General features: G+C 52.8%; 2 protein-coding genes and 1 pseudogene across 3 annotated transcripts; 2 read left to right on the forward strand and 1 right to left on the reverse strand.

The window, feature by feature from the left end:
* The first annotated feature begins 9434 nt into the window (after window positions 1–9434).
* Window positions 9435–9916, forward strand: LOC114089509 (large ribosomal subunit protein eL21 pseudogene; annotated as a pseudogene).
* A 9640-nt stretch (window positions 9917–19556) lies between these two features.
* Tbata (thymus, brain and testes associated) lies at window positions 19557–31407 on the forward strand. The gene is made up of 9 exons (XM_027931163.2): window positions 19557–19597; window positions 20769–21004; window positions 22535–22690; window positions 23616–23695; window positions 24863–25039; window positions 26934–27015; window positions 27750–27894; window positions 30326–30378; window positions 31367–31407. Exons 1-9 carry the CDS (start codon window positions 19557–19559, stop codon window positions 31405–31407), a joined length of 1011 nt encoding a protein of 336 aa, XP_027786964.1.
* A 14164-nt stretch (window positions 31408–45571) lies between these two features.
* On the reverse strand, window positions 45572–120780 carry Adamts14 (ADAM metallopeptidase with thrombospondin type 1 motif 14). 2 transcript variants are annotated; one of them, XM_027931303.2, is made up of 22 exons: window positions 120699–120780; window positions 118718–119151; window positions 97359–97515; window positions 92939–93129; window positions 76000–76083; window positions 75126–75273; window positions 72678–72783; window positions 71023–71166; window positions 70056–70188; window positions 68703–68816; window positions 66499–66647; window positions 64641–64816; window positions 62426–62559; window positions 61919–62042; window positions 60804–60884; window positions 56230–56393; window positions 54051–54219; window positions 53453–53585; window positions 51745–51952; window positions 49436–49565; window positions 48311–48415; window positions 45572–46195 (listed from the first exon to the last, which is right to left on the reverse strand). In XM_027931303.2, the coding sequence occupies exons 1-22, from the start codon at window positions 120778–120780 to the stop codon at window positions 45720–45722; spliced, it is 3642 nt and encodes a 1213-aa protein (XP_027787104.2). In that variant the 3' UTR covers window positions 45572–45719. The 2 variants fall into 2 exon arrangements, with proteins under 2 accessions (XP_027787104.2, XP_027787103.2); XM_027931302.2 differs by having other exon boundaries at window positions 75117–75273.
* Between the last annotated feature and the right edge of the window lie 21125 nt (window positions 120781–141905).

Raw genomic sequence — 141905 nt, forward strand, 5'->3', positions numbered from 1 at the left:
GGCTCTCTGCTTTGTTGACACAGATGGGACCTAGTGAAGAGGCCCAAGGTAAAATAAGTCCTGGGTAAACAGAGGATCAATGGGGTAATTACCAGCCTTGGAGCATGGTTTCTCCTTGCCTGGCCCTGCAGAACCCGTTCCCAGGGCTGACTCAGAGGGCCTGGCCTTCAGGAGGCTGGGCAGCACCTACAGCCCCAGCTCAGAGGTCAGGGAAGGGAGTGGGGAGGCCCCCTCCACAGAGGATGAGAAGACGTTTATGTCTTTAAAAACTGAATAAAAGGAATTTTCTGTAGTAGGTTTGAAACTCTAAGGGCAGAGTTCTCCTCCTTGCTCAGGGGGGTTGACCTAGGCAGAGGGATGCAGGAGGGTCTGAGCGGGGGAGTGCAGGCAAGCAGGAGTTAACCAGGCAGAGAGTGGTAGGGATCAGGTTCATCCGATCAAAGGTACCTGCCCAGCCAACAGTGGGGGCAGGGAGGCCAGTGGGGGCAGGGAGGCCAGTGCAGCCAGGGACGTGGCAAATGCACTGACTTCAGTGGCCCAGCAGATAATACACTTGCCATTTGGGAATAGAGATCTTGGGCACCTTAATTCATTCATTCACTCATTCAGCTATTAAATGCGAGGTTGCCATATTAAATGCTAGGGCATGGGATGATCACTAAGCAAATCAAAGCACCCTGCCCCACGCAGCTGACACCCCATGGAAGGAGACTGATAAATAATCATAATAAATAAGTCAACTCTAGGGCCAGTGAGCAGGTCCTGAGGACCATAGGAAAGAAGCCAAGCGGAGCACAAGGCACGGGGGGGTGCTCCGGCTGGACGTCATGGGTGCTGCAGATTTAAATACAGTGGTAGAGGAGGCCCAACCTTCAATTTTCCAAGACAAAAATCGTTGAAGGGTGTTAAATTCTCCTAATTTTAAAAATTTATTTTATTTTTGGAAGTGGGTGGGTCAAACCCAGAGTTTCCCGTGTGTTAGGCAAATACTCTGAGCTCCACCCCAAGTCCTCTCTCGGTTTTAATATTGTGATGTCCTGGGAGCCTAGGAGAGCCCGGGAGGATTCTCATTCTCTTCTCTTTGTGGGGCCTACTTGGTGGGTTTTTTGTTTGGTTGGTTTTGTTTGGTTTTGGTACTAGGGATTGAACCCAGGGCCTTGTGCATGTGAGACAAGCACTCTACCAGCTGAGCTGTGTCCCCACCCCATAGTTGGGTTCTTTATGTTAAACAATGGAAGCAGTTTCAGTACTTCAAGGGCTGTCCCTGAGGAGGACTTCCTTTTTTCCATCTGCCCCAGCTGCTCAGAGCGCCTGTATTTTGGTGGCAGATGCAGAGAGGTTTCCTGCAGCCCTCTGCTCGCCCAAGCTTTGTTGGGAAGACAGGACTGTTGCTTCCATGGGGAATGATGTCCCCGTAGCAGAAGAAAGATGTACAGTGCTGCCATCCACAGCACCTCCTTCATGTCCTCTGAGCACTGGGGCGGACGGAAGAGTGCTTGATTCTCAGTTAGCAACAGGAAACTGCCCGTCAGCACAATTTCTGGACAAAAAGAGCACAGGATTTTGACCATATTGTTTTCTTGTTGCAATATGCAGAGTTTATCTTGTGACCATGATGTTATTGAATGAATCACTTCTGTTTGTTAATCCTGTCTTTTGTTTATCCCCAAAATGGAGGTTTGGGGGTAGGGGTGGGGGAGTCTCTCATTGATTGTCCAAAGAGATCCAAAAGGTTATAAGGCAGAGCTTCACCAAGGAATTTCCAGAACTTTGGGCATCTCCTTTGATTGTTTTGAAGTTTTGTTTTTGTATTTTAAATTGCAACATACACATGTGCAGACGTGTCTGCACAACACTCCCAAGGGTAGAGTTATATGAATATTCACTGAGCGAACACCATCTTCAGCCCCACCCAGATCTAGAAGCACCATCCCCGAGTGCCATGAAAGGAAAAACAAGAAACATCACCAGTTCAATTTTTTTTCAATAGATGCAACTGAGGCGGGGGTGGGCAGCAAGCCTCCTGTCAGGGTCCCACAGGACACAGTGTTTTGATCTTCAGCCAAAGAGCCACAAGTAACCATTGGGATCATTTGCAACAAGGGGCTACAGTATCACATATGTGTTTTAAAAGGGTCCCTCTGCACAGTTTGGAGAGTGGCTGGGAGAGGATCCACATGAGAAGACCAGTGAAGAGGCTTTTTGCATTTGCCCAGGAAAAGAAAGAAAGTAGCTGGGTCCTGGCAGAGAGTGGCAGGGATCAGGTTCCAACGAATCCAACTGTACCAGCTTAGAAGATGAAACCCTGGAAAGTGAGACAACAGATTAAGACAATACTCCCAAGCCACGGGTCACCCTGTGCCTAAAAAGCAGGCTCCCATCCGTGCCCTCCAGCCAAGAATAGGGGGTGAGGCAGGAGTCACACATGTGGCTCTAGGTAAAGGAGCCCACTCACCTTGTGGCTCTGCCTTTAACATGGTGCAGTAGAATTGGGGTGTCTCTTCCTCAACCATAAGACTCTTTCTGACTCATGGTTTCCCATAAAGTAGAGCTGTTTGCAACAGTAACGAATAGTGCTGTGCTATGCCCATCCACCTTGAGTGTGATGATTCAAATTATAATCCCCAACAGTTCCTGTGTTGAACTCCTAAACCCCCGTTTCCCAGAACGTGATTGCATTTGGAAATAGATCATTGCAGATGTAATTAGTCAGGATGTGGTCCTGGAACAGGATGGGCCCCTAACCCAACATGGCTGGTGCCCTAATCAAGAGGAGAAATTAGGACAGTCCTGCAGCTGGGAGGCAGAGATGGGGTGATGGTTTTAGAAGGCAGAGCACGCGGGGTTGCTGGCAGACCCCGCAGCGAGGGCGGAGATGTGGGTGTGCCCTTCTCACAGCCCTCAGGAAGAACCCACCTTGCGAACACTGTCTCAGACTTCCAGGCTCCAGAAGGGAGAGGCAGTCAATTTCTGTTGTTCACAGTTGATAGCACTTTATATCAACAAATGTACCTAGGTGTACAAACTTATCTGCCACGGTTTGAGTGTGTCCTCAAAATTCATGTGTTGGAAATTGGATCCCCCGTGCAGCTGTGTTGGGAGGTGGAGCCTTAGAGGGGACCAGTAGGGCACCAGGGCTCTGCTTCACACGTGGATTAATGATGCCGTTATCATCATTGCAGAAGTGGAGTCTGGACGAAAGGACGAGTTTGGTCCCCTCTTGTCCTCTCTTGCCCCCTTGCCCTTCCACTGTGGGAGGACACAGTAAATTGCAAATTGCCACTGCAAGTTGGTGCAACCACTCTGGAAAGGAGTATGGAGATTCCTCAGAAAACTTGGAATGGAACCACCCTTTGACCCAGTTGCCCCACTCCTTGCTGTATACCCAAAGAACTTAAAATCAGCATACCATAGTGACAGGGCCACATCAATGTTTATTGCAGCTCAATTCACAATAGCTAAGCTATGGAACCAACCCAGATGCCCTACAAGATGAATGGATGAAGAAATTGTGGCATATATACACAATGGAATATTACTCAGCCTTAAGGAAGAATGAAATCATGGCATTTGCTGGTAAATGAGTGGAACTGGAGACTATCATGTTAAGTGAAATAAGCTAATGCCCAAACACCAAGGCAGAATGTTCTCTCTGATATGTGGGTGCTAACACACAATAATGGAGGAGAAAGTAATAATAGAAGTTCATTGGATTAGACAAAGGAGAATGAAGGGAAGGGAGGGGGATGGGAATGAGAAAGATAGTAGAATGAATCGGACAATGTTCACACATGAATACACGAAAAGTGTAACTCCACACCATGTACACCCACAAGAATGGGACTCTAATTAGAATAAGTTATACTCCATGTATGTATAATATGTCAAACCCACTCAACAGTCATATACATCTGCAAGGAACAAATTAAAATTAAATAAATAAGAACGACTCTGCCAGATGCCTGTCCCCAATCTTGGACTTTTTAGCTTCCAGAATCATCAGCCAATAAATTTTTGGTCATTATACATTACCCAGTCTGTGATATTCTATTAAAGCAGCACAAAAGGGACTAATGACACAGCTCCGGCCCTTAGTGCTGGCCGAGGAGACTGGAAAGGGCAGGGCGACATGGCCATTCTCAGTAGAGAGTAGCTCAGGTCCCTTCTGAGCCTCATGTGGGGCAGTGGCTGGGCTGGGAAGCGCCCAGAGCCCTGCTGCAGCCACCCTCTACCTCCCCACCCCCCTACCCCCAGCTTTCTGGGAGAGGGAGAAGCAGCCTGAAGCTAGTCCTTGGGGATTCTGTGACTTTCAGCTCTGGGTGCAACCCAATGCCTGCCACCTAGGGGCAGGTGTTGCAGGGGGTACTGGGAGGAAACCACTAGACACAGTTCAGATGTCCACTCTAACTATCTACTATCCATTTAATCAAATATTTCAAATGTTTAAACCATTTCTACTGGCCGTCCATCCAAACAGCCAGCTCCATGTCCCTGTAATCACATCATTATCTTGAAGTCCATTAAACTCATTTCACGGAACATTCTCACAAGTCCCTTCAATACACAAATCATACCAGTCCTTTGTTTTAATTAATTATTTATTTTTTGAGACAGGGTCTTCTTATGTCTCTGTGTTGCCCAGATTGGCCTTGAACTTGCAATTCCCCTTCCTTAGCCTTCTGAGTAGCTGAGATGACAGGTGTGTGACAATGCCTAACATTCCTTTAAAACAATTTTTTATAGCTAGTAGGCCTACTTCTGACCCCAGCTGCCCTCTTTACAAAGTTTCTAGCTGGGAGCAGAAGGCCCTTTAGATATTATCCAGTGTTGTCTCCAGACTCAAACTTACAACGGTAAAAACGAATCAGAACCTAAGGTCTGTTGGCAGAGCGTAATGGTTTAGATGTGAGGTGTCCCCCAAAAGTTCATATGTGAGACTTTGCAAGAAAGTGCAGAGGAGAAATGACTGGGTGTCAAGAGCCTTCACCCAACAGTGAATGAATGCCTGATGGGATTAACTGAGTGGTGACTGAAGGTGGATGGGGTGTGACTGGAGGTGGTGGGCACTGGGGACATACCTTTGGGGTACCTATTTTGTATCTGGAGAATGGAGTCTCTCTCTGCTTCCTGATCCTCACGTGAGCTGCTTCCCTCTGCCACACTCTTCTGCCATGATGTCCTGCCTCACCTCGAGCCCGAGGAATGGAGCCAGCTCTCTATGGACTGAGACCTCTGAAACCATGAGCCCCCAAATAACCTTTTCCTGCTCTAAAATTGTTCTTGTCAGGTCTTTTAGTCACAGCAATCCAAAAGCTGACTAAAACACAGAGAATCAGTTACAGCACGTGCATCAACAAGGGTCAGCAGAGCTCGCCTGGGCTCACCCCAAGCCATGTGGAAAGCACCTACCTGTAAGCTGTCCTTAAGCAGCAACTCATAGCCGTGATCATCTGTCAGTGGACGGTGGAGATCCCTGTGAATCGGGTCACATTGAAGGGAAGGACTCCATACAAAGCCCAGTTAATAAAGTGTTTTTATTGAACTTGGTACACACACAAGGCCCCTTATGATCCGCCTCTGCCTCTCTCTACCTTCTTCTCTTCCGTTCCCACCTCACCCTTACACTTTGTGACCCAACCAAATTTATAGTGACCCTACAATTTTTCATCCAGTCTGAGAACTTTTGAGACTGAAGACAGATCCTTAAGTTTTCTGGGACAACAGTCATGAATCAGACTACTCTGAGAAACCTTGGAAATCTGGTGTCTCTAGCCATGTGGAACTACTTAGAATTCCCATAATATGCCACAGGCTTTTACAATCCCATATTTTTGCACATGCTATTCTCTTTTCTTGGCTTATCCACCCCCTTTCTGGTCTACTTGTAGTAAGTTCTGTAGCCCACTCCTCGGTGGAGCCTCTCTAAGGCTCCTAGAGGGGGCTTAGACTCTCTTTTCCTATTTTCCTACCACTTAATCACTGTCTATCTTAGTTTCTTTGATTCCCCAGAAGGCCAGTAACTACTAACTCAGGTATTATATTTTTTCACCTTTGTACTCTCTAACCTATTCTGGTTGTAGATGCTCAACAAATACATGTCTAATAAATGATTTTGTGATTATCCTGGAGAAGAGGTGGGTGAGGAAACTAACTTCCAACATCAGGAGTGTTTTCATCTCAGTGAAGGCCTCTATTTGATTTGTGTGGCCATAAAGACTAAAACAAGAATAGCCACTGAAGGTCCCAAGGAAATACATTTCACCTCAATATTAAGAACTTTCCAGTGAATAAAACTATACAGAAAATGAAGAGAAATCCTTGGGCAGATCAGAGCTCTGTCACAAGAGGTGATGGATTGGTAAATGTAGCAAACACTTGGTAAGAATGGAGCCAGGGTTTGAGGATGCAGGAGACAAATAGTTTTGGGTAAATACCTAAGACTCTAGGATTGATTGATTCATCACTTCAGTCATTCACTTTTTCCTTATTCAGCGAATACTGGGCACCAGGCACTGTACCAGGAACTTGATGAGTTAGTGCAAAACAAACACACCCATGAAACCACCACACATATCAAGGTCCTACGCTTGGTGATAAACCAGAAAATATGGCCTCTGACCTCTGGAAGCTCACAGGCCTGCAGAAGAGATATATATGATTATAAGAATCAACAGGCAGTGCGAAGGCAGAAGGAGGAATGGAGGGAGAAGAGACTTAAGTTGGAAAGCGATACATGTTAAGAAGCTCATTTGGTTCCTGACCTGGGACTTTCTGGAGAGCTCAGGGTTTGTCTCTGCTCTGCCTGCTCTTCCAGTCCAGTGACCTTCCTAAGTGGCTGGATTAGAGCAGTCTGCCCCTGTCCTCAGATGACAGGTAACCAGGCAACTTGGTCATCCCAGGGGAGACAGGGGGTTGAGCTGTGTGGGGTCTTTAGCCAGGGCTCCTTCTTTCCTCCCTCCTTCTCTGAAAGTCTGGCAGACTTGCCCTACTCGTCACGCAGACCTCGGGACAATAAAGGCACAGGAAATGCCATGGTAGGTGCACCTCAAGAGCCTGGCAAAGATTCAACCTCAGAGCAGCCAGCCCTCATCAGAGCACCCATCGGAACCGGTTGCAACCCACAGGGAGGAGGAAAGACATCAAGATGAGCCGGGAGTATATGCTCACAGGATTTACTCCTCCACACTGCAGGGAATAACATCAAAATACAAGAGCCACTCGGGAAACCCTTGTTCCATTTCTGGGAACAGTAATCAAAAACAAATACCTTACATTGTGCCTTTACTGTGGCCCAGGCTCTGTGCTAGGTGATCAGATAGGCACTAGCTTTGCTGTTGTTGTTGTTCTTTTTAGACACACATGACAGACACTACAGTGTATTTTGACATATTATACATACACGGGGTATGACTTATTCTAACTAGGGTCCCATTCTTGTGGTTATATGCGATGTGGAGTTTTACTGGTCGTGCATTCATATATGAACATAGGAAAGTTATATCTGATTCATTCTGCTGTCTTTCCTACTCCCTTCCCCTTTCTTCCCTAGACATTAATTTATTTAATCATCAAAAATCCCCATGGTTGTAGGTAAATCAAAATTTACCTACAGTCACATAGCTGGAGAATGGATGCCTGTGTCTCTCTGGAATCTGTGTTTTTGGGGCTCTGTAGTGTGGAAATTTTCATGGGGTTAAATGAGAGCCCAATAAAACACACTGAGTTGATGTGAGATCTCCTCTCTGAGCTCCAAAGCTAAGTTCATCCCCACTGGAGTAGCAGTTTAGCAGGAGAAGCATCTGGAATATGAATTTATAGCATCAGGAAACCAGAAAAAATTATTACTCATATTACAAGAGGATAATCTCTCTAGTACATAAATCCATCTGTCCATGTAAGAAGACTAATGAACTAACAGGTAACAAAAACTATACAAATGGCACTTACACATATGAAAAGATGATTAATTTCACTCATCAAAGAAATGCAAATTAAAGCCATACTGATGTAGCATTTGTCTCCAAAAAGTTTGGCCAATAAGTTTCTCCAATAACTATGGCCCTAAAGATATAATATATTTGAAAAGAAGGTAACTAAAAACAATGAGTTAAATATCCATCTCAAGAAGCTATGAAAAGAACAGCAAACTAAATCCAAGGAGAGTAGAAAAATGATAATAATTAAGAGGACAAACGGAGCAAAACATTGCTTCTTTGAAAAAATGATTAATAAAAAATAATAACCCCTTGCAGGATTAAAAAACGAAAGGAGGGGGGAGGAGACAAATTCAGTCCAACATCGGGCATGAAAAGAAACATTATTATTATAATTCCTAGAAACATTACAAATATAGTCTATGCAACAAATTTGAAAATATACTTGATATGGAAAAATCCTAGAAAAAAACATAATATATACAATATCTTTATTTTATTTATTTTTATGTGGCACTAAGAATTGAACCCAGCACCTCGCATGTGCTAGGCAAGCGCTCTACTGCTGAGCCCCAGCCCCAGTCCCCAAACCATAATATATACAAATACTGAAATAACAGGGATGTTAGAATTATCTGACACATATGTCATAGCAGCTATGTTTTTTTTTTTTAAAGAAAAATTTCAATGAGCACTTGGGAACACAAATGAAAGAAAAAAAAGGAAAATCTCAACAAAGAAATAGAAGATACAGTCATCACAGTGTTGCACACCTGGAATCCAGGTGACTTAGGAGGCTGAAGCAGAAGAGTCACAAGTTCGAGGCCAGACTCAGCAACTTAATGAGACCCTGTCTCAAAATAAAATTTTAAAAGGGCTGAGGATGTATGTAGTTAATGGTAAAGCACTTCTAGACTCAATCCCCAGTAAAACACACACACACACACACACACACACCAAAAATAGAAAAAAGAAAAAGAAAGAAAGAAAGGGGGAAAAAAGGAGGAGGGGGAGGGGAAGAAGAAAAAGAAGGGGGAGGAAAAAAGGAAATAAAGAAAGAAATAGAAGAGATAAAGGAATGAATTTGAAATTTTAGGACTGAAAAATACAATAACTGAAGTAAAAAAATCTCTATACATGGGCTCAACCAAAGAAGAATGGAAGAGGCAGAGGAAGAAATTAGTGAACTGGAAAACAGAACAATAGTAAATACTCAGTCTGAAAAACAGAGACTTAGAGCAAAAAGAAAAAAGATGAACAGAGCCTTGGTGATTTCTAACATTTGTGTCATCAGAAATGTCCCAGAAGAATAAGAGAAACAGACCACGCTGATAAAGTACTTAAAAGTAAAGGCTGAAAACTCTCACAATTTGAGAAAAGACATAAACCTAAAGATTTAAGAAGACGAGCAAACCAAACAGAATAAATCCAAAGAAATACACATCAAGATGCATCATTATTAGCTTTGGCCGGGACAGCATCTTCCAATAATTCGCCAAAATGACGAACACAAAGGGAAAGAGGAGAGGAACCCGATATACGTTCTCTAGGCCTTTTAGAAAACATGGAGCTGTTCCTTTGGCCACATATATGCAAATCTACAAGAAGGGTGATGTTGTAGACATCAAGGGAATGGGTACTGTTCAAAAAGGAATGCCCCACAAATGTTATCATGGCAAAACTGGGAGAGTCTACAATGGTACCCAGCATGCTGTTGGCACTGTTGTGAATAAGCAAGTTAAGGGCAAGATCCTTGCCAAGAGAATTAATGTGCGTATTTAGAATATTAAGCATCTAAGAGCCGAGATAGCTTCCTGAAACGTGTGAAGGAAAATGATCAGAAAAAGAAGGAAGCCAAAGAGAAAGGTACCTGGGTTCAGCTGAAGGGCCAGCCTGCCCCACCCAGAAAAGCACATTTTGTGAGAACAAATGGAAAGGAGCCCGAACTGCTGGAACCTATTCCCTATGAATTCATGACATAATAAATGTAAAAAAAAAAATTAAAGGTCTGTGGACTATAAAAATTATTTTCTTAAAAAAAAAGATGCATCATTATTATATGTCTGACAACTAAAGACAAAGGGGAAAAGAAAAGAAAAAAAATTCTTGAAAACAGAGAAGACCTTAACTAAGAGGAGAAAATAAACTAGATTGACAGCATTTTTTTTTTTCAAATAAGAAATCTTGGCAGTTAAAAGGAAGTGGTGGGACATTGTTCAGAACTGTCAACCCAGCATCCTAAACCTAAGTAAAAATATCCAACAAGGCCTAGCACAGTGGCGCATGCCTGGAATCCCAGCAGCTCAGGAGGCTGAGAGGAAGATCATAAGCTCAAAGCCAGTCAGCAGCTTAGTGAGGCCCTAAGCAACTCAGCAAGACCCTGTATCTAAATAAAATATTTTTAAAAAGGGCTGGGGATGCGCCTCAGTGGTTAATCAAGTACCTGTGGGTTCAATCCCTCATATCCTCATATGTATGTATGTATGTATGTCTGAATGAATGAATATATATATATATATATATATATATATATATATACACATATGTATATTGAATATATATATATATATGTATATATATATATATATTCAATAGAAATGAAGGTAAAATCAAGATATTCTCAGGTGAAGGAAAACTAAGAGAATTTGACATCAGTAGACTACTCCATGAATAGGTAAAGGAAATTCTCTTAAGTACAAAGGACACAATAATAGAAGAACATCAAGAAGGAAGAAAGAACTTGGTAACTAAAAGTATGAGATTCCTCAAAAAACTAGGAATGGAACTACCATTTGACCCAGTTATCCCACTCCTCAGTATATAACCAAAGGATTTTAAATCAGCCTACTACAGTGATATAGCCACATTAATGTTTATAGCAGTTCAATTCACAACAGCAAAGTTATGGAGCCAACCTACTTGCCCTTCAAATAGATGAATGGATAAAGAAAATGTGGTATATAATCACAGTGGAATATTACTTAGACCTAAAGAATGGCTTTATGATATTCACCAGTAAATGGATGGACCTGGAGACTATCACGCTAAGTGAAATAAGCCAATCCCAAACACCAAAGGTCGAATGTTTTCAGGGGAGTGGGAGAGAATGGAAATTCAGTGGATTAGACAAAGGGGAATAAAGGGAAGGGAGGGAAAATAGGAAAAGAAAAGAAAGTGGAATTAATTGGACATAAATTTCTTATGGGTATATGTGAATACATCACAGTGAATCTCACCATAGTGTACATCTACAAGACTGGGGTCCTAATTAGTATAAGATATATTCCATAATACATAATAATTACATCAAGATGGACGAATGTATAACTAAAAATAACCAAAAAAAAAAAAACCCATAGGCTTTCCTTCTCTTGATGTTTTAAAATTACTGCTGTGCTAATACGGCTCTAAATAAATATGAAATATATGAAATATGAAATATTTAAGACAATTATAAACAGGGAAGGCTAAAGAGACATAAAGGGAAGTAAGCCTCTATACTTCACCTGAACTGGTAAAGCAAGAGTGCTAATGGTCTGTGATAAATTATATGCATATAATATAATACCTAATGCAATCACCAGTAACTACACAAAGAGATATGCTCAAAAACACTATAGATAAATCAAAATATGATTCTTCAAAAGTCCAAATAATCCACAGGAAAGCAGGGAAAATAAAACAAAAAAAATTGGTTAAGTGAATCTAAAAACCTTATATACACTGTCTATAAGAAACTCATTTAATATTATCAATATAGATGCCCTTCAATAGATGAATGGGTAAAGAAAATATGGTATATATACACAATGGAATATTTCTCAGCATTAAAAGAGAATAAAATTATGGCATTTGCAGGTAAATGGATGGAGTTGGGGAATATCATATAAGCAAAGTATGCCAATCCCCCCAAACCAAAGGCTGAATATTCTCTCTGATAAGTGGATGCTAATCTATAATGCAGGGGATGGGGCATGAGAAAAATGGAGGAACTTTGGGCAAAGGAGAGGAAGGGGAGAAGAGGGGGTATGGGGCAGGAAAGATGGTGGAATGAGATGGACATCATTACCCTAGGTATATGTATGACTGCACATATGATGTGACACTACATCATGTACAGCCAGAGAAATGAAAAGTTGTGCTGCAATTGTGTACAATGAATCAAAATGCATTCTGCTGTCATATATACCTAATTAAAATTGATTAATTCATTAATTAAAAAATAAAAGAACGTTGAAGAAAAAATATAGATAGGTTGAAAGTAAAATGATGGAACAAGATGAATCATGCAAACATTAATAAAGGAAAATAGGAATGGCAATGTTAATATCAGATAAAGTAAACTTCAGAGCAAAGAAAATCAGAGGGGAAATCATATAATGATGAGTGCCAACCCACTAAAAAGACAAAAAATTTCTAAATGTGTAGGCACCAAAAAAGAGTCATAAAAGAAAAAAATGATAAAAATGAAAAGAGAACTAAGTAGACTTTTCAAAATTACAGTTGGAAGTTCCTAACGTCTCTCAATACTTGATAGAACCAGCCAGAAAATCAGCAAGGGTGTAGAAGAACCCAATAACATGACCAGTCAACATATCTAATCAGCATTATAGAAAACTTTACCCAGAAACAGCGTAATACACATTCTTTCAAGAATATGTAGAATATTCTATAGAATGTATATTAATATAGACCATATCCTGAGCCATTAAACAAACCTCAACAAATTTAAAAAAATTAAAATAATTCAAATTCTAGTGGAATTGAACTAGAAACCAATAGTAGGATGATAACAGGGTAATCTCCAAATATTTGAAAGTTAAATAATAGACTGCTAAACAACCCATGGATCAAAGAGGAAGTTTCAAAGGAATTTAAAATATACATTGAACTGAATGAAAAATGAAGATAGCACATATCCAAATTTGTGACACATTACTAAAGCAGGGTCAGGAGGGAATTTTAGAGTGTTAAATGCATACATTAGAAAAGAGAAAAAGTGTAACTCCTTTATCCTACATGAAAAAATTTGATGATTTAGGAGTAATGGACCATGTCCTTGAAAAACACAAACTATTACAACTCACTCGATATGAAGTAGATCATTAGAATAGTAATATAACAAGCAAATGAATTTATAATTTTAACATTTCCCTCAAATAAATCTCCAGACCCAGATGGTTTCGCAGAAGAAATCTAACAAACGTTTTTAAAGAGGAATTAACACAAATATTGCACAACTTCTTCCAGAAAATAGAAAACTTCTCAATTCATTTTATGAAGCTAGTATTAATCTGATACCAAAATGAGACAAAGTCAGTACCTAAATACAATAATCCTTAAGAAAATATTAGCAAATAGAATTCTGTAAAACATAAAAGATATTATACACCATGACCAGTTGGGATTTATTCCAGGGATACAAGACTGATTCACTATTTGAATATCTGTAATCAATCACAATAATAAGTTAAAGAAGAAAAATCAAATAATCATATAAACTGATGCAGAAAAAGTATTTGACAAAATTTAATAGTCATTCATGACAAAAAAATTCTCAGAAAAATGGAACAAGAAGGGAATTTCCTCAATTTGATACAAAACATCTGCAAAAATCCTAAAATTACCATGATATTTAGTGATTAAGACTTAATGCTTAGCTCCTGAGATTAGGAAGAAGGCAATGATGTCCACTCTCACCACTTATTCAATATAGTATTAGAAGCTGTAGGAGTTCAATAAGGCAAGAAAGGGGAACTAAAAGCATATAGATTAGAAAGAAAGAAATGAAATTATTTCTATTTGCAGATGATATTATTATTTATGTAGAAAATCTCAGTGAATCTACAACCTGTCTCCCAGAATTAATAAATGAGTTCAGCCAGATAATAGGATACAAAACTAATATACAAAAATCAATTGTATTTTCATATACTAACAATGTACACATGGACATTAAAATAAAAATTGAATACCATTTACAATCGTAAAAGTACTTGAAATAGGTAAAAAATCTCACATGGTTTATATTACAAAAACTACACAACATTGACTGAAGAAAGCAAAGAAGATTGAAATAAATAGGGGCTGGGGTATAGTTCAGTGGTAGAGTGCATATTTAGCATAAATGGGGCTGAGTTCAATCCCTAGCACCAATAAATAAATGGCAACATACCATGTTCACAGATTGAAAGTTTCAATATAGTAAAGACTTTAATTCTTCTCAAATAGATGCACAGGATTAACACAATACCTATTAAAATTCCAGCAAAGTCCTGGGCATGGTGGCATATGCTTATAATTCCAAGTACTCAGGAGGCTAAGGCAGGAAGATCACAAGTTCAAGGTCAGCTTGGGCAACTAGAACCCTGTCTCAAAATAAAATAATAAGTAAGGTCCAAGGATAAAGCTTAGTTGGAGAATGCCTCTGGGTTCAATCCCAGCACTGCAAAACAAAAGCAAAATCAAAATCCAGCAAAATTTGTTGTAGATATTGATATAATTACTCTAAAATTTATACAGAAAGGCAAAGGAAATAGAATAGTCAGATAATCTTGAAAAACAAAGATGGAAGTCTTACACCACCAAATATCAAGATGTATTTATAGGTACAGTAATTAAGAGAGTATAGTATTGGCGTAATGACAGGTGAAGTCCAGTCCCACAGATATATGGACCCTTGAATTTTGATGAAGATGGTACTACAGGAAAGCAGGACAATGATAGTGTTTTAAATAATAATGCTGGGTTAAAAAGAACATTTGTGTGGAAAAAATATGAATCTTGACCCCTATTTTACACCATACTCAAAAACCTATTTCCAATTGATCATAGATATAAATTTGAAAGGTCAAACAATGAATCTTCTAGAAAACAATATGGAAACTGTCTTCATAAACTCAAGTAGGCAAAGATCTCTTAAATAGAACACATGACCCATTAACTATTAAGGACAAGGTTAATAAATTGGGCTATACTGAAATTAGGAATTTATCTTTCTCAGGAAATTGCATTAGAGACCAAAGAACAAGTCACAGATGGAGAATACATTAGCAACATAGAGCCAAGGATTCCTCTGATCATCAGTTTCCTCATCTCTAGGATTAAACGAGATAATCCACCTGAAGGCTTAGCACAGTGCTTGGTACAAAGGAAGTGTTCCTCAAAGTTTTACATTGCTCCTCTTACAACTGAGGCATCGAAGCAAAGGACTGTACCCCAAACCCTTCCCAAGTGGACATATCTCTCTCCTGTTCCTGGTGTTCTGCAAAGAAGAACCTCAGAGGGTTCTTCAGCTCTTCCAGGGTTAAAGATGGGTCTTTCGCGCCCCTCCCTCCGCCGCAGCTGCAGCTGGCTTACAGACTCCCTGTTCAGCTCTGAACACGAGGGAAGCCATCAAAGGCGCCCGGGGGAGGATGGGAGTGGGGGCATTGCATTCAGGTGTGTCAGCTCACAAGGTGGAAATTCCCCCAGAGAACTGAAAGCCACAGAGAGGGACTGGTCACAAGGAATAAAGCTTCTTTTCTTTCAAACCCAATATTATTTATCTCGATAGTCACTAGGATACCCAAAAGCAATGCAAGAGGGGGTTTTCCGAATGATTTCTAAAAGGTCACCTCAATCCTGGGCAGACTGGCCCAGGAAGTCAAACCTCAGGGAACATTCTGACCTGGGTGGATAGAGAAGCATTCGGAGCAAGGCCAAGACCAGAGGCCACCCTCGGTAGGTTTGAAGCACCCTCCCTTCCTGGCTGGGAGGAACAGAACTTCAGAAGAGTTTGGGTTTGCCTCCAGTGGCCCATCTTCCTTTCTTGCTTCCCAGGGGTTAGCCAGAGAGTCAGACTCCTCAAGGCGCTGGTCTGAAGCCCCAGGTGCTGAGAACCAAGCCCCTTGAATATTCAGTCCCAGCCCCACCGGTTTTGAGGGCCAGCAGCCTCATTCCTGGGCCAGCACCATCTGCAAACCTTCTGTAGTGTACACAGCCTGTGGCAGCCCGCACGGCCTCTGATCTCATCACAGCCCCGTGGGCCAGGGGTTGCCCTTACCCCCTCACTGAGCTTCAGAAATAAAGTGAATTATCCAAGGTGGTTCTGACTAAATGTTATGGAAAATCCCACTCGGCAAGAGACCAAACACCACTCAGAGGGTTGGAGAAGTCAAGTTTATTTACACCGAGGGACCCAGACGAGCTAGTGCTCTGAAGTTCTGAGTCATGAGCTGGGGTTGCGGGGGCACTCTCTATAGGAAACTTGACATCAGTCCTTAACCATTACAGCTTTGGTGGGTTAGAGTTCTTGACCTTCAGGATCAAGGACCACGTACAGAAATTCTACAGTAAGTAGTTCACAGGCGCAGAACAAAGATGGCAAAGCATTTTTGTTTGTTTTGTTTTGCTTTTTTGGGGGGTGGGGGTTTTCGAGTGTCATCATGAAGTGTCCTTTTCCACCGGCAGCAGCTACTCAAGATGACTTGAGTTTATCTCCCTAAGAGCTCTATTTCTAAGAACTAAGCCTATGCGGTTACAGTTTAGACGGCAGTTAATCGGCATAATGACCTAAAAATTATACTGACCATTAAGTGATGTAGCTACATTTCCAGAAGGTGTACAGAGTATGAGAAGAAACTTCACGGGCATCGGTTGCATCTCTGGCCTTGAAATCCTGTCACAGAGATGTTGAGGTATCCAGGGAAAGTGGTCAGTCTCCTTGAGATAGCTATTTACAACCCAATAGGTAGGGACCCACGGTTGATTAGGCTCTCTGAAGAGAGGCTGGCCTGGGGAAGGGCGAATGAACCCTCTCCCCAGGCATTGATTCTTTATCATAATGTTCTTATGATTTCATTTTATAATCGAGTCTGGTATCTCCGCCACATAAAGACTCACTCTGCTTATATAATCCTGTCTTCATCAAGTTACCATAACAATGATAATGATCATCTTTGGTAGGCATCTCTTATGTACCAGGCTTAATACTAGGTACTTCACTTCCATTAGCTCTTCAGAACAAACCCAGGAGTCGGTGGGGGCCCCGTTTTACAGGCCCCGATGAGCTAACACTAGCCAGAGATCCTAGTCGGTGCCACATGTACTATTCTAAACGCTTTAACGTGTATCGACTCACTTAACAGTTCCAAGAGAGAATAAGTGGGAGTGTCATCTCTATTTCAGAGGCAGGGGAACTGGAGCTCAGAGACATTATGTAAACTGTCTGGGGCCACACAGCTAGGAAGGAGCAGAACGGGAATTTAAGCGGAGTGTTCTCTCCACTGTCCCTCATCTCTGGCGGTACAGGCACCTCACCCAAGGTGACACATCTCAGAGGTGTAGAACTCTGATGGAACCTTAGCCTAGTTGAAAACTCAGTCTCTTCACCCAGCTATCGAGTGAGACTGCAGGGGACACTCTGGAGCTCACGGTCAGTTTCCTGTTCTCTAAGTGACATCCCCCTGGGCGTGCATCCTCAGAACCACGTGCACAGAGGCAGAGCTGTTCGTGGCAGCACCGGGCTGGGTTGGGTTGACAAGGCTGGCCCCCACCCAGCCAGCATCCTTGGCCAGACTTCCTCGGCTGCCCGGTGCCTGGTGCTGAACCAGATATTCCATCCCAGGGGGTTGGGGGGTCCCCATTGGAAGCTTTGATGGGAGGTGGAGGAGAAGCAGGGAGGGAGGAGAGAAAGAGGGAAAGAGGAGCTGGTGGGTGGTGAGGGCGAGGGGTTCTGGGGAGTGCCTCTGGAGTTGTGGGGAGGGGTAACCTAGCAACCACCAGACTCACGTAGTCACAAAGCACAGACTTGCCCACAGACCGACAAAACCCACTCCTGGCTTGTCCTCGTGCTCCCCCCTGCTCGGTAAGCAGGGACTTCTTGCTCACATGCTATAGCAGCCACCTTCCCCGGTGAGTCCAGGGACCTTTCCCAGAGGAAAGAGATCCAAGAGCTCCAGACGGGGACCCAGGGAGGACCCAGGGGAGGGACAGAGGTGGTGGGGAAGTCCTATGGTAGACTAGATTGGTAGAAGCCTTGTGGCTGGCTCTCTGGAGCCCAGGGACAGAGGCAGGACAGGGCAGACACTGGCCACAGTGGCCCCTCCTGTGCTGCTCTGGAGATGGCAGACCTGGCCTGGGTCCCAGCTGATCTCTCTGAAGCAGCTGTGGGTAGGGATTCATCAGTAGCTTGTTGAAGCACTTTAATGAGCCATGTCTAATAGTCACCAATGAAAACAAAAATCAGTGTGTGTCCCGCGTACGTCTTGCATCGGGATAGTCTGGCTTCGGTTTCATATGCAACACAAGTGTACACACACGTGTGTGAATCGAGCCTTGATGGAAAGATGAATTTCTTCCTGTCCTCATGGGCAAAAGGATTGGGAAGTCTCTGTTACAAAGAGTCCCTTTTTTTGGTAGGCAGGTGGATTCGGGGCTTCCAAACACCCCCTCCTCAAGCATCAGCATCTAATGTGCCAGGGGCCGCCTCCTGTCTTCAGGACGCCCAAGCCTTCCTTAAAAGGAAGATGAGAGGTCTGAGAGTCCCCTGGGCTCTGGTCCCCTGGTTATGTGGCCTCAGCAAGTCTTTCCTCTTCCATGATCTCAGACAAGTCGAGCCCATTGTACCCTAACCCGGCAGAGGTGGGCACTGGGGCGGTTCTCTGGGGTCCATTTTCAGAATATGCTGATTTCCTAACCCAACCCCATCCCTAGCACTTGGGGATATATTTATTTATTTGTCAGGTCAATAGATTTAGCTAGATCATAATTTTTGGTTTCAACCTCTGCCATCTTTCCCCTCGTGCTCACTTAGTTTATTTAATAGTCGAGCAAGCGCCCGTCAAGGTAGTGTCCACACCAAGGACTAGAATGTCTGCGCTGGACATCTCCGCTCTTTCCCTACCCAGAAATAGCCGCACTGGGAATTTTACATTTCCTCGCTTTTTTGTTTTTGTTTTTGTTTTGTCATTTGATCAAATTTATGATCATTTTGCTTGCCTTTGAACTTCTAGTTATAGAAAGCCTTTCGGCTACAAGGTCTTCTGAAACATGCTTTCCTCAACCTAGCATTGTATTTTTGGGGGGGTTGGGGGATTGAACTCAGGGGCACTCGACCACTTAGCCACATTCCTCAGCCCTATTTTGTATTTTATTTAGAGACAGGGTTTCACTGAGTCGTGTAGCGGCTCGCCATTGCTGAGGCTGGCTTTGAATTCACGACCCCCTGCCTCAGCCTCCCGAGCCGCCGGTATTACAGGTGTGTGCCACCGCACCCGGCCTAGCATTATATTTAAAAGCTCATGTCGTCATGCGTAGCCATGGTTCTCTTATTTTCCATAGCAACAGAATGTTCCCTGGTCTGAAGGTAACACGGCATATTAGTTCACTCTCCTGTCGTTGTACTCTTGGGTTGATGCGGGTCTTTGCTATTTGAGACAATGTAAGAAATACTCTTAAGAATAGTCGCCGCAGCACACCTGCAATATTTTCTCTCCTATCTGGGAAAGAAATGGCCGGGTGATATAGAAGTCAAGGTTCAATTTCACAAGATATTGTCCCCTTTTGTTCTGTTTCTCCCTCCTGCCGCTAGTCCATGAGAGCTCCGGTTAACCATCTGGCTTACCCATTAGAAATCTTACAATGGCCACAGAGGTGAGGTCTCTGGATGAACAGCCACTGAGGTAAAGCCCTGAATTGTCACCTGCAGACTGAGGAGTGGGGGCAGCGCAGGGCAGGTGGATGACCAAGGCTGCCCTGGGGAAACTCCAAGAGTGGGGCTCCAAGAGAGGCAGCCCCTCCTCGCCTTCCGAGGCCATCAGCTAAGTGAACACAGGGTGCAGGCACCCCACCCCACACCCCTGCCCCAGCTGCCACCAGACAGGGAGAAGACATTAACAAGAGGCAGGCGCACTGATCACTGGCATGTGGGAACTTCAGGAGGCGGCTTCTGGGACAGAGGAAGCAGCTAACTGTGGCCTTCAGAGAAGGTTTGCTTTATTTCTTCAACTCTCAGATACCATAGAAGCAAATCAAGAATGGAACAGGAAACGCAGGGGCCCAGACACCAACGTCCTCGGAGGGTCCAAGGACATCCAGACTTGCTGAACATATCCAGGGTCCACCTACATGCCTCCAGAGGGATTTTCTTGAGCCAGGGACACCTGGAGAAGGAAATGCAGACAACTTCAGGCAGGTGGGAGTGGCCCGCTTTGGATCCTTGCTGAACTGACCTTGACCTCTTCCTCTGGGGCAGAGCCGGCTCCTCCAGAAGTGGCAGGGTGCAGGGACCTGAGAGGCTGGCCTTTAGCCGAGTCCAGTGAGAGCCTGTGGGAGGCTTCCCTGCAGTGTCACAGCCCTGACAGGTGCCCATCAGCTCTGCGTCTCCTGGGGGAGGATGACAGCCTGAGTTGGCTTCTCTGGAGCTGCCAACAGTTTGGCTTGGGGAGAGGCCCTTGCTGGGGCCAGCCCCCCTGCCCCGGTGGGTGTACATAAGGGGCCTGCGGCTCTATCCCAGCTGTCTGGAAAACTGGGTGGGTCTGAGGCTTCTCTTTCTGGTTTTAGATTTGATCTCTGGGAGAAAACTGGGGTCTTGAGAGATTTCCTCTGAGCTCTCTCAAATGGATCCTAGTTCCCTGCGGAGGCATCTTAGGAAGACAGAGGCTTCCCAGGACTGGATTGCACCATTGGGAAAGGCTCTGGGGGAGCTAAGCTGGATGCCGTGGGTGGGGGGAGAGGTTTGATTTCTGAGTGTCTGGGGAGCGGGCTCTAGGATGAGCTCGGAGCGCTGGGTTTGGGTAGGCCCTGCTGCCAGGAGGAGGCGCTGTTCATTTCTCTTTAAACACTCTCCTCCAGTCCAAAGGCTGAGCTGAACCTCGAGAAGAAGCCAAGGCACTGGCCACAGAGCCTAGGGGACAGTGGGCCACAGAAAGAGTCGGTGGTCCCAGGCATCGTGGATCTGGAGCTGACCCGAGAGAAGATGAGGAGCCCCAAGGCCATGCCCTCTGGCACCTACCGCTTTGGCCGGCTCAGCCACCACTCCTTCTTCTCCCGGCACCACCCCCACCCCCATCACATGACCCACGTCCCAGGTAGGGCCAGGTCAACTGGGTCTGGCTGCTGGTGGGGGGATGACTGGGGAGACCACTAATTGACCCCGAGGACTGGAAAGGAAGTATTCAGTCCAGCCCACTTCCAGGCCCAGGCCCAGAGAGCAGGGGCCTGGCCAGTGACCAAGCCAGGATGACGTGCAGGACAGGCTCCAAAGGCAGCCCTGGGGCCCCCCATGGGGCTCCCTCACTGCTCTCTAACACAGGCCCTCGGCCACCCGCCTGCCCGTCACCAGCATTGACTGGGTATGAACTAGAGGATGATGTTTTCGAGGTCCTGAGGATAAAACAGGCACAGGGGCTGCTGCCCTGGAGCTGGCACCTAGAGGGGAAAGGGTCGGAAGCAGGTCAGAGGCAAGTGCCATTTTTAAAAGGTGTCAGGCAAGACCAGGCCAATAACCAGACATTGAGTCAGGAACCAAAGGAAAGAAGTGTGGGGACTGTGTGCGTATCAGGGACAAGCCTGCCCCAGGCGGAGGGATCAGCACATACAGAACCCCGAGGCCAGAACACCCTGGTTGTGCCCGAGGGACAGCAAGGAGAAGTCGTCCCCGCTGTGACCACAGAAGAGGAAGGACAGGGAGATGAAATGACATCAGAGGGCAGCAGGGCCAGATCAGGTGGGCCTTGCAGGCCACTGGGTTCACCACTAAGCCACCTCACTGCATCAGATGGCATCTCCGTACCGCTCAGAGTACAGAAGTGAAGGAAGTGAGATATTTTTCTGGGCACAGTGGCGTAAGCCTGTCATCATCCCCGCCACTCAGGAGCTGAGGTGGGATGGCGAGTTGGAGGCCAGCCTCAGCAACTTGGCAAGACCTTGGCTCAAAATTTAAAAATAAAAAGGGCCAGGGAGGTAGCTCAGTGGTAGCCCCCTGGGTTCAATCTCCAAGGCTGCACAAAGTAGAAAAATAAACAAAGAAGTGAGGCCTGCGGAGGGTGGGGAGGAACTGGTATGGGTCATGGGCAGGAGAGATGTGAAATGCCAGGTGGCGTTCAGACGACAGGTGGAGGTTGATCCAGGTGGAAGCTGATTGAAGTCAGAGGGAGGTGTCAATGTGACGGCCATGAGAGGACAGCTGGTGTTTGAAGTCAGAGTCACCCGGACTCTAGGGGGACAGGTTCTCCACCCGTGAGCCACCCCTCCCCATCTGCAGACTGATAGAAGGCAGAAGTTCTCTCCAGAGGGTCTCTCCATCTCTTTCCCTGTGGATCCATTGCCCTGCCATAGGAAGCCAGAAGGACCCCAGGACCCGGGTCCCACGAAGGGTGGGATCTCGTCTCGCCTCTGCCCAACTCACTGCATGACCCTGAGCAGGTCTCCCCTGACCCCCACCGATTCTCAGTGTCCTGTGGCTGAGGCGGTTGTTGGTTCAGGGGGTTGCAGGGGCCCTCCTGCCTCTGACGACCTATGGAGCCAGAGCTCTCCCTGCCCCACAGCCTTTCTCTGGCCTCCGGGATTTCCCAGGGTCCACTCAGACCCTCCATCCCACAACCTCTAACCCTTCACAGATTTCACCGGGAGGCCTGTCTGTATCGTCAGGAACAAGCTCTCTGCGAGCCCCTTGCCTCGTTCCTCAATCTTATCCCAGTGTCTGAAGGTGATACCCAGCATCTCTGTCCCCATTGGGGACCCACAGTCCAATCGGAACCCCCAGCTTTCTTATGGTGAGTACTTGGGCCACACCCTTCTCCTTGGGGGCTCCCACCTGTCCCCAGGGCTGCCTCACTTGGGTGAATGTCTGAGAAGGAAAGGGCCACTGCTCTTAGGTCAGCAGAGTCCATCAGGAGGACCTTGCTTCCCCCCACTTTCTTGGTGGGCCTCATCTCTATATCCCCACCTCAGCCCCAGGTCCTAGTCCTCAGAGAGGCACCCCTGCTTGGATTTGAGGTGGTTGACGAATAATAAAAAGCAGAAGACAAGTTGTTACTGGCAACAGTCATGTGACTGACAGCTACAGACAGGAATGACATTTAAAATATTTAGTATTTCAAAGACGCACAGGCCCCAGCCCATCCGAGCCAACCACCTGGGTGCTAGAGCAGCACTCGGCAGGCTTCCCCCTGCCAAGCTCTCCCTCCTCTGCTACTGCGGGGTGGGAGAGTCAGGTTAGTGGGGAGGGTTCTGGGGAAAGGTGGGGGGGGGTCTGGGGAAAGGGCTGGCCAGACAGGCTTGGAGGGCTGGCTGCAGAGCTTTATGCCCCACCCCTCTCAGAGTTGCTTGGGGTCTTAATAACTGGCTCAGCATACCTCCCGAATCTCAGTCCTGGCCTCAGGTTCCCCAGGAGGCACAGCTAGACAGACCCCAGGTATCTAGACACAGTGGCCCAGTGTCTCCTGGACCTCCCAGCAATGCCGCAGGCAGGACAAGCAACATCAGTCCCCTGTAGAAGTGAAGTGACCACACACCTCCCACCTGTGGGGCAATTCCTAATGCTCCTCCTCCAGGACCCCACCCCCCCTCTCCCTTGAGACTGGGCAGGGAAGCCTGGAAAGGAGCCGGGAACTCTTCTACCTAGAACCTTCCCCACCTCCCAGCCCTGGGCCCCACAGGGGAGGAGCAGGGGCCCAGGATCTTCTCCCCTCCTCTCAGAGGCCTGGAAGAAGGAGCTGAAGGAGCTGACTTCAAGGGTGGTCATGTTCACCAAGGAGACAGAGCAGAACAACAAAGAGGTGGGTGCGGAACAAATGTGCCAGGCGAGGGTGACAGGAAGTCAATCCGCGCCTTTGTACAGAAGTTCCTTCAGAGCATGGCTGGAGGCCCTGGGAGAAGGGGCCAGAACGCAGGCACTAGGAGGGGGGTGAGGGTCAGAGGAGGGCCGGAACAGACCTCCTGGAGAAACCCAAGCAGGGCTCCCAGAGAAGTGGGTGTTTCCCAGGGAGGCCTTCTGAGCCAGATCTCAGACAGCTGCAGGACCTCTCTAGACACCAGGAGCTGGAGGACAGGGAAGGAGTGGGCAGCGATAGGGGAGGAGGAGCCTGACTTTGAATGTGGGGAGAGCTTCACTTCCCAGCTTGGAGGGTCTGACCTCACGAGGAGCAGATAATCATGGGAAGGCTTCAAACCAGATGGGGTAACCTCATGGGTACGTTTGATAAAATGGCAGAGACAATTCAAAGGCAGCTGAAGGTGGTCCAAGGACAGGCAGCAGAGGCTTGGACTCTTGCAGCTGAGGCTGGCCCTGACCCTTGTCTTGGGCAACCAGAGTGGAAAGGCCGGGGCCTGGCTTCTGGTTCCTACTCTGAGCACACTCACTCAGGGCAACTGAGCTGTCTGGGCCTCTGTTTCTTATCTTTAAAATGGGGAGATGGATACTACAAGACTTAGCTGAAATTTTAAGGGAAGGAGGCCCCGGGCCTTGTGCCCAGAGGCCTGACTGTCCGAGACATAGAGAGGGGCAAGCTGAGGGGCCTGACTGGAGGTATCTGAGCTATGAATGGAGGCGGGTAGAGGGTCCTTGATGCAGGGTGCTGTGTTCCAATCTCTGATGGGCTGAGAGGAGGGGCAGCCAGGAGGTCCGGCCTGAGAGGAAGAAGCAGAGCCACTCGGGTGTCCCAGCTGCCAATCTTAGACAGTGTGTTTCCGGGAAGAAAGGCTTTGCAAGGTTGAGCCCTGTGGTGAAGGGCTCACTGGGGCTGAGCCTGGGATACTCAAAGATGGGCCTAGGACAGGGTGGGCGTGGCCTAGCTGGCATCCTGGGTCCCCAGCAATGCTGTGACACTGGAATTTGAGGAGGCAGGTAGCACCCAAGAAGTGTGAACTGGCCTCCCCATCTTGTCCCCTCTGTCCTCTCCCTACCCTCTCACTGGCTCCTGGAGTCTCTGTCACTTTTGTCCCAGCAGAAAGAGGAGCCTTCGAGAGAGCAGGGAGCAAGGTACTCAGCGGAGACGGGTAGGCTCATCCCGGCTTCCGCCCAAGCTCTCAATCGCCATGGCTCCCAGCAGGGCCAGCGGGGCCACCTTTCCAGCAGAGATAGAGGAGTCCAGACCTCTGTCTTGCAGAACCAGGAGCTGCTGGTGAGCCCCACTCTGGGGGCAGAGACTGTCGAAGTCCCTGTCCCCAGGCTACCACTCTTCCAGACTGCTTTAGGGCATGGCCTGTCCTGGGAATGCCCACTCCAGCAACTGTCAGGAAAACCCCCACCCTGGGAGTCAGCAGCCTGGGCTCCAGGGCCCTCTGCCTCTAGAGGACCCTGTCCCATTCTGTGTAAGTCCTTCCCTCTTCTGGGCCTTGGTTACATGATGCATCCAAACTGGGCGCAGGCTCACATTCCCACGGAAGGTGCCTTAGGCTGTTCATGAAGGCCGCTGCAGGGGTGGAGGACTGAGACCCCTGCAGGTGGAGGTCCTGCCTGGGGCACTGGCAGATCACCCTGGAGGCTGAGTCTCACAGCCTGCAGACCCCCCTGAGAGGGGTTTAGCCTGCTCAGAGCCCCCTTCTCCACGCTAAGTTTACCATCACAGCTGAGATGAGTCCTTGCCTCATCCAGTGGGTCAGCACACTGCAGGTCCCTGGACGCCGACCTATGTCTTCCAGGAAAGGTCAGACTGTAGCATCTCGTCACCTTCCTGCCACCAGTGTACTCAGGCAGGCTGGGCCTTTGGAGCCTTCTAGCACCGTGGACAGAGCAGACAGGGCCGGGGATCCCCATTCCACAGATGGGGGGAAGTGGCTGCTGAGGCCTTGCCAGGTGGTGTTCTGTGGCCCAGGTCCCCAAAGAAGGAGCAGCATAGCCTGTACTAGAACCAGCACTTTCTCCACCGCAGGGCAGCCCCACGGCGCCTGGAGTTAGGTTCTCAGGTCCTGTGGGGAGGGGGCACAGGGCAGGTAAGTTGGATGCGGAGCACGGAGAAGGGCCCGGGGCAGATCAGGGTGGGTCACACACAGGTGGGTCTTGAGGGTGAGGGTGGGCACCCCAAAGCAGGCAGAGGCCTGGGGAGAGGTCCAGCCCATTTCCCATTCTGCCAAGGACAAGACAGACCTCTGGGTCTGAGAGGCCCCAGGAAGACTGCCCGCCAACTACTGAGGGAACCCACATTTCCTAGGACTCCAGGGGCTCCATCTCCCTCCATGGGCCCAAACTCCAGTCCGCTATAGCCACTTCCACCGTAAACCGCTCGGCCGAGGAAGCACCTGGGTCTCATCTGAGGCCGAGGTGGAGCTTCTCCTGGCTGGCGAGCGCAGGGGAAAACGGGCCCCGAAGTGGCAAAGATGCCAGAGGCTGAGGATGCGGGGATGAGCCCTGGGTGCCCACTGACAGGCAGGAAGGAGTCCCACGCTGAGCAGCTTGCAGAACCAGCCTGCCCCGACCCTCAGGCTGCCCACCGCCAACTCCCCACCACTTTGATATCACCTTCAGGCACTGAGAGCTCCGGGGTGGGATGGCCTCTGGGGTACCCGGAATTCCCAGATAACGGACCCGGGCTTGTGGGACTCAGTGCGTCTCTGAGGAGGTGACTGGCCAGCTCTGCCTGTGCCTTCCCAGGGAGGGACCCTGGGGTACAGCCAGCCCAACGAGGCTCTGGGAATGAGGTGTCCAAGGAGCTAATGTGTGAGGCTTCCCTCCGCCAGACTCCCTGCCAGGGGTCTTCCTCTCTCCAGGCCTTGGAGTCCTTCCCTGTCCAGTGAGGAGGTTAAGAATCTCCCTCCAGGGGACTAGGGGGTGACTCAGTGGTAGAGCACTTGCCTAGCATGTGTGAGGCCCTAGGTTTGGAAAAAGAGGAATCCATGGCGTTGTGAGAGGAAGTTCTCCATAAGAGGCAGACAACAACCTCTTGCTGGTTTGGGACCAGTTTAACCAAGCTTGTGGCTCTGGGAGCCCACTGCAGGGGGAGGAGCCCTTGGTGCCCCAAGTCCACACCTGCCTGCACTCCTGGCTGGGCCTGAGCCAGGCCCGTCCTCTGCCTGCAGATCCTGGAGCTCCTTTGTCAGATCCTTCAGACGGATTCGCTGAGTGCCGTCCAGTACTGGCTGCTGTATGCCACCCCCACGGGTGAGGACCTGGCCACAGGGCCCCCTGCCTGAGTGGACACTGCCAAGGCCCCGCCCTTCTTCTTGGGCTCTGCAGGACTCAGATGTCCCTGAACTCCCGCCCCACGGCCTTCCCTCCACTTTTCTGCAGCTCCAAAGTGGCCTTCCCCTCCTCCCTGCGACACAGCAGGTTTCCTGTGGCCACCTTGGAGTTGACCCCCTCCTTCAGCTGACCCCAGGGCTAAGCAAGGAGGGAAACATTCAAAGATCACACTTAGCAGACATAGTGCTTCACACACACATCACAGTGGGAAACACACACACACACACGCAAATACAAGAATACTCGTGCACTCACAAGAGAGTACAAATACACTCCAGATACAGATTGGGACAGTGGACGGAGGGCGCCTCTCAGGGGGAAGGTGAGGACTGGAGAGAGCTGTGAGACTTCCTGGGTGGGAGAGTGAAGGAGGAGGGAGAGGGGGACTGGAAGGAGGAGGAGGAGGAGGACCCTCAGGGGAGGAAGGATGGTGGCCAAGGAGGGGGGTGGGCAGGATGGAGCGGGGATCAAGGCAGAGACAGACGTGGAAGGACTAAGTGCTTCCCAAGGCGGGAGAGGTGGGGGCCTCCTCTGCAGGGACCCGTGGGCAGAACGTGGGATGGTTACAGAAGGCTGCCCTTGACCTTGCTGCTAGACACCCGTCGGGGACAGGAAGCGGCTGGGGCTGACTCTGCCCTTCCCTGTGCTTTCAGAGAAGGACCTTGCTCTGGCACTCCTGCAGAGGGCGGTGTCTCAGCTTCTCCCTCAGCCCTCAGCCTCCCCTCCAGCAGAAAGACTCTTGAACCAGCCTCAGCAAATTCAAGAAGCACCTCAAGAGAAGCCTCACTCACCCTCCAGGTGGGCCCCACACCTGCCCTTCCGTTCCCAGAACTGCTTCCTCAGCCTCAGCAGCTGGCCTCCGGGGTGGGGCCTGCAGGGTCCAGAGAGCTTGGCGTTGGCCAGCACCTGGGCTGACGGTGACTGTCCTGGAGCAAGAGCCCCTCCCCCAGGAGGGACCCTGCGATTGTAGCCCAGCTGCCTGGAGGTCCAGTCAGCCTAGACTCTGCTGCCTGCTGTGTGGGGGGAGGAATGGGTCCCAAGGCAGGGCGGGCAGGCTAAAGTAAATGTTCAGAATTTTACTGGAGCAGCTGACTGGGTGTATTAATGCTGATGTGTATTGACTTGGGTTTGGCTTGGAAAGAATAAGTTAATTGGAAGCTGCAAAGGTTGGGGTATCTAGGAGGTATTTAGGTGACCCTTCTAGTCTAGAGCTCTGAAGGCTGCCTGGGGGCAGTGGCATACACTTCAGTCCCCAGTGGCTGGAGGAAAAAGGGATGAATCAGGAATTAGGGAAGGACCCACAAAGCAGGTGGCTGGAGTCTGCATTCAGGGAGGCGACCAGCAAGGTGGAGGGCACATTTGCCTGAAGCTACTGACATCTTACACATCTTGAGTTTAACAACAACCCACAGAGGCAGTATCACCTCCGTTTTACAAATGAGAAAATGGGCTTAGGAACATTTGAATAATGTGCCCCGAAGTCACCTGGCTAGTCAGCAGAGGAGAGCTGGGATTCAGCCTCAGACCTGTCTGACCACGAGCCCAGCAGCACCCAGATTCATCCAGGGAGCTTGTTAAAAATGTACTAGCTCAGCGGCAGCACGTTTGGCCCACACCAAGGCCCAGGTTCAATCTCCAGCTCTGTAGAAGAGAAAAGAGCAGATCCTTGGAGATTCCAATACAGCAGCATGTGGGTGAAGGAAGCAGGCTGTATTTGAAAAAAAAATTGTTGTTCTTTTTATATATACACGACAGTAGAGTGTATTTTGATGTATCATACATACATGAGCATAACTTCCCATTCTTGAGGTTATACATGATATGGAGATTCACTGGTTTTGTATTCATATATGAGCAAAGGAAATTGATGTCTGATTCATTCTACTGTCTTTCCCATTCCCCTTCCCTTCGTTTCCCTTTGTCTGATCCAATGAACTCCTAGTCTTCCCTCCCTCCATCCTTACTGTGAATCAGCACCTGCACATCAGAAAGAACATTCGGCCTTTGGTTTTGGGGGATTGGCTTATTTTACTTAGCATGATAATCTCCAGTTCCATCCATTTACTGGCAAATACCATAATTTCATTCTTTTTTAAGGCTGAGTAATATTTTGTTTTGTATATATATATATATATATATATATATATATATATATATATATATATATATATATATATATATATCTATCTCACAACTTCTTCACCCAGTCATCTGTTGAAGGGCACCTAGGTTGGTTCCATAGCTTAGCTATTGTGAATTGAGCTGCTGTAAACAGTGGTGTGGCTGTGTCCCTGTAGTATGCTGTTTTATGTCAAGGAGTAGCATAAGTGGGTCAAATGGTGGTTCCATTCCTAGTTTTCTGAGGAATGGGAGGCTGTATTTTTAATAATCACCCAAGTATTTTTGGCAGAGACTAGGAACACTAATGGCATTTGAATGAGCAAATCAAAGGATGGGGAAAGGCCATCTCAGGGAGAGGGAGGAGCCCGGGTAATGGCATGGATGTCAAGAATGCATGCACTTCCTGGAATGCACAGATTTCCCCGGAGGTGAAGCTTGGGATGGCTGGAGCCCGGGTTTGTGGGCTTGGGCAGGAGACAGCGCTAGAGAGAGGGCTGAGGCTTGTCGCGGGCCTGGGTTTTGTCACTGGCCCTGAACTTGGTTTGCTTTGCCTTGTGGAGCGTCCAGGGGAGGAACACCACAGTGAGAAAGGGAGGCCCATGGTGACCTTGGCCGAGCGACCCCTATGAATGGCTGTTTCACCCTCTCTCTGCCCTCCCTGGAGTCACAGTGGGGAAATGACAGTCTGTCGAAGAGGTTGGGACTGTGTAAAGCGCCACATGAAACAGGGAGCTCTCCGCAGGCTCAGAGCTCAGGAGGGAGCTCTGTTCCTCACTCCAATGGAAGGCTGTGTTCTCCTGTCCGCCAGGAGGACGCCAGGGGCTGAGCCAGGGCCACCTGCTGTGGCACCATCCCACAACTTCAGGGATAGGAGGGCATGGTTCCCAGTGGCCACAGCAGGCATGGGATGACATCACCTGAGTCCTGCTTGGGGGAGGCAGGCAGGCCGCCTGGGCCAGCCATGGACAGTCCACTTCCAGCCCTCCAGGAGACGCGGTTTCCCTCTCTCCAGAGCACTTGGCTCAGTGCACCTGTGTCACCCACCTCCCCGCCACCCACCCCCTCTGGGGCCTGGCCTCCCTAGCCTCTCCTTTGTTTATGCTTATAGTCAATTTCTGAAGACAATGAGAACATCACGGGTACTGAAAACCGGAAACCCAGGTGAGATTCCATGCAGCAAGGCGTTCTGGGGGCTCACTGAGGCCGAGTCTGGCTGGATTCCTCAGGGCAGTCAAGGCAGCGTGGAGACGGGTCCCTGCCCAGGGAAGCTGCTCATTTCACCCATTCATTTAATATATATTTATTGAGCACCTACTATGTGCTGGGCTCTGGGGAGCCAATGGGGAAGAATTCCTGCACCCTGGGCTTGCACCTTAGTGAGGAGTACAGACACCTGAGAAGGTGCTCGCTGTAGGGTGGATGCAGCGGGTGGGGAGGACTGGGGATGGGAGGGTTCCCTGAGCTGCACCACAGGCAGGACCCAGCCCTGCTCAGCTCCACGAAGAGCCACTAGCAGAACCCAGCTCCGACCTGGTGTATAGGTGGGGGAGCAAGCAGGCCAGGGTGGCTGGGGCCTATGGATGGGTGACAGTGGCAAGAGGTAATAGGACCCAGGCAGGCAGGGCTGTCCTGTCAGACCACAGGTGTGTGGTGTCACAAAGAGGGCATGGGGTGCACTGGAGGGTTATAGACAGGGTGGGGTGTGTCCCTCTGACTGCCTTGAAGGGGGGTAGACCGTGGGAGACAAGAGGAGGGGGTGAGGGAAATAAGGGCGGGGGCTGCCACACCATCCTGGTGCTTGAGACCAGGGGAGGGGATGGGTGGGCTAGAGGGGAGACAGGGGGACACTCAACCTCCATGAACCTTGGCCTTGAGTGCCTGGAATAGTGTGGCATACAGCAAGCACTCAATCGACAATGTTACCTGGATGTTGAAAGAAGAGAGGGAGGTGGCGAGGCTCAGAGTCCCAGGTCCCAGCACAGCCAAGAGCGGAGGATGGGCCCGACCCAGACCTCCCTCCCTATATGTGCTCATGCAGTCAACTGAGGCCCTTTCCAGAAGAGGGGTCTGCCCTGGACTCTCGGGCAGCTGCTCGGGAGGTCCGGCCCCTCCACGTTCTCTCCTGCTGCTCTCTCTCCCCGTCCCCCAGATTACGTGGGAAAAGCCCGAGTCCTCCGGGTGTACTCGTGAGAGGACACAGAGGAGAAGGCGCCCCGGCCGAAGGCAGAGCGTAGAGGGGCCTCCAGATGAGTCAGAAGACCCTGTCTTTCCGGTTCAAGCGCAGCCCCCCAGGTTCAGACCCTGCACCTCAACAGCAGCCCCGGCTTTCCTACCATAAAAAGTCTACTAAATAAAACCCTGGCCCCCCTGCCAGAGGGCAGTGCACTCTCCTCGCCGCAGTGGCTGTGTGCTGGGGGGTTGGTTCAGAGGGGGGAGGGCTGCACTGAATCCCCCTCCCACCGAGAGCCCAGGCACCGCTGCTGCCTCCATGGGGCTGACCCGGTTCTTCTGTCTGGAGACCTGAAGGGCAGAGACCTGGGGTGGCCTAAGGAAGGTGCTCTGTCCTGCCTGGGGCCAGCGCACACAGTGCTGTGGGTGCTTAGCCCAGAGGTTAGGGAACCTACAGGCCCCCTGAGAACGGCCATTACCATTGTTGAGTTGCTACCATGTCCCGGGCACAGAGGCAGCGATAGGATGGCTGATAGCACCGAGTGAGCTGTCCTACCTAGTTCATATGCAGTGCTGTATTTGATTCCCCCCAAGCCCCATGAGGCAGAATATTGATATCATTGCTCCATTTTGCAGATGAATAAACTGAGGCTAGTACCCTAGAAGTCGGACTCTAGAATCCCAGCTCAGAACCCCTGCCCTCTACTGTCACCAAAGCCATGGTCACACTCCTGAAGAGCATAAGCATTCACTAAATGGCAGTTGGCAAAATCGAGGAGGAAAGGGACATTATATAAATGTCACCCAGGCGGTAGCTGAGATGTCTCTACCTTTTGAGGTCTGGAGACGCTGGGAGTGTCTGCAAATTCCCTGGAAAGCTGGGGTGGGTGGGTGGGTGAGGAGGGTCATGGTCCCCTGTGGCTCTGAACTCCTGCTCCGCACACTAGTTCCTGGGCCAAGTTCATGTGCTCGAGGTGACATCCAAGCCGCTGTGCTGCTCCTCCGCAGGCTCAGGGGGATGCTGCTGGCACCCCCACCCCCAGCCTTCCCAAATACCCCACAGGACTTCCTGTGCAGTGGGCTCTAATCAGAATCAGTGGGTGGAAGGGGATTTGCAGTGAACCTGGCAAACAGCTTCACATTCACTGTCCAACACTGTTACTCCATCAGTTACTGACACTGGGGACGGAGTTCAGGGGAAGTTACCAAGGCTGGCCTTGAACCAGCTAACCGCCTTGTTTTTAAAGTCCTTGGTCACTCTTACTATGCCCTTGTCACCTCCCTGGCTTTATCCTCACCCCTGCCACAAGTTTGTCCCCAGAAAGCCCACATTTTCCTTCCAGTTTAAAAAAATTGTGGGAACATAGGTATTCCATGATGTGTGTGTGTGTGTGTGTGTGTGTGTGTGTGTAAGGGAATTTACCATCATTTTTAAGGTCACAGTTCAAAGGCATTAAACTTGCTGTTGTTACGAAGCTGGGGACTTCTGAGAAACTGAGGCAGTGTGAAGACCCCGCTTCAAACCCTGATTCTTGCCATCAAGTCAGAAAGATTACAGACATGTCACTCAAGAGTAACAGGCATGAGTTTTATTGAAGGGTTAGGAAAGGGGAAGGGGACACTCTCAAGGGAGAGGGGACACTCTCAGAGAAGAGAGGGACCATATGCCTCTCCCGCACTCCAGTTTTATTGGGGACCCCAGAGAAATTTCCAGAGAGTTCTGCCCTGGCCCACCTCTTGGCTGTTGATTGACAGCAGGGTGACATCAGACTTTCAAGTCCCCATATATTCCTAAAGATTTTATGGTTGGGGGACTATCCTTATCTCCCAGAGTTTCAGGATCTGGTCTCAAAGGTCTCCCCCTTGAGGGTAACTTGGGTTCCTCATATGGACATTATTTGGGGCCTGCGTTTCTCCTGCAGGTAGCAGGTAGTTTGCTGAGGAATGTGACTGTCCTGTCCACGGAGGCCAGGCAGGGCTGCAGGTAAACTGATTCTTGGGAAAGAAAGGATGTGGGGTCAGCACAGGGGGCCCACTCTCTTAACCGTGAGTCCCACCGCCTCATCTAAGCTGCTGGGGTCACAGGTGGGTGCCACCGTCCGGCTCTCAGATTCCGGAGGCTGGATAGTGTAGAAAGAGTAGACTCATGTCTGGAGTTCTGAAGCTTGGCAGCCCGAGGTCGAGGGGCCCACATCTGGCAAGGGCTTCTTGCTGTGCCGTTCCAGAGCAGAAGGCAAAGGTCAAGAGCATGCACAAGTGAGAGAGAGAGAGAGAGAGAGAGAGAAGGGAAGGGAGCCCACTGTCCTTTCACCAGGAACCCGCTGCAGAGATGACCGTGTTGACCCATTTCCAAGGGCTCAGCCCTCGCCACCATTCACCCCCGGGAGGTCCCACCTCTCAGCACTGCTGTGCTGGGGACTAGGCCCCCGGCAAGTGAACTCTGGGGTCCCACTCACACCAGAGCATGCTGCTCCTGTCCTGAGGAGGTCGCAGAGCTGTGGCCCAATCTCCTGTCGTTCCCACCTGGATCCAGAGCACTGCTGCCCAGGCCCGTTTACGCAGAAGGGTGGCTTCTGCCTTCACTCTGCCAGGCTCCTGCCTACGGCCCACGCAAACGTGCTCAAGGGCCGAGGGCTCCTGGCTCCCATTCTCTGTTTCGACTTCAGCAGCCTGGGACAGAGGAGCTGGGGAAGACTGAGTCCGGGGAACCAGTAAATGAAAGAGGATCCACTCTCTTCATTTTTTTTTTTTATTTTTTAAAAACCTTAAATTTTGAACAGGTTTAAGTTTATAGAAGCTTTGTGAAAATAGAGAATTCCCACCTACTCCCTCACCCCATTTCCCATTTTTATATATATATATATAACAGCTCTATGGAGGCATAATCCACACTCTGTAAAATTCGCCCATTTAATGTGTATGATTCAATGGCTTCAGTATTCACAATTCCAGAACATTCTCATGGCTTCAAGAAGAATTCGGGTTCAGCCGTCACTCCCCTCTTCCCTGCAAGCTCCCTTTGCCCTAGAAAACCACTGATATTTTCTTGTCTCTGTCAATTTGCCTGTTTTGGCTGTAAATTGAATCGTGCAGTCTTTAATGTCTGGCTTCCCTCATTCAGCATGATACTCTCAGGGTCCATCCACGTCGCAGTGTGCTATTACTACTTCATTTTTTAAGGTTGAGTAATATTCCAAGTATGGACAGACCACAGTTTGTTTATCCATTCATCAGCCAATGGATTTTGGGTTATTTTCACCTGTCAGCTATTGTGAATAATGTTGCTAGGAACATTCGTGTACAAGTTTTTCTGTGTGTGTGTGTATGTGTGTGTGTGTGTGCATGTGAGTGCATGTGAAGACACACATTTTGAATTCTCAAGTATCTACCTAGGAGTAGATTATTGGGTCATATGATAACTCTACTTTTTAACTCTTTGAGGAACTTCCAGACCATTTTCCAAAGTGACTACACCATTTTAATTCCCATTAGCAGGCATGAATTTTGGATCTACATCCTGCCAATACCTGTCATTATCTAGCTTTCAAACTACAACCATCCTCGTGAGCACAGAGTGGAGTATTGTTGTCCTGATCTGTATTCCCCTGATGGTTAAGGAGGTTGACCTGGTTGATGATGCTGAGCTGGTGCACGCCTGCAATCCCAGCGACTTGGGAGGCTGAGGCAGGAGGATCGCAAGTTCAAAGCCAGCCTCAGCAACTCACTGAGACCCTGTCTCTAAATAAAATACAAAATCGGGCTGGGGATGTGGCTCAGTGGTCAAGTGCCCTTGAGTTCAATCCCTGGTACCCCCACCCCCCAAAAAAGAAAGAAAGAAAAAAAAAAGGCTGGGGATGTGACTTAGTAGTGAAGCACCCCTGGGTGAAATACCTGGTAGTAATAATAATGATGATGATGTTGAGTTTCTTTCCATGCACTTTAGTGGCCATTTGTGTATCTGCTTTGGAGAAACAGCTATTTAGATATAACAGTATTTTTAAAAATAAAACTCCTGTATGGCCCATGAGGATGCTCCATTTTGCTGGGACTTTCTAGCCCTTGAAGGAAAGCTCGTTGGACATGTTGGTACGAGGACCTGGTGTTTTTGTTTGCTTTGAGCTCCAGCACGCTAAGATCAATAATGGGAGATTATTAATGCAGGGTAATTATTGCCTACATACCTTCTTCCTGCCAGCTGGGGAGAAGAAAATAGTGCACATGAGCAGTTTCTCTATCACCATCTGAGAGGCTCTTGGTCCCTAGTGGGAGAGGAGTGGCAGGGGTCCTGGGGCCCATCTCTTCCCTGGGCTCCCCAAACCCACCACTCTTTTTCCACCAAACCACAAGGGTCTGCAACTTCTCTCCTCGCACCGCTTTGGGGAACCAGTCTCCGGGGCACCCTGGAGTCCCCGCCCCACTGGGTCTCAGCCATTCCTTCTCCTTGACGCTACACAGCAGGTGCTTTTGATTGACACTCTGACCCATGGGACCCTTGCTCTGTGTCTGTCCCTCGGGTCAATCCCACAGGCGAAAGGCAGTGAAATCCCACAGAGATGCCATGGCCATGATTGTGCCCAGACTGGGAAGGAGTGAAAATCTGAACAGGACCAGAAGCACGGAAATCAACCCGGACCAGGAAAACACAACAGCAGCCCTGCCGTTCCCCAAGCTGGGGACAGACAGGGAGGGACACGGCCAGCTGCAAAGCTAACAGGAAATGTGGTCCCTCCTGGCAGCTGTAGAATGCCATAATCACCCTCTCTCCGAGCAACTACTGGTCTTGCCAGTGCAGCCCCCAGAGCCACCGTGACTATCTCCAGGCATTCCTGTGGCTCCCCAGTGGCTTGGCCACCTTTGTGGCTCCCAACCCCTAGTTAATCCCCACAGCTCTGACTCTCCCTCCCAGGCCATCCAACCCGGAGCCGACCCTGCCTCTCTGGGAACCTCTGCAGCCTGCCTCAACGGACCCTGGAAGACACACTCCCGCCTTCCTCTTGGCCATCCAGCAAGTCAACATATTAGACTTGAACTCCGATGCCCTTGGCTGATTGGACTTTAATAGCTGGTATGGCCTCTGTGGAGCCCTGCTCTCTTTGGCCGCTGGTGCATTTTGTCCATCCAGCTAAGATTTGATTGCTGTCAGATCATGAACCCAGGGTTGCGATTGCTTAGGCTTGTCTTCCTGCAGCAGGAAGCAGGACAAAAATCACGCCTGTTGCTGGGTGTGGTGGCGCACACCTGTGATCCCAGCGGCTCAGGAGGCTGAGGCAGGAGGATCGTGAGTTCAAAGCCAGCCCCAGCAAAAAGCAAGGCACTAAGCAACTCAGTGAGACCCTGTCTCTAAATAAAATGCAAAATAGGACTGGGGATGTGGCTCAGTGGCTGAGAGTCCCTGAGTTCCATCCCTGGCACCCCCCCGCCCCCCCCCAAAAAAAAAAGAAAAATATCCCACCTGTGAGCTCCTTTCCCAATCTGGTCATTTCCATGATAGGGGTGGACCATTAAAAATGCTGGCATTTGACAGTTTTGTTGCCCACGCAGGATCGTAGACAATTGTCCAGCCCTGAAATTGGACAGCAGTTGGGTAAAGGGCCGATGATCAGCGTACACTGCAGAGCCACTCCCAAAGCCCTGCCAGGGATGGCGGTCACCTCACCCTGCCTCTGAATCCCTTCCCATTTGTCTCTGAGGAAGTATCTTCTCTCTTTGGGCCTCAGTCTGCCACTCAGCTATGCCCCTTCTTAAAAGGTGGAAAATCTGTGATTCTAAATTCAAACTACAGAATCATGTGGGGTTCCCAGAAGATTTGTTTCATGCTTTCTATGTTCCCGACACAAGGCTTAGCATTGTATACAAATTTTCCCACTTGGTCCTCATAACAAAGAGATTAAATGTTGTTTATTATTGTTATAGTTTAGTTGGACACGTCCCCAAAGGCTTGATCCACAGGGCACCAGTGTTCCAAGGGGGAAAGTCAACCTTTGCACTTTGCTGGAAAGCGACTGGATCCTGAGGGCTCTGCGCAACCAATGGGAGGTGTGGAAACCTAAGAGGTGGAAGTTGGAGGGAGAGATCTTTGGGAGTGTGTCCTTGGGGACTGTATCTTGTCCCTGGCCTCTCTCTGCTTTCTGGCTGCAAGGAGGTGAGCAGCTTTCTTCTGCCACAGTCTTCTGTCATAATGCTCTGCTCACCTCAGGCCCAGAGCAGTGCAGTCAACCAACTGTGGGCTGAAAACTCTGACACTGTGAACCAAAATCAATATTTCATTTTTTTCCTCAGGTATTTTGTTATAGCAATGAAAAGCTGACTAATACAATAACACTCATTTTTGATAAGGAAGGTGAAGCAGAGAGAGGTTAAGTGATTTGATGTGCAGCTAGCAAGTGACAACCTATGCATTTAATTGGCACAGCTCACTGCTTCCTTAAGTGTCACAGAGAAATCAAAAAGAAACCAAGGCATAGAGAGAGATGTGATTCCTCATCCACACCACCAGAACCCAAGTGTCTTGGCTTCCTAGTCCAATACCCTCTCTCAGCCTCTCACTTTTTCCAGAGTGGCCAGCGACATCCCTTCCAAACTGGTCTAGCCAGAACCTGGAGAGGATCTCCTTCCAAGAGCCTAACCCTTTAAAACAGACTGACCTGGACCTGCCCACTTGGGACTTGGAAGCCAAGGCAAGGCCAAGGAGGATGGGGGAGGGGCTCCCAGGTAAGATGCTCCTTTGTTGGAGGCTCTGGGGGACCAGGCCCACCCAGTCTGGCAGGCCATCTTCTCTTCAGCAGCTCAGCAGCCCAGAGGTTGCTAATCAAGGCCACAGACCAAATCCAGAGCATTGATAGGTTAGCTGTGACCTTTGGAGGTTTTTGTAGTTGTTGTTTTGATAACTATCTCTCTATTTATGGTACCAGGGATTGAATCCAGGGCTCTCAACCACTGAGCCACATCCCCAGCCCTTTTTGTATTTTATTTAGAGACAGGGTCTCACTGAGTTGCTCAGGGCTTTGCTAAGTTGCTGAAGCTGGCTTTGAACTCACGATCCTCCTGCCTCAGCTTCCTGAGCCACTGGGATTACAGGTGTGCGCCACTGTGCCTAGATGGAGTATTTGTTTTTGAGCATTTAAAAATCAGTAGTTGGCACTAGGATTTCATCTCACTCCTGTCAGAATGGCAATCATCAAGAATACAGGAAATAATAAATGTTGGCAAGGATGTGGGGGAAAAGGTTCACTCATACACTGCTGGTGGGACTGCAAATTGGTGCAACCACTCTGGAAAGCAGTATGGAAATTCCTCAGAAAACTGGGAATGAAATCACCATTTGACCCAGCTATCCCACTCCTCGGTTTATACCCAAAGGACTTTAAATCAGCATACTACAGTGACACAGCCACATCAATGTTCATAGCAGCTCAATTCACAATAGCTAGACTATGGAACCAACCTTGGTGTCCCTCAATAGGTGAATGGATAAAGAAAATGTGGTACATATACTCAGCTTTAAAGAAGAGTGAAATTATGGCATTTGCCAGTAAATGGTTGGAGTTGGAGAATATCATGCTAAGCGAAATAAGCCAATCCCACAAAACCAAAGGCCGAATGTTCTCTTTAATATGCAGATGCTGATTCACAATAAGGTGGAAGCACTTAGATTAGGTAGAGGGACGTGATGGGAGGGAAGGGGAGGGGGTGTGGGGATAGGAAAGACTGTAGAATGACACAGACATTATTACTGTATGTACACATGTGACTACATGACCAATATGATTCTGCAACATGTACCCTCAGAAAATGAGAAATCATATCCCATCTACGTATGATTCATCAAAGTGCATAAATGCATTCTACTGTCATGGATAACTAATCAAAACAAATTAAAAAGTTAATAAAATTAAAAAAAAAGGAGAAAATCAGTAGCTGGGTCTTCCAACGAAGCCCCAGAAACACCGGGTCCTTGCTCCTCAAGGCCTCAGCCGAGGTGGACACCACAGTCCCCATCCTCGTTTACAAGGTCACTGGTGTAGGAGAGCCTTGCTGGCAGACCTGCCCTTCCCAGCAGGCCCTGGTGTGTCCAGCCCCCTGCACCCGTTCCCTGACGCGCTGCCCTCATGCACCCTGGCCTCCAGGCCCCACCGAGGCAGCTCAAGTGCTTCCCACCTTGTCCCGGCTGGCCCCGTGGCCCAGGGAGCCTCCAGTCAATCACTGTTTTATAGAAGCAGCTGGGCCCCGGCCAGGGGAAGGGTTTTGCCCGCACTCACAGCAGGGTGATCTGTGAACTGTGTTTTATTGCGTTGTAAGTCACAGGAAATGAGCAGGGGAACAATTCAGCCATTGCAAAAAGTGTCTGGTGACGGCTCAGCTTTTGTCTAGTGGCCAGTGCTGTGGTTCCTTGGCCGAGGGGAGGGAGGGCAGACTCCATGGCTCCAGAGCCAGGCTCGGCCACTCCCTCTTTTCTTGGAGGGGTTTCCAGCCAGAACATTAGATTTGGCACTGTCTTCTGTCCTGGGAGCCTCAGGTCTTGTTCTTTTTGCAAACACTGTCACTTCCTAGGTAGCAGGGGCTGTCCTCCGTACAGAGTTCCAGGTGTGTATTTTGTCAGCTGTGTGGTCTCTCCCTAGCTGACAATATGGAGATTAGCTCTACACTCTTCTGGCTGTGTGACTTTAGATAAGTGACCCAATCTCTCTGAGCCTCAGTTTCTTCATCTGGGAAATGGGGACAATAAGAATACCAACTTCGAGGGTTATGGTAAGAATCTAGTGAAACATTAGGTCAAGGGCATAACATAGTGCCTGGCACAAGTCTCTGCTGAATATAACATCAGCATGTGTTCCCCAGTGCTGGAATTAATCTAGAACAAAAGCCTCATTACTAGTACCACGCCACCTTCCTGACAACTTGTTATACGGGGGAAAGGGAACGTTTACAAAGGCTGTCACAGCCACCTCCATGGAGCCTTCACGGCTGGAGATTAGGCCAGAGGTGGAGGTGGTTGTCCCCCCCCCCCCTCCCCGTCTTGCAGGTTTGGAGGCAGCCACGGCCTCCTTCCCAGACCGTGCTCCACCTCCTGCATCCTGCCCAACACATGGGGGAGCTCAGCTGATGCTGAGGATTCAGAAAGCCCTGGAATGTCCCAGCTCCTGGGGACATGGTCATGAATGCCAATTCTTGCCATGCAGATGGCAAATTCACAAGGTTCTGGAAATAGCATCTGTTCGGATGCCCAGGTCTTCTTCTGTAGGTGTTTTGAGAGAAGATAAAAATAAAACTTTTCCATGTTTGGGGTTATTGCACCATTGGAGAGACTACAATCTGAACAACAATTTGTAGGAGGCAGTTTGGAAACACATATGGAGTAATTTTGAGATGCAGTTTTGGTGCATTCTGCACCAGGTGAACTCTCCTTAGGTGTGATAAAAGTTTTTCCTACCCCACTGTTTATGATACCAAAATTGTGACATAACCTAAATTGACAGTGCTAGGGGATTGGGTTAAATAAATGATCACTTAGCCATAGGGTAAGGTACTGTGTGGTCATTAGAATTGCAGATGCAGCTCGACTTGTTTCAGGGTGGAAATGTGTCCTTATATTATTGTGCAGTGGTGGGGGGAGGAGACAAGTTGCTGATGGCCTTAATAGCTGGTTGGTGTGTGTGTGTGTGTGTGTGTGTGTGTGTGTGTGTATGAACATACACCTAAGCACACGTATCTAGAAGGGTGATCAAATTGTTAATGTGGTTTTTGCTAGATTAAAAAAAATTGATTTTTTTATCAAGTTTTAAATTTTGTCAATAATAAACACATAATTTTTTTTTCCTGGGCTTTTGTTGTTGTTTTGGTACCAGAGATTGAACCCAGGGGTGCTTAACCACTGAACCGCATCTCCAGTCCTTTAAAATTTTTTTTGTTTTGTTTTGAGACAGGGGTTCGCTAAGTTGCTTAGGGCCTTGCTCAGTTGCTGAGGCTGGTTTTGAACTTACAATCCTCCTGCCTCATCCTCCAGAGCTGCTGGGATTATGGGTGTACACCACCACATTCAGCCACAAATATGTAATTTTTTCATAATTTTTTAAAAGAGAGAAGAAAGTGGGGTACAGACCCAGGAGATATCAAGTTAGTGACAGCTGGGTCCCCAGGCACTGACCAGCTACGTTCTTACCTGTCCTTTCTCTTCCTCATCCCTCCACCCTGGGTGTCCCCACCTTTGCCCAAGCCTCAGGCACCTGAAGCCAGGTAGGGAATAGGGGCTTCTAAGAAGAGCCCACAGAGTTCCAGGTCAGGTGATGCAGACTCTGTGCTGTCCCTGCTTCCCCTGCCACCAAACCCAGTGGTTTACAAAAAAGAAAGAGTCCAGAGGCCAAACTGCCCCGTGGAGACCAGGCTGCTCCCCAGGAACAGGACAAGGCTCAGCTGCCCGTCTTCTCCCACTGGAGGAATGGGAAGGCGAGTCCTCGCTGAGCTCCATCCTCTCCCATCCTCTCCCACCAAGAGCCCACAGGGCTTGTTAGGGAGACCCAAATGAAGTCACAGGCCAAAGTCCCAAAGAAGCCTGCTGGACGAAGACAGCCTTAGTGGAGGCCTGGGTAAGGGAGGCCCATTCTGCACCTCGATCACCTGGGGAAGTGTTGCATCCTAACAACAGCAGGGCTGCTGACTTGTGAACACGGTCTACTGTAATGTCGACAATCACCCTCTTCAGTGCAGCGTTCTCTGTGATGCTGCAGAGATTTGGGTATACCCGTGTCTGCTGTTCGTGGTGCTCCTGGAAATGGATATTGCTTTTTAAACTTTCCCTCTGAAACTTGGTCAGGGTCTCAAGAAGGCCAGGGCTGTCCCGGGCCTCCTGTCCTGACTTACATTTTTCTTAGGCCTGCAGAGGAGAGCCACGGTTGGGCACAGACTCCTCTCGTGGCGGGGGCTGCCAATGTCTCTAAAGGACACATTCACTATTAAACCTCTATCAACATTTCAGGTGGATTTTCTTACCTGCTCTTAGGGCAGGTAAGGAACACCATAATAGCGTGCAGACCTCTTAAGGCAGGGCAACGCTGCCTGTGTCCTTGTCACCCTTTGGAATTCAGTTTGCTTGCTTGCTTTACAACCTCAGTTCTGAGGGACTCAAAGAGAACTTTGTAGGTTATCAGGTTTTGTTCATTATTAAGGTAGAGTGAGGGTTTTTTGTTTGTTTTGTTTTGTTTTTCTCAGTGCTGGGGGTGGACACACAGGTCCTTGTGCATGCTAGGTCCATGCTCAGCTGATGAGCCACATCCCCTGCCCTCAGGCAGGGTGTAGGTAACCTGCCATCAGGGTCCCAAGGCCCAGGCTGCCTGCCCAACACCTTGGAGCTACAGGAGGGGGGCCAAAGAGAGATTGGAGAAGGGAGAGGACCCCACAGGCTGAGGTCAGGGGCTCTGGGGCAAGCTCCCCTATCCCCAAGGTGATTGGATCTGTAATCCCTATTTAGGAAAACCCAATGATCCATCCCACCCCAGGAGGCACCCACGACACCATAATAGCCTGCATTTGCTGTCGCTCTATCTTGGTTCTTCCACAGAGGGACAAGGCAAATAAATGCTTTCATTCTTCTCTTTCGGATGGACAGAGGGGCCCCGGGCCCTCCAAATGCTAGAGTCCTGAAGTTCCCAGGCAATGTCTCCTCCCCATACTGGGCTCCGTGGGCCTGAAGCTCCAGGGCAGTTCCTCAGGATGGCTTCTAGAACCTTCTTCCTCCTTGCCCATGTTGCAGCTCTGCTTCTAGATGTTAAGCTTCTGCCAGAGATGCTGATTAGTGAGGGTTCCCAGTGCTCTAAAATATAAATTTCTGACCCACCACCCCTGCTCCTGTCCCTACAGTAGCAATGATCAGTGGTCACTGCCCAGAGGACTATGGGAAAAAAGGATTCTTAGGGGAATCTGGCTCGGGAGGGAAGAGCGCAGTGATGGATTGGCGATGTCTGCCTTGGGCACAAGATGGGGAGACACATCAGCATAGGGTTTTCATGTGTTGTCCCTGCCCAGGCAATGGACCAGCACTGCTGTTAGAGCTGGGCTACGGGGGCACTTAGAAGGCCCCCATCCACCCATACAACCTCTTATGGCAGAAATTGTACTGGGCCAAGGGACACTCCCATCCAGGGCCCATGTTCTCCGTCTTAGCAGGCCCACAGAATTTCCTGCCTCAGCCATCCTGAATCAGCCTCAGGGTCCTATGCCAGCACCTTCCAACGTCAGTCCCCTTGGGGTGTGACTGGGTCACCACATGCGTTCTCTGAGGCTCATGTGGCCACCATTTGCAAACAGGTAGCTCTCAAGGAGGGGCTGTCTGCTGAAGGATGTAAATGGCACTCGGCCATGAGGTCTGGGTTGTCCACACACACGTTCAGTCCTTGGAGGTGGGAAGAGAAGGGGCATGTGCTCTGGGAACAAGGGTCTCTCTACTCTTTGGATCAAGAGTTAGAGTGAAGTGTTAAGAAGGGAACTGTGTATGTGTAGCGAAACAGTGTGGTGATTGATTAGTGATATCTGACACGGGCGGGGCGGGGTGAGGTGGGAAGGGCACTTTTAAATTACACAGCGGGCTCCCAATCAGCCCTCCTCGTCCAATAAGACATACCAAATTCCTTCCTACCACCTGGAATCCAGTCCTGCCGGGATCCCTCCCAAGGAAAGAGTGTGCATCACCTTTCAAGGAAGCCGCCTCAGGCAGGTTTGGAAAGCTCTGGCCATTTAAATACTTATCTCACTGTGGAGCCCCAAACCACCTCCCAGGCATCGCCACCCTCTGAGTGGTGCTTTGCCCAGGGCTGCGCAGCTCCATCAGGTCCCCTCCCTGTCTCCACCCCCAGATCTTGCCACAGCCCAGCCTGAGAGCTGGCTTCACTGTCTCCTTCCTCCAAAACAGAGGAAAAAAGCACACACACACACACACACACCAGCACTTTTGGGGAGGTTAAAACAAATCACCAAGAGCAATGTTAATAAATACACGACACTGTGAAGACCTGACCTCCCAGGCCAGGGGCTCACACTCCCCAACCCAGGCCCAGCTGGCTCTCACAGGAATGTTCGGCGTGTGCCCAGCAGTCTATGGAGGGGACCCCCCAGAGCTTCTGTTCTCCAGGAGGTCCCAGGTCAGGGCCCAGTGCTCCCCTCCCACCAGCCGGGGAAGGCATGAACCCACAAGCACCTCTTCCCCTTGAAGGGTCTGAGAGAGACCCTCCAGCACCTTGGAGTGAGGACCCCCAGGAACAGCCTGAAAACCTGAGAGCCAAGGGGCCGAGGACTGGTACCTGCCCCTTGGAGGTGGCCAGGAGGCTGCTGACCTGACTGAGGCCCTATAGCACCAGGGGTCGATGTGTCCCCCCACCCCAGCATGGGACAGAGCTGGCATCCTGGTCTTGTCACCCCCGGAGCCTGGCTGGGTGGACTCTCTCCGCCTGGGAGCCCCTTGGAGCACCAGGCCTCTGGCCGAGCTCCAGTCAGGTGGGAGAGACCCCTGACTCCAGAGGAGTGGGCTCTGACGGAGGGAAATCCCGTCTCCTCCGTGTCCCAAGCCAGGCCCTCCAAACCCTGGAGTAAGGACTGAAGTCGTCGTCCCTGGTCTCGCCAGGGATCAAGCACCAGCTTGGAGACTCCTGATGAGGATGTGGGGTCAGGGTGCCCTGGGCCCTCTTCTCTGGACATCTGGGTATGCAATTGCAAGGCCAATTTGTAACCTGGAGTCACCATAAATAGTAGAAGTGACATCCGCAGGGACACAGTGTGGCCACAAGTGCTGCTCTCCAGCTGGCAGAGGTGAGTGGCCTCTGCCTGGCCTCAGCCAGGGGAGCTGCGAGGGGAGCTGGACCTGAGACCAACGCACTTGTCGCCTGCCACCCTGCAGCAGGGAGCCTCCCCACCAGGCTCACCCTGGCCCCTTCCTCAGCCTGCCCTCGGAGGAGCCCCCCAACTTCCCTCGGCCCCACTCTGCCTTTCTGGGGCCTGCACGGGGGGCCCAGCAGCCCTAGGAAAGCAGAAGCCCTACAGCTCCCAGCATGGGCTTCGGTCCTGCCTGGGCCCAGGGCTGTGGGGAGGGACCGTTACCAACCCTCAGTCCTGGTGGGAGCAACCGCAGGAGGCCCTGAGAGGTCCCGTCTGGGCCCGGCTGGCTGAGGTATCCCACCCCCCAACGTGGGGGAAAGAGCCTCGCGGCCCCAAACAAGAACCAAAAGGCAAATAACTTAAAAAAGGAAGCCTGCGCTTGCCCCTGTCCCTCAGGGTGTGTCCTCTGAGCTGGGGACACTGGGGCAGCACACAGAGTGTAAACATGACTGGCCGGAAGGGTGTGGCATGGCTCATGTCACCGGGGAGGTGGCAGGAAGGCCAGTGCCTGGATGCCTTGGTTCCTCCCTGGACTGTCCTGGGCCCTCAGAGGCTGGCACAGGTGGCTGGGTCCAGCCCCAAGGTGGTCCCTGAGGAGTGGTAGGGGAGGTGCCCCCAAATGCTCTAGGGCTCAGAGTCTGGGAGGCTGAGGAGCCCCTGTCCCGTGGTCCCGGGAGCTGGGTGGGTCGGCCTTGCTGATGGTCGTCCAACTCTCCTGGCCCCCTGGCGGGCTCCACAGCCTCCGGAGTGGCCTTGGGTTCTGGTAAGGAGGTCCCAGGAGTGGAGAGCGGAGGAGGCGAGGCTGGGCTGGGGTCCGGGCTGGTGGCGGGGCCCGAGGCCTTCTTGGTGCAGGATTCGCAGCACAGGCGGTGGTAGCCAGGGATGGTGCAGTAGCGACCGAGCACTTCCAGGTGGCAGAAGATGGACCTGTCCCCCGCACAGGGCTCCACTGCATACACAGCACAAGGACCAAGGCCAGGGCGTGCCCGTCAGCCAGGTGACCCTGCCACAGGGCCCCACCTCCCGCTCACCCACACCTGCCTGCCCTCCAGCCCCTACCCTGCCAGACTCACTACAGGGCTTTTCCTAGAGGGGCCACCACCGGTCCCCAGACAGGACAGAGCCCTCCTTTGTGGGCTGGAATGGTGGTCTCAATGTGCACCCCCTGCACACAGCATGGGCCTCCCCTGGCGCTGGGTGCCCAGGTAAACCATCAGGCCCACCAGGAACTCTGAGCCCCTGCAGTGCTTTAACAGAACCCTCCAGGGACTCTGATGGGGGACCCGAGAGTCGTGCTCAGCGCAATTCATCGCAGGCCGTCCAGCGGAATCGAGGGGAGCCTCACAGACAGCCGTGCCTGCGCTCTTCCCAGAAAACCTGGGCACAGAGGCGCTTCCAACCTGCAGCAGAGCGTGAGAGCCCCGTTCTGGATGGAAGTGGGACTCCCCACCCCCGACTCCCAGTCAACCCAGAGGACTCCGACCCCTCCAGGCGCTGCCAGGCTAATGTCCAGGGAGCTCACACCTGGAACAAGCAGATGGACATTCGGCCACATCCGGGACAGCTGGGTCGTTAAGCTCTCTACCACTGACTCTGGAGTGAGGCAAATCAAGGCTCAGATCCAGGCTCTGCCACTTAACAGCGGTGAAACCTTGGGGAAAATCCCTTAAATTCCCCAAGCCTGGTTTCTCCACCTGTAAAATGGGGATCGAGCTGCCACGTCCCAGTGAATGACAACACTGCATTATAATAAACACCTGGCACCGAGGGGCGCTCCCCGTCCTAATTTGCTTTGCTTTAAATGCATCTCGAATGTTGCTGTGATTAATCCAGGTAGGTGTCTCTAGGCGGAATAGGAAGACAAGAGCAGAGAGGGCTACTAATTTCCGCCAGAGAACACCGTGGGTGGTGGGTAGGCTACGGGAACAGATCACAGAAAACGGAAACCCAGTAGCCTCTAGATGGCGCCCAAGTTCCAGGACCTTCCTCTTTGCTTTTGGGAAGAGGAAGGAACCCCAGGAAATTGCCCAGCTTGAGCCTGAGCAGAGGAGCAGAGAAACAGAGAAGTTCAGGGATTTCCCAAGGTCACACAGCTATCTGATCCTCTTACTAGGAGCTGAGGTCTGGTGTTTCTGCCACTCACTTTGTCAGACCCTGGATCTTGAGAGAGAAAAAGAGAGAAAACCTAAGAAGGGAGCAAAAAACATAAATCCTGCCATATAGCAGGTGCTCAGCAAATCTTTCTTCATGGAGGAACGAATGGAGAGATGGGAGATGAACTGACAGGCTCCTGGACATGAAGCAGAAAGAAACTGCTATTCCTGTTGTGTTGGCCAACAGCTGGGTGGGGGGCGTTCCTTCATTTAATTTTTTCAAGAGCCCTACAAAGGGGTGACCTATAGTTGCTCATCCAAAAATCTTGGATCCAGATGATTCGGAATTGGGACTTGGGCAAGGTGGGGGGTAGTCAGAAAATTAGTCCTCTGTGTATTCATATTATAGAACATCCTCAATAGACTGATAGATATCCCCTTGTAACCAAATATAGCAAAGTTTCAATAGCAAAAGACTAAGTCACCTCATTAGGTCTGGTCTGATTTTGCAACAAAAGGAGTTTGCACAAAACTCAGGATAAAAACTTTTCTAAGTTTGTTTGTGTGTGTGTTGTACTGGGGATTGAACTCAGGGGTGCTTACCCACTGAGCCACATCCCCAGTGCTTTTTTTGTACTTTATCTAGAGACAGGGTCTCACTGAATTGCTTAGGGCCTCACTAAGTTGCTGGGGCTGGCTTTGAATTCATGATCCTCCTGCCTCAGCCTCCCGAGCCCCTGGGATTGCAGGCGTGTGCCCAGCTTTTCCTAAGCATTTTGGAACCCCAGATAAGAGGTTATGGACCAGCACAGGACCATCCCACTTCCCAGCTGCAGACTTGGAGGCTCAAGAAGCTGAGGCCACACAGACAGATGTCAGGCTGGGTCTGCTTTGCTACTTGGCCCATGCTTGGATGCCTGGGCCCCCTGAAAGGTTTGGGGAGTGAGGGAGGAGTCCATTCAGTCACCTACCTGATGCTATCCTGTTCGTGGGAGGCGACGGCCCTGACTGTGGTACCCACTGCCCCTCTGGAGTCACAGGCTCCTTGGCCTTCACTGTGGAGTTCTGGAGGTTTCCTGGGAGCAAGGAGAAGCAGCTCTAGTACAGGTGAGCACCCCCTATCCAAAATGCTCGAGACCAGAAATAGTTCACAGTGTAGATGATTTCAGACTTTGCAATATTTTCATGCACATAATGAAATACATTGGTGAAGACACAAGTCTAAACACAAGGTTCACTTGTTCCTTGTACACATGGTGAGAGGGTAACTTTACACAATATTTTTCAGATAATTTGGGGAATGAAAGTTTGTGTATCACGTTCCCCTTGAGGATGCTATGTTCTACATAGGAATTTTTTATTTGTATGTTTGTTTATTTTTGCAGCACTGAGGATTGAGCCCAGGGGTACTCCATCACTGAGCTACATCCACAGCTCCCCAGCCCTTTTAACTTTTATTTGAGACAGGGTCTCACCGAGTTTCCCAGGCTGGCCTCAAACGTGGTTGTTTTGTTTGTTTGGTTGGTTTTTATCTTTATTTTGTTTATTTATTTTTATGTGGTGCTGAGGATTGAACCCAGGGCCTCGCACATGCTAGGTGAGCGCTCTACCGCTGAGCCACAACCCCAGCCCTGAACTTGGTTGTTTTTTGTTTGTTTGGTCCAGGGATTGAACCCATGGGCACCTAACCATGGAGCCACATCCTTAACCCCCTTTAAAAATATTTATTTATTTATTTTGAGGCTGGATCTTGCTAAATTGCTTATAGCCTCACTAAGTTGCTGAGGCTGGCCCTGAATTTTTGATCCTCCTGCCTCAGCCTCCTCCGTGGCTGGGGTTATAGGTGTATACCACCGCGCCAGGCTGTGCATCTGAGTTTTGACCACGGCTTGCCCCATGAGGTCAGGTATGGACTTTTCTCCTGTGGCATCATGCCAGCACTCAAAACGTTTTGGATTTTAGAGCACTTTGGATTTCATATTTTTGGATTAGGGATGCTTAGCCTATATCTGGGATTCCTAAGGGCCACAATCCAAGGCAGGTCTGGGTGCAAGGTCAAGGCCTTGCTGGGCCAGGCCTCCCCATCCCCGGCTCACCTCCACAGGCTGGCAGGCTGCAGACCTGGACAGTGTCTGGCTTGTCCCCCTCACACTGGCCAAGGCTGTTGGTGTTGGTCCTGCACACCACCTGCCGCTGCTGGATGCCCTCTCCGCAGGTGGCCGAGCACTGCCAGGAAAGGGCAGGGGCCAGGACAGCGCCAGGCAGGACAGGTGGAAGGAGAGACAGAGGGTGGACCAGTGAGCTCAGAATCCAGCTAAAGCCCAAGGACAGAAAGGTACAAAGGAGGGTGCCACACCTTCACCTGACCAAAGGGACTTGCAAGGACTGCTTCTAAGGAGCCTCACCTGGCCACCACACCATTGTCAGATTGTCCTTAATCAGTGATGAAGACCAACTGCGCCGAGCTTGGGACTCCAAAGACCCTCCCACAATCTCCATGCTAAATTCTCAGGGAGACAAAGTGAGTGGCGGGAGGGGACTTCTGGGACCCCCTTCCAGCTACTACCACCTGTGTTAATTGAGCCTGGTCTATGCTCCTCCTGGTCGTCGTCGTCATCCTCCTCCTCCTCCTCCTCCTTCTTCGTTTTTTAATATGTTTAGTTGTAGTTGGATACAATACCTTTATTTTATTTATTTATTTTTATGTGGTGCTGAGGATCGAACCCAGTGCCTCACACGGGCCAGGAAAGCGCCCCACCCCTGAGCCCCAGCCCCAGCCCTGTGCCTGGGTTCTTAAATATTTTGTGTATCCCCCTAGCAAGCTCCCCTGCAGCCCACCCCATGGAGTGACCTAGGCAGGATGATTTACTCGATGGCACCTTGTTAAGGACACACAGGAGCCTTAACTAGCAGCCTCATTAGTTCAGTTCCCAACTCTGTCAATCAAGAGACCTAAAGGACAGGATCTCTCTGGCCCCTTCTAGCTCTGACATGCCATGATCTTGTGACTCAGTTTACCCCACTTGTAGAGGTCTGCCCAATGTCTCCTTCCCTGTCAGGGACAGGCATGAGTGCCAGGAGCAGAGGTAACAGGTATCAGGGGCTCGGGCTGTCACACACGCCACCTCCGGGTCGGACACACTTCCTACTCTGATAAATGGGTCACGGGGTGGGGGGGTAGGATTCTGGGGTGGAGAGGCAGGCCCCCAGGGAACAAGGCTGCCCAATCAGGTCACATTTTAGGCACTGACCAAATCCTCCTAAAGCAGGACACGGGAGAGCCTGCAGAGCTTACTTCTCATCCTGGAGCATGTGACCACTGGGTGAGACACAAGGGTCCCCGGGCCACAGACAACCACGGGACGACCATGGCTCCTCCCCCCAGGATGAATAATGACCAAGAGCAGCCTCCAGACCTGAGTGTTTACCAGGCTCACCATCCGTTTTCTCTATGAGGCCTTGGAGGACTAGCAATCTTTATTTTATATCAAAATGAATGAAGCTATATGTTATGGAGATAAATATAAAATCTACACAAGTAGGGATTTTTGTCTTTTATTTACTTTTGCTTTTTTATTTGTATTGGTACTGGGGCTGGCACTCAGAGGCCCTTACATGCTGGGCAAGTACTCTTCCACTGAGCTGCACCCGAGCCCTGGGTAGGGGTTTGGACTCTCTTTTTCTTTAGGTACCGGGGATTGAAACTAGGGGGCTTAACCACTGTGCTATATTCTCAGCCCTTTTTATATTTTACTTAGAGACAGGGTCTTGCTGAATTGCTTAGGGTTTTGCTAAGTTACTGAGGCTGCCTCTGAACTCGTCATCCTCCTGCCTCAGCCTCCTGAGCCTCTGGGATTACAGGTGTGCACCACCACGCCTGGTGGGATTAGACTCTTTAAGAAGACCCGGTTAATACTCTTTCACGTAGGCCCTCCCTGACCACCCTCTGTCCTTGTCCTGGGTCACATTCCCTGTCACCCTGCACAGCTCCACCTGGATCTGTACTCTCGACCTTTGTCTACTCTGTCCCCCATCTGGACGGTGAGCTCCAGGAGGGCGAGGATCTTGCCTGGTGCTCTGTTCCCGGCATTCCTGTACAATGCCAGCATGCAGTTGGCGCTCAGCATGTAAGAATGTGCGTTCATCTGCTCATCTGGGACTTGGGGACACGGACCCGTGCCTCCTGATGCTGTGTGAGCCTTAAAGGAAAGGGACACGCCCCACACAGAGCCGCGTGCCTATGTTCGGGAGCCGTTCCATTTTGTTTTGAGAAAAACAGCATTAGATGCGAGGAGAGGTGTGGACGGAAGCTCTCTGCCTCCTGGGAGCCCCAGGAAGGCCCTTGAGCCTCTCCACTCAGGCTCCTCCCTTCCCAACCACAGCCAGCCTCCTGAGGCCAACTCACCTGGGACCAGGCTCCTGTCCGCCACTGGGCTGGGCAGGGCACGCGAAGGCAGGGCCTCCGGGCCTCAGGACGGTCACCAGGGCACACCTTGGCTGGCAGGGCTTTGCGAGTGCCATTGGAGAGGGGCAGCAAGCAGTGCACCTCCCGGGTCTGCACCCCCAGCTTCCCGCAGCTCCGGCTGCAGGCACTCCACTCGTCGGTCACCCACCTGAGAGGGGGCAAGAGGCGGAGGGAAGGGGACCAAGGGAATGCTTCCCTCCAGGTGTCACCTCCACCCCAAGAAGGCCACACGGAAGGGGTGCAGGGTGGGTTTGAGCTTCAGAACGCTTGGGGCCAAGATGACCCTCCACCTGCTTTGCAGCTGCCTGGCTGGATGACCTCAGGGAGGCCACTATTCTCCACCGCTCTGTCTCCTCATTGGCAAAACCAGAAAGAGGCATGTTTAAATTCTGCATCCCGCATGTCCTGGGGTCAGCTGTTAAGGCCACTAAGCCTCAGTGACACCCCATCTTTACATCAGGATATTTCAACATCCCATAAATATTCGAGGCACCGTTCTGGGTCCTGAGACAGAGTAGTGCTCAAAACAGACCAAAGACATACTTCCACACAAGAGCAAGTGTGTAGTATGGTCATCACCACCCTCAGGGGGACAGCACCTGCAACTCCACGGGTGGTCTGCACATCTCTGAGCAGCAAAGCAACTTCCACCAGCATCTCAAGTGGCCATGGCCATCATCGGAGGAGACCGCTGGGTGGGGGTGTGGGAGGGGCAGCCCCGACACCTTCTCCCCTGAGTTTCCTGAGGTTTCTTTTAGTCAACTAGAGCTCTTTGAAGCACATATTCAAACTCAACCCCTTTCTTTAAAAAAAAAAAAAAAAAAGAACTCAAGATTTGGGGGTAGGGGACAGCCCACCCAGGACCCCAGGCCGGTTCACCCTGCATGCAGGCCCTGTGAGCACCACATTTGTGGGACAGTGGTCTGAGTGACAGTGTAAAGGGACAAGTGGAAGGGAAGCACAGGGGCTGGTGATGAGGCTGTCCCTGGCACAGGACAGCTACAGCAGACTCTAGTGCCAGCCACCCAGCTCCTGCCCTGGCCCCTGATGGCATGTCCAGCCCAAGGTACAGGAGTGGCTCTAGTGTGGAGCCTCAGCACTCCTGCCCTGCCCCAGTCGTCCCGGGGGGCAGAGGAGAACGATGGACAAGGCCCTCTGTACCTCCCTGTGGGCAGCTGCCCTTGGCCCTGTGTGGAGGCACAAGGGACGCCAGGTGGAGCTGAGGAGGTCCTGAGGCTTGATCCGAGGTCTGAGCCTGAGTCCTCCAAAAACCACTGCACTAACCTCTCCCTGAAGGTCCCTCCGAATAGCCCCAAGGACATGACCTTGTGCTCAGAAGAGCCTGTGCCCTCAGGCTAGGGAATCTTAATCAGGCTAGGCCATGTTGGGGCTGGCAGGCCAGGTCCCTAGACTCCTGATGACCAGACTGAGGAGATGGTGAACACTACCGTGACCAGAGCCAGGGGTCTGGAGGCACTGAAAACTTGTCACTGAGGGGAAGTCAGTGATTCTGAAAGCCCAGAGTGCATGGCCAGGCACAGAGGGGCAGAACCTGCTGCCCGGGCTGTTCTCTCCCTGGGAGACCTGGCCACAGGCTGTCCCCAGGAGGCAGTGCAAGGCCAGGCTCCCAGAGTCCCTGAGCACTCACACAGGCTGAGAGCACGGGTGCTGGTTGCAGCGCCTGCGGATGGGCTTGGGTCGCTTCCTGTGGTCACACAGGTGTCTCTGCACCATGTGGTGATCGCGTCTTCGCCGGCATCCATATTTGGTGAACTGGATGCCTGTGGAGGGCAGGCTGCTGTGAGTCTGCTCCAGGCTCCCACTGGCCTGTCCAAGTCCTCAGGAGGGAACCTTCTGGAGATGCTGGAGACTCCTCCTACCTCCCTCTGGGCCCCACAGCCCCTCCGGCCTGAGCAGCTTTCTGCAGAATACCCTCCTTGATGGGTCTCCCACACTCCCAAGAAGGGCTGCTGGGGAAGTGGCTTTGGATGCCACCTGTCCCGCTGAGGAGAAGCTCTTGCAGGCAGGGTCCCCGGCCTGCAGACTGTTCCAGCAGCCCCTGGTCCCCGCCCCAAAGCCCTACCCAGAATGTTTCCACACACTGGAGATCTTTAAGGAGAAACTGAGGCATGAGGAGGGACGGTCAACGTCCAGTGGAAACATCACCCCCACGCTCTGCCTCCCCACTCCTCCCCACCGAGGCCGGGCTGCTCCCACAAGGAGCTGGAGGGTCAGGGGGTTGGTACCTCCTCCACAGGCCTTGGTGCAGGGTGCCCAGCTCTTGAGCGCCCACTCATAGGTGTCCGTCTCCTCTAGAAGCACATTGTTGCTCCCGATGAGTGGCAGCAGGTCCTCATGGATGACATACTTGTAGGCCAGGCTGCCGTGGGGGCCACCCTCAGTGGGGGGCAGTACCTAAAGGGAGACGAGAAGGAGGAGGTGGCACAGAACCAGAGAGAGAGGCAGGGCTGATAGAGGGGGTGAAGGAGCCAAAGAGAAGGACAGGGTCAGGATTGGGAGGGGTCGGCTCTGGGACTGGCAGGCGGGCAGGATTCACACCAGCAGCCAAGTGACAAACTTCTGCCCCCAAATTAAGCACCTACTGTGTGTCAGGCCCTAGAGCAGCCCATGCTAGGCTCTGCATGCTTTTCCTTCCCTGGGTTCTAGAGGGCAGGACCTGCTCCCTGACTGACCCCAGAAGATGGCCAGCCGATGCCAAATCCTTATCAAATAATGGATTGCAAATGCTTTCTCCCATCTCGTGGCCGGTCTTTTCCTTTCTTGACAGGACTCTTTGATGCACATAGTGTTTAATTTTTTGGAGGGGGTAGGTACTGGGGATTGAACTCAAGGCACTCGACCACTGAGCCACATTCCCAGTCCTATTTTGTATTTTATTTAGAGACAGGGTCTCGCCGAGTTGCTTAGGGCCTCGCCATTGCCGAGGCTGGCTTTGAACTCTCAGTCCTCCTGTCTCAGCCTCCCTAGCCACAGGGATTACAGGCATGCACCACTGCGCCCAGCTATAAGCTATAAGTGTTTAATTTTGATGAAGTCTAATTCATCTAGGTCTTCTTTTGTGGTTTATGCTTTTGACATCGAGGAGGACCCAAGGTCATGGAGATTTACCCCTCTGCTTTCTTCTAAGAGCTGTCTGGTTTCGGCCTCACATTTCAGTCTTTGATCTATTTGGATCTATTTTGAGCTAATAGCTGCCCGAGGGGTGAGGTGGAGGTACAACTCTGTTCTTTAGCATGTGAATGTCCAGTGGTCTCACCACCATTTATTGAAGAGACTATTTTTTTTTCCTCCTTGAACGGCCTTTGTGCCCTTGAAAACCAGCTGGCCATAGATCAATGGCTGGTCCATAAAAACAAATTGAATAGAAAAGTACTGTGTTGGGTGGAATCACCATGCCGACGCCAACACCGGCCTAGCCTGCCCTCCAGGCTTCCCTGACAGGAGGGGGCCGCACAGGAAGAAGCCCACCCAGGGTCTCCCCGCCACCCAAGGTTTCTCCCCAAAACCCAAGGGCACGTGGTCACAGGTCTTGTGGGCCAATCTTCTGGCCTAACAATGCCTGGTCCACAAGCCCTGGCCCAGGTCTAGGAAGGACGTGTGGGCAGAGATGGGCCCCATCCAGGACAATGGCCATGTCCCCCTTTTTTTTAATATTTATTTTTTAGTTTTTTTTTTTTTAGGTGGACACAATATCTTTATTTTACATTTATGTGGCCCTGAGGATGGAACCCAGTGCCTCATGCATGTTAGGTGAGCGCTCTACCACTGAGCCACAAATCCCAGCCCCCATGTCCCCTTTTTAGGAGGCCAACACTGCCAGATAGCACCCCCTGGTCAGCTGCCTTCAAGTCCTGAGAAAGCGATGTCAGGACTCACGTACTGACCATGCCGTGATGCACGCTGACTCTCAATGAAGCCAGGTGACCTGGGAGCCAGCCCTGGCCTCACCACACACCTCTGACCAGAACCCTTTCCAATATTGCTATAAAAAACAGACTTCCTGCGTGTGACCTCCTGGGGTGTGACACTGAGGGGACAACCATTTCCTTTTCCCTCCTCACTTGTCATCCTGCCAGCTTGTGTGTGAGTGTGTTCACGTACGTGCTCTCCCACTCCACTACACCCTCAGCTCTATTTATCTTTTATTTTGAGAGTTAGAGGTGGAGGCTGGCCTTTAACTTAGGATCCTCCTGCCTCAGCCTCCTGAGAAGCCGGGATTACAGGGATACCCCACTGGGCCCCGCTCACCCTGACAGCTTTTAAGCACAAATGAGGACCTGTCCCCAGAGGGTGCCGTGGCCTCCTGCAGACACAGGAGTGGGCACTTTCCTCTGGACTGGTGGAGTGGAGACGGTGAGGGGGTACAAGGAGTGGGCAGGGGCCACCTCAGGGAGCGGGGCTCACCAGGACAGCGATGGCTTCGGGCAGAGGCCCACTGGTCTTGAGGCTGTCTTTGGCGTCCTCCACCGTGTGCTCCCACTCCAGGCCCAGCGCGGTGAAGGTCCGGCCTGTGGCCTCCTTGCCCTTGGGGTTGAGGATGAAGCTGCCCGTGACCTGGTTCTTCACCACTGGCCGGGGGAGAGGGTCACACAGATTTCTATCCCCTGCTACGGGGGCCAGTGCATATGCCAGTCAAGGCCTTCCCATGGGGCCCTCAGGGCTGCTGTCCAGCTGCCCCGCCTCCCACCTGAGCCCTCTGTACACAGGTCAACCCAGTGTCCCCCTGCACGCGCTGTCCCTGCCTCTGGACCCTGCTGCACCACGGCTCCCCTTTGCTGCCTTCCCTGCATCCTGACTCACCTCTGCCCACCACTAAGGCCCAGCATAACCCCCTCCTCAGGTAGCCCGGCTCAGGGACGCTGCCCTCTCTGAAGCTTCTGTAGCAGAGGCTGAGCCCAGGTTCTGGAGTCAGACTGACCAGGGGGAAGTTATGCTGCCCGCCCGAATGCTGCCGCCGCCTCTCCACCTGTAAGACGGGACTGGTGATCGTCCCCAGTCCACAGGGCTGCTGTGCCAGGCGGATACTAGCATACCCCACCCCCTGTGGGGCTGCTGGGCAGGGAAGGAGTTCACACGCGCAGGAGCCCTGGCCGAGGAGGGATGGCCCAGGCACTGGGGGCTTCACAGGCTGTTGGTTATCACAGACGCCTCGCCCTTCCCAGCAGACTGACGGCACAGCGCCAGCTCCCGCCCAGCACAGGGCCACAGGGAGCAGGAGGTTTGAGAATATCCATGAATTTCTATCCCTCTATGTCCCAGTCAGTGAGGAACTGGCAACTTGTTACTAAAGAGGCTGAGTGGCAGGTGGGCGGAGTCGTGCCCAAGCAGAGGCCCGGCCAAGGCCGTGGGTGTTCCCTTGGCCACCCTAGAAGCAACCAAGGTAGAGGAAGGGTGGAAACATGGGACCCCAGCCCCTTAGCCAAAGAGTGAGAGGGGAAGCAAAGGATTGGCACCCTGGGGTGTCCGGAGGGAGGCCCTTCAGAGCCCCACCATCTAGATTAAAATGAGGGTAATCAAGCCAGGCACGGTGGCACATGCCCCAGTGGCTCCCGAGGCTGAGGCAGGAGGATCGTGAGTTCAAAGCCAGCCTCAGCAAGCAACTCAGTGAGACCCTGTCTCTAAATAAAATACAAAATAGGGCTGGGGTGTGGATCAGAGTTAAGCACCCCTGGGTTCAATCCCAGTACCAAAAAAAAAAAAAAAAAAAGTGAGTAGTTGCAACCTAAGAGCTAACCACGAGCCAGTCATTCTGTTAGCTCTTGAGTGACCCCTTGCTGACATCCTAAGGGCCAGGCTACTACAATAAAGACAGGGGGTCTGAGGCTCCCTGCGGGCGGGGGTCTGCCCTGGCTGGAGGGGAGGCAGCAACCATAGGGAAGGGGGAGGGGAGCAGAGTCTCCCTTTCCTGGGAGCTGCCCCTCACCTCCTTCCCTCCAGGGCCTCTTCCACAGCTGCCCAGTCCCTCCACCCTCAGACTGCCTACCCTAGTGCTAGGCAGCACCTTGGGCCAGGTTTCTGCAGCTCACGGCCACCGTCACAAACACTTGGCTGTATGTCCCTCATTCCAGGGGTGAGGTTGGGCCAGCATGACTCTACACCCAGACTCAGCTGTGCCCTGAGCCTCTTGTCACCACAGGCCACTACCTAACTCTTCTGAGCCTATTTCCTCAACTGCAAAAATGGGGTCACAGTTTCCTTCATAGATTGTCATGAGGCTCACATAAGATAATGGAAGAAAGAGGGTTCAAGTTTGGACAGAGCCCTGGCCTTTACTGCAGTGGCTGCTACCAGAAGTCCTGGGCTTCTGCAGAGAGCACAGACCCTGCAGGCAATGTGCACACACACGCACACACACACACACACACAAAAACACACACACACACACACACATGCATCTACTCTCAATTGTGTACCTACCGAGGGCCACCATGGACCTACACACATAAATGCATGACACAAATAGATCTCAGCCCTAAGGTTGCCCTGCTCCCTCTCCCTCCAGGATCCCAGAATGTTCTCACCTTCGCCTGGTCCCATGAGAACAGCTCAGCCACAGGGACTGTTCCCCACCTGTGGGGATCAAGGACCTAGACTTCTGGAGGGTAGAGGGGCTGACTGCTAATGCAGTCTCATCTGCAGGGAGGCAGGAGAGGCGTCTGGGGAAAACGTGCCTCCCCACTGCCCCCGACCCAACACCATCCCCACATCCTGAAGATCTCTGAAGTGTCCCCAGGCTCATGCTACAGCACAGACCCAGATTGGCCCTGTCCCCACCCCCCAGGCTAACTAGAGCACACAGAGGGCCTGAGCGTCCATTCGTGCCTACGGCCTGTGTGTACTGCATCCTTCCTGGGGCCTCCCAGAGCAGGTAAGGCAGACATCTTCTCCAGGGGATACGAGTTCTCCAGGAAGCTTCTTAAAATTTTTATAGCATTATATTAACAATAATCTAAAAATCTGGTTGTTGGCATTTTCATGATATTTGTGCTCACCAAGAAATGTCACGTTTCGTGTTAGTGTTTATGATGGAGAAGGTGCCAAGCAGTGCGACCTGGGGGCATAATAGGACAGAGGAGCCTCTGTAACAAACCAAGGTGACATTGCAGTGCTTGGGCCCTCTGTGAGGGCTCTGAACGCAGGCGTGTGTTCAGAGGATAGCCCACCTGCTACCTGCTGCTGGTGGCCCCCAGGCCCTGCTCAAACCGTGGAGCACCACGTCTGCATCTCAGGTAGAGTTCACAGTGGCACAGTCCACCCTGGGAAGTGTGCAATTCAGTGATGCTTTAGAACATTCACCACATCACTGTGTGTCAGGGTTTAGGTGTGGTGACCCCCGAGCGCTCACACGTGAGACAACAAGAAGGTTTGGAGGAGAAATGACTGGGTTACAGCTTTAACCTCATCAGTCAATCCCTGCAGTGGCAGGGAGTGGCTGCAGGAGATGGGAACTGGGGCGTGGCTTTGGGGTATATACTTGTATCTGGCAAGTGGAGTCTCTCTCTGCTCTCTGATCATGATGTGAGCTGCTTCCCTCTGCCACACTCTTCCACCATGATGGTCAGCCTCCCCTTGAACCCCAAAGAGCTGGCGGAGCCAGGCTTCAGACTAAGAACTCTGAAACTGAGAGCCCTCAAATAAACTTTTCCTCCTCTCCAGTTGTGCTGGTCAGATCCTTTAGTCACAGCCATTGCAATTCCAGAACATTTTCATCACCCCCCAAAAGAAACCCAATACCCATTAGTTATTACCCATTTCCTCCCCGCGGGCCCTGGCCACCACAAATCTATTTTACATGGATGTGGATACGCTTATTTATTATTTTACTTTTGGTTCATGTGTCGTTGGGGATGGAACCCAGGGCCTTGCACATGCTAAGCACATACTTTACTACTGAGCTACACGCCCCCACCCCAAGGCCTGCATGCACTTATTTTTCTGACTGCCAATTTGGTTTCATCAAAACTAAAACAAAATAAATCAACAAAAATATCTCTTACATTATGTTAATATTCTTAGTTTGAATTATTTTAACTAATTTGAATCTTTTGATTTCTTTCAGGGTTCTAATTTTTAATCTGTCCTGGCTTCATAGCCCTGTGACCGTGACAAGCGTGGAGGGTAGACACCTCACATAGTGACTGTGTTTAAGTATCGTTATAACAGGAGTAACTGAAGGGTCCCCAGGGTGGAAGGCAGAAATGCTACAAGTTCCCCCTATTCCTACAGGCAAGGCCCCCCAGTACTGTGACTTGACCATTTCTCCCAGGCACAATCTGATTTTCTTCCCTTTGATCCTGAGCTTGGCTGTGTGACTTGGACCAAAGGGACATTGGAAAATTAGGGACTTAATAAGTACTTGCACCTTGAGGTTTGCCTTCTCTTGCTACTGCTGAGGACCACATGACAGACACGCTGTGAATAATCCCAGTTAGCTGTTGTCACATATGGCCCTGTCACCCTTATGACCCCAGCTGAGAACCAGCACCAACCTCACACGTCCTAGACCAAGTAGTCCCCAGCTGACAGGATTTGCAAAGGTCCATCTAAGCAGCAGCAGAACCACCCAGCTGAGCCCAGCCCTGAGACTGACTCATAGAACTGTGAGCTCAGAAATGACTGTTGTTTGGAGCTGTCTGTTATGCAGCAAAAGCTGACGGATACACTCTGTGAAAATGGTTTTCCTTTAAAAGCCATCCACATGGACAAGAAGTTTTAACAGTGGTTTCCCCTGAGGGAAAAACAATCCCTGTGTGACAGGGGTGCAAGGGAGACTCTTAACTAGATTTCCTTGTAGACTTTCTGAAATTTGAACCATGGGACAAGTCACCCACTCAGCATATGTTTAGAAATAAAATAAAAGGGATTCTCTGTCCATCATTCAAGTCTGTGGACATCCACCTGTCCTCTGTTCTCCCAGAATTCCTGGACCTGCGGGCAGGGCCTGGGGCCTGCCACCTCTCCCAGTACCCAGCACTCACCAATGCAGTGGGGGGCCTTCTCCAGCGCCTCGATCTGGATGTGCCTGGCACCTGCCGGGATCTGCACCAGTTTGACAGCTGCTCCTGCACAGAAGGTTCCAGAAAAGCAGAAATCTCCCTGAGTAGGTGGCCCATTGCCTGTCACCCCACCTTATTTACTTGCAGAGCCTCTCACTTAATCAGGAACATCTTACTTAACCCCAGAACCTCTCTGAACTTGTGTCCTCCTCGGCAAAGCAGGGATGGGACCTGCTCCCCCAGGGGATCCAATGGCATGTCACAGTTTCAGGCACCCTATAAACACGTGGGCAAGGTGTGGCTATTATGCCCCCCTCCCTTGGCCCAGTTCTCTCACTTCTCCCTTTCCTCTCCTTTTCCTGCCTCTGGCCTCAGCTCCCCTTCTTTTCACACCTTAGAATACTAGAGGGATTTCGATGAAATAGGCCACAAGATCCCAGGTGGCTGTCTTGGGCCCCCATGGCCCTCCCACTCCAAGGCCTGGAAACAAGCCTTTCTCAGAGTTGCCAACCTTCTGCCGTCACATACAAGGAAAGACAAAGCAAAACTATAAAATCCCCACCCAGGGAAACAGGGAGATCTAGTTCACACTAACATGTAAAGGACTACTACCAGATGGCCTTTCCACATCGAGTTTGATCAGATTGGAGGTGGGGAGCCAAGGAACTCAGAGATACCAGGAGTCCAAAGCAAGAGGTACCACAGGTTTAAAGAAAATGAGAGAGGGGAGAAGGAGGAAGAGGAGGAAGTTGAGGAAGAGAAGAAGAAAGAGGAAGAGGAAGAAGAGGAAGACAGATGACCAATCTTGTGGCCTTGGCCACACCTTCAGACCTATCTGACCCTCGCCCCACCAACAGCCCTGATGCCAATGAGACGGCGGGGCTCCCAGCCCGACACACCGTCCAGCAGGAGGGCGCTTCTCTGAGATCCCAGGCCCAGTGTGCAGCCGCAGCATGCCTGAAGACGGGGTGAGGGCTGCTGCTTCTGGCTCACCAACCCCTGGGCAGCCTGGGGAGGTCTGGGGACAGGCTCGGGGGCCCCTCCACCCCACACTGAACCATGGCACAGATCAAGGAGGAGGGCCCCGCCCAGCTCACCTGCCTGCTTGGAGGCCTTGCCCAGGGTCCCCTTCACAGTCCTGCAGTGGGAGTTGTCACCGCCACAGACCCCGCACTTGTCATCAGCCTTCATGGACCCCACCTCCTTGTCACAGCCAACGGGCTGCGGCCAGAGGTGAGATGAGTGGAAAGAACCCTGCACCCGGTCCCTGAAGCCCCTGGCTCCCTCCCTGGTCTCCAGGCCCTGGCCTAGAGAGGAACCTTAGGCAGAAAGGTATCCAAAGACAGGTCGCCCACAGATTTGCCATGTAACCTGGTCTTGAACCCCGTGTGGTGACAATTCTTGACATCTCCTCTCCCCTTGAACGGACTGGGCAGTAAATGACCCCTTCTAGCACCCCAGGGCTGTGTCAAGGACCAAGGGGGTGTCCTGAGTGCAGCAGGTGCAGGCATGCTTATCTTCCTCAGGAGCATGGGACGGGGACGGAGCCTCCCTCCAGTCTCCAAGAACCAGCAGAGGGTGGGTGACCTGGAGGGGGCACCCACCACACACTCGCCACGGGCACAGAGGCTGTAAGGGTCCCGGTAGCTGCAGCGCGTCCCGTCATGGACCACCTGGTTCATGAACACCACGTCTCCCGTGTCTGCCGACTGGCAGATGAGCTCACACTTCTGGGTGTCTGTGGGGAGAGATGCCACGGTGATCCCCCCACTGGGCTTGCAGAGAGCAGGTAGCCCAGGACGACATCAGCCTGCCATCAGCCTGTGGTGCAGCCAAGAAGCCCCCCACAACCCCGTACACCACCCCCCACCAGCTCTGCACAGCGGGGGATCACTGTGTGTGGAGCCCAGGCAGAAAATCCCTGCTCTGATGCGTGCTAATTAGTCACGTCTCCAGTCTCCCAGGGCGAGTGCTTTAGCCTCTCACAGCTTATTTCATTATCCCTGGTCAGCAGAGTGCCACATCGGGATATTGAGAAAAATCAAGTGACAAAATCATACCCGAAATAATAAGCCAAGGCTTAGTGGCTGCTTCCCAGGTATCAAAGCCTATGCACACCCTGATGTACAACCTGAAATGCTTTTTGTGAAACTAACTCGTTTCACCCCAGGGAGGTAGATTCTAGAATGACAGAGGAGGAAATCGAGGAGGAGAGGCCGCACGGTGATTCAGCAGGACCTGCCCCAGCAGCCGAGCACACCGTGGTCTGACCCTGCATCTGAACACATTTATACACCTCAAAAGTGGTGGACAAGCCAGGCAGGCGGTGGGCTGGATTTGGATTTGTAAATGGAGCAGCAGAAAGGGAGGGAAGAGGGTTCTTTCTGGTTCAATCTATGAAAATGTTCTCTTCTCTATCTGGGCTGCTGATGACCTAAGAAGGAGGTTCCAGAGAAAACATAAACACTTGCTGTGCTTCTTAGAAAAAGCGAGACTGGGGGCTTAACCAGCTTCCTGGAATTTGTCTAGAAGTCCTGGGAAAGTCCAGCTGCCCAGGGCCTCCCAGCCTTCCCCTCCCTGCCCCATTTTGCTACTGACCAGACCTGGAAGCCTTCCAAGGCCAGCCTCTGTCTCCCACAGCCCATTTCTAAGGAACCTGTCTGGCTCCTGCTTCCAGATCCTGAGCTCCCAGGCCACTCGGCCAGCATTCAGGCCCCAGCCTGGAGCCCGACACACACACTGCCTTGGTTTCTCTGCACGGGAGACAGGCAGGGTCTTGGCCAGTGAGACCAGGCAGGAGGGGTCTGGGAGTCCAGGGGAGCCAGCCAACTTCCACGAAACCCCCTGCAAGGGTGTGGCCATGACAGGCCCCTGAGGTCCCTTTCAATTTGAGGATTCTGTCATTCTAAACATGAGCCAGGGAGCATGGGGTCCTGGGGTCAACCCTGGGCTCAGAGAATGAGAGGCCACTCTCATGGGAGCTGTCTGGAGCCCAGGGCGGCATGGCAAGCAGCATCTACCGACAGGGAAACACAGGAGCTTGGGGCAAGAGATGGGCTCCGAGGGCTGGGAAGGGCCCCCCAGCCTGAAGGCTCTAAGATGCCATGAACATGGGGCCCCACAGGAGTATCCAACGCAGACAGCAACTGACACCAGCACGGTCCCCAAACTCTGACCCTCTGCGTGAGTGCTGAGGCCTGTGTGACCATCCAAGGCAGCATGGAGGGGTCCCTCTGCCTGCCTTTCAAATCACCTCCAGTGACCGCTGGAATGGAGACCTGGTCAGTACCAGATAAGAACCTGGCATGTGATACAACTGAGCTTCTGGGGACACTGGTCATGTGAAGTGAGAGGTGCCTGAAGCCCTGGGAAGGGCTGGGAGATCCCAGGGACAAATTCCAGGAAGTGATCTGAGCTCCAGCCTCACTTTTTCTAGGGAGCACAGTGTTCCTGTGTTCTCTGGAACATTCTTAGGACAGATGCTCACCCATGCAGGCAAGCACAGATGTCTGAAAGGCACCAGCCCCAACTGTAGCCTGCAGGATTCTACGGGCATCCCTGGGAAAAGCACCCCCCGCCCCGCCCCAGGCCACTTGTATCTGCAGGGAAACCGTGGTCAGAGCATGCGATCAAGGGATGGTCCAGATGGGGACCCCAGGGTCACCACGCACAGGCCTGCACAAAGATCTGTGGCCACACTCATGATGGCAGTGTCCCTTTCGGCACCTCCACGGATGGGAACACCTGAGGGAGGAACTTCCCTGGAACACACAGCCCCAGTGTCGTCAGGACGTGGGGAGTGGGCATGGGGCCGCTCACCATCCTCAGACTCGTAGGGGAGCCAGCTGTGCTTGGTGTTCTGGTGGGTGTAGTAGGAGTTCCGCTTGGCACACTGCTGGGCCCGGAAGTCCTCGTAGGGCCCGGGGCACTCCTCGCTGTTGCAGACCTGGTACTCGAAGGAGGGCCCTGAGCACAGGCGGCCTCCGTAGGCTGGGCTAGGGTGGCACAGAAAGACCAGGTTGATGGGGCGGGTGGGGGCTTTCAGCTCAGCCAGCATCAAAGGGCTCCACTAACTTATCAAGCAACCCGCAGCATGGCCGATGAGCTGCGCCTTCCAGACCCTCCCTCCCCCTCCTTGGGGCACACATCACCTGTTCCACTGTGTGCCAGGGTGAGGGGACAGGCAGATGGACACTAGGACCGATTAACCATGCAGTAGGCACTTAATAAATAACTCAATGACGTCTATTTGCATCCGCATCCATTTAATCTCATAATACACTAAAGAGTGGTCCAGGAGACTTGGATTGGAATCAGAAGAGCATGGCGCCCCAGGCCTGGCCATGCACCTTGATCAAGTCACTTGGCTTTGCCTGAATTTCCCTTTGAAAAGAGGGCCCATCGTACCTGCCTACTGGTGTCTATAAAAATGATAAGAGAGGGTATGGGAAAGCGATCTACACTCTTTTCTCCATGAAGTCAAGAGGATTAAAAACTACTGATACAAGAATCCAAGGGCATGAGGTTAATCACACCCTGCTCACAGATGCTGGAGAATTACAGGGGCGTCTGCGATTAAGTGCTTAGCATCCTGTCTAGCCCGACCAAATGCTCAGTGTACTTTGTTAATAATAATTGTAACAACTATTTTGATATTAGCTGGTATCTATTAAGTGCTTAATCTCTGCTGGGCATGGTGCTGAGGGCACATGTTATTTCATTTAAGCCTCAAAAAATAAAACCAGCTATTATTACAAAGGAGCACAATGGACGGCTGCTTTGATCCAGGGGATAACTGCAGGTCATGACTGCGAGGTGGTAGAGCGGGGGTGCCACTGGGCCTTCCTGTCACCTTGGCTTTTGTATCTCCCACAGGTGAAGACTACAGGGAGGTCCACCTCGGCTCCATCTGCAGGAGGTCAATACAGCTGTCTATGAAGGCACGGCTGCTTCAGTAAGCGGTGAGCCTCTATTCCCGCAGGGAAGCAGTGGTGTGTGGGGTCACTACCTAAGAGGATGCTAGAGCCACTGTGGTCCTGTGATCTGCCCTTTGGCAGTATTCATCACACCACTTGGTGCCAGGAGGGAGCTGGGCCAGGCTCTGTCCATGTGAAAGTCTCTAGGAACAGCTGATCCACCAGGCAGCCTCTGCCAGTCCCCGTCTCTCATGAGGCTACCCTAAGCAAGCTGCTTCGGCTTGGGAGATGGGGACCATGAAGATCTGGGAAATTCTGAAACCATGGAGCAGGGGAGGGGATCCCACAGAGGGAAAGAGAGACAAATGTCTCTCCAGAATGCTGAAGTTTGGGTAGGGGCACGAGGACCTTGTTAGAAAGAGGTAAGTTAAGAAAAAGGAAGTTCTGTTCCATGTGGTAGAAAATAAACTTTGGGATCATGTGCAACACATTTCATGGGGGAGGGGGGGCTTGATCAACAGTGTCTTGGGTCCACCCAGACCCTCTGGAGAATCTTCTATACATGAGAATTTGAGAATCCCAATTCTGAAACACTCACAAAAGTGAGAAATGATGGGTCACTGGGGAATGCTGGTGGGAATGACCTGCCCCACCCTTGACAATCTTGGGTCCTCATCCATAGAACACACAGGAGCCATTCTCTGTCCCCCACCACCACCTTCCCCTCCAAGACCCTCAGCCCACCCACCAAGTGCACTCACGGGGGGTTGTCGCAGCTCCGGCTGCGGGATCTCACTCCACCCCCACAGGACCGAGAACATGACCCAAACTTGGTCCAGGAGCTCCAGCCTCCATCCTGGCCATAAATCTGCTCCGGCGACTTCCAGATGCAGTAACCTTTGAAACACCACTGGGGTGAAGTAGAGGGCACGAGGTCACCCTGGACCACTGCAGCAGAGCCTGCCCGGGTGGGTACTCAAGAGGACACAAGGCACAGCTGGGCATATGACACCATGGGAGAGCTCAGAAAAAGAGACACTGAGAGAGGAGCCGGGGGTGGACAGGGTCCCACCCCTGTCACCAGCTGAGCAACCTCAGACAGGGGGTTCACCTTCCTGAGCCTCATCTTCAACAGTACCACGGGGATAACTGCACCTCACTACAGAATTCAGTGCTGGGAGCACACAGAGCTCCAGAAATAGCAGAGCATATTGAATGAGATTAATGAGGAGAATAAATATGCAATTAGTTCCATCATCATCCAGGAGCAATAAAAGGAGGAGGAGACCAACCTTCCCAGGCTATCTAGATCTGATCTTGGCTCTGCACCTTGACTTTCCTTTCTGGGGCCACAAGCAGATGTGTCCCTGGAGTCAAGCTGGCCAGGGGGGCCTGCCCTGCAGTGTGGGCAGCAGAAGCATGGAGTCCCAGAGGCCCAGGCTGGAGCCCCAGTTCAGCCATGACCAGCTGGGTGGGCCACTATTCCTGCTGAGCCTGGGTGCACTCACCTGCTCACCAGGGCTATTGCAGAGCGGCAGCACCAGCCCCTGCAGAGCAGGAGCTGGGCTCTCCAAGGAGGGGAACGCCCTCTCTTTTGCTCTAGGATAATGTGAAGGAAACAGCAAAGCTCTCTGGGCCTTTCTCAAGAGATGAGCTCAGCAATTCTCAATCTTGGAGTCATGGGGTAGGGGGTGGGGGGGGGCCCTTAAAACTCCAGATGCCTGGGCTTCCTGCAGACCAGCTAAGCCGGAATCCCCAGGGGAAAGGGCTCTCAGAAGCTATGGTGGGGCACGGCTTACAAACCAGAAAAGTCACTCATTGTGGGAGTCGTGCAACTTTCACCAAAATTCAATTTCAGAACATTTCCACCACCCCCAAAAGACCCTCTGGGTCCACGTGCAGTCACTCCCTGTTCTAGGGGTGGGGAGTTTAAAAGCTCACTGGGTGATTCCAACATGCAGCCCAAACTGAGACTCACGGATTAACTCTTTATGTGAAATTGTGACCCGGGAGGGCCTGGGACTTTGAAACCACCTGGGAAAATTTAAGAAGCAGTAAGACGTGGAGCAGATAAAGCTGTCTAGGAAGGGAACCAACCAGGTTTGGAGCCCACGGGGCACATCCAGGGCTAGGGAAGCCCCATCCATCTGTGAAGGCACAAACCTGGGAGATGCTCAGCAGGGCCAGTAGGAGCGGGCTGAGCCTGGCTAGGGCAGAGGTCACAGGTCAAAGGGCAAGCTGGGGGGTGGGGCACTGGGCTCACAGCTGATGCTAAGCAAAAACCTCTCTGAACCATCCTGCTTTTTCTTGGCTCCTTTACTTGCTTTGGCCTGACCCTATAACCTCCATCTTGAGGCACGGGAAGGAGGCTTGGTCAGGGATAAGCAGCATCAGCAGGGCTGGAGAAGTTCAATGAATGGCCCAAGGTCACCAACACACAAGGGCAGGGCCAGCAAGAGAGCAGAACCCCAGCTCAGGGTCCTCAGACCCAGGAACGAGGTCCCCTGACCAAAGCAACCCTGGCACCCAGGCATGCACAAGGGAGCAAACACCCACCAGGAATATCTCAACACTGAGGGAGAAAGGGATAGCTTGGGGCTGGGAGTGGATGCCTGGAATCTTCCTTCATCCCCCGTAGGCTAATCACTCCTTATGTGGCCCTGACAAATTCCTTGACCTGCTTGGACCTCACTTTTCTCATCTGTAAAACGGGGCAAGCATTCCTGCTGACCGGTTATGAGATCCTGCTACACCTGGCCAACTGTGGAGGCGAAGGGCTCCCTGTGGAGGGAAGCGTAGCATGTGGGAGGCTGCAGGAGACTCCTGGCAGATCTGCTGCCCTGTCCTTTGGCACTGGCCCTCCTTCATGTATACACAGGCCTGGGGCCTCCAGGATCTGCACCTGCCCCGGCCAGGGATGTCCCACCCCCCGGGAAAGCACTTCCGCTGCAGACCCTGCAGCTACCTTGCCTGGTGCACACTCGGTCCCATCCAGCGGGGGCCCCTTCTTGGTCTTGCAGAAGTATGGGTTGTCCGGGTGGCTGCACCACAGCTGTTTGCAGGGCTCAAAGGTCCTGAACTGTGTGGCAAAAGGATTGGGTCACCGGGCTGACTCTCCAGCCCTCACAAGTTGTCCAAGGGGCAGGGGGTGGCGGTGGAGAGAGGGAGGTGTGGTGGATGCCCAGGAAACCAGAGCTCACACACTCTCAAGCTCCTCTCACCCCAAGTGCCACTGGCTCCCAGGACCCCTCTTCTCCCCATTAGGAGCAGTCCTCTCCTGGCTTCCTTTCCTTAATCTGCAGAAGCTACCTTGTCACTGACCTGGGACAAGAGTTTCAGGCTCTGAGGAGTTCTCAAATTCCTGTGATATAGGGGATGCTAAAGGGACACCGCTGAGGTTGAGGCCCCCATCTCCCTCTAAGGTGGACATCCAGCAAGGCCAGAGGTTGGTGATCGTGTGTTCCAGACTATCCTGGAAAGCCCCAGGGGCCTCATCCCTACCTGCCAGACGAGCATCCCACCAACACAGCATTTAGGCACTGAAATCCTACACCCTGTCCTTCCATCCCAAAGCTGTGCTGTGTCAGACCACACGTCCCAGCATGGTCTAGAGAGAAGGGAAGGTGACCACATATAGGGGCTCCTCGTGGTACCAAAGAGAGCCTCTGTCCCATGCAGGTAAGGGCCCTGAATACCCTACGTGGGGGGTACAAAGCACGTGGATCACCCAGGCCTCCCCTTCAGAAAGTGCCCTGCCCTCCGATGTCACCTTATCAGAGCCTCAGCCAGGGCCACAGGTATCACAGTTTGGCTCTTTCCCAGGTGATTTGAGCTGATCTCTAGGCTTAAGGGCCTCCCCTCCTGTCCTGCAGGGTGAACCAGGGTTATGCTCCTGGTACCTGCAGTCTCGGGCATAAGGATGGGGGCGGGGGAAAGGACGTGACGCCCCTGGAGAGAGGTGACATGTGGGTACAGGGGTGCTCCCAAGGACCAGAACCTGATCTAACACCTGGATGGCTCCCCAGGTGAACCCCCAGGGAGCAGCCAGCCAGGGCCTCCCTCCCTGGGCTACTCCTACCATCTTTCCCAGGGCAGAGGCTGTTCAAGCCTCCTGAGTTACCTGTCCCCACAAGCAGACCTGGGCAGAGCCTGCGTCCTGTCCACCCTGCTCCTCCCTGGTGGCCAGCACTAAGCCTGCAGGCCATCCCCAGGCTGACTGACAGTCCAGGTGGAAGGTACCCTGTGAACGACTAGCTTGGTTCAGGGAAGGACATGGCCCTGGCGTCCCTGGCCTGGCAGAGGCCCAGGGAATACTCACTGCCAAGCAGGTCTGGTAGCCGGTGCCGAAGTCAAAGCGGCACTGTTCATCCATTGAGTAGTCAATCCCGGGCAGCTCCGGGGGCTGCGGCCAGGTGGGTTCAAAGGGGTCATCGAGGAGGCAGTCGTAAGAGCTGCCAGAGAAACAAGGGGGTGAGCCGGGCCTCGGGCAGGAGGTCCCTCGCTCTTCCTTGTCAGGGGCTGGGATGGGAGCAACCTGCAGGGATGGGAGGCTGCTCTCCAGGGAGGAAGGCTGACCCGAGCAGCCCTGGCCTGGAGCCTGGTCTCTCCCAGTGACTGCGTGGGAGGGCTCCATCAGCAGTAGGGCAAGGGACCCCGGACTCGGGCTAGGAGCTGGGTCACAGCTGGCTTAGGAGACCAGTTTGACTCATGTTAAAGGGACAGACACGCCATGGCCAAGATTAAAGTCGATTCGTGGATAACGTGAGGCTTTCTGTGCCCCGAGGGAAGGGGCAAAGCCCGGCCCCTGGGCAGGAAGTGCACCGGGAAGCCTGGCCAGGCCAGCTCCCTGCAGAGGTCATGACCGCATCCCTGCCTCCAGCTGCCCACCATGTCCACTCCGGCCCCTTCTCAGGCCTGGATCTCAACACTGGCCCTGCACCTGGACATACCCTCTCATCCTGCCCCTTCTCTGGGCCTCTGGGGAGACAGAGATACCCTAGCCCGGGCCTGAGGTTCCCAGCCTTCAGCCTGGGTACTGCCTGCAGGCTCGGTGAATCCAGAGTCCCAGGAGGACTGCCAGCTGACTCTCATTAGCATCTTGGGCGGGGCAGGGGTCTGGTTTTTAAAAAGAATTAAATGCAAACCATCTCCCATGCACACCACCCCCCTGTGATGCTGAGGGGGGTGTTTAGGTCAGGTGGCTGGAGAGGGCCAGGTAGGGTATCGGTGATAATGTGAGGGAGAAAGCCAGCTGCTCCCCAGCCCCAGGGGCAGAGGTGACCTACGGGAGGTAGCGGCTGAGCTCCAGCTTGCTGCAGCGGGACCAGTGGAAGCGGTGGAAGGCAGCCTGCACCAGGGGCGCCATGACGCTGCCCAGGCTGGTCTCGTCCGCACAGCCGTTCCCCTGCCCGTCGTGCTCCATGCCGAGCCTGGAAGGCAGGGGACAGAGGGGAGGCCTGAGTCGCGCTGGGGTGCCCACCCCAGGGAAGACAGGCAGGCAGGCCGGAGGCAGGAGGCTTCGGGCCCTGGGGAGGCAGAGCCCTCTCTCTCCAAGGCCGCTGGGTGCAAAGCTGTGTCTGCCTGGGGCTCCTCTGTTCTTTCCTCCCAGCACCCGTCTCCCTCCTCAAACCCCACCCTCATCACTACCGCTCCCATGGCTAGCCCAACCCACTGCTGCTCCAGGACACCAGCCCAGGCCACCTGCCCGAGGGCTGTCGGCTACAGCACCCCCATCCTGCCACCATCAACTCGAGCGCCATGCACTGTCTCCCACCAGGCTGAAGGCAGACTTAGGTCAGGAGGTCTAGACCCTTCCCTGAGCCCTCCAGGTGCCACCCTTAAACTCTCCCAGACCCCAGACATACCCCAGAGCTCCACGCTTGGTAGACACCACCCAAGATAGTTAAATTTTAAAACTTTGCTCTTTGTGGCTAGTATTTAATGCCAAAGCCCAAACCTCCCCATATTTTTAATAATTCCAGGTGGCGGCATCTGGCCCGAACCCCCAGGCAGACACATGGGCCCCCTAAGCTCATCCTTGTCTCTCCACAGGGAGGAGCCTGTGCTCAGGAAGAGTGGGCGCCCCCTGTCCCCTCCAGGAAGAGGAACTCCTGGCTCCAGGGAGATGCAACCATCAGCTTCCACAGCAGGGAGGCACCTCAGTGTCGCTGGTGCCAGCCCCTGTGTCACAGTGGAGGTAACCAAGGCCCAGGGAGAGGAGGCACCACTGCTGTGGGAGAAACGGAGCTGAGGGCATCCCTTAGCTGTGTCTCTGTGGATGCAAGCCCAGCCGCATGGCCTGTGCACATTGCCACCTGACACAGGGGATGTGGCTCTTTCTTTCCAGTCTGTCTGTTGCGGGTGTCTCTCTCGGGCTCTCCACTGCAGCCCTGTTCCTAGAACAGGGCCTGCAAGAAACACCGGTTGAATGAATGAATGAATCTGCTGTAAACAACCTCGGTGCAGAGCCCACAGCCAGCCCCGGCTGGCCTGCCGCCTGGGCTTAAGTGTGCCTGTTTGTGATGGGCTCGGGCCAGCTCTCCCGTGAGCACAGGGCCCTGGTGTGAGCTGGAACGGGTCTCACTAGGACCTTGAGGCAAGGGCAGATGGAGGGAAGCCAGGGACAGAGACCACCCAGAAAACAAGCCCAAGCCTATGACAGGGACACTGCCACCAAACTTCCCAAAGGCAGGGCCACATCTGGTCCCCAGGCCCAGAACTGTTGTGAGTCCCTTGTTCCCTCTCCCTCAGGGAAGGGCCTCCCTCTCTGGGCACTCTGAGACACCAGGCCTCCAGGGTAGACCAGCCTCGCGGGTGTACCTGGGACACTGGGACCAGACCCTGATCTGGGGAAAGCCTTCCCCCACAGGATCCCCTGGCGTTCATGGCCCAGCCCCCAGCACAGACCCACCGGCACCGCCCACCTCCTGGTGCCACTTACACGTGGCCGGTCTCGTGCGCCACCACAAAGGCAGAGGAGAAGCCATCCTCGTGGTTGAGGGCACAGCTTCTCAGGGGGTGACACATGCCAGTGACAGGCGCATACCCTGCCAGGGAGAGGGGAGAGGGCAGAGAGAGAAATCATAGGCAGATGAGGCAGGACAGGCCAGGGTCGGTGCCCAGCCTGGCCACCTCAGGGACAGCCTGGCCTGTGCTGGAGGGTCCCTAGAGAAGAAGGATGCTCCCAAAGTCCTACCCACAGCAGAGCAGACCTGGGTAGCTGCCCCCACACCCCAGGGCTTGGTAGCTCCCTCCTGGCCTGGAGGCTCCTGCTGCCTCCTCCTCTAAGCAGAGGCGGGATTTCCAGGCAGATCTGAGCCTGCGCACACCCTAAGTCCACACCGACTCCCTCCAGTCCTGGCGTCAGTCAGTCAGTCTGCAAACAAGCTTGGGAGGCCTTCTACGTGGAGGTAGAGGGTGACACTGTGTTAGACAGTATGGGGAGCCAGGCACGGTGCTGTGTGCCTCAGGCCTAGCTGTTTGGAAGGCTGAGGAAGGAGGATGGCTTGAGCCCAGGAGGGTTTTTTTGGTTGTTTTTGTTTTATTTTGTTTGTAGGAGGGATGGAACTCAGGGGCCCTCAACCACTGAGCTACATCCCCAGCCCTTTTTTAAGTTTTATTTAGAGACAGGTCTCTCTGAGATGCTTAGGGCCTCGCTAAGTTGTTGGGGCTAGCTTTGAACTCGTGATCCTTCTGCCTCAGCCTCCCAAGTCACTAGGATTAGAGGCGTGGGCCACCATGCCCAGCCAAGCTCAGCAGTTTGAGACCAGTCTGGGCAACACAGCAAGACCCCATCTCAGGGAAATAAAAACTTCTCTAGATATCATGGAGAAATCAGAGAAGAATCAAATCCATGCTCCTGCTCCCACCCCAGCACCCACCATTAAGGGAGGTCTGGATTCAGGAGGACTCGGTGATTAGATTGGAGGAGGGGTGGTGAAGTGCTAGAGTTAGAGAGCGAGGGGTGGGGACAGTCCTGGATGAGCTGAAGGAAGGGGAAAGGAGTGGCTTCCAATGCAGGGGTTGAGGGGAGCAGGGAATGACATGTGGGCAGCAGAGGTGGCTGGAGGACAGGTAAGATGTCTCTCCAGAGGTCACAAAATACTGAGTAAGGTGCAGTCAGGCCACACAGGAACCGTGGCAAGGCAGCAGGCTGGCTTGGGTAACGACAGCGATGGGCAACGCTTACCAAGCACCACTGTGTGCTAAGGGACTACTTTCAAGACCAGCCCAGGGGCTGAGCTGGGGCTCAGTGGTAGAGCATGTGCTTAGCATGCATGAGGCCTGAGTTCCATCCCCAGCACCACCAAGCCAAACAGAAACAAAAACTCCTGACCAGGTTATGGGCTGGGAGGGCAGATGGAACTGGGCCTGCAGAGAGAACATCCCCTGACCTAGAGCTACTAAGCGCTCCCTCATTTGACACGGTCTGGGGAGCCTAATGAAAAGCTGCGGTGGGAAGGAGGTTTGGAGTCCCTGATGTCTCGGAGGTCTGGGACTGGCCACCTGCCATGTCATTACATACGGAAGTGTGTGCGCATGTGTGTGTATCTGTGGGTATGTACATGGGTCTGGGTATCCACATGTGTGTCTGTACGTGTACATGCTGCATCGTGCATCTGCATGCATGCATGTGTCTGTCCGCCACATTTGGGGCATCAGTGATTCGTATGAGAAGCCCTGGATAGGCAGGGTGGGCTCACTTATTTCCAGCATTAAAACCAGAAAAAACTAGAAAGCCCTCAACGTAGGGCCTGGAAAGCAGTGTGGGCTCAGACCTGTCTCCCGACTGCAGTGGGGCATAGGCAAGCCTCTTCTCCATGCTCTGCCTCAGTTTCCCCATATGGGAAACCTGGGGGTCAAAGTCACACATGTTTGCAGATAGATGCTCAGTTGTCGGTACACTGTCATGGACATTTCATGCCTTCCGTGGCCCTTTGAGCGGCCAGGGAATGAAGGAAGACATATAGTACTGTTCTCCCCATTTGAGAGTTGGAAGAACCCAGAGATGATGCTTGGAGCAGGGTGGGGCATGGACTGCCTTTCCTGCAGGCCACATGACTGTCCCCCAAGTGCTCACAATCTACAACAAGGACAGCAGGACATGATGTGGGCAGAGATATCTTAAAAGTCAGCAGGGGGGTCTTTAAGAAGCCAGGCTCTGGGACATGAAGCACCAGGCCCAGGGCTTGACCACTCCCAGCTGCCTGCAGGCTGAACTAAAAGAATGGGCACGTGAGTGGGAACCCTTTGACTTGCCCTGGTCTCCAAGGAACCACTCCAAGTTCACCCATCTGCCCACCCAGGTCCTGAACCCTCCCACTGACCTGGGGCAGCCCCCACAGGAAGCCCGTCCACCCCCTGGCCCAACCCACGGTACCTTGCATACCTGAGGGCCCAAAGTTCTGCCGGGTGAGGAAGATGACGTGGTCGTGGTGCTCCGCATGGCCGGGGTCCTGGCGCTGCTGGGAGTGTGCCCAGCGGCACACCTGTTCCAGGCTGCGCGAGGGGTTCCCCCGCTCGATCAGGCTCAGGGACTGCAGGGGGAGGGGCACCGACAGTGGAGTGGTCCTAGCCCGGGTGCCAAGGGCCACTCTCCCTCCACTACGGTGGATGCCCCAAGCAGGTCACAGAATACTGACTAAGATGCAGTCAGGCCACACAGGAACTGTGGCAAGGCAGCAGGCTGGCTTGGGTAGCGACGGCGATGGGCAAACCATACCAAGCGCCACAGTGCTAAACCCTGTGCTAATGCAGTGTGCGTTCCAGAGATCCCCAGCTTTCTGCACGTGGCTGCCCCTGGCACACAGCCTTCCCTGCTTCAGGGGTGTTCACTAGCCACCGCCGTCCCGTGCCCATGCATGTGTCCATGAAGAATGACACACGCTATTCCCAACCCCTCTACTAAGCGTCCAAGCAGAGCTGTTCTGAGTGTCACACGCACTACATTCACTTTCCCCTCTGGTCTTCACAGCTGCCCTTGGAGGGAAGTTCAGCTGTTACCCCATATGGACAATAAGTGACTGGCCTAAGAGTGTAGAGCCGGGGCTCAGCCTGTCAGGGCCTGCCTTTGTCAGTGCCTCAGTTTCCCTTCAGTTCCCCAAGAAGAGGGACCTCCCTCTGTGAGGAACCAGGACTGTCAGTTCCTCTCCTGAAGACATGGCAGGTTTCCTGACACCTGCAGCCTGGTTTCCCAGATGCTTGCCCACATGGCTGCTCCTACCCTAGCTCCAAACCCCACCTGCTGATAGGCGGGGCCTCACCTGGCGGTAGCCGACCATAACCAGGCGGACGAGGGCGATGTTCACGTGGGCCCCCAGGGACTCATCGTGGTAAATCTCATCCACCTGCAAGGACAAGAGTGCACATTCACCAGGAGCCTGCGACGCGCCAGGTCCTGGGCCCAGTATCCACTGGTGGTACCCCACTTCACCCCACCATGGCCTCATCAGACAGGCATTCCTATCCCCACTTTACCAGGGAGGAAACTGAGGTTGGGAAAGGTCACCTGACTTGCCCAGGGACACACAGCTAACAGGAGCTGGGAGTCGGGTCCTGGAGCACACAATTCCAGTGCTGAGCTCTTTCCGTGATGCCAAAGCGAGTGTGGGGAGGCAAAGTGGGCACAGTCCCCAACTCAAGCCCCTGACCAGACACTCATCTTTCCACATCCCTGAAGAGGCCCTTCCTGGGAACCCTGGCTCGAGCCCCCTGGCCTTTTCAATTGCCACTGGAACAGCAGCTTTTCCCCTACTGCCAGGCAAAATCACATTTTGCTTGTTTCATGGAAAATATTCTGTGTCTTTACAAGCATGATAAATGCATGGGGTGTGCTGTCATTTCTGTAAATAATTCCCCAGATGGAGCTTCAGAGACTCACAGAGAAACGACTTGCTCAAGAAGAGACACAGCAATGATGAAGTGTCTCCTAGAGTCCTCAGTTCAAGTCCCAGCCCTGCCCTTTGTGAGCCGGCTGATTGGACACAACAGGGAATCCCTTAGAACCTCCGTTTCTTTTTCTGCAGACTGGGGATAATAATGGCTATCTCAACATCTGGAAATCACGAGGGAGTGGCATAAACCCAGAGGCTTGGTCAGCCATCAGCGATGGAGGCAGAGGTGGAGGCCAGTCTCTGACTCTTGCTCACATGGCTTGCTTCACAAGGAGCAGAAATGGAGTTTCATGTCCTAGTCTTATCACTTCCATCTCCCCCGGCCATCCAGTCATCAATTCTTTTCCACTCATAAGCAAAGAAACCTCACTTACAAAGGGACTGTTGTCCCCCAAACAGAGAAGAGCAATGCTTCCCACCACATGTATGTGGGAGTCCCACGGGGAGGAGAAGGCTAGAGGGGACCTGGAGACCTGCTCCCATGGACACACCCCTCCAGGGCCAGCCAAGGCTGGAGCCAGGCTGTGGGCTCAGAGCTGCAGCAGCAGAAGCTCATGCACCACGGAGCCCCAGCCCCAGCCCACTCTCCCAGTGCCCAGAACTGGCACCTGACCAGTTCATCAACGTGCGGACTCCACAGCAGCCAGCATCAGGCTTCCTCACAAACCTTCCTGGCGCCCGTGTCTGGATCCAGTTGAGTAATGAGACCAAAGCTTGCGCCCGCTGTGGGCAGGCAGCCCCTGCCAACTCCCCGCCACAAGGCAGGACAGACAGACCAATGGGCACAGGGCTCCTCCCACCCTCCTGCCCTCCCCAGCAGGAGCGAAGACTTCATGGGAACAAAGAGCCACAATGTGTAGAGATGGTGTCCTCTTGACCTGCCTTCCCAAGACGTATCCTAGGAGGGCCTGCAGATCCCACCAGCCACACAGCAGAATTCCAACCCAAGGATGCTTGGCTGCTGGCTGAAATGATAATCCACCTGCAGTGGAGTGACATTCAACGAAGCCCAACCCTCCTGCGCCCCAAGGCTGGGACTAGCCTTCCTTCAACACTGAGGTGTGGTCAGTGTTGTGGTCCTCCCTGGTCTGATGTGCTCTGTTAGCAGACCAAGGATGCACCACTAACAAAACACAGAGAGCCACAGCAGAAGGGGCCCCAGCAAACTTCCAGCTGATTGGCTCACCGGGGCCCCAGCAAACTTCCAGCTGCCAGCTGATTGGCTCCTCTGCTGTGATGCTCATTGGGCTGTTTCCCCGCCCTTTCAGACCATGGAGCTGCTCACTGGGGGGACTCTTTTAGCTCCGCCCACGCGACCCAGCCAATCGGCCTCAAGAGCAGGAGGAGAGGGGGGTTGAGAGGCTTGTGGGAAGCCAGTGGTGGCAGTTGGGCTCTGAGGGAATTCCTGAAGAGCTAGTGTGGCATGTGTGTTCTAAAAATAAAGTTCGTTTCTGCTTGATAAGTGGCTAGTGAATTGTGCCCAGCCAGACTGCGGCACCTGTGCATGCCCCACGAGTACCTGAAAGCCCATCAGCTGTCCTGAACAAACGAGGAACGAAGACAAGAGAGAGAAGCGGAGGAGAGCTGTCATTGGGACTTGGGTTAGGGCATCTGCTGGGCCTCTGCCTTCCTGCACATGTACGTCAAGCAGGTTGGACCACGCAGACAGCTGCCAGGAGCCCTGTCACCTGTCAGACACCCTCTGTATCCACTGTCCGCCTCCACAGGTTCAATCAACTGTGGACTGAAAATCTCTGAAACACGCTGTCTATATTGACATGTTCCCTGTTTTTTTCTTGCCATTATTGCTTAAACAGTGCACTGTAATGACTATTTATGTAGCATTTAAATTGCATCAGGCTTTATAACCTAAAAATGACAAAGTACATGGAAAAACTGCACAGGAGATACAGGGAACTTGAGCTTCCACAGATTTTGGTTTCCACAGGGATCTTAGACCCAGTCCCCGCTCCCCAGATGCTGAGGGATGGCTGTCTTCATTTCTACCCCTGAGCAGGATAAATCCACTCATCGAGGACTTCAGTGACCTTTGTTCCAATGGCCACCACCTCGAGCCAAGGACCGTGGTTGGTGGGGTTGGCCCTGCTGTTCCGAGTTCCCTGCTCGGGTCCCTCTCTGGAGCCCTGGAACACTCATCTGCACTCAGCTGTCAGCTCACCCTGGCAGCAGGGACCTCCCTGGCTCTGGCTCCGCTGGAACTGCTTTGGGGTTTGTGCAAGCCAAGGAAGTGGCCGGCCAGGGCTGCCGTGTTGGCGGGCACTGTAGGGGGCAGCTGGCACACGGCGCCACAGCCAGGTGTGGCTAGCTGGGACGCCCGGAACCCCAGCCCCTCTGGAACACACTCACAGGCTGCCTGACGGGCTCCAGCCTGGCTGTGCACCCAGGGCCTGGCCGTGTCAGCCACAGCCTCCCATGGCTGCCCCACAATGCCGGAGGTAAGGCCAGGGAGCCAGCTCCGGGGAGATCAGCCAAAAGACACCCCCACAGGGCAGAAAGAAACAATGCTGCTGGTTTTCTTGCCTCTCCTCCCTGAGCCAAGTTCAAGGTCACCTCTGCTAGGACACCCCCCCAACCCCCCAGGTTAGGGTTTGACACAGTATATTAACCTGAGATAGCCTCTGGGTGTGCACTAGAAAAACAAGCAAAGATCAGGACTCTGGCCAGAGAAACAACAGCAGAGCGATGGGGTTGAAGAGCAAGCTGATATTTCCCAAGCACCTACTATGTGCCAGCACTGGCCCAAGTGGCTTTGAATACAACCTCACAACAACCCTATGGAGAGAGGAATTATTCCCACCTCATAGGCAAGATATCCGAGTGAAGTAACTTGCCCAAGGCCTCCCAGCTGGGAAGTGGAAAGGCTAGAATTTGAACTCAGATCTCTGTGGTTCTATGGACCCTATTTATACTCAGTAGATGTTCCAAACCTGGCTGCTCTGGGCCAGATCGACTAGTATGGGCTTCCTCTGGCCTGGGAAAGAAGAGGGCCAGATCGACTAGTATGGGCTTCCTCTGGCCTGGGAAAGAAGAGGAGCAGAGCTGGGAGGAAAGCAGGCCCTTCTCCTGGTCTTGGCCAACTGTGGCACCAGCAGGAAGCAGGTAGAAAGGGGCCTTCTGGGGCCTGGGGCCACGAGACAGCCTCCATAGGTTCAATCAATCTGTCCCGCAGCGCACCGCTCCCGAGCCACGTCTCCTCCGCCCTACTCCACAAGTTGAGGCTCCCTGTGAGGGTGGGGACCCAGGAAGATCCCGACCTCAAAACTGTGCGGTCCAGCTGAGACAGGAGGGCTGATGAGGAGGGATGTGAGATTAGGGCCCTGGGACCTTGGGACAGCCTACACAGAGGCAAAGGTGGAGGGGAAGGAGAGAACGGCCCAGGGGCGGGAAACAGGACCAGGGGACAACTCAGCAAGGCAGGCAGGAAGACAGGCTGGATCCCCTGCCTCGGGGCTTTCTGGAACCTCCTCCCCAACACTTCCTCCCACTATCAAAACTCAGCACACAGACTTCTGGATCACAAACGGCCTCCTTGTTTCCGAATGTGTGTGTTGGGGGGTGCTCCCCATTCAGCAAACAGGCTACACGCCAGACAAGGGAAATGGCAAGGACCCCCCCTGCTCCCTACAACCTGCATGGCCAGGAGCTCAGTCCTGTCATCCTCCTCCAAAGGGAGATCAGACTCCATTTCTAAGGCAAAAAAGCTGGGGTTTCACTTGTGGGGGTGGGGAGCAGCCAGGCCTTCAGGGGGCGCCAGGGAGGCAGCGGGCAGCTCTCCTCCTACACCAAGGCTGGGCTCCTTGGCAGAGCGGGGGCAGGGGGAGCCTGGCAGAGAACCCAGAGTTCCCTCTGTCCTAGGGAACATTGCTCCCCAGGAGCTACAGAGCAGACCGTCCTCCTCCTATGTGGTGGCCAGGTAAGGCAGGTCTCAACCAAGAAGGGAACAGCGGGTGGGGACAATGCTAAGAAAGCGAGACCCTGGGGTATTAAACCACCTGTGCTCACACAGAAGCAAGGACACTAACTGACACCAAGGGCTGGCAAGCCTGCAGGGTGCCTCCCCTGACCCCCACAACCTGCCCAGAGCGCTGTACTCACCCTCCTCTTTTCAATTACAGGTTGAGTATCCCTAACCTGAAAATCCAAAACCTGAAACACTCCAAAATCCAAAACTCTTTTGAGCACCCGCCTGATGCTCCAAGTGGAAAATTCCACACCTGGTTTCTTGTAACATGTCGTAGTCAAATGCAGGTGCACTCAAAATGCTGTATAAAACTAACTTGGGGTAACGTGTCTAAGATGAATCTGAAACATAAATGAATTTCGTGTTTAAACATGCATCTCATCTCCAGGATAGCTCATTCTGTGGATATTCCAAAACCCAAAACACTCCTGGTCCCAAGCACTCAGATAAAGGATTTCCACCTGCAATAAACCCTTAACTTGAGAAAAGCTTTAGATTCATAGAAAGTTGGTGCAGAGATTGCTCATGCACTCTGCAACCACTAGCAACACCTGTAACTTTGGTGCATTTGTTACAACTACTGAGCCAATACTGATACATTGTTAACCAAAGTCCGTATCTTCTGTAAATCCCCCTCATGATTCCCTAATATCCTCCCTGCCCCCAGGAACCAGGGATTGAACCCAGGGACACTTAACCACTGAGCCACATCCCCACCTCTTTTTATATTTTATTTAGGGGCTCACTGAGTTGCTTAGGGCCTCGCTAAGTTGCTCAGGCTGTTTTTGCACACAAGTCTGCCTCAGCCTCCTGAGTCACTGGGATCACAGTTGTGTGCCACCACACCTGGCCTAATGTCCTTTTTTGCTCCAGGGTCCCATTCAGGACATGACACTGCATTCTGTGATCTGTCTCTGAAGGTTGCCCTGGTCTGTTCCTCCTTCATGGTGGTTTCTCAGACCTTCCTTAGTGGTTTTGTGGGGGACTGGTCAGGTCTTTCGTAGACTCTGCTTCAATTTGGGCCTGTTCTTCTCATGGTCAGACTGGGCTTCTGGACTTGGGAGAAGACGATCTCTGAGGTAAAGCAACTGTCTCCTCACACCAGGTCGAGGCTACATACTGTGGCATGACATCCCTGTTGAGGTTTGACCGTGGTCATCGGCCTATGACAGGGCTGGTCAGGTTTTCCTTGCTATAAAGTTACTCTTTCCCTCTTTCCATACTGAACTCTTTAGGAAAAAGTCACTGTGTGCAGCCTACATTAAAGGAGTAATGGTTAAACTTCACCTCCTCACCAGTGAGGAAGCTACATGAATCACTCAGAATCCCTCTGCACAGATGATCTCATCTCCTCGATTTGTTTACCTACCAGCATGGACTCAGGGATATTTGTTTTGTACTTTGGGTTATGATTTAATGCTCAATTATTTCTTTTGTTGTTCAAATTGCCCCGTTCTGACCACTGGGGGCTCCTTCCATTGACTCCTGTGCTCCCAAGCTTGGGGGCTTTTTGTGCATTTGGTTTTGGGCTTTATGGGTCTTTGTTACTTTCTGGCACTACAAAGTACTCGAAGCTCCTCAGAAGGGGGAAGCATTGCTGGAAGGCAGTTGGGTGGCCACAGTGATCTCTCCTGCCTTTTTCAGGCCTACAAAGATGACAGCAATGTGGAGGTTCAGGCCCTTAGATCAGGCCTTTGTCTCTGTGTCCTGACCCTCCTGACAACAGGACGCAAGGACTTTGCAGATGCGCTGGGTACCAGAGACACCCTGCACGTCACCTGGTCTCAGACGCCCTTCTTTTCTTGCCTTTATAATCACTGGTGACAGGTAGCAATTACAATGTGGCAGTCACCACTTGTGCAAGGCGGAACCTCTTCCCTGTGTCTGGTGGCTTCACACAGCAACCACAACCTCTCATCGATTCAGATAGTAACTGTCTGAGGAGGGATGGGATCCTGGTGGCTGTCTGGAAACCTCTGGACACTCCCTAGGCGACCAGGCGGGCCCCCGCATCAAGCTTGCAGAATGGATGCTGTGGCTCAGATGGAAACACGGAGATGACCGTGCAGCAGTCACACTGCCCTGTTCCTGATGGCGGCCAACTGTGCTGTGGGAGGAGCCCTTGCTCCAACAGCTCGCTGAGAGGGAGCTGGAGGGGTGGGCCTCAAAGTGCAGAAGGAACCGGAAACCCTGAGCTCCTCGTGCCATCACAGCTGCACACTCCCAAGAATAACAGGACAAAACCCTGAGTCCCCGGGAGGCTGAGGCTCCTCTGAGGGGATAGAAACATGCTAGGTGATGGTAAAGCACGAGAGCAGAGTTTAATTAGGAGCACATATTTTTCTTTCTTTTTCTTTGTAGTACTTGGGATTGAACCCAGAGGTGTTCTACCACTGAGCTACACCCTCAGCGCTTTTAATTTTTTTATTTTGAGACAGGGACTTGCTAAGTTGCCCAGGCTGACCTTGAACTTGAGATCCTCCTGCCTTCACCTCCCGAGTCGTTGGGAATAGAGGCATGTGCTACCGTGCCCGGCTTACTTTTTTCTTTCTTAGGTACATAAAATAATGTGGCATCTGACAACAGTGTCTTACAGTTGATGAAATGTGTTAAGTATGTGTTCACACACGTGTGAACCTGTCTGTGTTCACACCTCTTATTTGGTATGGTATACACAGGTATCAAAGGTGTTTTTCCCATGTGGACGAGTTGATATGTTCATGTGCTCAGGCATACATGTCACACATGTGTATGAATGTGTGTGTGTGTGTGTTTCTGTGTGTGTGTGTGTGTGTGTGTGGTGTGTGGATAAACATCAGCAATATGCTGCTGTCTGTGGCCTGAGACCCCTACCCTCACTGGCCCATGGGCTGAGCCACACTATAGCCAGGCCAGGCCAGGTTTCCCCTGGGTCTGAGCACAGACCTCACCAGGCACCACACTCCCTGTTGTGACGCATTGGCAAGCCCTGTCCCCATGGTCACTATTGAGGTCTTGGAGAATGAGGTTGCTCTCATGGCCGCAGGAGGAGGGTGCTGGGTCACCTGAGTTGTTTCCTGTTGATACATGTCCCCTCATCCAAGTTCATGACATGGCTCTGTATTTCCAAGGGCTGGTGTGGGCTACAGCGAACAGTGTCAGCTGCCTTCTAACCAACACACTTCTGAAAGGTGTGGCTGTCTCCGGGACTCCCTGGAGCCTACAGGCTGGCCTGGCCCATTCCCCTGGGAGCCAAATGCTCAGTCCACCTCATGCCCAGGCTGTTTGGGCAGGGTGGCTCCAGAAGGCACAGGGACAGAACCACCCAGCCCAACAGAGTCCCTTTCACAAGTCCACAATGCTGGGCATTTATCCCCCACAACCTACTTGTAAAATGCGGCAGCCTTTATGTGCGGAGCTGGCCTGTGTGTAAACAGGCAGCCTGGGGGCCCGGACGCCTGAGCCCTGCCACCCCCCACAGCTGCATGAGCTCACCTCCCTGAGCCCAGCTGCACTCACCTGTGGGTGTGGAGGAAACACACCTTTCTAAGGATGGAGGACGGAAGAGCTGACCCAGAGCACATGCTCAGTCAACAAGCTCTGTTAGTTTAAGACTCTGCTTTCCAGTTTGGGAGCCCTTTAGATCATCCCAGAAATAGTCTCAGAAGTCTCACCTCCAACAGGTGGGCTCCAGTACCGGGAAGCACTTGGTGGACCATCAAGCTCGCTTCCCTTGGAAGTACTCCTTATTAAATGTCTCTCGTGACAGAACTGCAGCACTCATCCTTTCTCTTGGATAAGCAACTGTTTTGAAGATGTAAATACCTGCACACAGCAACTGTGGTGAATACCATAGGGCAGGGGTCTCGACCTGCCGTCACCTGCAAGGTTGATAATTGTTGGTAGCGGGGAGCTGCCTGTCAGCAGCACTCCTGGTCTCTACCCCCTAGATGCCAGTAGATCCCCTCCTCCAGCTGTAACAACAATAATAGCAACGAAAATCTCTCCAGCCAGGCATGGTGGTGCACACCCATAATCCTAGCGGCTCTGGAGGCTGAGGCAGGAGGATCTCGAATTCAAAGCCAGCCTCAGCAACTTAGCACGGTGATAAGCTACTCCGTGACATCCTGTCTCTAAATAAAGTATAAAAAAGGGGCTGGGGATGTGGCTCAGTGGTTAAGCGCCTCTGGGTTCAATTCCTGGTATAGAAAAAAAAAAGAACAAGTGCCTTGGGCTTGGGGTGTGGCTCACAGGTAGAGCACTTACCCAAGAGGCCCCGAGTTTGATTCTGAGCACTGCCAAAAAAGGGGGAAAAAAAAACACAGTGCCTTAAAGTGAAGGTGCTTTTGCCTCTAATAAGGCCGTGGAAGGTATTTTGGAAGAGACAAAAAAAAAAAAAAAGGGAAAGAACCAAAACAGGGAGGGGAGGATTTGAAGTCTGCATCCCACCAATGTCAGGGAGAAGGAGGCCCTTTGCAGGTTTACCTGCACCCAAAGGAAAAGGTTTGACAAGTACCCTCCCTCAGCACAGAAGCAGTGTTTGGAGGGCTCCAAATCAGCCTTTATGATGATATTTGACACATGTCACATGCCAAAAAAAATGCCACCTTAATAGGCTGATACCACCAAGACCCTGGTCCGACAGCCATGGACACTGAAACCTCCTAGGTCTAGGAGGGGTGTGGAGCTCTTCTGAGCGGGCACCTGGGTGGGTCCCAGTAGATCAACAGAGCTGGTAGCTCACTATGATTGGCAGAGGCACCAGCCAATATCTCCCAGGCAACAGGCCCCAACACCGTTGTACTGTCAGCCAGGTGAGGCCGGCGGGGAGCAGAGACAGGTGGGCTGCCGAGAGGGGTCCCAGGGAGAACAGGCTGGAAGGTCCAGCTGCAGCCTGTGTGGGTGAGGAAGGATGAAAGGGCCTCTTTGTCTCTCCTCTCCTTTTCCCTCTGCTCCGGCTCCAGACCCTGGATCCCCACATCCAAGGCAGCACCCCTGGGCAAGGAGAGGGTCCTGGTAGCACCCCGCAGGCACAACCGGGATCCAGGAACTGGAACCTGCCCAGGGGAGAGGCTCTGGTAACTGACTCCCTAGGGGAACCCAGGCAGACACTCCTTCTAGAAGGACACCACACTCTTCCCACCTCCCAGCTGTGAGCTGGGGTCTCCCTTCTCCCCGTCCTGAGAGCTGCTTGAGGTCAAGCTCTGCAATTCGACAAAACAGAGGGGGTATGACGTTTGGATTCAGAGAGATGGGCCCCCAAAGCCTGCCTCTGTCACTCATGAGCTGTGCAGATTCTGAGCAAGTGCTTGGCTAGCTCCCCGACCCTCAGAGGAGGCAAAAAGGATGAGGCCACATAAGGCTTCAGGTGGGGACTCAACGAGTCATCTGTAAGCGTGGGCTCCACAGGCCACACAGGGCTGGCTGGAGCAGGCTGCAGGTCCCTCTCTGCTGGGGCCCTCTACTGGCCCACCACAGCCTCCACTGACCTTGGCTGCCCTCTCTTCCCCAAGAGAAGGGACATCATCAGAACTCTTCTGTGCTGTCTCACATACTGTCCCTCCACAGCCAAACCTCCAAAGCTCTCTGCTTGCTTCTGCCACCTGTCCCCACGCAGCTCAGGCTGCCTCCAGGCCCTGCCCGCTGTCAATGTCAGGGAGAAGGAGTCCCTGGAGGCCTGGCCAGCACACTCCTCACCCCAGTCAGTCTCCCCTCCCCCAAGGCTGGCTTGGCTCTCACCCCTCCAGAAGGCCTTCCTCCCTCGAAGTCTACAGAAACGCCCCCTCTAAGCCCCTTAGGCACTGTCTTTGATGGTTCCCTAATTGTTCCAGATTGAGGTTTATCTGCAGCCAGACCAAAGCTTCTAGAACCGAAGTCTGTGTCAACAGGCACTCACTAAATGCTAGAAGCCCTCAGGAAAGTGACCTAGTAAAATGGGCAAACTGAGGCGCAGAGACAGACAGGTCCACCCACAGACAGAGGGATGCGCGGCTGTGAAGATTCACAGCCAATCTCTAAGTTAGTGCAAAAGAAAACCGGAGGGCAGGACAGCGCCAGCCGGTCCTCAGAGCTGCCCCTGACAACGGCAGCGCCCAGGCCTGGTCAGGTGATCTCCAGCACCTTACCAACCTCCTCCAGGCCAGCACAATGGGGCCGTCCATCCTGGGAACCAGAGCTCCTCTCCAACCCTACCAGCCAGCCCTGGCCCCCAAAAGCAGGATCAGACATGGTCATGGGCAGACAGGAGCTGCGAGGCACCAGCCAAAGGACACTCTTTCCATGGGCGTGGTGAAGTCCCAAGGGGAGTGGTGCTTACAACATTCCAGCCAAATAAGGCCCACACACAATGGACAGGATGAGCTATGGGTCCCCTGGAAGGGAGAGGCTGTCGGCCGTCCATCTGCTCACCTTCAGGGGTGGGAAGTCGGTTTGGCTGTCCCTCCCCTGTGCCTGGGAAGCCACAACCCCACACCACCCACTTAGCCAGGTGGCTGTGGCAGGTCTGCAAGACCATGCCCATCTCGACGGCCTGAGCCTCCCCCTGGAAGATCAGGGGCCTATGGGAAGCGCTGCTCAACAGGCTCAGCCTATCCCAGGCCCCGCGTTCCCCCACTCTCAGGGGCAGCCACAGCCTGGCCTTCAGCCCTCTGGAAGCTCTGGGAAGACAACTGCTCTCCTCTGCACCCTGCTCCTGCAGGCAGTCGACCCAAACAGCAGTCTCCAGGGCATGTTCCTTAGGGGAAGCTGTCCGCGCTCCCTGGCCAAGCTTGTGAGTCATGAGCTAGAGGTCAAGGGTCAAAAGCCAGAACATGATAATTGGGCCAAGAGAGCTGGAGCGAGCCATGTTACCCTCCTCCCAGTGAAGTTCCTGTGACATGAGGCGGGCCCGGGGAAGGACAGACGGGCGGCTGGCCTCCACACCATGAGCCTAGAGGACTGACAGAGGAGCCTCCCACCCTTCCCCACGGCTGTCCAGGCCCCCCATAGCTCCAGATCTGAGGATCTTCCGGATCCTTCTGAGTCATCGCGGTTTAGTCTGGGCAATCTTCAAAAGTGCTCTTTGGCCTGAGGAAAGAAACAGCTCCTTTTATGACCCATCCAAAGACCTTCACCCTTGTCCAAGGGAAACCCCCAAACAGTGGCTGGGGAACAAGTTCCTGTCCACCCCACGGCCTTCCTAGCAGCTCCGCCTTCAGCCCTACGCCTCCGAGGTGGGTTTCACCTTTTGCCATAGCCCCTGAGGACAACCCCTCTACCCACCAGGTCACCTGAGCCCCTCAGGGCCTCTAGAGGGGCTCAGACCTGAGCAGCCAATGGGTCGGGTGGCAAGGGGCGGGTACAACTAAGGGCACACAGTGGCCCAGAACCCACATATACAGCCCACTGCAAGCAGTGACCTTGGGGACCAGCACAGGGTCAAGGCCCTTCCAAGATACATGCATCTCCAAGGGCGCTTCTTGGGGGCCGCTCCTACACTGTGGGGACCCACCTGGCACCTCAGTGGTAGAGAGATGACTGTAAGCTTGATATTCAGTAGAGGCAAAAGGAAGTCTCCTCAGAGCCTCCCCACCTGGCTAACAGCAGCAAGTTCTAGGAAGTGAGACCACCAGAAATCCTCTTGGGGAGCCTCATGCCATAAAGAATGACCCCTGGAGCCTGCCTAAGCAAGGTCACCACAACCTCCTCATCTCCTCTGTCCTAAAAATCCATTTGCTGGTCTAAAGAAGCCAATTTGTCCTTCTGGGGGCCTCTTCTCCTTCTCTGTTTTTCTCCCTACTAAGTTAGTTATAGATCCCCAAATGGAGACCACCCTTCACTCACTGAGCAGGCCCTCCAGGGCTGAACCTAAAGCCTCCCCCGACGATGCCTGGTCAGCCACGACATCACCACATGGCACGAGGTCCCTGAAGGGTGAGCTCTACGTGGACAGAGCAGAACCCCCATCCCAGGCCCACGGGAGCCCCGAGTTACAGACAGTCCACAGCAGCCCAGTTTCTATAAGAACATGAGGACACGCAGACCTTCATGAGGTACTTGGGAGACTTGAATAAGTGAGGTCAAGTTATAAAGAATCCGATTCTCAGAAAACCATTCTAACGATTACTGCAGCGATCCACTGGCCACTGTCGGGGACACATGGCAATGCCACCCCTGAGCGCAGGGGCTCCACAAGCTATTTGAGTGTGCTGGGGAGTAGTGCGAGTAACTGAATCCAGAGACACTCTTCTTTTGTCTGCTTGCTTCCTGGAATGGCTCCGACTCCACCTCATTCCCACATGCAGTGTTGGGCTCTGACCTGGTGCGTCCACAACCCTGTCCTGATAGCAGTGAGTCCAGGGATGGCCATGATGTGCCCTGAGAGGACCAGAGGGTCCCTTTAGCCTCTAGGTACAAGGAGCAGGAGCATCTCTACCACAGGAGAGAGCCTGTCTCCTGTTGGTTCCCACCACCAAGAACAGAGAGAGGACAGGATGCCTGAGGCTGCAGTCCCACGGTCCCCAGAGCTGGCATGTCCTGCAGCTCTTACATGAACTGTGGGCACGTGAGCAGCTTCCTTCCAATAGGTCCCCTCTTCCGCTGAAGTTGGTGTGAGCTGAGTCTCCCCTTTGCAATCACAAGAGCCCGGAATACCCACCCCACCCTGCCCAGCAGCCAGGGGGCCTACTGAGGCAGCGAGGCACCTGCTCAGGATGGATGACAACCAAGATTAGGCCTGAGGCCAGCGGGGACTGGAGCCCCAGAAAGCCTAGTCCAGCTCTCCAGAACAGCCAAGTCCCTTAGGAAGCCAAGCAAGGGCTTCTTGATGGAGGTACACCCAGGGCGGGGCGGGAAGATGAGGAAGAAAGAGCTCCCTCCCCAACCTGGCACTCTCTAGGCCCCGCCCCGAGCTGGAATCCAGACAGCAAACCAGTCTCCTCACACCCAGTTCGCCCCCAACTCAGGGAAGGAGAACTTGAGCTTCAGTGGAAACTAGGCACGGTCCACCTCACACCACCCCACCCCACCTCTGAATCAGGTTCTGAGGAAGCTGCTCCAAACAGAGGGCTTTGCAGGTGACCAAGAGCCACCAGGCAAAATTCGCATCTCCCTGCGCAAATCCCTCTTGGCCAGTCGGGGTGAGGTGTCTGCCTCCCCCACCCTAAACACCAGTGCTGTTCATTTGCGTATTTGCTTCAAAATTCCTAATCACCATCGTTGTTTCTGCTCTTGGGTTTTCTTTCACAACATCTGCCCGATTCTCTCACTGGTTAAAGTAAAACCTTAAGCACACATTTCTTATTTCTGTAGGACAGTCATGATTTTGTCTTATTTTGGGAATTATCCTCGAACAAACGGAAGGGCTCTGGGGCTGAGACAGGGTCCAGCTCACACCCTGGGGTCTTGGGCCCCGGCTCTGGATCCGAGGGCCTGGGCCCTGGGCCCTCTCAGGCATCCTAGGTTGTCCTCACGGCCTCTCCTGTTCTCCATGCAGGGCCCAATCGGGCTCTCAGGCTGGCCTCCCACCAATGGGATTCGACCATGCAGCCCTGGGCTGGGCCCACCCTCTGTAGGGCGTGGGGCGTCCATGGGGCAATGTGTTCCCATTCATGGCCATCATCTCCTCCTTCCTCTTCCTCTCCCTGAGGGAGCCTTTGTTCGCATCCAGACACGGGCTCAGAGGAGACACAATAAGCATCCACACAGAGGTGTCCAGGGCCAGACTTCCAGGGGCCTGCCCCTCCCCAGGCACCTGTCACTGGAGCTGATGTCAAGCCCTGCCCTTTGATCCATGCCAGTGCTAGGGACAGCAATCTGCTGCCTTGGGCTGGGGGTGAGGTTCAGTGTGTGAGGTCCTGGGTTTGATCCCCAGAACCATGAGAGAAAGAAAAAGGTGGGGGGATGGAGGGAGGGAGAGAAGAAGGAAGAAAGGAAGGGAGGGGAAGAAATTAAATCAGAGGAAAAAGAAATTTGCCTTATTTTCCCATGTCCTGCTCCTCTCGCAGACACTCTTCACTTCCACATTTATCACTCACCTGCCAGGTCTCAGATACCATGTTGGGTGCCACTGGGATTCCAGAAGTACCTCCCCTTGAGGGACTCACCTTCAGAGACTCGAGCAAAGAGCAACTTATACACGAAGACACAAAGACAAATAGAATAGCTAACGATAATGGTGGCAACATCACCAGAGCACTTGCAATGAGCTGGGTATGTGTCCAAAACTGTATACAGAGCAGTGGTGCATGCCTGTAATCCCAGAGGCTCTGGAGGCTGAGACAGGAGGATCGTGAGTTCAAAGCCAGCCTCAGCAAAAAACGAGGCACTAAGCAACTCAGTGAGACCCTGTCTCTAAATAAAATACAAAAGAGGGCTGGGGAGGTGGCTCAGTGGTTAAGCACCCCTGGGTTTAATCCCTGGTACCAAAAAAAAAGTACACATATTTAACCTGCATGATGAACCCAAAAATAGATACCACGATGGAAAGTGGAGATGTCAAGGGGATTGACGTTAACAGCACTAACTGGGGAGTCTGAATCCAATCCCTCCCTGCCTCTGGAAAATTGTCTCTTTCACTGACAAATAGCATTTGGGTCAAAGAGCAGGCACGTGACCCAAGTCAGACCAGAGTCCTGCTGGGAATTTTCGCCTGGGAACTAGGGGAGAATCTTCTTTCATCTCTGGCCAGGGAGCTATGGGGAAAGGAGTCGGGCTCAAGCTGCTGCTAGTGGCCAGAATCTGTCTTGTAGAAACGTTGCTCAGAGAGAATTAGGATGTCACAGAGAGACAAAGACACGCAAACAGAGTCCCCGGGAGCCCCCACTTCCAACAACTCTTCAGCCAGCTCCAACAGTCCCTCCTGCAATTTGACCAGTGAGCCACCAAATTACCCTATTTTTCTTAATCTAGATCCAGTTGATTTTGAGGTAGGTCCCTTGCTCAAGGTCACACAGGTAATTAGGGGCTACTCTCCCAGAAGCCAAGGTGCAGTCAGGTTATGGACCACAGGCAGCAGCGGCAGTACCCCGTGGTGGTTTTATTACCTCCAGATGTTTCCAGGGGGCCTGGTATGACCGTGAAGTCACATCATTATCAACAGCCACTCACAGAGAGCTGCTACATGAGAGGCCACGCTAAGCACCGCGAGCCGCATTTAATCTGCCCAAAACCTCCTGTAGTAAGTCAGGCTGGCGCTGCTCTAAAAGTGCAGGGGCAGAGGCTGCGGCTGGGTGCTTCTGCACCAGGGCTCGTTCAGCAGCACCCGAGGTCCTGCACCCTCCACAGCACTGGGCCCTGCCTGGGACTGTTTCCACCTGGGGTCTGGCTTCACCAGGTTGGTCCCCATCCTTCCCAGGGCCATGGCCACAGGCACCCAGATGAAGGCGCCCACCCAGAAGAGAAGCAGCACAAGCTCTACCACCAACACTGAGACCCTCCTTGCTCCCTGCTCCCTGCTCTGCAGCCTGCAGACCGAGGGGGCGCGGAGGTGTGTTCTGTTTGGCATTCACAGCGGTTTTTTATTTTAAAATTTAAAGGTTGGGAATTTTCAGTTAGAGACATGGATGTAAACTTTCCATAATAACCTTTTTTAAATACCTTTTAAAAAATACATTTTTAGCTTTTCTTGAAAACTTGGCCTTTCTGTGACCAGAGCCCCCCCATCTGCAGGACAGAAGTGACAGATAAGCAATCAGATGGTAACAATAAACAAGGTGAGGAGCCCTTATTGGAAAGGGCTGGGACCAGAGTGGCACTGAGTAGCAGCCACCACCTTTGCACAGGGCAAGGGTCTCACCACGCATCTGCCGCCGGCCTCTCCCTCCTTCCTGGCAGGTCCCTGTGAACATCACAGCCTGCCTGGGGACAGGAAGCCCTCCACAGATGGACAGCTCTCTGCTGCCTCCCAGCAGGAGTTGAGCATTTTTCATACCTTTATTTTAATTGTTTTTATTTTTCTGTGACTCCAGGGATGGAACCCAGTGCCTCACGCATGCTAGGCAAGCGCTCCACCACTGAGCCCCAGCCCCAGCCTGCAGTTGGGCATTTTCATAAGGGATGAACCTGAGGAAGTCCCTTCAACTCCAGAGCAGGCATGTTTGGCCCAAGTTCTGAATGGTCCAAGCCCAGAACCTCCTGTCCACAGGCTCCTGGCTGATGGCCTGGGGGCCCCCTCAGCAGAAGGTAGGTGCCCACAGCCTGGGACGGACGTCAGGCCAGCCGGGCAGCCATGTCACAGCACGTGGCTGGGAGGGGGTGCCCTCTGGCTGGGGAGCGAGCAGCGACTCCCCCACATCCTCTCTGGGAAACCACAGGCCTGAGAGGCCAGCAGGATGGCCCGGCCCGCCCTCCCCAGGGCACAGGGACACTCACGATGTTCATGAGGGTGAGCACGTAGTTCTGCACGTGTTCCTTGCCGTGGAAGCGAACCACGGAGTCATCCACCGCCAGCAGCACCTCGATGCTGTAGCTGCCGGGCTTGGCATGGCGCCGCTTCCGCTCCGCGTCGCCAAGCCGGGCCCCTGCCAGGCCCAGCAGGTTGGGGAGGTCACCCAGGCCGAAGGCTGGAACGAGATGGGAAGAGAGTGAGGCTGTGCTGCTCATGGAACTGATTTCTATGAACATTCACATATCCACAGTTACAGGAGAAGCCCCGATGGGGGGCCAGGGCAGGGAGGTCAACATGTCACCACTACCCTCCCAGCATGCACCAAGGTGAGTCTGCAGGAGGGGCCCCACCCTCACTAGATGGATGGATGGGGGTGGGTGATGAGTGGGGGGACCCTGCCTTTAAGTCCATGGCCTAGGGAAGGTGGCAGAGAAGAAGTCAGACTGGAACAATAAATCAGGTGATGATCCCTTATTGGAATGCTTGGGACCAGAGTTTCAGATTTTGGAATATTTGTCTAGCCTTTGCCAGTCGAGTGTCCGGAATCCAAAAATTGAGTGACATCTCCTGATGGCTATGATGTCTATGCCCACCAGTGAGTGCATTAGCTCACACACACACACACACACACACACACACACACACACATCACTAGGAAAAAAGAGGGAAAGCCCCTAAGAAGGGAGGACAAGGGACAAGTATACTCTCCAGGGAGTGGGGAGAAATAACGGCCACCTCACGATGTGAGCAGAGTCTGGAAATTTCAATGCTGCAAGTGAAATACTGGACTTGATCCTTGGGACCCTCCAGGTCTGTTCAACAGAGGTTCAGAGAAGTTACCTGATTTACCCTCAGTCACACAGCAAGTTAAAGGCAAGAGCCCAGATGTACACCTATGTCTCTCCCTCCTCCATTACCACGCCATACCAAGGCCCACCCAGACTTCCCTCCCAGCAGACATGTGGGGAATTAAAGGGAAAGGGAGCTGACATCAGATGCTGGAAATGTCCCACCCACATTCTTCTATGTGTCCCTCCTCCATCCGGCCCTCAAGGCCACACCAGGGGCCCACCAGACCTGGGAGGCTCCGATGAGCCCACCCAAGAAGCCCCAAGTGAATATAAAGTGGTGCAGTTGCTTTGCAAGAACAATTGGCAGTCCCCCAAAAATTTGAACCTAGTCTTACCATATGACCCATTAATTGCACTCCAGGTACATACCCAGGAGAACCGAAAGCATATGTTCACATAAAACTTGCACACAAACACTCAAAGAAGCACCGTCCTAAAAGCCGAGCGTGAAACCATCCAACTATGCTGTTGAATGGGCAAATAAAAGGTGGTATATTCATATAATGGAATATCTATCACTCGGTCATAAAAATGAGTGAAGAGTTAATGCACACCAGAATGGGGAAGGACCTTGAAAACATGCTAAATAAAAGAAGCCAGTCACCGCGGGCCACATATTGCATGATTCCATTTGCAGGAACATCCTGAACAGGAAGTCCATAGAGATAGAAAGTTGCCAGGGACCTGGAGGGGGAGGAACAGAAGTGACTACTAAAAGGGGATTTTTATGGGGCTGATGGAGATGTTCTGGAATCAGAGGGTGATGGTTGCACAACATTGTGAATACAGGGGAAAATGAATTGAATCTTTAAAATAGTTAAAATAGTGAATTGTAATTTGATTTTTAAAAAACAGCAGCGAGTTGGGCATAGTGGACGTGCCTGTAATCCCAGCTACTCGGGAGGTTAAGGCAAGTTCCAGGCCAGGCTCAGCAACTCAGCAAGACTCTCTCAAAATGAACAAATAAGAAGAGCTGGGGTTGTAGCTCCGTGCCAGGGCACCCCTGGGCTCCTGGGTTCAATCCCCAGTGCCACAGATAAATAAACAAATGGTGGCAGCAGGCCTGGGGCAGGGCCAGAGCCTGGGCCACAAGACTGCACGCCCCGATCATGCCCAGTTCCCTCCAGGGGGCACTGGGGGAGGGAACCGGGTTACAGAAAACAGGCCCTGCTTGAAGAAGGGAAGACTGTTGGGATCAGGGGGTGTCCAGGGCACAGCTACAAGGCCAAGGCAGGTCCTCAAGCAGTCCCGGGGGTCTGAGTGAGGTGCTATGCACCTAGAGGTCCAGCCAAGCGAACTCCCAACTCTGGACTCAAGAGGGTCTTGATTTCTCACTGAGCCCTCCAGGGGAGCACTGCCTACCTCTACTTTGGGGCCTGTCAATGACGTGTGAGAGAGTGTGAGCATGAAGAGGGGTGTGTTAGCATGTGCAGGCACGAGTGCGTGCAGGGTATGAGAGTGTGGGTGTGCTAGTGCAACAATGTGTGAGTGTGTGTGCAAGTGTGGAGCTAATTGGGTGTACATAGTGTACACATGGAGGTAGGGGTAAGTGTGTGTGTACAAGTTCATCTGTGTGTGTGTGTGTGTGTGTGTGTGTGTGTGAGAGAGAGAGAGAGAGAGAGAGAGAGAGAAGCAGCAGCCTAAGCCATAACCTGAGTGCAAGAGAATAGTGCCCTCTGCCCCCAAGTTCATGGGCATACATAAGACCCCTTTAAAGTGGGGGCCCAGGAGGCAGGAAGCCCCAGGGACTCAGCTAGGCTAGCAAGCCTGTCCAGTGGGGCCCTGAGTCTCCCCTCCCGCTCCCCAGCACGGAGAGGAGCCACAGAATGACAGGACAATGGAGCCTGAGTATCTGTCCTCCGAGACCTCCCGGCCTGCATGGGGAAGGAGCAAACAGCACTCCAGGGCCTGACGGACTAGGGGAGGGGGCACCTGACAGGATGGGGGCAGGCAGAGATGGGGCTGCCCAGGCTGAGGGCAAGTCCTCCAAGGGCTGGCTGCTGACCTGCTCTGGGCCATTTCTTTCCTTCCATGCTGAGAAGCAGACCCAGAGCTGGAGGAAGCCTTTCCTCTCCCTCCAGCAGGTGACATGGAGAAAGGCAGGCCCAGGCACATGTCCCCACATGCAGGGTGCACGCCCATTGCTGCCCTCAAATCAGGTCACAGGTGTGCAAGAAAGTCCTCTATTGTCCCTTGTATTTCTGAGGAAGGGCCACAGGTGGGCTGCCCACGCGAGTTTCAGCCCGGCATCCTGGGGTGCGGAAGAGACACATCCCCATTTCCCGGCACTTGGACTCTGACTTTGGAGCTCAGCACTTTGGCTGCCCACTGCCAGGCCCGTGGGCAGATGAGGAGTTTCGCTCCGGTTCACAGCAGTGGGGCTGGACTTCCCTCAGGCCTCTCCCCAGAAGGAGGATTTATGGCCTATTGATTCAAAATTGGCCTCAAATAAAATCCAAGGGAGATTTATGGCCCTTCTCAGCCATGGTGGGGACAGTGCCCACCGCCAGCCACCTCCTGAGCTCCATGCCAGTCCCCGGAGCTCGCTCGCCCCAGGCCTGCAGAACCCTCTGTGGTTCCTCTTCTGAGTGACACTCAGGGAGCAGCTGGGGCTTCAAGGGAGGCACTGTATGTGGGGACAACTGGTTTCCAGGCATTCCTTCACGGGGCCCAGGCATGAGGGTGTGACCCTCCCAGGACCAGATTCCACCCAGGTCTCGTCACCAACTCTTGGCCAAAGGGGCTTCACGAGAAAGCTGAGTGTGACCTGAAGTTGGCTGCAGGCCCAGGACGAGCACCCGTCACGCTTTGTCTCATTCACTCAGCCATGCATGGGTCCTGAGTGCTGCCCGTGTGTAGGCCCCTCTGTCGGCCACCAGGATGCAGGGGTGCCCACCCTGACACGCCAGGAGTTACCCCCAGGAACAAGCATGAAAGCTACCATTTATCAAGCACCTACTGTATGCCAAGTCCGTGCTGGGATTTCTATAGTCACTCTCATCAATACAAATAATATCTAGCAGGTAGACACTGATCGTCCCCACTTCCCTGGTTAGGAAAACGAGGCTCAGAGACATTCAGGAACTTGACAAAGGTCACAACGTAGAGAGTTGGAGGCAGGAGTTTGAAATGGGCCACTGGAGGTTAAGCTGATCTCAATGGCCTGACATCAGGCAGCTTCCCCAAGCTCCTTGAGAACTTCCTTCCTGCAGCTTCTACAGGGTGGAATTAGTGTTAGGGGAAAGACAAACTGCAGCCACTCCACCTCCTGCCTTGCTCAGAGATAGCCCTGGGGAGGAAGGCCAGCCCCTCAGCGAGTCTAGAGGACCAAGGATCAGAGTTCAGGACATGAGTGGCTCCTGGGGCCCCCATTCCAGCCAGTCGGAGAGGCTCCTCCAACCCACTGGGGTTTCTCGGCTGGGACTGCAGGTCTGTGTGGCCCAGTCTCATTTTATAGGTGAGAAAACTGAGGCCGGGCACTGAGAGATTGAGGCCAGAAGTTACCCCAGAAGTGTACCCCAGGGTCCCAAACGCGACCCTGCCCACATCCTACCTTCATTGTGAAGGTCCCCGTGAGGTTCTGCCCACTCCCGCTGGACGGCTTCCCGGCGGTACACCACATGGGTCCTCCCGCTGGCCTCCGTCTCCTGCTGCCCTCGCTGCAGAGGCTCGATGAAGTAGTCGGAGCTGTCTGTGCGGATGAGGCCCGCCTGGCAGGGGTGCGGCCAGCAGGAGGGAAGAAAGAGAAGAGATGTGAAGACACGGCACAAGACAGGCGGGCGTCCATCAGTGCCAACGGGTGGCCTTTGGCAGGCCTCCTGGCCTGGGATCCAGAACATCGTACGTCAGGGAAGCAGAGGGAGTGGGTGGGAAGCGGAGCCGGTGGGGCCATCCCTACCTGGAGCAAAGTAGAGCCACGTTTACTGTGCGGGACTCTGATAAAATTTTATTTGAACCAAGGGTCAGTGGCTCTAAAAGTGGCAGAAGTGTGAAAGTCACAAGGGATGAGCTCACACACCAAGGGCCACATCCCAACCCAAGGACGTCACGTGGATTTGGCCTTACCAGTGAGCAGAGTGGGAAATCCTAGCAACAAAGGCCGGTCACCTCTTAGGTGGGCGGTGGCCTCCACTCCAGAATAAAGGGCCCCTGTGTCAGCACGTGTAAAGCACGTGTGCACTTACGCCAGGGCAGGGGGCAGCTAATGCTCCCCCATGAGAAATGATTTCACACAAGACCACACATTCTGTTTTCCATCTAATTTTTTGCATGCATCAAAATATTCCCTTAAAAAAAAAAAAACAGGGGTCAGCTGTGGAAATAAAAACATAATCTTGGCCAAGCCAGGCAAATATGATATTAGCCACCAAGAAAGGCAATAATCAAAGGGGCCAATAAAACATAGAAATAGACGTGCGTTAACATATGTGTGTTTGCCTGCAAATGCAGAGACAGGAGCGCACACACACACCTCATCTGTGTGAGACCAGCCCACCTACCACAGTGCGTGGAAAAGATTAGGCGTTAATAAATAAATACGTGTGGGAACTGTTCACTCATTCACCAAACATCCACTGAGTGCGTACAGCATTCAGGGGATGGGGCATGTCAATTTCCATAAGTCAACAGGACCCTGGCCATTTGCATTTCTTTTTCTTTCTGTTTCTTGATTTGCTTTGCTTTGTTTTGTTGAGATGGGGGATCTTGCCATGTTGCCGAGGCTGGCCTTGACCTCCTCGTCCTCCCATCTCAGCCTCCCAGCTGGACTACAGGTGTGCACCACCGCACCTGGCTCTGAACTCCCTTTTTAAAGCAGCCACTTGAGGCAACCCAATTGCACCCGTTTCTCCAGCTCAGCCTGTTCTGGAGCTGCATCATGGGGTCCCTCCCGGTCCACTGAACACCCACCCCAGCAACAACCCAGCTTTTAACACCCTCTCACACAAGTGGATGAAAATGAAAACACGCTTCTGGGTCAAAACCAAGAAGGCAGCCTTCCAGAGCTCATCACAGTCCCCATCAGGAGGCCAAGAATCTTCCAGGGAAAAGGGCAGCATTATTGTAATGAGTTTGCAGCTTCCCCAGGAACCATCTGATCAGATGACAAGCAGTGGCGTGCAAAGGTCCCGGGGTGCCTGTTAAAACATCAGCATCGAGCCTGACACCGAGCACATTTTCATTCACTCAAAGCACTTTGACTTTGCACCACTCTGTACCCTGGGCAGCGAGAAAGAAGCAGCCTTTGGCTAGGAGTTGCTTGCCCTCTGAGTGACCAACTGTCCTGCCTAGTGCTACGGCGGGGTGTGACCAGGTGTCCCAGAGGAGTCTTGGAGGATGGGTACACACTAGGTTGCAAGAAATAAAAATCCAACTCGAATCTCTCTGGCCCAAAGGGGAATGTGTAGGCCCCATGACAAACCCCAGCAGGGACAGGGACTGAAGTAAAGGAACCAGATGCCCTCGGCTGCCCCGCGTCAGCTCCATCCTCTCAGGCAGGTAGAGATTTGCTTGCAGACACATTTCCTCTCGGCCACCAGAGACGAGACCCTCCCCTCACGGTCCCATAAGCACAATCCGAGGGAGGGCTGTGGGGTCCAGGTTGAGTCACATAGTCACCCTGGGATCGGCAGCCACCAGACATCCATAGTCAGAGGAGGGGGACAAATGCAGGGAAAGATGGGAGAAATTGGTGGGGCTTCGAAAGCAGCCCACCTAGGATGGAAGGGCATACTACGTAGAGGGTCCCCTGGGCCACGATGTGGAGGCATAAGGGACAGTGTTGCCAAATCCCAGGGCCTCTACCACCTGCAGAACCTCCCAAGGGAAGCCGGTCTTCAGGGTACACCAGGGTGGAGGACAGAAGGGACAGCGGGTGGTCTCCAGGGCACACACCAGAACTGCTGCAGCCCTGTGGACATGAGGGCTTCTGAAGAGGCTCTGGGCCATGTCCCCCACCATGCCCTCCTGTACCGCTGTCTGAACGGGAGGTTGGAGGCCGTTCCTGCCCCCAGAACAGGCAAAGCCAGAGACCCTCCCTGCCCAGGCCCACCCAGAGCCAGACCAGGCAGGTGGCCTGAGGTGTCGGGCCCTCACCCCTCTCTGAAGCAGGCTGACAAGAAGAAGCCTCCAGACCAGAAGGCAGAAGTCTCCCCCAAACCTCTGGGGCCCAGGCTGGACGCCTCGCCCAGGCCCTCCTCTATTCTGGGACTTCGTTAACCAACCGCACGAAGGGGTCCCCTCCGAACCTGCCAGTCCCTGCCTCAGTCCACATGGCCTCGTCAGAAGAACGAGTTCCAGAATGACCTGCACGGTGTAGGGCTGAGCTGTGAGCCGCTGCCTTCTGAGCCACAATGCCCCCCGGACCCCAAGGGCCTCCTGCCTGTCAGTCTGAGGCTTCCCGCCCCCAGCGACAAAACCAGCAGGGGCTCTTCTTTTGCTTGTCACCTCCTGTGACAGAGAGCTTCCTCCCTCCCACAACACACTCTGTGAGGTCACTCCTCACATTTTACTGAGCTAAAGAGCACACCCTACATCCCGCCCTCTATAAACAGTCTTATTGTCACCGTTATTACTGACGGTAGTGCCCGCCACTCACGTTTACACAGATCATCTCACCATCGTTGTGTGCGCGGCCTGTGGCATAGGCACTAATGTGAGACCCATTTCGTGGATGAGCAAACACGTTCAGAAAGATTAAGTGATCTGCCCAAAGTCACCCAGCAAGGGTCAGCACGAGGACAGGACCAGCTCCGTGCAGCTCCTGATTACCTCAGGTCATCTCTGGACCTGCTTCTGCCCTCGTGGGCCACTGGGCACAAGGAAGCATGCCTTCCCTAATCCCACCTACAGATCCCGGGCCTCTGTGTGACAGTGCGGGGCAGGGATGCGCCTTCCTGCTCCAGGCAAAACCTTCCTGGGAGGCCGCCCACCCCCCACAGCACACGACCCGTAAGAGGAACAATCCCTTCCTGCTTCTCGGTGGCCTTGGCCTAAAAGGATTCTGAGCCCCACAAAGCCCCTTGGTGTCCCTCACTCAGCTCTTCCCCTCCACAGGTGGACTCCACAGGCTCCTGGGTCTGGTCCAGCCTCCCTGTCCCCAGGCCTCACCCCAGGGTGAAGACTCTGCCTGCCCTGACTGTTGAGGACAAAGGAGCCAAGCAAGCTGGGAAATGAGTTTCTCACTTCCTTGTGACTGCGTGTCCTACCAGGCTTTCCAGGGATCAAGGGCAGACCCTTCCCTTGACTCTTCTTGTCCTGCCTGTGCATCGTGTCTGGGCCTTGCCCACGTTCGGCTCCCCTGGGCCTCAGGGATGCTCGTCCTGGAGAGGACGGCTGGGCAAGGTCAGCCCTAGCGCCCGGCGCCAGCTATCATTAAACTTCATCAAGCACTCCTAGGTGTGACCCACCTGGGCGGCCTGGGCCCAGCCTGTCCCCACAGACCCCTGCTGCCCCTCTGCACAGTGAGAGGTTTGGCCCAAGTTCCCTTGAATCTCTGCCCTGGCCAGGAAGCCAGGCACCACTCAGGGCAGACAGACTGGCAAGCAGCGCTTTCTGGCTCCCTGCCTCTTCACTAAATTACCCCCATTTCTCTCAATTTATGAGATGTTTATATTTCTAAAAAGTGGTGGTTAATTTGAAAGCACTAAAATCAAATCAAATTTTGGGATAAAAAATCAAGAATAAGTGGGAATCTAAACTCTGGTAGGCCGGAAAATAAAAGCCAGCCATATCTATTTTCACCAACTTTTTTGCAAACAGTTCAAAAGTAGGAAATACACCCTGGAAAGGCTCTTCATGCAATAAAAACAAAACAAAAAAATCACTGATGACATTCCGTGGAGCCACATGCCACACGGCCCTCAGCCAGTCTCTCCATGAGCGGGCCCGGCCACCCCAGCCTTGATCTAAACTCCCTTTCATGTGGCCGTTCTTCGGTGTCTTTCCTGGGAGGTGGGTGGCTGGTTAGGGGTCAGGGTGAGGAGGACTATTTGAATTTTCCGTTGTGACTGGTGACATCATTTGATCCAGAGGCCTCCGGGCCACACTCTCTGAGGTTTTCCATTCTAGGCTCCCCTCAGGGAGGCCCCAAGTCCATAGTGTAATTCCAGGGCACTGAAGAAGACCTGGTCACATGGTAAGTGGAGAGGTGAGGGCTGCCTTAGATATCCCCTTGTGATCTGCTCTGGGCCTAACTGAGCAAATTCAGTCAGTCACGAGTCAGTAGATGTCTACTGGCAGAATGAGGTCCCAAATACGGTAGCACAGAGTGAAAGCCAAGTCATTTTGAGATCTGTACATACGTGCACATGCGTATGCGCAGATGTGTTCACTTCTAAAGCTGCATGTGCGTGCTTTCAATCGGGAGGCAAGGGTGCACCGAGCCAAACAGCAGACCTCAAGGGAGGCAGAGGAAGAGATCCACGGGGACCGGAAACATTCTCAGATGGACCAGAAGTCCAGGCTTAGACACGGGGGACCTCTAACTGTGCCATCAGGTGCAGAGAGAATGAGGAAGGACAATCTATAGTCCAGATAGGTCCAGATGGCTCTGAAAGGGTAGCCACAGGCCCTCTAGGAAGGGGCGTCCCGAGTCCCCTTGCTGTCCCCTTGGGTGCCCCAACCTTCCTATATACCTAGAGAGGGGACCCATTTCAAGACAGCAGTCCGTGGAGCCAATCACGGGGTGGGCTGGGGCTCCTCCTCTTCCTCCTCGCATGGCTGGCTTATCTTGTGCCTCTCAGAAGAGAAAAAAGCTGGAAGAGCTACCTGCTAGCCAGCCATCCTACCACTGCCTAAGAGAGCACATCCCTCCTGAACTCGGTCCAGAAACTTCATCACGAGGGTCTTATTGCCACCGGGAACCCTGGGCTGGCGGTGCTGTCCCAGGTTCTAAGCTTCCAGCAAATCAGGCCTTGAAGCTGCTTCCTCTGAACAAATGAGAGGAAGCTGGAGTGGGGGGTGAGGAACAGAGATGGTTTCCACCGGGTTCCTGAGGGGCGCTGGATGTCCCCCACCCAGCACCCTGCATCTCTCCCAGCCACCTCCACCTCACTCTCTCCCTAGACCATGTGTCTCCTGCAACTGCTAAAACCTCAGCCACCTCGAGTGCAGTGCCTCCTTGCTTCCCACCACCGCCTGGCTCACTCAACCCAGCACAGCTAGCCCCCTCCCCCACCAAGGCCTCACCCCCTCCCCCACGCCTCACACCTGGCGTCCCACGCACACCGTGATTGTCATATGAACACCCATAACTCTCTCCCCCAACCCTTCCTGCTCTCCCAGAGAAGCTCCTCTGCCCTGGTTCAGCCCAACCACACCCCCCTACTCGATGGTCACACATTGACGGAGGTGACACACGCAGATATCCTCGGCTCTCACCTGAAACCCAACCACACATGGCACATGTGCGTGACGCTGCTGGGGTGGTGCTGCATTCCCGCGGTCCATGTCCGTTCCAGGTCTCCAAATGGCCAGACTCCCAGCACTGCCCCCGCCCCAACTGCAGGGCTCCCACCACCTGACTACGAACAGCCCTCCCCCACTGGGCCCTCCTCCTGCACCCTGTGCCCAGGGTCACCTCCCTCTCGCCTCCTCAAGGGCTCAGCTCCTGTACTCAGCACCCCTCTTCCCAGCATCACATGCTGTCCCCTCTGTCCCTGACCCCATCCCTGCCCAGCTGCCACCCCAGGACACCACTTGCCTCCACACCCACTCCCTCTCTGCCCCTCTACACACCCCAAGTGACTTTTAGAGCCACGACTTCCTGGAGGCTCCTCACCTGTGACCACTACGTGACCAAAGCTAGCGATCACTTCTTTTTCTGGTCTCCTCTAACCACACACTCTCCTGGGCGTTTCCTCAATCCTGTCTTAAGAGACCAGGTGTTCGCAGGTGATTCCCAAATTACATCCGCAGCCCTGACTCCTCCCGGAAGTCCTTATGTGATCATCCAACAGCCCCGTGGTGGAGTCCTGATCTCCTTGGAACCCTGGTGTGACTCCCAGACTCACTCCTTTCCCTGTCTTTCCCAACTCTGCAAACAGCACTACCCTTTTCCTGCTTGCTCAAAGGGGAAACGTGAGCCCAGGGATCAAATCCCCCAACCTCTGGTGGTTCCTGCAAAATGGGTTCAGCTGAAAACAGCACTCAGCGTAAACTGCAGGGTGCAGACCCCCCAAGGGGTCAGGCTGGGCTGCTGTCTGTGGTTCATGACAAGGGAGGGCAGCCCCACCCTACACACCCGACACCCTGGGACCCGGCTCCTGCCAGGACTCTTCAAGATGGCCCAGATCCCTTCTCCTGGCATGTCCTCACATCTGCACAGAGCACCTACTGCATGCCAGGGCTGACGGGGTGGGGTGCAAAAAGACACCAGAGCAGCCTCTGCTCTCCTAATAAGGACTTGGATCTGGAATATATTTTAAAAACTCTTAAAACTTGATAATTAAAAGACAAATAACCCCATTTAAAAATGGGCAAGGGATCTGAATAGACATGTCTCCAAGGAATATATCTTAATGGCCAATAAGCACATGAAAAAAATGTTCAGTATCATCAGTCACCAGGGTGATGCCAATCAAAACCACCCTTTACGCCCACTGGAACGGCTAGAGTCCAAGTCTGATAACAGCAAGGATGTGGAGAAATCAGAACCCCAGGCTTTGCTGGTGGGAATGTAACATGGTGTGGTCACTTGGAAAATAGTCTGGCAGTTCCTCGAGTGATTTAATGGAATGGCCGCCTGATCCAGAAACTTCACTTCTTGGAATAAGCCCAAAGAAACAAAAACATATGTCTACAACAAAACCATGCCAGTGGGTGTTTATAGAAGCATTACTCCCAGCAGCCAAATGGTGGAAATCTTCATGCCCATCTATGAAAGAACAAATAAACCAAGCCTGGCATCTCGCACCATGGAATATTACCCAGTCGTGAAAAGGAATGAAGTACTGATACACACCATAACACGAATGAACTCAGAAAACACTATGCCACCTCAAAGAACCAGACCCCAAAGACCAGATATAAGTGCATTTATATAAATGTATAGAAGTCAGAAATAGGTTAGTGGTTGCCAGGGGCTGGGTAAGGAGGAGTTGTGGGGGGGAAGCTAAAGGGCCCATATTTCTTTTTGAGCTGATGAATATCTTCTAAAATTGACTATGAGGATGGTTGCATGTATCAGGGAATACAACAAAATCCATTGAATTGTACACTTTACACAGGGTGAGTTACATGGTACATGACTTACATCTCATCAAGGTAGTTTAAAAAAATAATAGCCAGAGACAGTGGCACCTGCCTATAATCCCAGCAACTCAGGAGGCTGAGGAAGGAGGATCATGAGTTCAAGGCCAGCCTCAGCAACTTAGCGAGAGCCTAAGCAATTTAGTGAGACCCTGTCTCAACATAAAATATAAGAAGGGCTGGGGATGTGGCTCAATGGTCAAATGTCCCTGGGTTAAATCTCTGGTATGAAAAAAAAAATGCACATTAGGGAGAAGAGAGACACAGGGAGACACATACACAGCACGTAGGTCACCCGCCACCGTGCAGCGTGAGTCAGCGTGGCTGGGATGAAAGCACGCAGACGCTGAGATTCCATATAATTCAAACCTGATGTGGAAGCCCCAACCACAGGAGCGCTGCTGGAGGCTGGGGCAGCCAAGACCTTGGCCCCAGCCAAGGAAAGTCTACAAGCTGATTCAGACCTAGCTGCAGCCCTAGGGGACAGGCAGGAACAAGGAGCCCTCGGAGGATGGGGCCCAAAACAGTCAGACTTGCCCTCCACTGGCATGTTCTGCCATGCCCCGGAGGGGCGGCAGGAGCATTCCCAGAGTGGGCCAACACCCGGGGGGAACACCGGGAAAAGCGAGGCCGCAGCAGCTGCAGGCGGTCATCTGGGGTGACCACTGGGCTCAGTTCCCAGGGTCATGTCCTTGGCAGGCCCTGGGAGGGACCGGGTGAAAGGCTGCTGAGGTCTTGCAGAGCCCAGCCCAGCGTGGTGCGAATCCCTCCTTCTAGGAGAGGCAACACGGTGGGTGGGTGGGCAACACGGTGGGTGGGTGGGTGGGTGGGTGAACGCTGAGACCCTAGGGCCGGGAGCCAAGTGGCAGAGCCAGGAGAGTTGAGATTCCGGCTCTGCCGTCCAAATCATATAATCTGGGGCAAGTTGCTCGACATCCCTGTGCTCTGGGATTATAGCAGCACCATCTTGTAGAGATCGTACCTGGGAACCTAGCACGGACCTGGCCATGCGCCCAGGACTAAGTAAGGGTTTGCATTTGCCATCATGATCATCATCATCGTCATCATCATTGGAACCCCTGTCACTCAAGAAGGGAGCAGGGGGCTCAGGGCTGGGAGCAACACTCTGGAACCACAGGAGGGTTTGACCCTAACTTCTGGCTGCACTGTGGCCTGGGTTTGAGCTGCTTAGTAAATGGGACGATATCCCTGGGGGAGGAGGGGGTACCAGTGGTTGAGCATGCTTAGGGGAAAAGTCTGGAAGAGGGTGATTTTAAAGGTAAAAAATATGTACAGATGAAGGTGGGTTGGAGACATACCCAGCTGCTAGGGAGTTGTCTCTGGATGGCAAAATCATATGCGATTTCCTTCTTTTTAAATTTATCTAACTTTTCTATGATTTCCTTGTTGCAAAAGGAAAGCCAATTCTGCACAGAATGATTGCCTACTAAAATGAGCGGGCAATAATTATGTAACTTCCCTTTCCTAAGATCATTTGGGAGGTGGAGGGGGGAGGGAGGAAACAAACTCGTGTTCAATGTCTGTCCCTGTGACAAAATGCCTGAAATAATGAACTTAAAAAGAGAAAAGGTTTATTCTGGCTTCGTTTCAGTGGTTCCAGTCTGTGTGGCTCTATTGTCTTGGGCCTGTGGCAAAGCAGAACACCGTGGTGGGGAGCATGTGGTGGAGCAAAGCTGCTCACCTCACAGCAGCTGAAAGCAAAGAGAGAGACAGGAAGGGACCACAGTCCCAATATCCCCAGTGACCTCACTTCCTTCTACAGGCCACACCTCCCCAGGTTCCACCAGCTCCAAGAGCACCACAGGCTGGCCACCAAGCCTTCAACACGGGCCTTTGGAGGAAGCTCCAGATTCAACCCATAGCACCCACACAACAGAACCCTCCTTTTCTGTTCCCCACTGTCCTGCCAAGCGGTTCAGAGGCTGGGGAGTGACACACCCGAGATTCCATCCCCAGCTGGGGCTCTTCCCAGATGGTGGCACACCTGAGGCCTTCTCCAAGCCTCGGTTTCCACATCCAAAGCCAAAGCTTTGGGAGGATGAACTGAAATAAGGCCTGTGGGACGTCCCTCCTGGGCCTGGCCAGCAGCAGCGTGAGGTCTTCTCTTTCCCTCCTTCCTTGGCCTGGCTCTCCTGGCCCCCACATCATGACCCTAGTTTCTCTGTCAAACACAGAGTCTACTTTCCGGAAGGCTACAGCAGTGGTCCTTGTGCCTTGATGCTCATCAAAGTCACCTGAGGAATTTGCAGAACTGTCACCCAGGCCAGACGCCAGACCCATGGAATCAACTCTCAGTGGGTGGGGCTTGGCCATCAGCATGTTCTTGGAGACACCCAGGGGTTCAGATGTGCAGCCAGAGCCGAGAGCCACACGCCTAAACTCTGGAGGCATCCAACGAAATGTCTGACATTAAAAAGAATGTCTAAGGGACAGTCCGTGTCTCTTCTTAGAAAGAAGAAGCCGGGCATGGTGGCACATGCTTGTAATCCCAGCGCCCAGGAGGCTGAGGCAGGAGGATCACTAGCTCAAAGCCAACCTCAGCAACTTAGCAAGACCCTGTCTCTAAATAAAGTATTTAAAAAGGGGGGCTGGGGATGTGGTTCAGTGTTTAAGGGCCCCTGGGTTCAATCGCCCAGATCAAAAAGAAAAAGAAGACAGCATGGGGTGGGTGCGGTGGAGGCTCAACCAGAATGAGTCTATTGTATTGTAGGAAGTGGGCAAGAAAGAGAGGAAATGAGTGGACCACGTATGTGTGCCCTGAATGGGGCAGGGGGAGGGGTGGCGTCCAGACAGGCTGGGTTCTCACACTTCTCCCGCTGCGACCAAGGGCCCTGAGACCACACTGGACCTGTGCCCGGTGCCATCTCAGGACCTAATCATCTCTTCCCTGCAAGGTGCCACTCTTCTGTGAGTGAAGAATAATTTGCCAAAATTGCCCCAACAAGAGAGGTGGACCCCAGAAGGAGTTAGGGATGAGGGGCTGTGATTTCCTGGTAGCCAAGGGCAAGTCAATGCCACAGCCAGCCATGCTGGGAAGCCCACGGTGTAAGGACAATCATCAGCAGTACCTCTCTGATGACGAGAATTAGTAGCACCTCTGATGTTTTCAATGACGATGATGGTGGAGACTAGTATCTCTGTTCTCTAGCAAACTAGAAATAAGTTGCTCAGGTCATCGAACACTTAATGACTGTTCTTAAAGAAGGGGGTGTGACTTTGTATCCACCCCCTCCTCATCCGGCAGAAGCAGGGGTCCTGGCGCAGTGGCAGGGCTCTCACCTGTAGGTCTCAGAAGCTCGCCTTCGGCCGCAAACGCTTCCCCGGAGCCCAGGAGAGTGCGGACCTCGCTGGGCCTGCAGCCACCCCCAATTTCCACTTCCCAGTGCCCAGGAGCCACGTGGCTTGGAGGCGCCACCATTATAGCCCACCATGCTCGGCCGGGAGCACTGCCGAGCCCCCTGCTTGGCCCCAAGTCCTGGCTGCAGCTGTAGCTTCGGGACGAGGAGACAGGAAGAAGCCCATGAGTGCCAGAAGGCGGCGGGGCTGCCAGGCCTGGGCTGAGGAGGGCTCCTGTCACGGAGGCTCCGCAGCCGAAGCCCACAGCTCCCCCGATGCCAGCACCAGGAAACTAAGCAGCCAGCCCCTCAGCAGGGGAGGGCCAGCCTGAGGGGGGCCCAGGAGGTCCCTGTCCCAGCCAGGCCTCCCCTCTGATCCAACCCCGTAGCAGCCTGGCCCAGACAGGTGCTGCTGGGTTGCCCGCCCCGCCTCCCCCAGGTGAGATCATACAGGTAATGGTTGTCACCAAGTCCGACACACACAGATCTGCAGCAAGTGGCAGATGAAGGTGTCCTGTAGAAGGCAAGTAAGCAAAGGAGATGGAAAGAGGCATGACCTATTCACCAAAATCCCAATGCCACCTGACTCTGACCCCACAACAGGGCCCTGATCACACACCGACCCCGGACCACCTCAGGAAAGGGTGGGAAAAGCAGGTGTAGCACCTAAATCCTGCCAGGGACCAGCCTCGAGCGCATGCTCCTGACTTCCAGAGCTCCGACTCCTCACCGAAGCACGGCGGTCAGTTACAGCACACAGATGCCCGCAGCCAGCGGGCGTTCCCCAGGGTCCCGCTGCCTTCACCCTGCGCAGCACTCCGCCTCCTCGACCCTCCCTGCCGCGCCCCTGGTTCCTTCCTTCACTCACTCATCAGAGAACAGCTGGGCAGGCCCCGCCAGGTGCTGGGGATGCAGCCCAAACTCCCTCTTCCTGTGGAGCCACTGTGCTGTCGAGGGCTGAGGGGACATCAAATGATGGAACGGTAGCATTGTCACCTGCGGCTGAACCTGGATCCCAGCTGGCCAGATCCTGCCGCTCACCCACCCGCACAAGAAATAAGCCTTCGATGGGAAAGGAAGAAGGAATGTTCTATAGTCAGGGAGAGCTGGGACCCGGGCAGGCAGTGGAAATTGCTCCAGAGAAAACGGGCACAAAGGCCGGGTGGGGAACGGAGGCTGAACTCTTAAATAAGGGAGTCAGGGAGGGTGGGCAAAAGCCAGAGGGGGCTGAAGGCAGGCCCTGGCGGAGCAGGATCCCCATAGGGAAGGCAGTAAGGAGGACGGGGAGGAGGGACGATGACGGCCCCGGCTGGCTGCTCCCAAGGAGTGACCTGCACTTACCAGGGTGCCCAAACAGCAAGGCGCAGGACAGTCTGATAAGGAGCATTGCTATCACCCCGGAGGACAGGACGTGGCTCACAGGAGAGCCGCCGGGACCTGTTCCACACCTGGAATCACACGTGTCCACAGGGTCCTCACACCGTTGTCCCTGCTATGAGTTCCCAGGATGCCAGCCGTCTCACTTGTCACCTATCATCGCTCCTCCTCCACACGCCCAGGGCCTCTGTACTGCTCCAGCTTCACAGGGGACGCGAACTGATTCACCTCACGCCACCTGCTTTGTTGTGAGCCACCTTACACAAGCACCCTCTGGACCAGACTTCAAAACAAACTCCCTTGGGCACGGGCCCCTTATGAGAGACCACCCCCTGCTCCCACGGGGTGGCTGTGGGTTGGGGGACAGCATATTTCACCCAGAGCCTCCCCATTCGGGGGTGATGGTGACACGGTATCCCATGTCCCACACCCCCAGGCCAGCAGACTTCCCGTGGAAGGTGCCTGGGCAGTGTGGGTGGGCTCCCGTTAGCCTCAAGGGGGTGGGGGGCCCTGGACAGGGGACAGGCTTTTTCTGGACAGAGGGAAGGTGTAAATATGCGGCTGGCTCCAAAGCCAAGCCTGACGAAGGCCTTCAGCAAGCTGCTGGGGACAAGTCTGCTTGGGGACCAGTCGAGTCCTGACAGAGGCTCTCACCTTCAGATCTTTCTCCACCAGGCGCCTGTCTACGGCGGCTCCCTCGGCGGCATGACAGCACATCACTGCAGGGCGTTTGCGGTCCCATGACCAGTGATGTGTACCTCACACAAGTCCCTGCCACCTGCCCCCTCACCGACATTTTGAAAATGGTTAAAGCAGCAGCCATGGTGACTCGGGTGGAGGAATACCGGAGGGTTCCGTTTGTGCTTCAGATCCCACTAACTGGGCCGTGGGCACCTGTTCTTTCTGAGCTGGCCTCTAAGACTTGGGGAAGCCGAGCAGCCCCTCGCAGGAGGAGCCTCCTAGACACCTTAAGGGTACCCTGTCCCACCCAGGGGCTCCCGGGACGCCAGGGCCCATCTTCCTCATCACGTGTCATCGGACACACCGTGGCTTATGGTCTTGAGTCACGCTCACGTACACCAGGCCTCTTCCACTGACTCAGGACGGGCTGCTGGGACCGTAGGAGGAGCGTGGGGCCCCACCAGTCCTGATGGAACGGTCACCTGCTCTGCGTGACCCTGGGCCAGTCCTTGGCTCCCCTGAGCCTCCGCTCCCTCAGCTGGGAAATGAAGAGGGACACAGAGGCCCCCAGAGCCTTTTCCAGCCACAGCTGTTTCCAGCTAGGTCAGAGTCAGTGCGGAGGATGGGGACCGTGATGGCCTTAGACCACCAGGGAGGCTTCATGACCTGCAGCCGTCAGAAGACCCTGAGCCTGTGCTACAGGGAGCTCTGGGCTGCCGGGATTAGGGCTGGTGGTGCTTCTAGGGCTCGGAAGGCAGGGCAAGGCCCAGGGGCTGGAAACAGACGCTGGGGCCTGCAAAGGGCTTTAGAACGTTCCACTATAAAGCCTGGGAAACAGGGAAACCCCGAGGGCACTCGCTGAGAGCCCACCCGGCCTCTGTGCCCTCAGGACGGGAGGAGAACCAGCTCAGCCCCTCCACGCTCACCAGCCCCCAGCGCCAGGGAACACCACAGCTGTCCAGGAAGAAAAATCAAACAAGCCCTCGCTGCAAGGGGAGGTGCTCGGCGCAGCAGTGAGGTGATGTCTGGCTCTTACTCCATATCATAAATAAGTTATTAATCCCAGACAGCAAGGCCAGTCACAGGGAGGCCAGGGAGGCAGCCTGCAAGACCAGACAGCCTCAGGACTGGAAAGTCACAGCGCCGGATCACCTCCCCTCAACAGGCCAGCCCGGGGGATGGGCCTCCAGGAAGCAAGAGGAAGAGCCCTGGGATAGGCATCGGGGTCCAGGGGCAAATCCACCGTGCACCCCCACTGCACATCCCCCACTGCGCACCCCCACTGTGCACCTCCCAAGGCACATCCCCCACTACGCACCCCCACTGTGCATCCCCCACTGTGCACCCCCCACAGTCCACCCACACTGCACATCCCCCACTGCGCACCCCCACTATGTACCCCCCCACTGCACATCCCCCACTATGCACCCACCACTGTGCACTCCCCACTTTTTTTTTTGGTACCAGGGAATAAACCCAGGGGTGCTCAACCACTAAGCCACATCCCCAGCCCTTTTTATATTTCATTTAGAGACAGGGTTTCACTGCATTGCTTAGAGCCTCTCTAATTTCTGAGGCTGGCTTTGAACTCGTGACCCTCCTGCCTCGGCCTTGGGATTACAGGCACGTGCCACCGCACCTGGCTCTGTGAACACACTACTACAGCATGATTTCCAACCACCTTACAGATGCACAAACTGAGGCTCAGAGAAGTCGAGTTGCTTGCCCCTAGCGTCAGTATGGAGGAATGTTTGGGAAGATGGTTGCTGCTGTCCCTCCAGTCCCTGTGCACAGTCTCTGCAATGAGTCTCTCTGCTGACCCTCCCCTCAAGAGATGGAGTCCATCTCTCCATTCTGCAAAAATTCTAGCCTAGCCTTGAGACTCACTTTGACCAACACAATGATCAGAACCATGTCAGGCAACTCCCAAGGTTGGGTCTAAGGGGGTCCCCCAGTTTGGGCCTTCCTCTCTTGGACTGCTGCTCACAGACTGCAGCGGAGGAAGCCAGTCACCTGCTGGAAGTCAAGAAGTGACAGAATAAGGCCACCCACCAACAGCCAGCACGCACTGGCACTGAGGAGGCCCACTGAGACCCTCCGGCCCAGTCCACCATCAGGCTGAACGCAGCCACCCCAGAGTCCAGGAGCAACCAGGAGAGAGCCCCGCAGCCACCCTGCAGGACCAGGCCAGGGCAGCACATAGTCACTCGGTTCCCTGTGCTTCCCTGTGCTGCTACCTCCCCAGTATATTCTGGGATCTGGTTGGAGTCACCTCCACACTGAGTCCTGTCCTGCCTGTGGCCCAGGCCCTCACACGCCCACAGTCAGGAAGCAGGCCACCGACTAGGGTCACCACAGTGGGGTGGGTCACAGGAAGCTCCGTTTCTCTCCAGTATCCATTTCTGGTCTGCAAAGCTGCAAACTTAATTCCACAGGGGACCCGTGAATCTCAGGGAGCCAGGTTGTCTAAATCTACACAGCAAACATGAAAACCCGGCTCCCATGCCCAGAGGGTGTGAGTCCTGGGGACAGAGAGTCCCTGGGCAGTGGACTACCGAGTACAGGCAAATAGGGTCCCCTCACGGTCCACGGGGCCACAAGAGTGAGGGCCTCGAGCACCACTGGGAGCACGTGGGGCTGCTGCGGAGCAGAAGGGCAAGGGGTGGTGTGCGTGCCACATTGGTAACCTCTGGCCCAGGGACAGAAGTGGCCCAGGGCTGTCCATGAAGAAGATGATGACAGAGGTGCTGTCCTGCACACAGATGGGAATTAGCATCACCTCTGAGAACAAGCCCCCCCACTCTCCTTTCCTGACATGCACCTGGAGACTGCCTGGTAGATGGCCCCATGCTGGGGCAAAGGGACACACAGGTGACCACGCTGACACCCTGCCTTTGGGAACAACTAATGGGAAGGGTCATGGCAAGAATGCCAACTGGGGATAGGAGCAAGCTGCTACAGTTTGGGGCGAGGCTGGGTCCCACCTGCTCAGCCGAGGGCTCAGAGACCCCCTGGGCAGCAGTCAGACAAATAAATGGGTGCTCGACACTTCCATTCCTTCCCGCCACCATCCTCAGACCTAGTGGACTCAACCAATAAAGCTACACCACCCAGTAGCCAGGCTGATGGTGAGCATCACAGAACCTTCACACCATGACACGCTTTCCCGGGGAGCAAACTGGGCACAAATTTAAGACATTCTGTGATTTTCACAGAAAATCACACTCGGGCACAAATTTAAGACATTAATTTAAGACACAAATTTAAGACATTCTGTGATTTTCAGGCTTCTGGAATCTAGGAATAGTGGGCTGAGTTTTATCCCTGTAGCCTCAGGATCCTGAGCAGGGGGCTGCCGGTTGTTAACAGGATGCCCCACGGGGCACCTCTCAGCAGGCCCGTCTCGGCCTCCAGGTCATTAAGAGCATGGTAACACTAGGTCCCCAGGCCCTGAGCAAGCACCCTCCGCACTTTCTGCACAGAACAGGGTGGGGCTCAAGGCTTTCCCAGCCTCAGAAGCAGAGGTGGCCTGGGACTCAGGCCTACATAAGACAACACTAGGCTGGGTACACATACACCTGGAATCCCAGCAGCTTGGGAAGCTGAAGCAGGAGGATCTCCAGTTCATAGCCAGCCTCTGCAACTTAGTGAGGCCCTAAGCAACTCAGAGTGGCCCTGTCTCGAAATAAAAAATTTTAAATATGGGCTGGGGATGTGGCTCAGTGGTTAAGCACCCCAAGGTTCAATCCCTGGTACCAAAAAGAAAACCTAAGATAACCCTTGGCCCTCACAGCCAAATGTCTATAGCATTGCAATATAAGGATATAGCAATGGTGGTAGTACTTATCATTATTAATCATTACTACCACAAGTACTAAGTAACAAATGTTACTATTTGTTACTGGAAGAATCCCCACTTTTCAAGGCCCCGATATAAACCAGACACATTACATAATCTCATTTAACCTTCTGAATTCCCCTCCTTACAGATGAGGAACCTGAGCCCAGAGGGACTTTGCCACTTGCTCGGGATCACAGAGCCAGTCTGCACCAGAGTTGAAGAGCCGGCACCTCCCAATCCCCTAGACCACCTCCTCATAATGACAACTGGCAATGCCCTTCTGGGGCCCTTTTGTAGGCCAGGCACTTTCTATAACAGCTTGTTGAGACAGAGTTCACACATCACACAATTTGCTACTCGATATGTACAACCTAATGGTCTGTGGTGTGTGCACAGAGTGGCGTGAACACCACCGTGATCCACTTGAGAGCATTCCTATGACCTCACCCTTAGCCAGTAGCCCACCCCCCACATGCAGTCCGTTTCAAAGACAAAAGGAGTGCAGCTCAGAGTGCTTCTGGGACTTGGTCCGTGGCAAGGGGCAGGGCTGGGATTCTGCCCCCCTCCCCGCCCCGTCCCCTCCTGCACCCTGCCAGGTCTCCTCAGAGTAACCTGTCAAATACGCAGGGTCTGCTGGGGGCGGGAGTGAAAAGCAGAACCAGATGTGACAAATCTTACACGTGTGGCCACTGCGGTGCCAGGCCCTGACTCACAGAGGCACAGGGAAAAGGGGAAGCACAGCACGGCCAGGCCCCAGCCCACACAGCACAGGGTATCAGGGCCCTAAGAAGGTGGGACCCCAACCTGCTGACCCCATCCCTGTACTCTGTGACCCTCCAGGACCCACAAGGAGCTGGCCTCCAGGCCAGGCCTCTGTGCTTCTCCCAGGTATGGAGCAACAGTGGCTCTGAGGAGCACCCCTTTTGGTCACCACTGTCACCTGGACACATTCCCAGTCTGGGCTCTTAGGTGTGACAGCACCCCAGACACCAGAGGAAACATTTTGCAAACAGGACCAGCCTCCCCACATTCCTTACTTCCTGCCCCAAGACACTCTGAGTGACTCTGCTGGCCAGGGCCCAGCACTTTTGTCCACGTTTATGACATTAAAATACTCTTGAGCCAATGCCGCCTCCCCAGGGAGCCCTGTGCAGCTCTGGGGCTGGTGCTTCATGAGCTGGGACAGGCCTGGCCCAGGGAGTGTAAAGCCAGGCCCTGTGACCCCACCGTCGTCATCTACCTCTGGACTGGTTCCAGGTGCCAGCTTTGGCCCAGGCCTGGGCAGGGCTGCAGGTGCAGAGGCCAGCCCCTGAGCTTGGCCCTCACAGCCAAATAAGCCTGCAGTTGTAGAAGGGTCTGGAGGAAGCCCTCTTGGAAAGACGCACAGCAATGCGGCATGTTCACTGCGCGGGTGAGAAGCGCAGTGTCTGAACCAGCCACTGCACCCTCGTTTGCAACCAGAACTTGCAGTAGTGACAGCAACCGTCGCCCCACCTCAGCCTTCCTCCTGCCTGGGCACTGGGCACAGACCACACGGCAGTTACTCCGCCTAACACTGAGGTAGGGCACTTTTAACTTTGCATGTCCTTATGATCCTCATGATCTCCCTGTGGACCTTGTCCGTGGCCAGTGCTCCGGAAATGAATTTCAGTACATATTTTTAAAGTCATTTGTAATTTTGAAATGTTAGAGGAAAGGGGGTTAAAATCCAGAGACCACATGCAAGTGCAGTTAACCTTATCATTGGAAATGCTGGCCTTGGAGGTGAGCTCTGCTGGGTCCCGTGAGATGGCCCCTTGCTTTCACAGGACCTGGGCACTTCCCTGGCCTGGGCTGGGAGTGAGGAAACCCCCACACGGAGAGGCTTCTGGGCTTGGCTACGTGATGACAGGCCCTGGGGACAGGCAGTCAGGGAGCACTGCCCTGGGCCTGGAGGGGAGGCGTCCAGTCACTGGACTTCAGGACAGGCTTCTGGAGACAGTAGTGGCCTGGTGGCACAGCCTGAGGTTTAGCCCAGTAAAGTCCATTTTTGTCCCCCATCCAAGGCAGGGAGGCGGAGGTAGGCCCCTCCCTGAGCCTCCGTTCTGTATAAGGAGCAGGACAGGGGCCTGGATGCCCACTCAAGGACAGTCTCTGAGACCTGGTCCAGCTCCTGCAAATGTGACCCAGAGTCAACTCCCACTCCAGGGGGCATCATGTACAGCCCCTCTTTGGGTCCATGGAGTCCAGTCCAGAGGTGGGGAACAAGTCGCCCAAGGTCGTACAGCTAAGGAGGACATTTACTCAGAGGCCACTAAAGGTGAGCTACATAACCTCAGGAACGCTCAGCCACAGGCCCACCGAAGAGCCCCACCTCCAGCATCCGCCAGCCCCGGGCACCACAGTGTCATCCAGCACACTGCCCCATGTGGCCACGAGATGGTGCTTCATGGGGCACTGGGTAGAGCCCTTTATGGCCCTGTCCCTGCAGCATCCAGTGGTCAGCGGCAACTTATCAACAGACCACGGAGCCCATCCAATAACCAGGGAGGTGATGATGATGACGATGGTGCACTTGCGCCTTTGGGGGGTCCCCAGCGTGTGTGGATGACCACTCCTCCGTGCCTCACTGCAGGAGGGCAGAGAAGTGGGAGCTGAAGGGAAGAGGTAAGGGGGTTCCATGGGCCCCAACTGCCAGCGTGCACCAGAGCTTCCTGCCTCTCCATCTGCACAGACAGTGCATCATTCAGAATTGTCAATCCAACTGTGGCCATGACGCAGCTGCTGCACCCAAGACACCGGTGGCACAGGACTTCGGGGTGAGTGTGGGCTGCCAGCAAGGCTCATCCCAGAACTAGGGCAGTATCTCCTGCTGACCCTACAACCTGGTCTCTCAGAGTCTGTCTTACAGAATCCTCGCCTCTAATCACCTGCAGAGTCTGGTAGAAGGTGTCGGTGCTGGTCCCTCCCTGGAGAGCTGATGCGCTGACAGGGGCGTGGGAGATCCTAGAGCATACTCAGCTTTGGAAACCAGCCCTGCCTAGACCGTGGCGCTCCGTGGCAGGCCGACTGCCTGCAGTGGTGTGAACATTTATTCAGGGTTTGAAGGAGGACCAAAAACAGTACTTTTTTTATATCTAAAGCCCAGATCGCCACACAGTATGTCAGCATGGTATGGTATTCCGATTTCATGAAGGGAGCATGGACAGTGAGGAAAGTATCTCACACGGCCTGTTATGGGGCTGATAACGAACAAGGCTGAGAAGCACAGGCCTAGACGCGGCAGCCAGGACCCTGGGCAGGGAGACACCCCTGAGGATGGCAAGACGGGAGGATGAAGCCCCCAGCCCCACTAGTGAGGAAGGACTCCCCCATCCCTCCCCATCCTGCTCACCCTCTCTCAAAGCTGAAGACCTCTCTGGGAGGCAGCACAGAGGGTCCGCGGATCCCTTCCGGGATACAACAGCTCCTACCTGACTGTGTGGACTCTGGAAAGAGCCAGCCCCCAGGGCCCTGGGGCCACCATGCGAGCTCACGAGGGCTTGACACACTGAGGAGCGGGCAGCAGGGGCAAGCACCGGCTGAAGCCACCCAGGGCTTTCTGGTTTGCAATGTGGAGCCAACCAGGAGGGGCACTCCCCGAGGAGGACAAGGGACCTAAGACAGGAACTGTGAAGAACTGCAGAGACAGAACAGACTGGCTGAGACAGAACAGGAGAGATGGGTAAGAGACGAGCAAGAATAAGGATGTAACATAACGACAGTGGTAATAATATCAGGGACTCCCCCTGAGCCCTGAGCCCTGAGCACGCGCCAGGTACACAGAGACCACGTGACGCATGATATCACTAGCAGATCTACTCCGTGAGGCCAGGGACCATGTCTGCCTCGGGACACTACCATAACCCCGTCATGTACAATAGTAAATACCTGCAAAATGAATGAATTCCCACTTTACACACAAGGGAAGGACCCACAGAGATGTTAATGTACCCAAATCCCCATTGTTAGCGATTGCACGGCCATGATTCCAAGCCTGGCACTCCCACTGCAGAGCCTGCTTCCTCAGCTCTGTGCTGCCTGGGCCCAGAGGTTCCAGCCAGGTTGCTCATGCCTGGGCCAGGGGGGGTCCATGGATGGTGAGGAGATGAGCAAGATAAAGGTGCCATCCCAAGGACACACAGGGGGTGACCTGCCCACTTGGCTGAATTAAGTGTGAGGTCATGGCCCCTTCAGCAGCTTCCCACCTGGCTGAGCCTGAGCCTGGTGGCCAGGAAGAGAATGCAGTGACCTCTCTGGGAGGCAGCACAGCTCCTGACTCTGTGCACACTGAGCAACAGGCCTGTAGGAATCCCAAACCCAGGGCAGCCAGGGAGGGGCGGGGGGAGGAGCCTGCAGCTCCAGAAGAGGGAGAGTGAGTGAGTCCCTTACCAATCCATCACAGTTGCTGATGGCAACAGCTGCCCCGGGCATTCCAGTGACACCTCCAGTGTACACACACTCCTGCTGCAAGGGTTGACGGAACAGCTCCCGAAAATCCTCTTGCCATTCCACGGAGGCTCCCGGCACCACCAACCTCCGGTTGGGACGCAGGCACAAGTGCAGCTCCTTCCCAAAAATGGTCACGTTGAAGTAGAGAAAGTGGCGCCCCACCTGGCCAGGCTGCAGGGTCTCTCCTTCTGGGTGCAGGGGACTGCGAGCCACCCTGAGGTGACTGGAGTGCAACGGTGGCCTGTCCATTACCACGCTCCCCTTGGAGGCCGCTGCTGGGCCAGACACCACGTGGGAGAGGAAGCGGCCCCGAAAATCTGTGCTGAAGGGCACCGTCACACCATAGTCACTGAGCTTCCCAGAGAGGCGCAGCTCTGTTAGAGGTAAACAAAGAGTCACTTCAGTGGGCAGAAGTCAGGCGAAGGGACAACCCTGAGTGTCACCTGAGATGAAGCCCTTAGCCCAAGTTCATTCATCCTCCACCCATCACTTTCTGAGCTCCTGGATCCTTACACTTGGATGAACGATGCTCAGGCACTTTGTGGACATGAAATGCTCCCTGAAGCCTTCAGGTCCTTTTTAAATTTAGCAGATGAAAACAAATGATGTCAAACAGTTCTGTCACTCTAGTAACAAGGCTCCCAACCCTGGGCACGGTCTAGGAAAGGACTGAAATTCTCCGAAGTCCCCCAGGGCAAGAGAGGAAAGAAGAGATCTGCCCAAACTTCCTCAATGAGCTGAGGTCACCAGCCCAGCCTGGGGTAAGGCCCTCCTCACCAAGCTCCCAAGAATGCAGCTGGCAAAACAAACACACCTAGAAACCCAGGGGATGGCAGGCCCCGTCAAGGAGAAAGAGGGAGCTGCAGAGCGGGGGAGGGAACGCATGGTTCTATGTTTTTCCAAAGTTAGAAAGCAAACTTTTTAAAGCCACACAGTGGCTGCTGAGATTTTTGCATGGCCCAGCCCCAAACAGGATAAATATAGACCTTCAAAAATAAAAGGACACACAGGGGGTGACCTGCCCACTTGGCTGAATTAAGTGTGAGGTCATGTCCCCTGCTCCAGGCCCGGTGCCCAAGGGCCCCATCCTTATACTCTCCCTGCGCCCAGCAGGAGTGACAGCGCTCTGGCTGCCAGGCCTGGTGATCAACGGGTACAACTTTGGGAGGCGTTTCCATTTCTACACAGCTCTACCCCTCCCTCCCCAGTTCACAGCACCCATAAAACACAGAAAATGAGGCGTCCTGAAAATCCCCAACACCCAAGACAGTTTCAGGCAAGCCAGTGCTACCTCTCTTCCAGCGTTCCCCAGGATAGCAGAGGTCACCAAGAGGCTGCAAGAAGAGTCCCACTTTGGCACTGAGTGGAAATGACCAGAGCCTACTCCTCAGGCTCAGGTATCCCATACTGCAAGGTGAGGACAGTGTAGGGCCTTTCCCTGAGAAAGCTTCTGCGGAGTCTGAGAATGCTACACGAGGGACTAGAGGGGTGTTTCTGTGCAGAAGTGTGGGTGCCCAGAGCTCTCTGTGATGGAGGGAAATCACCTGCTAGCCTGATTCTGTGCGGGGAGGGGGTGGGGAACCAGACGCACGCTCACATGCATGCGCACCCAAGTTGGAAACGGAGCAGATTCAGAAAGAAAGATTCACTGGAGAGAGATGAGAGAGGAGGCAGAGAGACAAGCACACCCTCAAAGACAAAGGGACAGATCTGCACCCTAAGGAGAGACTCGGTGTTCCTAAATCCCCTCCTGGGGTCTCTCTACCTTTAGTGACATTACCGGAGAGAAAAAGAGCGGCAGTTCAGCCTCGACTGTGCGCACCGCCTCCCACAGGCTGCTGGGGTGGCTCAGGCACCCTGGGCCACCCTGAATGCATGCACCCTGACCCCACGCGTCCCCGCGCGCCCGACCCGCACGCACCTGGGGTCTGGCTGCCCACGGCGGCGCAGAGCGCGCAGTGCAAGGGCAGCAGGCAGGACAGCAGCGCGCAGAGCGGAGCCATGTGGCCGTGCCCGGTAGCGGGCCAGGCAGGCGGTGGAGCCCCAAGCCCGGGGTGCGGGCAAGGTCAGGGTGCGCCCGGGGCTGCCCGAGCGCTGGTCGGCCTCCGCCTCGCAGCCTCCCGCCCGCCCGCTGCCGACCCCTGCACGGCGCCGCCGCCTGGATCCCTGGCTCCCGGCGCCCGAGGCGGCCGGCGGGAGAGCGGAGTCGCGGACGCGCCAGCGCCCCGGGTGCCAACTGCCGGCCGGTGCGTCTGCCCGCGCTCTGGGATGCGGCGGGCGCCGGGCTGGGGGCTGCGGGGCGGGCCAGGGGTGGGCACACCGGGCGGGGCGGGGCCAGGAGCGGGTAGGAGCAGGGGGCGCCGCGCTCCCGGGGGCGGGGCGCGGGACTGGGGAGTGCCGCAGCGTGCGGCCGGGATCGGAAGTGCCACGCGGAGCAGGAGCAGGGGCTCCTGGCGCACGGGGCGACGGTCCCTTCAGAGCCAGAGCTCTCCTGAGTGACGGTTCGAATCCGCTTTCCCTGGCCTCGGCTGCAGGGCTGCCTCTCTGTGACCGCCTCAGAACCACGGAGCCAAAGGAATGTCTGACTGCGTTTGGACGGTGGGAGGTGGTGGGCCCGTTAGGAGAAGACATCCCCCTCTTGCATAATGGTCCTGATGTCCCACCAACCACGGACCCCTTGGATCTACCCACTTTGCAGACTACAGTTCCCTGGGTCCCTGGGTACACGGACTGTCCTGTGTCCTAGCCAAGAACAGGACTGAGCCAAGTGAGGAGGTAGCCCTGACTTTTCAGTCAGACAGCCCTGATTGAAATCCCAGCTCTGACCCTCATTTTCCTCATCTCTAAAATGAGTGTTAACCATAGCACATAGTAGATGCCCAATAAATAAGTGCCCTCCATTTCCACCCCTGGCACCAGTCTCGTCTGCTGTGGCCCACAGTGAAAAGATCCAAGAGTCTGAGATCTGCGAGTGGGTGCTGGTCTGGCGGTGATGTTGAGACCAGGTCAGTGGTCAAGACCAACATCCAAGAGAAAATCCATATTCGTGCTTCATTCTGTAAATGTGTTCCGGTAATTTGAAAAAAAAATTATATTTCAAAGGTGGGATCCAGAGATGGGAACTGGAGAAAGGGAGTTTGTTTGTTTGTTTTTATAAATGGAATGAAAAGAATCTTTGATGCTGAGGTTTTGGAGGGCTGGCTTTTTTTTTTTTAATATTTATTTTTTAGTTGTAGTTGAACACAATACCTTTTTTTTTTTTTTTTTTTTTTTAATGTGGTGCTGAGGATCAAACCCAGGGCCTTGCAATGCTAGGCCAGCACTCTACTGCTGAGCCACAACCCCAGCCCCAAGGCCAGCTCATTTCTAAAGTAGGTTCAGAGGGCTGAAGTGTGTTATATCTCTGAACAACACCAGAGCATCCGGTTTAGAAATGCCACCCACCAAACTGATTTATATGGAGTTCTGGAAGAAGGAATTGCTCTTCCTCCTCCTTCTGGTCCTGCAAAACCAGAAAGCCAAGACCCAGACAGGGCTATGTGCGTGAGGACCACCAGAGAAGGAATGCAGGGGTGAGGGGCACGTGGAGGAAAGACTGAGCCCAGATGGGAGGGTCCTGGGCTGGGCCTCTGCAAACCCACTTAGTCGTGGTGGGATAATTGCTTCCCTTTGCACTGTCTCAGTTTTCCGAGCTGCAGAATGGGGACTGAAGGGACACATGTCATAAGGATCACTCATTATCTCCCTGCTGAAAGACCATTCCAGAGAAAATGTGGGGGCTCCACTCCACCCCCTTCTTCCTGCCTCAAGCAGGGCAAGTCAAGAGGGACAGATTGCAGCTGGGACCCCAGGTCTGACTCATGAGCCGTGGGCTGGGGCCTTCCCTGGAGCCAGTGTTGGCAAACAGAAAGCAAAACCTCACCCTGCGTCTCCCCCACCCCCTTCCCTGGGGCTACAATGGCTGCTTTTGTTGGCACATATTGTGTGTCCCAGCTCTGTTCCACTGAGGACGCTTTGTTAGGCAGAGGGGACACAGGGGAATAACTCAGTCTGGGCCAGAAGGTCGGGGAATGGCTGGGGTGGCCCATTTCTGGAGATGGACAGGGCCAAAGCAGAGAAGTCCACTGGCATCGGCTGGGGACCCCACTAGGAAGGCAAGTTGTGGGTCACCTTGGGACTTGGCTCAGGGGAGAAGGGCTTGGGTGTTTCTCAGGCTGGTGGTCTCCCCACGCTCATCCAACACCCAGCCCGAGGCCCTGAGGCAGGGGGAAGCCGGAAGTCGGTTCTGCATCGAGCCAGCCAATGGGGGGACCTGGCACAAGCAAGAGAAAGTCTGAAAACCAGGTGAGACAGGACTAGAGAAATGTCCCCAGCTGAATGACAGGACCACCAGGGAGGAGTAGGGGGCTTCCAAAAAGAAGGGACCCAAAGGGAGGAATCATGAAAGGCTGGATCTGAGCCAGAGCTTCCACAGCAGAGGGGAGAGGAGGAAGGGTCCTGGTTGGGGAATGGATGGTCCCAGCCCAGGGAAGAGTTGGCCAGTGTTGAGTGAGCGACCCAGGCAGGGGGAAGGAAAGTGGACCAGCTAGAACCGATGGATTCAGGAAGCCAGAAGGTTGAGGTGTTTAGCACCAAAAGATCGTGCAGCAAGTTCGAGGATCAGACGGGCAGGCTGAGGCAGGGCCAAACCCCAGCACTGACGAGGAAGGTAGTCTTGGCCAACAGCCTGCAGTGCTTTGAACAGACACAGAACCCCAGAGATTTGGAGCTACGGGGGTTCTGATCAGTCTCTAATCCAATGCCCGGCTCCATTTTGCAATTAGGTAAACTGAGGTCCAGAATGGAAAAGGGACTCACCTCTGGTCACAATTGGTTTGGAGTAGGGCCAGAGCCCCTGACCATAGACCTGGGACACCCACACTCTCACCTGGGAGAGCACCACCTCCACCAGTTCCCAGTTCCTGGCCTCCTCATCCCTGACGGAATGAGGTGGATCGAGGTTGAGACAAAATCTCCCCACATCAAGGGGAGTTCCCGACACCCCCAGGGGAAGTACATGTGTCTGTAGCAAGAGCCAACAGCTCCCAGAGAGGTTGCTGTGGGTGACCCAGAGGCACAGTGTTGTCACAGCTGGGGGTGGGGGCACGAAGGTGGCTGTCATTTTGGGTACCAGCTGCTGAGCTGAGCGCTTTATGTGATTCATCGACACCTGAAGGAGGTAAGGACTCCGAAACCCAGGCAGAGGGTCCTTGTCTTATCGGCCCTGTGACCAACAGGGCTCTGAAGAACGTGGGAGAATTCCACCCCTGGCTCAGTGAAAGCCACCACTGTGAACCTAGACGGTCAGGGAGCCAGCAGCTGGGTCACCCCTCACCCGCCTGAGCCACCACCTCCACATCCCATGGAGTCCACCCCAAAGGATCCTCCAAATACAGCTAGGTTTCTCCATCTCAAATGCCCCCCACTGACCCGTCTGTGCCCCAGCAGCCTTCTCTGGACACTGCCATACTTTTGTCCTAACAGATTGACCCAGTCCTCTTTGTCCCCTAGAATCTTTCCAATGACATCAGAGAAGACATTTGAGACCTATCTCATGTCACATGGCCCTGTCTGCTGGTAGAACTCCACAGGCTCTGTTGGTCTTGGGATAAAGGCTGGACTCCCTCTGCCCACCCTGTTGCCTCCCGGGCCCTCCAACCTAGCTCCCTGTGGGTGCCACGTTTATCCTGCCGCAGGGCCTTTCCACAGGCTGTTCCCTCTGCCTGAAGCCTCCACCCTCCCTCTTCACACAGTCAATTGCTGCTACCTTCAGACATCCTCCTTCCTAAAGCCTCTCCCGGCCTCCCAGGCTGACCTCATCGCCCTGATGTTACACCATCTCCGTCTCCTTCCCAGCAGCTCTCCCTTGAGTTTCGCCTGCTGTGTGTGATCTGCAGATTCATGTCCGCTTTCTCCCAGCCTGTGAGTTCCACAGGGAGCAGGGAGCAGGGGGTTCTTTTTCCTCACTGTGTGCCTAGCGCCTGTCTTATGTTGGGGCACATAATAGGCCCTCAATAAATATTAAGTTAATCGTCAAATAAGTGAGCGTTAAAGAAGGAACAGTGCCTGGAAAATTGGGGGAATGAAGCATGTCCCAGAACTATCATCATTCCAGGGGGAAATTTGAGGCAAGCTTGGGAGTTTTGTTTTGTTGGAGGGGGGGCAGTATTTTTAGATATTGGGAATTGAACCCAGGGGTGCTTTACTACTGAGCCACGTCCCCAGTATTTTATTTTTCTTTGTGGTGCTGGGGATTGAGCCCAGGGCCTTGTGCATGTGAGGCAAGCACTCTACCAACTGAGCTCTATCCTCAGCCCACTTTTTATGTTTTATTTAGAGACAGGGTCTCACTGAGTTACTTAGGGCTTCAGACTTGTGATCCTCCTGCCTCAGCCTCCCAAGTCCCTGGGGTTACAGGCCTGTGCCACTCTGCAGGGAGAGACTTGCTTGGCAGTTCTGAGCAATGTGAAAGTCACCCGTCTCCACAGGGGGGAGAAGAATTGACTTCCTGTTCCCGTAAGCCTTGAAAAGATCTTGAAAATAGAAACAACCACCCTGGTTGACACTTGTGGGCCAGATGCCTTAGGCATTTCTCTCGATGGTTACAGATGGGGAGGCCAAGGTGCTGCCAGCCCGGGCAGTTTCCCCAACACCCGCAGCTGCTAAACAGCAGAGTCATTCTCAAACCCTAGTCGGCTGTCATTCACCCTGACACCCAGAGACCCCCCACCTCCACCCCCTTCCAGCTCATCTCGCTCATTTTTTTTTAAAGGAGTTTCGTTTGATTTTATTTGTAGGGCCGGGGACGGAACCCGGGGCCTCACGCCTGCCAGGCCAGTGCTCACCACCGAGCCACACCCCCAGCCCTCACCCAGCTCATTGTGTTTTCCTTCTCATTTTTAATAATTTTTTTTTTTTTTTGCTGTGAAAATGATAATACATCCAGAAAAGTGCCACCTGCCCATCTTACAGAGGGGCAAACTGAGGGCACACAGTGACAACCCATACCTCCTGGTTCCAGTCCAATGAGCTTAAAGGGTCGATGACACTGGTTCCTTCATCCCAGACCATGGGCCCTTTGGTCACCCATTGTTGGTTTGGGGCTCAGCCCAGAAGGAAGAGGAAGAGTTTGAATCTCTACCTCCAGCTGCCTGGGAGCCACAGTCCTGCACAGAAGTCCTACAGCCAGACCCCCTGGTGCATACCTCTAGGACCAGCTCTGGGGAGGCTGAGGCAGGAGGATCACAAGTTCAAAGCCAGCCTCAGCAATTAAGTGAGGCACTAAGCAAATCAATGAAACTCTGTATCAAAATAAAATACAAAAAAAGGGCTGGGGAGGTGGCTCAGTGGGTAAGCCCCTCTGGGTTCTAGCCCCAGTACTAAAAAATCAAAGTTTTTTTAAAAGTTTGAAGCCAGTAGTTCTCAAATCAAGATCCCCGTGACCAGCAGAATCAGCTTCCCTTAGGGGTTTGTTAGACATGCAAATTCTGGGGTCCAACTCCAGAGCTTCTCAAAGGGAAACCCTGGGGAAGCGGGTGGGCAGCAATCTGTGCTGTAACCAGCCCCCAGGGGACTCTGATGCATGTTCAAGTTTAAGAATCACCATTGGAAGCAAAGTCCTGAAAATTGGGGTCAAATTACTCTGAGTAAGCTGGGTCTGTGACTTGCTCCTAATTAAGGCTCCACACTCATCTCCCATCCTTGCCTCCAAAGCCTGGGATGGATGGACCCTTATCTGAGCTCCAGGAAGGTCCAGATGGACACAGAGAGAGCCTGCCTTGTGGCCTTCCTCCACAGCCGCCTCCTCCTTTTCCTCCCCAGCATTCCCTCTGCACATTTTTGGCAAGTGTCTGACGACTGTATCTAGGAGACCCGACGGGTTAAGCTAACCACAGTGACTTGTCATGCATCACAGAACAGCAGATGCCCCTGAGACCAGCTGAACCATGAGATCAGCTAGAAACAATGCTGTTTGTGCCCTGTGTGTCATCGTTGCGTGGCAAGGGGTGCAGGAGAGGAGGGCTCCTCAGCCTTGTAAGGATGGAGGCCAGAAAGGCCAGCTGTCCCTCCTGAGCTCTGGTTCTGCCATTTCCACTCCTGACGCTGCAGGTCTAGGATTGCGACATCAGCATCTCCCTGATGAGGGCTGAGCCCCCTCTCGGGAAGCACAGGGCTGCTTCTAACACTGGGTTTCTATCAGAGGGGAGGAAAGGGGGTGAATGGTTACCAGGAAGGAAACCAAGGATGCTTCATCCTCCAAACCTGGGGCCACCTGCAAACTGCTGGGGCCCTCCTCATGGCGCTTTCACCGTTAGGACCCTCGGCCCCGAGACACTCTGGCGCAACTGGTGTTCAACATTCAACCAACACTTGAGTGTGTCCCCTCTCCCTGCGCGCTGCAATACCCCAAGGGTGCGGAGATGACCACGGCAGGCCAGCCGTGTGTCAGAGCTCACCATCTGGTGAGGGTCACATGAGGACAGGGTGTCAGCATTGCTGGTGGTGACATGCCAGGGGTAGGCACAGAGCTGGGTGGGGGCCTGGGAGAAGCCAAACCCAGGTTTGAGCTGCAGGAAGATGATTCTGGAGGAAATGCCCGCCGCTCCAGCCAAGGCCTGAAGGACGGCCGGGAGTTGGGCATGGAGAGGAGGGACGGTGTCTGAGGCAGAGAGAACCACAGGGCTGATAAAGGGACAAAGAAGAGACCAGAGGCCACAGAGGACCAGACCCCCTGACGAGGCCTCTGGAGGGTTCCACAATAGGGCCAGAGCAGCACCAGGATTTAGAAAGCTAGACAGATGTGCAGCCTGCTCTCAAATTCCTCACTACCCGGAGGCACCCTGGCCAGGTGGGGTTGCCAGCTGCTGTCTTCAGGTGTCTTCCTGGTAAGGAAGCAGGAGGGGCACCTGTAGACAGTGCCCTCTGCCTTCCTGAAGCCTCTCAAGTGAAGCATATCTTAAAATATGCAGCTGGGGCTGGAGCTGGGGCTCAGTGGCAGAGCGCTTGCCTAGCACCTGTGAGGCACTGGGTACGATCCTCAGCACCACATAAAAATAAATAAAAATAAAGATATTGTGTCCATCTACAGCTAAAAATTTTTTTCAAATGCATCTTCATATTCTACCTTAGATGTATACATAATTTTTACTTTGCTCTAAGATTTGTATATTATATATGATAAAAGATTATATTATGTATTATAGTGATATATGTATGCTCTAGCGTATATATATGATCCTAAGTTAATGTAACCTATTACTATCATATATAATTAGATATATGAATATTTTACATATCAATATAAATTATAATATGGACATTTGTGTTTTAATATATACGTATTTCAAAAAGGAAACACCCTATACAGAGACCTGGCTTTGAAAGAAATATTGAACATTATTCTATTTTCATTCTCAATCCATCCAAATTAAGAAACTGCAGAAGTAAAAAGGACTTTATTCGGGTCTTAGGGATTGCCATTCAGAAGACATAGTTTCAGCTGGGTGCAGTGGTACTCTCCTGTAATCCCACAGGGTCGGGAGGCTGAGGAAGGAGGATCGCAAGTTCAAGCCAGCCTCAGCAACTTAGTGAGGCCCTAAGCAAGTCAGTGAGACCCTGTTCAAAATTTAAAAAAAAAAAAAAAATTACAAAAATGGCTGGGGATGTGACTCTGTGGTTAAGCACCCCTGGGTTCAATCCCTGATATTTAAAAAATAAAAATAAAAAGACACAGTTTCACAAAACTCTGAATCAGTGCTCCAAAGAAGCAGGGAGAGTGGGAGCGTATATTTATATAGGCAAGTATAGTAAAAGTTCCTTCGTAGGAAACTCATGTTGAATTGTTGAGAAGGAACAGGGCTGGTCACCAAAAGCAGGCAAAGAAAAGGCTGCAGAAACAGAGCAGAAACGTCCACACCACCGAAGTCCAGTGACTTTGTCTTAATGGGTCTCACTCCTAAGTAGCTGGGACAGCAGGCTCATGCCACTGCGCCCAGTGAGAGTCTTGAGAACCTCTTTTTATCTGATTGACTGATTGATTGATTGATTGATTGATCCCGGTGCAGGAGATGAACCCAGGGCCTCCGGCCTGCCAGGCAAGCGCTCCACTAATAAGCTGCACACCCGGCCCTTGGTGTGCAGTCTCTGGGCACTGTGTCATCGTCCAGCTGTTCCAGAGATCTGTGGTCAAAGGGGTGGAAGTGACCAAAGTTCCCATCCGGGCAGCAGCTGGAGTCACACAGTCCCACTTCCTGATGGCCTCCAGGCTCTGTCTGAAAAGCCTTCATGGCGATGCCCGGGTACTTCTACACGACCCATTTTTAACATCATGGGGACAGGCCATTGATGATATTGAGGCCCTGAAGCCACACCACAGGGGTGGTGACTTTCCCCTGGGCCCAAGGCAACTTCACTCTAATAGCTTAACCTGGGCCGGGGTCCGTCTCTGAGCTCAGCTCTCTGAATCTGAGGAAGCAGAAATGCAGACAGCACGGCCTCGTCTGCTCTGGTTCCTACAGTACTGCAGGACTTGTGAGGGGTGGCATTGCATCCGCTCAGCAGGGGATGGCGTTTCACGGAGAGAGCCACAGATATTTATTGAACACCTACTATATGGCCGGCACTGTGGGCAGCACGGCCCGGACCTCAGCCAATGCCAGACCTTCCAGCTCGGCTCCCGTTTGCACACCTTGACCTAAATCCTGATGACTTGAACACAAACCTACTTGGGAGCCATAAATGGTCAAGATGGTGCTGTGTATGATGCCTGGCCCTTGATCAGCCAGGGAAAAGTCCTGCCGGCAGTTGGGAGGAAGCTCCGGTCCCAACTCTGCTGCTCACCAGCTGGGGAGCTCTCACTGTCCCTTCCGCCCTCTGCGTGCAGCCACATCTGAAGCAGCTGTGGGTGGTGGGTGGATGAGATCACCCCCGAGTGCCTCTCAGTCCCGACAGCCTTGGCCACCCCCACCCCCTCCCCAGGTCCCTGCACAGGCTGTCTCTTCAGCTGGGATGACATTCTCCACGGTCTCCCGGAGAGCCGAGGCTTCGTTCAAATCCACTTCCTCCCACTCAGAGCACCAGCGCCGTCCCCACCAGCACATTATTCAGTCCTCTCTCTCCTGCCCTCCGCCTGAGCCCCTGACACAGACCTAGAGCTGGGCTCCCGGGCTGGATTTATCTACTGGCTGAGTAGCTGCAAACTGAGGATCTCTGTTCACTCTTACTGACTGACGCAGGGCCTGGATCAAGGCAGAGTCTTTGTAAATATTTGTGCATCACAAATGAATGCACAAATTAATTCTTTATGGTTTCTAAAGCTACTGCAGTGCCAGGCGATTCCTAACAGGGTCTGGAAAGGGACATGTCTCTTGTTGAAGCATTTCTTATTTAAAGAATATAAATAAATCAACTTCTTTTGAGACAGGGTCTTTGTTGCCCAGGCTGGTCATATCCTGAACAAGGGACCCTCTTGCCTCAGTCTCCTGAGTCGGTGGGGCTATAGGCACATATCACTGTGCCTGGCTCTCTTACACATTTCTTTTTTTACATTTTTTTTTCTTTATTTTGAACCCAAAGGCACGTAACCACTGAGCCACATCCCCAGTTCTTTTTTATATTTCATCTAGAGATGGGGACTGGCTGAATTGCTCAGGGGGCCTCACTGTGTTGCTGAGGCTGGCTTTGAACCCACGATCTTCCCAAGCTGCTAGGATTACAGGCATGTGCCACTGTACCTAGCCATTTTTGTAAATTATTATTTTTATATTTTGCAGCAATGGGGATCAAGCCTGGGGCTCTGCACATGGTGGGCAAGTGCTCTGTCACTGAGCTACACCCCCAGCTGCCTCTCCTACATTTTTCTTGAGGGTTGGGAACCATTCCTTGCTCACCTTTTGCCTGGTACAGAATAGCTGCTCAATTAACATACGCTACTCTGGTCTGTATTGAGGTGTGGTCCCACCTCAATCCTCCCTGATGGGCAAGCAGCCTCTCTAGGGGGCTGAATGGTTCCTCTAAGACCATAGCAATTAGATTAGGACAAAAATGTCTATATTTGCCCTAAGGTGGGACCCTGCAGGTGAGGTTCCTGGTGGCCTGGCAGCATTAGGGTGGCCAAAAGGACTGGCAGCAGCATAGTTAGAGGACCCAAGCTTAAGGAAAAGGGTCTCCGGGGAGTCAGGCTGTGCTGGCAACCTAATCACGGTAAGAATGATGTTTGTGGAGCTCGGTGTGGTTGCGCAGGCTGCTGTTAACAGGCTGGGCTCATCCTGCTCACAGTGGCCCCCAGGGGCACTGGATATGCCGAGTGTGACCCAGGCACAGAGAACCTCTCCTTCCTCAGGGACCCAGCATCAGGTTAAAACTGATTCACCGTCTTTCTCACGTACGCTCTGTGGGGTAGGCCTTGTGCCCATCTTACAGACAAGACAAACTGAGGTCCAAAGAAGTCAACCTTCACGGGGTCACATAGCTAGCAAGTAGCAGAGTTGGGACTTGGAGTCAGCTCTTCAGCCTCCCAAATCCCCAGTCCCCGAGGGCTTGCACTCGGTCCATCCTTTCTCATCAGAGCGCGAGCCTCAGAACAGTTCCTCCCGGTTTTGCAAAGCCGGCGTGGTGCCTGGAACGGCTGGGCCCCCGCCAGCGCTCAGGAGACCCAGCGTCTGCCTACTGAGTCCTGTGCCTGAGGCAGAGCAGCCCGTGCAGCCTGGCTGGAAGGTGAGGCAGGCTGTCCCGCCACCCCAGGATGGGCTTGGGAACCCACGGGGGCTGAGACACAGGGCCTCACCCCACAGCGGACAGACGTGACATCTCCGGCAGCCGCTGCTCATCTCCGCCCACCATAAGTGCTGTGGCTCTTTTTATAACTGCGAGCAGCTGAGCACAGCCAGGCCCTCCAGCAGCCCTGGGGGGTGGGGTGGGGGTGCGTTTTTTGGCGAGGCCTCCAGATCAATTAGCCAAGTCAGCACTGGAGGCTGGGAGCTGGGGGGGGGGGGGTGGTGGGAACCGGGTCAGAAATTCCTCCCGAGGCCCCTGACTCAGTCACCAGATGGCAGTGAGGGCCAGCACAGAGGCCTTGGGTGGAGTGCTCCAAGAGCCGCAGGAGAACAAGGTCATGGAGAGAGCAGGGTGTAGGGAGAACTAAAGCACAGTGTGAAGACCCAAACCCGGTCACGCTAAAAATGGCCTCCAGATTGCATGTTGCAAGAGGCAAAACCAGGGCCTCCGAGCTCTGTGCTTCCCACAGTCCACCCCGACAGGCCAAGAGGAAGTGTCCTCCCGCTTGGAAGCCGTTGACCTCCACTGAGTTTCCAAAATAGGTCCACACAGTACCCAGCCCTTGCCCAGTGAACACTGAGAGGAGATGGTCCCTCTCTGGAGGCCCCACACTCTGTGACTCAATGTGCCACCTGGGCAGGCCCGAGGCAGGTCAGACATGCAGCCCCAGGAAGCAGCGCCATCCTCAGGATCCACAAAGCCACAGGCAACACCCAAACCAGGTGACCACTCATGTGGAGAATTGGACTGGAGACTCAGGAGGGACAGTGCCCCTGCTCTGGGTTCTGGCTGTCCTATAGACACCTGGCTCCATCTGGATCATCAGCTCTGGGGACTCCTTGGCTTCTTCTGCTGTTATCCCAACAGTTTTTTTTTTTTTTTTTTCTGGTGGAAAAACTGAAGACAGAACGTGGCGGTGACCTGGCCAAGGCCACCCTGCAATCAAGCTCTGACATTCCAACCCGAGGTCCCCTGCGTGTTAGTCACCTTTTTGCCACTGTGACTGAAATATCCGACAAGAAACAACTTTGAGAAGGAAAAGTCTACTTTGGCTCACAGTCTCACAGGTTCAGCCCATGGTCGCCAACTCCGTTGCTCTAGGCCTGAGTGAAGAGGGACATCATGGCAGCAGGGTGTGGTGAGGAGAGAGGCTCAGCTCAAGGAGGCCAGGAAGCGGGGAGAGAAAGAGGAGCCAGACACAAAATATGATCCCCAAGGGCACGTCCCAGCGTCTGACCTCCTCCAGCCACCGCTACCTGCCTACAGTGACAAACCAGTAACCCATTGCAATTATTAATCTATCAAATAGATTAATCTAGCAATTAAATTACAGCTCTTATCCTCTAATCATTTCACCTCTGAACCTTCCTGCCGTGTCTATCGCACTCAGTATCCTGTCCAGGGTACCCACGCCCTCCATGGGTGTCCTATTAACCAATTCCAATTTCTTTTTTCCAACTTCGCTCCAACCCCAGCCAACTTGCAGCCCCAGCACAGGCATCAGATACCCTGGCAGGGAGATGGCACACACGGCCCCAGGTTGGTCCCTGTCCCTGAGCCATGCTGAGGAAGGTCTGGTCAGTTTGAGTCCCAGCACTTAGCAGCAACGGGACTTAGGGAATGTTTCTCAAGCCTCCTGATCCTCAGTTTCCCCAAGTGCAAAGAAAAGAAAATCACAGACCTGGTTTATAAGACATTGGGGAGGGCTAAATATATGCAGACTGCTTAGCAGAGGGCCTTGGACATGGCAAAGACACACCTCTTCCTACTCTGATGGCAGCTGGTACTGTTGCTGTAAGTGAGGGTTACAAAGTACTCGGACATCCATGTCTGGGAGCTTCAGTAGATTCTGTGCTCAGTAAATGAGAAATTGAGATTTTGCCAATGAGATCTTGGATGAGTTCGAAAGCCCTTTGTAAACTGTCCAAAGCTCTGCTGGTGAGAGGGGAGATGCTAACCAGGATCACACAGAGAACAAACGTGTTTCCATTGGAAAGCCAGACAGCACAGCCATGGCTAGCGCCACAGCTAAGGACCCTGGTGACCACAGGCTGACCTTCACGTTCCAGGCGTCTCCCACTGGAGTGAGGCCCACCAAAGTCCCCGCTTGGTCCCTCCATAGCGACCCCCTGTGATTTGCTGGGCAGATGGATATTGTACCTCTGTTTACAGATGTGGAAAGAGACCTCAGCCCACAGCCACCGGACAGGAAGAGAAAGCCACAACTGAAGCCCTCACCACAGAGAGCCCCAGGGTCTCAGGAATGGAGGGGCCAGAGTAGGGCTGGCACCAGGGCGGTCCCCAGGATCTAGACAGCTTCTGTCCTAGAGGTCACAGGTCATCATGAGTGTCAGCTGAGTGCATGCCTAGGTGACTGATTTGTTCTTGATTTACCAGGACATTTCCCAGTTTAGCATTGAAAGTCCTTCTGATGGGCATTCTTGACTTTCAGCCTGACTGAGGCCCAAGAGCCCCAGAACTTAGCCTGTTCTTTCCAGAAGGGCCCTGGGTGTCCTGAATGAGCTACTCTTAGCTGCTGGACACTCATGCCACCTCCATGGTAATCAAGGAGACCTGCCCTGAGCACATTCCCCACAGGAAGTGGGGATGTGGAGAGGGGGCTGGCGTGGCTGAGTCCTGAGTGTTAAGAGAGGAAAAGAAGTCCAGACGCCCGGGAGACCTGTCTTACTCCCCTTATGCCCTGTCTGCAGCTCCTGGCCACCAACCCGCTCCTCCTGGGTCTCCCCTTGCTGCTGCCCCTCCTGAGCCCAGCCTCATAGCCAACAGCCCCAGTGCCTGCGTGTTTGCAGGTCCGGGCCCAGTGCATGGCAGGCTGGGAGGGTACAATTGGGACCAGCCTCCCACTTGAGCACCTCCTTGGTGGACACACAGGGTTCCTGAGGCCCCAGGACACCTGCACCCTTTGTAAAAATATCCTGTGCAGGATGCTCGGCAGCACCTGCCCCTGGCACTCACCCCCGGCACACCCAGGGCTCCCTCATTACCTCCAGCCAGAGCTAAATCTTGCTTTCCTGAGGAAGCCGTCCCAAATATGGCCAAGACCTTCTGCGATGATTGGCGGGTGGAGCTGGACACAGTCCCTGTGCCAAGAGCCTGGGTGAAAGTGGCTGTGACCAGCTGACATGATGAGGTAGCTAACTTCACAGCCCAGAATATTAACAAGAACGACGCAACCGACCCGCAACTTTGGCTTAATATGTGGCGTGAAAATCAAGATGACAAAGCCAGACCAAAAAAATGGGTAGTAAAATTTCTTTAAGGACTGTGTGTGATTCAGCCTTTTTTTCAAGGAAGTCATTGAAGGGTTACATCTTATTTATAAAGTGGGATGAACAGGCTGTATGCAGAGGAAATCATTTTAATATATAACATAATTCTGAGACGGACGACAGATAACATCCCATCAACTGGCAAAGCATATGCTAAGAGTATCCTGAAGTTAACAAGTAAAAAGTTTTGGCAGTTCCAGAATACAGTTTAGCACCTGTATTTTTTGTTTGTTTGTTTAAATTTTTATTTGTGGTCTTTTTCTTTTTCTTTCTTTTTCTGTTTCTTCGTTAAATATCTGTATTTTTATAAAACTTCACGCTTGCACCTGTTGAGCATCTGCTTGCATCGAAAGCCCTTTGTAAACTGTGCAGAGCTCTGCAGGTGAGAGAGCAGATGCCAAGTCCCTCATGCGAGGACGGTTCTCACGTATCAGTTATTTCCTCCCCTGATCTCAGGTCAGCCTCTCTCCTACCCAGTGGCTAGTCTTAACTCTGGGCACTAGAACAACTCTCCTCCCAGTGGAGCTCACCGGTGACATGACATTTGCACAGAGGCTGCCCTAACCTTATGTACAAAGTCTTCTAAAAGGACCTCTGCCTGGCAACCGTCCACCCAACCTCAGATTGAGGCCACTTTTGTTGTTCATCGTGGTGGCCAGACGCTATTGTTCTGCTGGAGGCCATCATGCTGAGTGACATAAGCCAATCCCCAAAACCAAAGGCTGGATGTTCTCTCTGATGTGTGGATGCTAAGGTGGGGGGTAGACAGACGTTCATTGGATTAGACAAAGGGGAGAGAAGGGAAGGGAGGGGGTGGGAATGGGAAAGACAGTGGAACGAATCGGACAGAACTTTCCTATAACATGAATAACACGACCAGTGCGACTCCACACCATGTACAACCCCAAGAATGGGCAGTTCTACTCCCTGCATGTATGATATGTCCAAATATATGCTACTGTCACGTGTATCTAAAAAGAACAAATAAAATTTTTTTTTTAAAAAGAGTGTTGTTCAGAATATCCAATATCATTCTTCTTGTTTTTGTGTTTAAACACACTCCCTTACCCATGTACTTCTCAGGAACCAGGGGACTCTCCACTGCTTATTAGCACAGGAGGAATATGCACAGTAACCCACCTGCCAAGGGACCTACATGTCACCAATCTCAACAGGTGGAATGTGAAGTCTATTAAAGTTGGCAAAGTCACAAAGGGGCCTCTCCCTGGCCCTGGGGTCCAGGTCCCTTCCCCTTTCCAGATCCTTCCATTGCTTCCTGTCAGGTGTGTCACTTCCTGTGCTCTGCCTAGAGTTTATGAGAACACTTCTTATTCTAGAAGTAAATGTCTGGCTTCTTTTTAGGTAATATTGCCCAGAAGCAACGATGGACACCCGACATAGTCTGTTTTTATGTGAATGCCAGTGGGATCCCAGAAGGAACCGTATGCTCTACAAAGAGGGTGACCTGGCTCCAAGACGGATGTCTAGCCACCCCTGCTCTGGATGCTGGAACGCCACCCGGAGTCTGCCTCGGGTCTCCTGGCAGCTGGGCTGCTCTTCCTGCTCTTTGGTTCATCAGTCCTCAACCGTTTGGTCTCATTTGTGAATAAGAGTTTGGAGGCCATCAGAACCCTAACAATAGTTCCTCAGGGTTATGAACAGCTCAGCCTGTGGCCAGACGGTAATCAGACTTGTTTGAGGCCAATTAAGGAAAATTTCACTCCTCGCAGGGACCCCCTAATGACCCCCAAAGTCAGCTTGAAAAAGTGGCAGAAGATGGACTTTCGCCCTGCAGCACCCCTCAGGAGGGAGGAGTGAAAATCAGAAAGGAGGGACTTGTCACCCTGATCTTGTTTATCTCTGCGGGCAGAAGTCCCTCTGCAGAAGTGCTAGACCATCTGACACGGCCACCAGTGACCACCAGCTAGCCTCCAACTTCATCATAATTCCACTTGCATGACAGATGGCATGCCGCTCGGGGCCATGACAGTTGGCAATGGTCATGAAGAAACATAAAAGAAGCAAAAAGAAGTAGCACCCAGTTCCAGGAAAATCTCTGCCTAGTCCCAGAAAAGACGTGAACTTCCTCCCCTTCATTAGCCTGTCCCTCCCCTTGGTCCTTCCACCTTCAGGACTTGCCCAGTCTGCATCTGTCCAGATCTGTGCCAGGCGCCGTGGTGCAGCCTGTCATCCCAGGGGCTCAGGAGGCTGAGGCAGGAGGATCACAAGTTCAAAGCCAGCCTCAGCAACTTAGTGAGACCCTGAGCAACTGAGTGAGACCCTGTCTCTAAATACAATATAAAAGGGCTGGGGATGTGGCTCAGGGGTTAAGCACCCCTGGGTTCAATCCCCAGAATCAAAAGCAGCAGATCTGTGAGCTGGTCTCTCCTGCTTCCATTCTTTGGCCAAAAATAAACCTTCCTTCTCTGCTCAGTCAGAACTCTGTCTCGCTTATTGGTCCACAATTGCAGCAGGGAAAGAGGACCGTTTGGGGTGGGGGTGGTAACATTGGTAACAACTCTGGTTAGCCTTCACTTATGAAATGAATTTCCTTTTTAGGAAAGAAAAATCTTTTTTTTTCTCTTTTTTTTTATCAAGTTCCTTGTGAACATTTTCAAATCTTCCTTTTGTCCAATAATCTCATCTCTCCATTTTTATAATCCTGACTTAGTTTTATAGATTCTGTCGTTTTAAAATATTTTTACTTCATTTTGAAATATTAAATTAAAATTTCAAGTGTAGGCATGTCTTTCTAGAGAACTCCATTGCCTGGTGACCTGTCTGTCACTTGTGCCTAGGTAAGTTTTCCTGACTCCTCAGTGGGGAGAAGGGACAAGGATTTTTTGGCCTAGATTCACGACTCTAGAGCTCCCTCTAGAGTTCCGAAACGTCTTTAGAAGAGGCTCTGGAGGAGTCTGGGAACTGCTCCTTACCCTCCTGCTGCCCTGCGCAGTCCCGTCCTCGCCCAGACATGTCTCCTCGGTGTGGAGCTTTGCCCTAGAAGGGATATTCCACTGGGATATTCAAGATTTTATGAGGAGCCGGGCACAGCGACACACCCCTATAATCCCAGCAGTTTGGGAGGCTGAGGCAGGAGGATCGAAAGTTTGAGTCCAGCCTTCGCAATTTAGTAAGACCCTGTCTCAAAATGAAAAATATTAAGGGCTGGGGATGTGACTCGGTGACAATGTGCCCCTGGGTACCATCTCTAGTACAAAAAAAAAAAAAGATTTCATGAGGACATTTCATGGGTTATTGGAAGGATTAATTTAGATTATGGAAATTAATTTACATATGCAGATTATGTGAATTAATTTGCTGACTATGTCAATTAATTTGTATAATTTAAGTTACTTCTCCAAATGCCTAGAAAAGAGTGAGTATTCATACGGGATGCTCATAATAATCACAATTACCAATTTCCACCCATTTTCACCTCCATGCTAGTGTTGCTCACGGGCACCTGCTGTATTCTTGGGTTTTGTTGTTGTCGTTTTGTTGTTGGTTAACTGGTTGATTTGGGGTTTTGGTTTTTGAGACCCAGACTTGCTATGTTGCCCAGGGTGGTCTTGAATTCCTGGGCTCCAGTGATCCTCCTGCCTCAGCCTCCCCAGGAGCCAGGACGCCAGGTGTGCACCATGTTCGTAAGGTGCTCTGCTCTTTCCAAACTCTCTGCCTCTGCACTTCTCCTCCCTGAAAACCTCTGCACATCTGGGCGCTGTGGCACACACCTGTGATCCCAGTGGCTCAGGAGGCTGAGGCAAGAGGGTCACGAGTTCAAAGCCAGCCTCAGCCACTTAGTAAGGCCCTAAGCAACTCAGTAAGACCCTGTCTCTAAATACAATACAAATAGGGCTGGGATGTGGCTCCGTGGTCCCTGAGTTCAACTCCTGGTACCACCACCCTCTGCACAGTCTCCACCACCTGCCAAGCCTCAGGAGCATCTTATTCTGAAGACATCAGTGGATTAACCCGGCTCAAAACAACCCCTCCCCTCTCTGGATCACAACATCTCCTTAACTGAAAGCCTCACATCCCATACCTGTATGATCTTATGCCAGGGACTTGCCTTTAGATCCTTCCTTCTGTGCCAAGCCCTTCACGCACATGGCCTCACTAATCTCCACATCCACACCCCGCGTCACAGGCACTGTTGGGTGGGTACGATTGCTGGTCTCACTTTACAGATGAGAACATGGAGCTTAAGGAGGTCAGATACTCATCCAAGGTTGACTATTAGTCGGAAGTGGCACAGCAGGGATTTTGATCAGGCATTCTGACTCACTCACCCCTTAAGGCAGGCACCCTGTCCTGTGTGTCTTTGTGGCCCTCCCGCCAGCACCAGTAGTCGGGTGTAGTAGGTGTTCATTAAGCTTCCTCAGAGAGCAGCGTGCACACTGCGCCATGCTGGTCAATCACACAGAGCTGTGAGCCTCCAGGGGAACCTTCTCCAGCTGAAAGCACATGGGAAGCTCTCAGGCCCTGCCCCGTGTCTTCTAAGGAGTCATTAGTCAGCCTCTGACTCAGAACTTCTTCTTCCTCTTTTTTTTTTTTTTTTTTTCCTTTTTAATTTCTTTCCACTCAGTTTCAAGTTCAAGGACACATTTATGTTTTCACAAGCCCTTGGCCACTAGTCATCTACCAGGAAAACCCCCAGACATGGCCAAGTACAGCTGGACAGCCAGACCAAGGCAGACCTCAGAACATTCACAAAAGTCTTGAACTCTGCAATCTGAGGTGCCACTGTCACGGAGCGGTCACAGACCTACTGTGCCCTAACAAAAACATGAGAAGCTTGGGAGCTGAGCCATGAGTTAGAAATCCAGTTTTCCCAGGCATTGAAATTCCCTTGAATGTGGATTTACTAGATGGTTCTGTGTGCTGGCCTTCGAGGCGAGCACTGGCCCCAAGACAGAAATCTGAGCTTGGTCCCTGCTCTGCTACTTGTTGGCTGTGTGATGTTGGACAAGTACCTCTTGCTGGGTCTCAGTTATTTCATTTAAAAAAAAAAATCAGAAGCCAGGCACAGTGACACCTGGCTGTAAATCCAGCTACTGTGGAGGCTGAAACAGGACGATCTCAAATTCAAGGCTAGACTAACAACTTAGAGACACCCTGTCTCAAAATAAAATAAATTGAAGGGGGTGGGGTCTGGGGCTGTGGCTCAGTGTCTTGCATGTGTGAGGCACTGGGTTCCATCTTCAGCACCACATTAAAATAAATAAATAGATAATAAATAAAATAAAGGTACCGTTTCCATCTAAAAAGTACTTTTAAAAAAATAACTGGGTGGTATGGCTCAGGGACAGAGCACTTGCCTAGCATGTGCAAGGCTCCTGCGGCATTCAATCCCTACAACCACAAAACAAATTACAGATAACAACATTCTGCCTGTGTCACGACATAGTTATGCACAGGTGAAATACTGTAGGCAAAGCTCTTGTAAAATGTGAATTCAGTGCTCTGTGAAGTAAAGAGAAGAAGCACGGGAGCCAACTGGGAAGGCTTAGGCTGCCTGTGTGTGTGTGTGTGTGTTAAGAGATTGAACCCAAGGGCGCTAAACCTAGCCACACCTCCAACCCATATATATATATATATATATATATATATATATATATATATATATATATATATATATATAGTCTAACTTGCTTAGAGTCTGGCCAAGTTGCTGAGGGTGGCCTCAAACTTGTGAGTTTCCCGCTCAGCCTCCCAAGTCGTTAGGATTAAGGTGTGCACCACTATACCTGGCTAGGCTACTTTTTTTTTGACCTAGAATTGAACTCAGGGGCACTCGATCACTGAGCCACATTCCCAGCCCTATTTTGTATTTTATTTAGAGACAGGGTCTCACTGAGTTGCTTAGCACCTCACTTTTGCTGAGGCTGGCTTTGAACTCACAATCCTCCTGCCTCAGCCTCCCAAAGCACTGAGATTACAGCTGTGCACCACGGCCCCCGGCTTAAGCTGCCATTTTAAAAAGCATTTATTTCTTTCTTCCTTCCTTTGTTTCTTTCTTTCTGTGCTGGGGTTTGAACCCAGGGCCTCATGCAAGGGAGGCAGGCGCTAGACCACTGAGCTCTACCCCAGCCCTAGGCTGCCATCTTTAAGCAGCTGTGAAGGAACCGGGCAGCAAATGGGTAGGAGGAGAAGGGCATCTGCTGAAACCGAATGCACCTGAGGTGGAGAAGAAGAAGAGACAGACCCTGACGTTCGAGGAGGAGTAAGAAAGGACAGGAGGGGGGCGGCCTGGTGTCCTTCCGCTCGCCTGAGTACCAGCAGCAGTCTGGAGGTTCCTACAGCAGGACGTCCTTAGAGTCTTCCTCGCTATTTTCACTCATTAAAAACAGACCAAAGTTGCCGGGGCAGTGGCGCACAGCTGTAATCCCAGAGGCAGGAGGATCAGGAGTTCAAAGCCAGCCTCAGCAACTTCTCAAGGCCCTAGGAAACTTGGCAAGACCCTGTCTCCAAATAACATCACAAAAGGGCTGGGGTGTGGCTCAGGGGTTCAATGCCTGGTACAAACAACAACAATAAAAAATTAAAAAAAAAAAAAAAAAAACCTAAAACAAACGCAGGTCTCTTAGTCTCTTCAGGCTGCTGTGACAACAAGTACCAAACAATAGGACCTTGTGGGGGGGACAATAGGCAATAGAAGCTGAGACCATTCCACCTAAAACTAAATAGACACTCAAAGGGCTAATATTGTCAACCAAAGGATAGACTGTAAAGAGGACCTGTTTACTGGAAAAGGGAGTCAAGAAAGAAACTTGTTTGTTTCAGTCTCGAATCTGAGGGGAAGCAGTGTCTCCCTAAACATCACACCCACGGCCGCCTTGTCACTCATCTGAGGTTAGAGTTTACACCACCTGCATTGGTCACAACGTGCCAAGCCAAAACTCGAGCATAAATAGGTCTGTGTTGACAAAGCTGGGCGGCGCCTCACAACGGCAGATGCAAACCTGCACGTTCTCCTCCACTGCGGAAGGGCAACCAGGAATGAGCTCACAATCTAAAATTATGAG

This window comes from Marmota flaviventris, chromosome 4, assembly GCF_047511675.1.
Source record: "Marmota flaviventris isolate mMarFla1 chromosome 4, mMarFla1.hap1, whole genome shotgun sequence".
NCBI classification, from domain to species: domain Eukaryota; kingdom Metazoa; phylum Chordata; class Mammalia; order Rodentia; family Sciuridae; genus Marmota; species Marmota flaviventris.

Excerpts from the sequence above, each read along its gene's own strand:
- Tbata (XM_027931163.2), top strand. The coding sequence starts at position 19,557 with ATGGCCACAGAGGTGAGGTCTCTGGATGAACAGCCACTGAG. Across the intron at positions 27,895-30,325 it reads AAGCCTCACTCACCCTCCAG|TCAATTTCTGAAGACAATGA; the intron begins GTGGGCCCCACA and ends TTATGCTTATAG. Across the intron at positions 30,379-31,366 it reads ACTGAAAACCGGAAACCCAG|ATTACGTGGGAAAAGCCCGA; the intron begins GTGAGATTCCAT and ends CCCGTCCCCCAG.
- Adamts14 (XM_027931302.2), bottom strand. The coding sequence starts at position 120,780 with ATGGCTCCGCTCTGCGCGCTGCTGTCCTGCCTGCTGCCCTTGCACTGC. Across the intron at positions 56,394-60,803 it reads GAAGGCCCCCCACTGCATTG|TGGTGAAGAACCAGGTCACG; the intron begins GTGAGTGCTGGG and ends TCCCCCGGCCAG. Across the intron at positions 46,196-48,310 it reads CACGAACAGGATAGCATCAG|TGGAGCCCTGTGCGGGGGAC; the intron begins GTAGGTGACTGA and ends CTGTGTATGCAG.